Raw genomic sequence first — 144,179 nt, forward strand, 5'->3', positions numbered from 1 at the left:
TGGTTACGTTCCATGTGATTGGTTTGTTTCTTTCACATAGAGAGAACTATTTTTTCAGCTTGTATCTTCCCTCAAGGATTCTAACTGGCATTTTTTTTTTTCCATCGGGGCGACCGTGTAGTGCTCTGTTAACAAGTTGTGGTCATTACATGTTTTTCTGTAACATAAAGGTTGACCAAAGAGATATTATCATTCAAAGTGCTGAGCATGTTTCTATAGAGGGAACTCTGTTTACTCAAGGGTATTTTCTATTCCAAAAAGGTGTTTATGTTAAGTGAATTCAGTGGTAGTTATGCCAAATATGTTTAACAAAATAAGACCCTGTGACCCATCACGTACGCCTGGAAGAAAAAAAAAAAAAAAATGTTCACCTGGACAGAGGAAACGACTTGAGGTTGTTTTCAATTTGGCAGTTGAATGTTCAGAGGGAGAGGTGGAAGGAATGGCTCTCAGTGGAAATCGTAGGTTAGTACCTTTTAGCCACAGGCTTTCTTTCAGTTCAGACCAGTCTGTCAGAGTGTGGCCGGTAATGAGGGTCACACAGCGACACAGTCACACTTACACTCTACAATATTAAGGTTAAATGATATGACAGTCTCTAACTCAGTCTTTTTTTGCCTTTAAAGGTCAGCTGAATATTTTATTGCCAGCCAGGCCTGGCAGTGTATTGAAATGGTAATGTAAATACCACTACAGGACAGTTTTCAGTGAGGGAGGTCCCCTGAAAGGTCAGCCCGTTGCCCCCACTGCTCCTTTATATTCCTACACATAAGGCAGGGCGCACTCTCTCTCTCACACACACACACAGACACAATACGTTCACTAAGACAGAGTTTTACCAAGACCCTTAAGGGTACACAAAAGCACATGCTTTGTCCGCTTATGTGGTCTGCACATGCTTTTGTGTCGGCATTCATGCTCTTATTCCCCCCCCCCCCCGCCTTTCATTTATATCACAAACCCTAATGCACTGGTTCATTTCGGGACATCATTAGAGCTCAAGACAATTTCTTGCTGCGGACATGAAATGAAAAAAATGACTCTGATTGGCTGTTGTGAAATATGTAAGCTCAAGGGCAATATCTGAGGTGGAGTCTGCTAGGACACATTTCTCTTCTAATGCAAGGTATAAAAGGGGGCAGAAAGCAATCTAAAAAAAAACACACATTTCATCAAAGGGCGAAGGTCTCTGTGGTTGGCAGAGCAAGTGTTCGGTAATGCAAATATAGACTCAAATGATTGTGCGGTAGGCTTTTTGTATCATTATCTTACCTCTAATTGGGGGTGCTGTTTGATCTCAGTTTATTCTAAAAGCTGGGAGTGATGATGGGTTCAGTTGTTGCATGGGGACAAAAATGACACGTCCATTATGTATGAAGAGACATACATTGACTTTTAAAAAAAAAAGAAGTGTTTTTTCTAAAAATGGCTATTTTAACCAGACCTCTCTCGCCATTTGTACCTAGCTATCACAAACTACAAGAACAGTGTGTCAACATGACTGGAAAGATCATTTTGTCTTCTCTTCCCCTGAAGATTGGTCTTTTTCTTCCTGGAAGTAAAAATTAGCGGGGAGTCCATTGTTCGACCATAGAATGTACAACTATCGCTGAGTTTAGTCAAAAGCAACAATGTTGTCGCTTTAATGCAAACGGAAATCCTGCGTGATGGCGCCGAGCTTCAGATAACGCTAGATGTTATAGTCACTGTGACCAGGAATCCCCCGTGGTAGTAGGCCAGACTCCCGTTGTTCAGACCACATGGTGCATTACACGTGCAAGTTATGCAGGAGCACCTGATTGTAGACTGCATTGACAGACAAACACAATGGTCAAACTATCCACCATCGTCGTCAATATTCTTTGATTAGGTTTTAGACGCTCATTCATTAATTCTCATTTTGGGGAGTTTCCTGTAATGCACTGAAGGTTTATGTAGTTGTTTTCAGATATGCAGCTCTGACAGTGTGTGATATGTGGAACATGGGGAAGTAGTAGAGAGTGACATGGACGTTTTGTCAATAGACAAAAGAATCAAAGCTTTACGGCCCCATTTTAATCCTCTAAAAAGAGGAAGCCTCCACTCCCTCCACACACACACACACACACACAGCGCTCTCCTTTCTCAAGCCGTCACTTCATCCCTCACCTCCCTCCATTTGATTTTGTCTGGGGTCAGCAAAGCTTCCTGTGCTCTCTTGCTCATGGTTGCGTTCCAAGCTGAGTTTCCACATATGCTAGGTGGTGGGGAAAGTTGCTGACGCCGGTGTAACAATGTGGAGCCCTGTAGAGCACATCTGTGATTTCAGCCCTCACTGAAACCCTGCAGCGCAGCAGAAATACACCTACCCATGGAAGGCAGGGATAAGAAGTCAATTTGTCATAAACACCACCAAGGTTAATGCTACTTTTATTAAAAACATGATATACTCGTGTTAAGGTGTACTAAACATTTAGCCAGGTTATTTTTGAAGCTAAACAAATTGTTAATTAGGCAACCAAACTAAACTGCATTTAAAAATACATTAGCAACGTTTAGGTGTTTCAAATGGTAAAACTAACTAAAAGTAATCAGGAGAAACCTTAACTGTATTTTCTATAAGAAAAGGTTAACATGGATGGATAATAATTTAAAAGCAAATCCTGAACATCATACTACTTCTCAGAAACCTGATGTCTTTATACAAAACTATTATCCAGTTTTTCAAAGAGTAAAAGCGGATTATAACAGCACCTTTTTTAGCTCTGATTTTAAACAAAGATACAGGAACATGTCTTTAGATCTAAATAGAGCCTTCAGCTGGGTTGTGTTGACTTTTTCCATGGAACTAAATTGTTTTAAGATCAATGTGTCACGGTTTGGGTCTTCTTCCTGTTTTATTTTGTAGTTTTCATGTCTCTTGTGTCTCTGGGTTAGCTTCACTTCTTGCCTTGCCCTGTGATTGTCTGATTGTTTCCACCTGTGTCCAATCACCTGCACCTCCCCAGTGTGTTTAGTGTTGTCCCCTGTCGCGGCATTGTCAACGTCACATGCTGTGGTTTGTGCACGTCTGCCTTGGTTTTTGGATCATTAAAGAGCACCTTTGGAAAGTCCTGCGTACGAGTCCTCCCTCAACCTGCACCAGCAGCCGCACCCCTTGTGACACCATGTAACTCAGCCATTATTTCCATTTTTACAAACATATTGATGTTCACTTTTTTCATTAACACATTATCTCAGCTACAAATGTATTGTAAAAGGTTGTAGTTTGCAGAGGTGTAAAGTATAGTTTAGTATAATGGAGTCCAGTGCAACAAGTGTAGATTTCTTTCATAACCCTTGCCACAGAAAGAACATGCTAAGCAACAAATAGAAACTGCAATTCTTAGTTTTAGTTCTTTGTGAATGATTACTATATGAGCAACATGACTCTTTACCATTAATGACAATATTTTTGTACAAAGTATTGATCTAAGGTAGAATTTTTAACTCTAATAAAAAAAATCTTCAAATATGTCTGGAAGTAAAACGCAGCACCAAACTTTACACCTTCCCCCCCCCCCCCCTCAAACAGCTGCTTTGTGGCCACACATATTGAGATCAATAAGACAAATAGGGGTGGTCTGAAAACAAAGTGTGCGCCGCCCAGAGCTCCATGAACCTATTTATAACTGCTTTGTCCATCGGAATAATGATCCCACAGCAAGGCAGAGACATCTCCTCACACCAGGATCCATATTCCCGTTAAGGTTGCCACCGCTGCAGCCAAACACATGCTGCAAGCAGGAAACCCCCCCCCCCCTCAGACACTGCCCTACGTCGCTGAGGGCTTTGTCTTTTTTTGAGGCGTCAAACTCCCAAAACTTGACCTTATTAAACTAATGTTATCTTTGGGTACAAAAAAAACATGTGGTCGTCTGGGGACGGTAATTTGATTATTGTGTATATAAATCCCAAATATCTAATGCAGGCAGACAAAGTAATGATTAAAAAAAAAAAAGAAAATCCATTTTAGAGGAAAGACTATGCAAATATTTCAATTTATGCAACAAAAAAAAAGTAATGTGTTTTTCAGGGAAGACGAAGCACTTAAATATTAGTAAATCCAATAGACAGAGTCATCCACTATGGTCCCCATGAGAAACCAAATGCAGAAAACTGAATTATATACTGTAGGCTTTTCTCTTTATTTCCTTAATGCAGACCTTTAATGGAATTACTTCACTAAGAGCAGGATTTTCATTTATCATTTGAAACTCAGATGGGTATATTGTGGGGGAACTTGCTGACAAAATTGAAACACATAAAAGTGAAACATACGGCTGTTTCACCTCATTTAATTAGAGGCAGTGGAAAGAGGGAGAGCATGAAGACACTCCGTGTGCAGAGATTTTTAACTCTAACAATGCAGTGAAAGTAAAAGCTAAATACTCTGCTTGATCTCTGTTATGTCACTTTCAGATATGAAAGTGCGAACTGTATTGGACAATGCTATTGGATTTATAATGCATCAGGCCAACATACTAGCACAGTGTAATCATTAAAGCCCAGCCCAGAGCTTTGCCGTATTGATCATGTGAGGGTAAGTCACAGTTAATGTGTCAGTTTCTCTGCCAAGAGTTCTCTGAATATATACAACATGTGAATTTATTATTCAAACCAGTGCAGATCCTGCTGAGGAACTGCATTCATGGGGTGACTAGGAGGTACAGGGGAGACTGGTTTATTGCCAGAGACTGCTATGGAGTCAGTGGGGAATGGGAGTGGCACACAAACTGGGGAACCAGAAGGGTGGCTAACTGAAAGGACACCAATGTGGGGTCAGCGGTACAAGCGGGAAGACAAACAATAAACTCCTGTTGCTGAAAAAACTCTTCAAATCCACAGCCAAGAGCAGTCCCTACCAGGTAGGTTGGACAATGATCTGGTGACGAGTGGATAAAAAAAACCTGGGTAGATATACTACAGGGTGATTTGTTGATTAAAGGCAGCTTGGTTACCTGAGCAGGTGAGGCGACTTCTCATCAGGTTGTCTGAATCTTGAGACTAGAGCCACGCCTCTACCACACCTGCTTCAAGGTATATTTGACTCGTAATGGACCATAGTTTACCAATTCCAAAATCAGGCAGTATTGAAGAAGGCTTGACATTGGAGATTGAGAGCATAAACTCAACAATGTTTACCGAGGGAATGAATCCACAGAAGTAGTAATATTCTCAGTGCTTCAATACAATTCACCCAGTGATGGCCAGATAGAATGCAAGTTTTGAGACACCGCCTCATTGGCTTCACTGATACCAAGCTGTTCACATCACGCAAGGGGACAAAAGTCCAGCGGACTATCTGACTTTCAGAACACAACAGGAGGAGCTATTTGGGAATAAATTTGCAATAATAATTCATGCTTTTATTTCTAAATTCTGATTGTTTCATTAATTTAGCAAACTTGCTATAAGGGTTGAGGTTTTAGGTGGAGTTTTGGATTTAAAGCGGCTAATTATTAACAGTCCAAATATATATATTTCAAAAAGAAGAAAATTGGAACGATGCACACTTCAACTCGGCAGTAGTTCTGAGAAACATTTCTGTAAAAGACTACTCATTTTTCACATCACATCAAATTAGACCTGTGAAATGCATACGTATGTACGCAATCTGTTCTGTAAGAAAAAGTAGGAGCCGGGTGGCGATCAACACACCACAGAAGCAGAAGCACTTCACACACTTAGTTAATCAGCGGACGCTGACTCCGGTTCTGCTCGGCAGCACGGCGCACCGACTCAAGGCACATTTCGCACTCATCTAAGTAATCAGCTGGTACTTCCACGCTTCCAGGGCTGCGTTCACAGTGTGCCATTTAGACGAAGAGGGACACGATTGAAATGTAAACGCGAAGCAAAACTCTTTGCTTTCCTGTGTTTCACTTTCCCTTGTACATGGATCACAGTGACAAACATTCCGTCTTTTTCCTCTTTTTTTTTTTTCAAGCTTCGAGCCAATCATGTGAATCATCAGATATCTGCTCGAAAGCAATTAAGCTGCAATTAGCACAGCTTTAGTTCATCTTAATTGTGTTTTTGGACTGTTACACATTTCCCATTCACTTACTCTTCCATTAACCTCATTTTTGGACATCTGTCAATGCACTTTATGAATGTAAAGTCATGAAAGGATACCCAAGTATCCAAAAACTTCGTTCATCTAGTTTTATGTGAATGTTCCACAAATAATATAATGAGAGCATTCTAGGATACACTTATATTGTTATAATATAATATGTTGTTTTTATTATATATATATATATATATATATATATATATATATATATATATATATATATATATATACACTGTAACAACTCACTGTAAAATTACGAGGAATTCTAAACCGTAATATACTGTTATTTGTCAATACAGTTGAATACTGTAAATTATCGGTTGATAGGTTGACGTCTTGGAAGAAAATATTTCTTAGTTGCGGTATACTACTGTATTTGTTCTTTTTTCTGTTGACTCTAACTCCGCCCACTACTGTATGGCTTTTTGCCAATAACGTGACCAGCTAACTTAAGCTAACCTTACTCTCTGAAATGACAACTTTAATATCTAATGTTTTCTTTCTGTTTAACCGTGTTACCAACGAGTTATTTTATTTTATTTACACACTGACACACGATTTTATTTGTCAACAATTTAATCGACGAGCATTTTGTTAAGTCAAAGGTCCCACAGGAGATATGATCCTTTATTCATGTTGTGAAATCTAAGTAGGCTTATGTGAGAGAGCCGGACTCCAATACACAGGGGCGAATGTTATTTAATGTAAATATTTACACGTTATGTTGGATGAGAATAATATTCTGTCATTAATAGACATCTGTGGAAACCGGATCATTATACTGAACCGAGTCAGTAAACTGAACAAATCTTTTTCGAGTAATTTGTTCATTTCAACGGGGAAGGACACTCCAACATCAGCTGGTGCAACGACATAGCAGTGATTCAACAACACTGTTCTCCTGATCTGGAATCTTTTATCATTAACTGTGAACCCTTTTACTCCCCGCGTGAGTTCGCTGTTGTTTAAAGCCAAACACAATGATAATATAGAAAGAATATGAATCCTAAAGACTAATATTTACTGATAAACAATATGAGTTCCATTGTATTTCCATAAAAATAAACTTCCTCTCAACTCTTTCAACCTGACAAACTTCCTACAAAACCATCTACAAAAGTAGGTAATGTATTTCACAAGAACCCACTTTTTTCACCCGAACGTTGTCGCACATATTCTTGAAGATCACAAGAAGATCACATCACACACTGATGTTACTCATAACAGCATGTCAAATTGGCATCTGTTGAGTGCAAGCCCCTCTTCTAGGAGTTGAGAGGACCCTCTGTGCCTTCACGGCAGCCTTGAACTGTAAAGCAGAGAGCATGTTTTATTCACATTTCAGGTGGAATCGGGTTCCCTCCACTACCATCTGCGGCAGAGAGATAGCCAGGGATTGATGCACAATCAAGAGAGGAGGGTTTCAGTGAAGTGGAAATAATTTCTCTCTCTCTCTTTCAGAGTTTTTTTTTTTTCTTTCCTTCATCATTATTGCTCGCAAAAAACAGCAGTGTTCATTTCGCTTTCACCTGCTTGTCTGCTCATATTTATTTATCTTGCTCGCTCTCTACTGTAGATCGCTCAGGCTGACTCTGGTTACTGGGTTGGAATAAATGGGTCTGTGAATGCATGCTGGTCATGTTGAAAGAAAAGGGAATCTCAAGTGTCTATTACCTGAGAGAGAGAGAGAGAGCCAGGAGTGGGAAGGGTAAGTAAAGGGGGAGGTAAGAGAAAAAAAAGGCAAAGAGGAGGAGAGGAGGGCTGTTGTCCCCAGGGATGTAATTAGGTCTAAGAAGGCTAATCATTGGACATAAAATACAACCTCTCTTCCTGTATTAACACATAACCTCTTCCCTTTACTGCCGGTGGGGATGGAGGACCCCGTAATCATTTATCCGGTGTCACATCACTTCCAAAGTGCCCGAGCGGTGGGCTGGGACCAGCCGCTGGAGGCTAAAAGTCATCTGAATCAAAAGCTTCCAAGGATCACGCGTATTTCCATGGGAATGCGCGACTCAAGTGCTCGTTCTTCACTGTTTGGGGGAGGACCTGGCAAATTAATATAAGCCTCATGTGTTCTGTCTTCCTGAATGACTCTAATACGGAGTCTCCGGTACCCCCCCCTGCTGATCCGTTGAGCGGTAGGTGTGAACTATTTGGCAGCTCACCGGGGTGTCTTTTCATCTGCCTCTCAGTGGCTGTGTTGTGATGAAAGAAAATCTTGTAATGGTTTAAACGTGCAGTACTGTAAAAGATTTAAATCATTTGAAAGTTTCAGTTTGTTTCATCCATCCAAAGAAACAAATTGATTTGAATGAGTCAATACCGAGACAGTTTGCTGTTGACCTGAATCCTCTAAGCCGCAAGAATCAACATAGGAAGGAAAAATCAAAATTCAGGGATTCCTCACATTTGGCCCATAATGAACAAAGCCCTGGTCTTTTTATTCCCTCACTATCTCTCAGCTCTTCGTACGTCTCACTCGCTCCTCTTCAAATACTCCCTTTCTTGGATATCCCTCCCCCATATCTCACCTCCCGCCAACTTCATGTCCCTCGGCCCTGCCGCTTCAATCTCTCATTTCTCGTAAAAAACAACATTTATCTCGGCGTGTTTGAGTTCACTCATCCTTATCATTGGGTGGGCTCCCCACGGCTCCGAGGTGGATTAGACCGGGACTCATTGACATTACATTGGTCATGAAATATGCATCTCATGATCAAAGGTGATGGCCTGCAGAGACGACATCTCTACAAGAGCTCACAACCTGCTTGTGGATGTGCTTGAAACATAAGTGTCGGACGATAATATTGTGGAAAGATACCATTTTTTATCTCTTTTGATCGGAGAGAGTATTGTTACCTAAACCTAAATAAGCAGTTTTGTTGCTGTGAAACAACTGCATCTGATTAGGAGAAATTGAAATATGTTGGTAGACTTTAGTAGGAAAACGCACAAAGAAAGGGTTTGCCTTTTGTCAGATACAAACTGGAAGACGATACAAGTAAAATCTGCATTATGACATATCTCAGTCTAAGAGAGCTTCGAACTCAACATCTCCCACTCTACGCAAAAAGAAAAACCAGTTCCAACAATAGAATATTTATGCTAGTTGTTGTTTCGTTCAATCTTGGATATGGACACCTTGTTGGATGCACACATCAATGTAGACCATCTTTGATGGTTGTTATGGTTCTACCGCTCTTCTTTAACTGTAGATAGCATCACCTAAGTTGCCATGCCTTTCTGATTGACTTTGCTTTGATTTGTCTGAACTTTCTCGCTGTGGAAATGTTTCCCCACAAAGCAGACTGCTCCCATCTGTCAGGTAAGTCAGTTGAACCGAAAGCAAAAGGCAGATCTAAATAGCTGTGCGGCAAAGATCTTCACACAAACAGACACTCCAAACACCGCACGTCACAGTTTGAAGAGACATCGCTGGTCTCGATCATTTTGACCTAAAGTGGCTCCAAGAATATGCGTTTTTACTACTGCTACTACTCTTATATTTATATTAGATATATTTAAACACATTTGTTCCAGATACACACCATGTCGATGAATAATAGTCTAGGGATTAGTTTGTGCATGCTGACCAACAACTTAATGAATCTTTCCTCATTACCACTGAATCGGTGGCTAAATGGCAGATAACTAATGAACCATTGCTCCCTTATTATGTAAAGATTAGTTACTTATTGTGAGTGTTCCCTCTGGTAAAGTGGTTTGTAACACTGCGGTGTACTGGGAAAGGCATCATTACTTCATGATTGCCTTACCATTACTTACCGTTTTATTTCCCATTCAAGTTGAGCCCTGAAGTTTAGACATGAAGCCTAACTTTCTGTTAGCAAAAAATATGTAAACTTACTTTAGCATTTGAAATAAGACTGTGTGCATACAACAAGTTGAAAGTGTAATTTTTCATCACCAAAATACCTTGTTGTTTTTTCTTCTGTTTGTCTCTCTGCTGTGTTTCCAGCACCTTTAAACCAGACGAGGAGCGGGGCCACTTTTAGAAAAGCTGTGAATGTGGAAACAGAAGTTTTTGGCCCCCTATGTGACACACTGTGCCATTTAACAGGCGCGACACACAGCCAGCAGGAAAAATATCCATCCAATATGGCCAACATGTTGTTTTCTCTGTATTCAAAAGTTGTAGTTATTTAAGATAAATTAAATATTTTCATACTGAATGTATAGGCTAGAAACCAATTGCGCTACTATGACCATGAAAGGATGTTTACAATTTTAAACAGCAGCTGTCTTCACATTGTTTTCTATAAGTTACATGTCATCTTGCACTAATCAATCAAGTTGGATATTGGATAAATTAATGAAATGGGCATGAACACTGATGTGCTCGTCTGACAGATCATCATATCTAATTGACTTCACTTTGAGTGGACGGCTCCAAGACGGCCTTTGCCTCGTCTGGATCATGAAAAGCACCCTCCTCACGCCTTGTTGGTGTCCATGTGGAGGTGTGCCTCTCCTTGATCCTCTACTGGTCATCCACATCTGTCTGCACCTGCTCTGAGTCTGCATGACGGCCTATTGTCGCTTCTTCAGCCGGAAGTGTGTCTAACTGGTCAACTGAGTTCCTCACCGGATCCTTATCACACCTACAAGGGCTTCGCTATGGCCAAATTTAGTAAGTAGTAGATTGGAAATTCTAGTTGTAAATAATGTTTTGTCAATTTGTAGAGTTTCGGTATGAGAAGCACACAATTCAGTTAAAATGCAAACAGCATTAAGTACCAACAATATTGTACATGTCCGTGGGATGTCTTCAGTAGTACTGTTTGTACTACAAACAAAGATTATCCAAACTAAATCTCTACTATTGAGGCTGGTTTCTGAGTGGAACAGGGCCAAGCTTTCCCCATCCCGTTGGCAGCTGTGAGGGGACGCGCCATCTCAGGAAGTGACTCAGGTCCCAACAGCCATGCCACCGTGGAAACGGCAGGACAGTTATGAGGCAATTCTGCTGGCTGTGCTATCCACCAACAGAGTTGCTAATTAATGCTAATTACTAAAGGGGTTGAGTTATACACTCCATGGTGCATGATCAGGACCACCGTGTCAGCGACCACTGAATCAAAACAACAGCTCTGGTCCCCTCCACTGAAAGGAGGAAAACATATTGTGGTAAATCAGAAATGTGCATTTTATCTTCCCCTCTTTGCAAAATCATTATAATACTGTTCCAAGGGAGGAATCTAGCGGTACCTGAAAACCATTTTTTTTTAACATTTAGTTTTAATTTGTGCACAGATTTTTTGCTCTTTACTCTGGAAGAATAAGTCTCTACCCACAGCAAATGTCCACCTATATGTCCACCTTTTTTTTTTACAGCTGAGGATGATGGGAAAACGATTCAGCATGAAAATGCAGTGGTTTTTTTGGTGGATTTATACCAGCTTGCTTAATTTTTCCACATTATGAAAATGTGACCACATTGTCCTCTTAATTACCGGTTAGTGTAGTTTATGCGGGGGGGGGGGGGGGATGTCAAAGAGGGAAAGTTTAACTTCTGCTTAACTGGATGTCAAAGTTTGCTGAATTAGCTTTGGCCACGTACTCTTTCATGTCAACTAAACTTTGAAAACTGCCAGCAGAATGAATTAGACCAGCAGCAGCAACCATATGGTGTTTGCGTGGATCGGCGGTTCTGTGACCAATTGTGGAAACACAAGATTGGTTGGACCATTACTGTCAGGTTTCCACTGTAGAACATTCATCCAGGAAAAAACCTCTGAGGTAGCCTGCCTTTGATGAGTTTCATTATCCTTTGTTTATTCAGGTCCATTTATTCCACTACATATAGCTGCACCTGATCATATTGCTTACTTCGATTTCTTTTTGCAGTGATGTTGTGAAACATTTCTCGCAACAACCTCGCAAAAGATCAAAGTGGACTAAATTAGACATGCAAACACTGTTTGATGGAACTTAATTAACAAGTTACAGTTAAGGTTATTTTGCCTGAATAAGTTCAATCATAATGAGGGAATAAATTCATATAATATAGAAATGTGTTTATCTGTGAATTCTCTCAGGACTTTCTTATTGAGAGGAAAGGTAAGACAACTATTTGTCGGAGAGAAATCGCACAGGGCTTATTTTTAAATTCAGTTGTACTTATGTGTATGTCGAGGCTATGAACTAGTTTTAACTAATACAAAGCCTTTTTTGAATGGCGTTATGAATTAAATTACAGATGTATCAATTGCTAGAAAAATCTTCCCCTATTCTGTAGCACCAAAGTAGGACATTTTGTGATCCACTTTTCAATGAGTAAACAAAGGATTTTGTTTGGTGGCCAGTGTCAAAAATGTCTTTTACCATAAATCATTTCCAGTAGTATCTAGTCATGGAGTTTGTTTGAATTCATTCTACTGAGTCACAATTTAGGTTATTGAAAACTAAAAATATTTTTTAATTTGTTTCCATTTCATATTTTGTAAGCAGCCATTGTTGATTAACTACAGCCATTCAGCTTCTTAATGTGGGGTTATGAATAGAAATTTACTCCCCACATATGCACAATTAATGCAAAAAGAATCCAAGAAGCCTGCCACCATCTCGTTGTCAAGCTCCTCACACCTTCTGATTGACAGTGTACCACAAGACTGCATTTTTTCAGTTATACCCCAATTCAAATGAAAAAAAACAGACGTCATGAAAATGTATCTTCAGATCTTGAGTGCCAGGGGCCTTATTAGACTTAAGCTTAAACAATGTTTAATTATATTACATCATATATTCGCACCACTATTGGCTCAATAAGAAGTAGGTTAATTCATTTTACATTTAAAGAAGCCAGTCCAAATTTTGATCAGTGGATAATGATTCATTTTCTAATATCTACTAATGGCAAAGTAGGCAGAATTTTACAATTCAAAAGTTGGAGGCCAATAGTCAGTTATTGGTTGAAAACAAAAAATGTGAAACTCGCGCATTGTGAAGCCTGCACGATCAGCACCCTGGACAGCTACTGCAAGCAGCTCTCTCACGTATCTATTACTCGGTGATAGTAATAATACCCCAAACAAAACCCAATATGTTCAACCACCTGGAAATAAGTGAGGAAAAGTGCTTACAAAAAATTACGAAAAAAAGATGTGACCTACTTACTTACACTTACCAGGAAGGATCTGAAGGAAATGCATTAGTCCATTTTACACCGGGCCTTTGCTTGTCATATTAGATGTTCACAGAACACTTTCCTGATATCCTCGCTTGTCCTGACTTATTGTTGACATATTGTCTAACAAAGAAGAGTTCTTGCCCATTTACTTTTGCAAAACCACTTTTTCTTCCTATATTGTGCATAAAAGGGGTGTATTGCTAATTTGATTAGTGTTTAATCGAAATACCCCCTAGTCACAGCAAACCTGAGGCCAGTTAAATTCACAGCACCAAGGGGCTGGTTAGTTTCTCTAGCTTTAGGCAAAATGTGCTTATTCTGTCATGTGTCATCTGCTCAGTGCTTGATGGGAGCTTGAAGGGGTCTGACTACATGTGCATTGAAGAGAGTGGTACCAACGGCCGTCTTTTTTCCCTTGAAGCTCCCCGAAGGAGTTCATTCAGCCATGGAGACAGTAGCGTGTATATGGGGACAAAACAACACGAGGGGTGTCATATCAAATATCCATGATATTTATGTCTCTAATCTTTACAGTATGCATGAAAGTTTGTTTTGTAACTGCGCATCGCTGCTAGGCAACGGCAATTACACTTTTGACGCCATGCAGACCTGCCTCATAAAATCTGACACATATCAGTGGGGAAGCGCAAGGTTGTCACCCGAGGGACACTTCCATACGTGACAAAAGGGGTAAGATAATTTGATTTACTGTTTAGTCGTGCGACCTCTGTGAGACTTGCAGCCACACACAGCTGTAGGAAACATGAAGATTAACTACAAATGAGCCTGCCTACCTGCCGGGGGTCACACATTCTAGAAAACAATTTGTGCTATCATTTAGCAGGAGACATCCGTTGGTTAAATGTTTTCCATGGCGGATTTTTGTATCTTATTTATATTTAGATTGATATTTAGATATTTTCTTGACCAATGAGTCAGGCACGTGAAGATAGCGGCGTCCACTTCCAAAAAAGCATCTGAACCACCAGAACCACGTTTGTAAAAAGTATGCCGCAATGTGGAATCAGATGATGAGAGAAGTGATATTTCAAATGTAATTGATCTTTTTAGTAGTCATATTGTTTTCTTAATCTGTATCAATCAGAGCAATCCCTGTCTCTACTGTGTGTGTGTTAGTGTGTTTCATCTCTATATAGGTGTTTTGTGCAAGTGGATTTGTGTGATTGTGTGTCTTTGACTTCCGTGAGGCACAGCCAGTAATTGATACGATCAAAAGCTTTTGTCATTTATGAAAAACCTCACTATCAGATAAAACTGAAGTCTAATCTTTCAACAAGATTAACAAAGAGCAGACTATGTTCAAAAATAAATAACTAAAAAAGAATTTAAAAAAGGCAAGAAACTGGAAATTGAATCATATGTAATCTCTTCGCTCATCAAAAAAAAGTAATACATAATCAGAGTATTTATGTAGCACAACACCACAATTTACATTGCAGACTAATTAAAACAATGAAGGCTTTTCTCGCGCATACATTTTTATCTCCTAAAGATGGAATCAGCAAAACAGGATTAACATACAATGGTGTCCATGTCTTATATTTCCCCTTTGATAAAACTGATGAAGATAGACAACAGATAAGGTTGTAATAATCGAATCTCACGTTAGAATCATATACACTGTCTTGTATAATGACAAATAATTTTGCAGGTATATACAGCACATTTACCAGGATGGTTTTTCTTCTGTTTTTCATCATGCATGTTATTCTAACAGCACTGTTGACTGTATCGCTCTAAAAGTTTAATTGTCAGAAATCCATAATGTCAAACATATGAAGCATCCTCTCGAGATAGGACATTTTCTGTAAAAGCATCAACTTTTGAGGGTGAAGAGTTGCCTTCAACATCAGAGCCCTTTTGAAGCCAGAGAGAAGGTGATGGAGATTCAACAAGGCTTGTTTTCCCACTTCTCAGCTGTTTAGTGGAGCAGTTTCAGACCAATGTTGTAATAATATTATGTTGAGTGAAGTGGAGTAAAAGTAACGTTTTTCGCAGTCCCAGGTGACAAAGTGAAGAAGTCTGGTTCTGCACTGTTATGGAAAAAAATGTATGTGCAAAACTCCACCTTTAGCTTTTGCCTCAGTGGTGTGGAGTTCGTTGGTGTGGAGCTCTACAGTGTATCCGTGTGTGTTCTCCCGATAAACCCTTTTTTTGGGGGGGGGTGAAGGGATTAAGGTTTTTTTACCGATGGAACAGAGGATGTCACATGTGTACAGATTGTAAAACTCCTTTAAAATATTTGGGCTCTACAAAAATAATTGAATAAAATCTTAGAATAATCTTTATGAATCTGTCTTCCAATGTTGGTGCTGTGACATTGTGGAATAGTGCAAGTACCTGTCTGGGTTTGTAATATCTGACCCTTGTGTGTTTTCACATGAGTTAACCATGCTAGCCTGATTTTTTTGGCTGTAACTTGACAACTTTTTAAAGAAAAACACACACAGCAATATTTATAAAAATATATTTCACAAAGTAGGAAACAATACAGGGTATCTTAGATTACAGTACAGGGAGTAAATAATTGAACATACACATTTATAAGCATTAAAGCACAGTACAAAATATGATCTGCATGTAGGACTATTCCATATATATTGTTTAGTCTACTGAGAACTGCCATAATACTGTATCAGTACACACTGAGTATGCACACAGCTGTAGTGCCATTGAAATTCTCATTATGTGCAAGAGCTAACGTGCAGAGACAAACCTACCACCTCATTGAAAGCTAATGACGTTAGCAGTAACTATGTACAGAACAAGTCATTTATTATTTATATCATACAGTGTAAGCACAATATGCACATGGTCTGGTTTTGTGTCTTTATTTTTCCTTGATTGATGCAATTTGAGTATTCTAAAAAAGATCTGATGTTTGTAGAGAGTCGAATACTCAGGTATCAATTGGACTATTGTGCTCAGACGCTCACTGGCTGTACCTCAGGATATATTGCGAGATATATTTTACACAGAATCAGCATGTGTCAGAAAGGTCCCATTCCTGCAGTCCCAATTAATTCAATTTTCCGTATAGTTGCGGTTAGTTAGAGCTCTATTCTGCTTGCTTATCTAGTCTATAGTTTCAACCGCAATAGATGACATGGTCTGGCTGCTGTGAAATAGTGTTCAAGTGGTTGAAAAAACAGCTGAATGTGAAATCATCTTAACACATTCACTTCAAATTGTCAGCACAGGGGATAAAAAATAAAAAGATTTAAGAACAGAAATACAAAAAACCTCATACAACGATAATAAGGAATTAACACATCACTTGTCCAAAAAAAACTCAGTAGATTACAATTGTATTTAACGTTGCTTCTGTAAAAAGAAGGCCTCAGATTTTCTACATTTCTCTTTTTTGTCTTCACGTCAGTCTTTTATAGGCTAGTAACACTTGCGACCCACACCGTGTAGCGTGTAAATACAAAGAGTTGTATAAAGCAAGCCTCTCTGGGCTTTATAGTTTATAAAGGTGGCAACCAGAGAACATATCAAATGCTAACAAATTCACCTAAAGCCGATACTGGTTTGTCTTTTTGCTTTTTTTTTTTTTTTTTTTCAAATCACACATACATTCATCATTTTAATGTAGACCATATATTGCTTTTTCATCGTCATTTCGTCTCACAACACCGATCGGCTGGGTGGGTTTAAGGAGACGCGAGTCCCTCTGTAGCTCCTGAGGTCCAGCGTTGCTGTCCAGGGAGCATGGAGTGTCTGCTCAAGCTTCAGAGAACCCAGCGTTATCCGTGAGTTCCTTTCATCGGGCAACCACCAGCGATCCCAGGGTTTTTCCTCAACCGGCAGTCACAGCAAATGACTAACACCCAAAACACTGCTAGACACTCCACAACGAAATCTAAGATACACTCCACAAGAATCATAGATCTCCTAGGAAAGACATTGTTCGGCTCAACAATTACAATGCGCTCGACGTAGTGGATGGCGATTGCTATACCTTACTCTAACAAGAATACAAAAAGGAGATTTTTTTTTTTCTTTTTCAAACACCTGTTTCTAAAAGCCAGCAAACCCCCTAGCGTTTGATACACAAGTATGTGGACGTAAAAGAAATCGGAAAGGTCTTTTTTTTTCCTAACAAACCAAAGGTCAGGTCTCGCGGTCGCTCTCGCCCACAGAGTAGAGCTCCCCAAGTCTTCTAAAGCGCGGGCCCCACTCCCTGAGATAGTCATAGTTCTGGTCCGAGTCCGACGATGCTGTCTCCAGCGAGCTGAGGGAGCCGGCCATGGATCCCCGACCCTCGTAGCCGTAGATCTGGATGGAGTCATAAGGCGGAGCCGTGGGATCATTGTCAGCCTCGTGGAGCCGCACATTGATGAATTCGTCCACATCCACGCCGTTCGGGCCCGAGTGCTGGCCTGCACGAGGCATGAACTGCAAGTCGGGCTTGATGTCCTTGCGCGGCAGGTAACCGTTGATGCCGTCCGGGTTCTGCAGCGTGGCGATGTCGAAGGCCTCCGTGTCCTCCTCGCCACCTCCTTCGTCATCGTAGCGGATAATGTTCTCCCTGACATCCTCGTCATCCTTAATAATCAGAGGCTCATTCTTGTGTCTCCTCAGGGTCACAAAAAGCACTACTATTACTGTCAGAAAGACCGATGGAAAGAAAAAAGGAAGAAAGAAGAAGAAGTCTAGGTCAAGTTTTTGACAAAAGGAAGCACATCCTCTGTTGAGGTGACATTACGAAGGACTTAATGTACATCTGTGAAGCCCCGGTTATTACAGCGCAACAAAGAAATACCTCACCTAACAGCAGTATAATGCAGGCCAGGATGGCAATGAGAGCCCCCATGCTAAGACCAATGGGTAAGACGTAGGCCTCCACGTTGCAGGACTGGACAATGCCGTCCTTACTGCACCCGCACACTCGAATGGTCAAGGTGTTGGTGCTGCTCATGGGTGGGTTGCCGTTGTCCGTCACAATGATTGGCAGAAAGTACATCTCCTGCTTCTGTCGCCGGAAAGTATCGTGCTTGGCCAAAACACTGATTGAATTGTCTGTGAGAGAGAGAGAGAGAGAGAGAGAGAGAGAGAGGTAAAGTCAGAGATGAATGTATTATTCATATTAGCGACAGACAGAACTTCTATTATTATATCTTGTGAAGATCAGTGCAGCATGACGGTAAACTAATTTAACATCAATCGTCACTATCCACTCTGGCATTCTCACATTCCAGTGCCGTGGATTTTTACCCCCCTCCCTTGTTTTTCTCTTCTCGGCAGTCCAATTTGGGAATTCTGGAGGAAATTCTGGAATCGACCGCCCCCTCTGCTCCACCGCCCTTTGAAAAGCTGAAGAAATGAAGGGACCGCGGCAGGCGACACTGGCTTAGAAGATGGCACATGTCGACCCAGAAAGGTGCCAGCTGCTCTTTGATGCCACTTCTGTGAAGCTGTCTGCTCATTAGCTGGCTCTCCTTACCCTGCTCACATTATCAAACACTTGCATCCACATTAGAATCCACCCCCGCTGATCTCATGGAAAACGTACAAGACTCCCAATGGTCTGACCTTTGCCTCTGCTTGAGGGTGCACCGAGCAGGGAGAGGATCTGGTGCCATCGAGAGACGGGCCGCGCTGACGGAACAAACTTAATCAAAGGACGGGATGCTACATGATGGAAGTATTTACTTTGCGCGATCTGTAATTCATGTGAGCATATGCTGAGATTTATTTTCATATGAGCGCTCCCACAAAGTGGTACGCTCTGCTTTGTGAGCACCAAAAGTGTCTTTATTTGGATCATTCAGCAATGCAGAGGAAAAATCTCTCTGTTATCTCCCTTTGAATCCCGTCATTTTTTTTCTCAAAGAAAAACAGTTGTACCGATAACCTCTCTTTTCTATGGCTTTTTTCATATAAGGGCACATCAAAAGTCATCTAGCGACTGATGGATTCAGATGAAAAAAAAAAATGGTGGACATTTCAAATATTACTCATCCACGTACAAGAAAAATACATTCTCTTGCTATTAATAACTCAATATGTAGGAGGTTTCTGCAGTGACAGAAGAAGAGTCACCAACCGTATGAGAAGTCTGTTAAGATTATTTGAACCACGATCATCAAAATATTTTTTCTGTACCAACTGGTACTGCTAAGTCCCTTTCCTCCCCCTTTGGTCACCAATCAAAGGAAATTCTGTAGAGCATCACAAGGTTATATTTCAGCCGGACCTGTGATTTATTTATTTGATTCCCTTGAAACCTGAAATATGTTTCCAAATTATATTTACCATCGAATGCTAAAATCGGACACATTATCCTCAGGATAAAGGAGCGCTAAAGTCACTGAACTGACTCTGTGGTGTCCCTCTTTGTAGCAATGACGTTTACCTACATAAGCCAGCACAGGGTTGTGGTCACCAGAGCAAAGTAGGACATGGCTGCATTTCGTCGCTGAGGAGTTTGTGTTCAACAGTTCCTGTATAAGAGCTCAGCACAATTTCTATCTCGGCAGCGAGTGCAGCATGTTGTCTCAATCAATGGCCCGCTCTGCTCTAGCGCAACCTCGCCTGCTGAAGGCAGCCTTGTCAGGGAGCTCGATATCTTGCGTGCAGCGTGGCGAGAACCTCAGCCGTCTTCCTCGGTGTGGGCGGCCCGTAACCCTCTTCACTGTGCAAGCCCTGCTATTAGACTAATCATCGTAAACAAAAGAAAGCCACCGAGGCTCACGGGAACCTGACCCCTTTACACTAAAGTGTCTCTCACAGCTGCCGATTCATATAGAAATAGTCCATGAAGTCCCGGGGGATACGGTGCAAAGGAGCTTCTTTTTTTCAGTTCGAATTAGCAATGCCACGGACCTATGGTTGCCCCTGTGTGCATTGAGAGCTGAACAACAACAACAACAACAACAGGTATTTACTGTGGTTTCAGGCAAATTTGGAAAAGATTATGGCTTTCTTTTTTTTGCTTTTAGTGTGTGAAACATTTTCCAGTGGCGGGTTTATCTGTTAAAATCATCTTAAGAAACTATTAAATCTCTTCTTAAGAAAAAGGGCAAGGTTCAGGAACATGCACGTTTAATGCGCTTTTAGGTTGATCCGCTGTTAATACTGAGTACCTTAAAGCAAGCCTGTGCCTGCTAAACTCCCATTTACATTTGACTTCTACTCTTATGTGTGTGACAGAAAGAAATCAAACAAATGTGCCTTTGGTTACTGCTAAATGTGTCACTGCCTGGGATTATTTTATGACCTGCCTGCTTTTGTACCTATTTCACAATTAAAAAGGATTTCGTACGTTGGTCAAAAGACGGGCTTGTCCATTTGATGACCTGATTTGATGGACTCTTGCAGTAAATTAGCCTGCGGCCTCAGTCAGAAACAGAAGGCTATTGCCATATGAAGATGATCTGCCCCAAGCTGAAAACATTACACGATGTCATCATGAACACAGCCTGTTCCGAGCCGGTTGTGGAGAAGAGGCAGGAGAAGGGGAATGAAGACAAACGGGTAAATAAACCAATTTGAGTATTTAGAAAATAAATTCAGCACCATCTGCCGTGCTGCATTCCAGCTCCTAGGACCTCACCATGCACGGAGCTACAAGACTACTCGGGAAAAGCCATTTGGGTGCCGTTCATTTAGTTTCCCTCAAAACGCACTTGGCAGTAAAAAAGAAGCTAGTGTCCACACAATTCCGCATCTGCTAATTGTGATCTACACTGATCCACCAGATTGCATCTCGAGCACGGCTAACACGGGCCGCTTGGAGATAGAACTGAAAAGGCATTGGACAAATTTACAGAATTAGGTCGCCACCTTGGTTGTTCTTGATGGTGAAATTGGGGTTGTTGAGCATCTCCGGGACGAGACGATAGTCAAAGTAGTGGCCCTGGATTGGGTCGTCTTTGTCCACCGCGCTGACAGTCTGGATCACCTGCATTTAGATGCGACAAGATATACAGAGGAGGGCTCAAAGTCATTACTGGAGGCAGCCTATTCATTACTCTGTTTTTCCTGCCGCAGATTGCCTCAGTCTAATACTGGCTGGATCACGACTGATGAAATATATGCCCTATTCATTCCTGGAGTTTGAGATTATTATCAATGAGGTCCTGTCTAGTCTGGCACACTTTCAGGCTCCTGGCTCTATCTGTTAATCTGCCATCATAGGTCTTATCATGCAGTACGTCTTTATGAATGATTGTAAATTAGAATTCTGGCCCTGCAGGACGGTTTCTTTTTTTTTTTGTGGCTCCTTTCAATAGTGCTTCCGATTGTACAAACAGAGGCCTCCTGAATGAGGTCGATTGATGAGAAGGAGAATACTAAGTACTTGTCCAGATATTTTGGCTGGGGGAGGCATTGAGCCATCTGGAGGTGGACATGAAAGGCATATTGAATTATGATCCATTCCGATCAATCTTGACTGCTCTCATTTCCCATTTGCTGTCAAGGAAAGACTGTTGCTGGATGTGTGTGTGTGTGTGTGTGTGTGGCGGCGGGGGGGGGGTATTTTACTCCCACCTCTGTGGTTTCCCAGTGAAATAGGTAAGCCATAATTCACTGTAGGCAATCATTACGGGAGAGGAGTGAGATGCAGGAAGAAAGGGATAGAGAGAAAAATGTCTATATCATTGGTCCAATGAATGAAATAGTCTTTCCTTACCTGTCCAGGTTTTCCATTTTCACACAAGAAGGCCTCGTATTCTGTGGCAAATTCAGGGGCATTGTCATTAATGTCCATCACTCTGATGGCCACAATTGCTCTGGATATCTGACTGTGGTTTCCTGGTGTGAAGTAGATTAAAAGAATAAAGAGAGAGAGAGAGAGCGAGGTCATGAAAACAAGCTAAATATAAACTTTACAAAATAACAAGGTTACACATGAAATCCCAGGTAAATTTTGTGACCTAGTTTTAATTTCCTTTATTTCAATCTTTATTTCACCCTTCATTTCCTGAGCTGATGGGAGGACGGATGATAAGCCACATCAATCTACATTTCAGCTGGTATCAGCGGTGCGAAACAGTATTCAAGGCAACAGAGGGAAAAAAAAAAAGAAATCCCATTTAAAGTGCTTTTCAAAAATCCCCTGTACGCTGTAATGTTTAAAACATGAGGGTTAAAACATGCATATTAATGAGTCATTGACAACTGAAGTTTAAAAAGACAATAAAATGCTGTTTAATTAGATTAGATTCTGATTGGAATTATTCATCACTGTTAATTGACAGTCCCTTTTGAGTGTCCCCATCAGCGGTTGTATTTGATAATCAGGAGTTCAAATGGCAACTTTAAAATCAATTACGTATTAATGGGGCCCCAGTGTCAGGGGGTCCAACGACACCGGTGTGTTTTTGTTTTCTATTCTATCGATTTATTTAATCTTTTGGCTTAAACTGTCACCTTATTGGACCAATGAAGGGCCAATTACAAGTGAAGGGCCTTGGAGTTTTTGTCATTGAGTCATAGGGCCTTTTCAATCATAGTAACTGTTCCTAAAAATGAGCAGTATCTACATTAGCAGAAAATGAGTTTCACTTATTTTTCCCAAGATCCTTTTAGGCCAATTGCAGATGATATGATAAATCCGGAGGTAGGAATATTCATGGCTTTGTATGCTTCCTGATTGTAATAAAATGAACTATGGTACTTGTTGCCTCTGAATGAAACTTTAGTATAGTGAACTTTCTTCTTTCAAAAGTCAAATAGTTCAGTTTTTATTTGGCACTTTTAAAGAACCAAATCGGTGGGTTTACTTATTCTTTATTCAAATCTCAATTGAACCCTACACACATCGACGGGTTGAGAGATGAGTTTAAGAAGAAGTGAGCAGTGGGGAGAGGAAATTGACAGTCTGATAGACAGTGATAGATGGATTAAGGCATAGGGAGAGAGGTACACAGCCCCCCCCCTGGCCCCCTCCAAAAGTGACTTTCCCCCCAGCAGCAGACAGGGAAAACACTCTGATTAGTCAGATGTCATCTGGTGCGAGGCGGCGGAACGCGCCTCCGTTTGGGTGGCAAATGGCATCAGGGTAGAAGGGGCAACGTCGCTATTCCTCTTCACACCAGAGCAGACATCGGCTTTCCCTGCAATCCGCGAAGAGGACCAAAACTGCCTGATTTATTTCGGCAAATTCCCATTAGGTCACCTCAAGCCACAGTTCGGAACGTATGGGTGCACAAAATGACAAGGCTTATCAAATGACTCCTCCACTGGGCCGCTACCAGAAAAACATTGTGACAGCGCTTAGGCTTTCATTTACCACGACAATTAATGTGCGTTTTCTTTGATTAGGGGAAGAAAGGGACGGATGGAAGATGAGACACCGGGGGGGGGGGGGGGGGGGGGAGGAGGAGAGCGAGACGGAGAGGACAGGGGGGGGGGGAAAATACAATTTACAAGCTGTGTACATTTCTATTCCAATAGCTTTAAGGGGTACATTAAGCTTTATCACAACATACAGACCCCCCGAAACAATCTGTATGCAAATAGAGCCGTACATATGGTCGGAGCGGTTTCCAACATTTTTACATAGTCAGTGAGTTTCGCGGTTCACAGATGTTCTTTAATCTGTAATGGATGCTGGCGTTGGAGCAATCTACTCTGGAGCATGTCTTTAAAACTGTTTATTTGATACGTCTTAATGTTCCTCGCACTCCCACAAATTGACTACTGAGCTGTTTAATTCAATCAAAACTCAGCAAATGAACGTAGTTAATGCCTCCGTGGATTCCAAAGCTTAATTGTTTGTGCCACACGGGGAGCGATTCCCCGGCGCCGCCTTACAAAGTGTTCTTTGTATTCTGTCGGACAGAGAATTGTGGGTAGCAGGTCAGTCGACCCGCCAAGCCGCTCAGAAGTCAAAGACATTGTACGGGTCCAGCTGCTCTTCCTACCTCTAAATGGAAACGTCCAATGGTATGACGGTTTTCAAAAGACAGCGGGAGAGGCCGGAGTCAGCAGGGGTCACTTACTGACTTCGGTGGCGGTCACCGTGATGTTGTGCCACATGTCCGTCTCGCGGTCCAGCGGTTTGGCCAGCGTGATCTTCCCGTCGTCCACGTTGATGTTGAACTGCCTCTCCAGGTCCGTGTGCCGATCGATGAAATACCTGCGAAGACAATCCGTCGTCAGAACCCTGAGCCGGGGCCTCTTCGGCGAGCCACCAGTGCTGCAAGTCCTGGCTCTCACTTATCCACCAAAAGAGACACCTGTAGATTATTGCACAGTGCAAACTGTAGGAAATCAATAATCATCTGAGGAATAATTGCTGCTTTCGCACAAGCAGAGGGGGGGGGGGGGTCATTATAGCCTCACACGGTCTAAAGAGATCACAGCTCGTGCAGGTAAAAAAAAAAGACCATTAGCGCGCGTCGTGTCAGGGTAAGGGATGAGGTGTTTTTAACCCCGTTTGGGACCTGTCAACACTCTACGGCCCCCACGGGCTTTGCATTAATGAGTTAGGACAGCACTGTGTCACACAGGAGCTTGAACCACAGTGGGTGGGGGCGGGGATAATGGATGTGATGGAGATGAACCGACGACCGGCCTGTTACGTGTGACCTCGTGTGACCTTAGGCAAAATGGTTTGTTTGCTTTCTCAAAGCTCCGGGGAGGTTTTTAGGTCCTCGTCAATGAAGTAGCACACGCTCTTGTGAGGCGTTCTTCGTTCAAGTTCTTCCTCAACCCCCGCATGCATGGGGCACACTGACTGCTTGAGACTTGTACAGTGCTAAGTACACAGCGGCAGAACAAAAAAAATACTACAACAGCGGGTATGAAATTGGAATGTACATAAAAGAGAATATTCCGAAGCTGTGAAAATTGCTCCTTTAATGTCGCAGCACGAGTAACGCCAATTCTTGGGATGAGCCCACACAAGACTAACAAAAAAAAAAAAGACTCCTGTCAGCGTGGGTCATCTTTCACGCGTTTAACTTGCCATTAAGCGTGACTGTCATAAACATCCCACTCACCTAAAACACTGGGCCAAAGTGAGCTCATTATGCTGCGCATGGCGTAGTGTTTCCATGCCTCCAGGACAAAGTGTCTCTGTTCCTTTTATCTCTCTCGCTGTGCCTCTCTGTCGCATCTTCCCCTCACAATGTCTCCGCCCCGCTTACACACAACAGTGGGAAAGTTTCTCTCTTTTTCTAATTCAATTCCTTACAGTCTCCTTCCCTACACCGCCATCAGGCGGCCTGCGAACTGCTTCCCCTGCTCCCCTTGCTCCGCCCACTCTCCTGTTCGCCCTGCTCCCCCTGCTCCCCTTGCCCTCCCTGTTCCCCTTGTTCCCCTGTTCCCCTTGCCCTCCCTCCTCCCCTTTCTCCCCCTGCTCCCCCTGCTCCCCTTGCTTCCTTCCTAACCCCTCGGCCCTGTTCCATGTCGCAGTGGAAGTGCCTGACCCAATCGGTGTAGACCTGTTGGCAGGAACCCTACATTTTTTCAATGGGAGGTACAGAGCAAAGAGAGGGGGGAGTCACAATAACAATTTTGTATGAAGGCGATTGCTACTTATACACCAACGATAGGAAATTAAATAAATAAACCACTGGCCCAGATTCCAATTGTTGGGGAGATGTACCGAGCCGTGACATTTCCATTTTTTAGATGAAATGGTGTAAAATCCTCTAGACGCCGGGCTGGGAGAGGTCCGTGAGGACTCCCCTCCCCCCCCCTCCACCCCTGCCGCTACCACCCCCAACACCAGCATCCTCTCTCTTTCTCTTTTTTGCCCTGCAGACGCACGGCACTTTCAAGACAGGCAGACAGCAGCAACCCACCTGGGAGCAGCCTCTCTGCTGCAGACTGAGTGGATCCCAGTCAAACTCTGACAGCCTCACGTGGAACCGAGGAGACAGACCCTGAAATGTTCTGCCACCTGTCACTCAAACTGACAGGGTGATGTGAAAAGAATTAAAAGCAAATAAAAAAAAAAGTGGAGGAAAAAAATGATACCCAGCGTTGTACGTGCGTGGTTTTTTCCGGAGTGTGATGTGAGCTTGTGTGCAAATGGGAGACGCTCACGCGTCACCTGTGTGTGTTTTTGTGCGTGTGTGTGTGTGTGTGTGTGTGTGTGTGTGTGTGTACATGGCGTCTAGTTTCAGCTTGGCCTCGCTCTTCACGAGCCTCTGAGACACCACTGGGGCGACTTCAGTCCAAACGGTTAAACATCCAGACGAATATATTTGTGGCGAATATTGGAAAGCAGCGAAGCGTCCTCACCACTGACGCAACAGACGTCGGAATATATTCAACCTCAATAACACGCTAATCAGAATGCATCAGTGAGACAGAGGACGCTCTGTGCATAACCATGAGCTGTAATCTGTGGGATCATTATTCATTTCTCTACTCATTTGCGGCCCTTCGGAGCGTCGACGCGGCGTCTCGGTGCTGAGTCTCTCCCGGATCAGCCGTCAATCAAACGGTGCAGCCAGGACATCCTCTCCGTTTGAGTCTCTGTGGGTGGCGAGCTGTTCTCTTTTTAGTCCCCGGTTGGCATCGCTGCTCAGGATTTTTGGACTATGTTCCATCTCCGTGTGTGAGTGAATACATGTGAGTGACTGAGTGTCTGTAGATGGAGAACATACATGTTTTTTTTTCCTTTCTTCTACATAACACCATAACCTCTGTTTTATCCCTTTCTGTTCTGCGGTGGGTCAATCCCACCGGCGCGTAACAACTCATTTTTGCATTCCCCTGAATGCTGACCACACGTGTTTTAACCTTAGATTTTGTAAAGGTCGGCCTCTCCAACGGGGGAGGGGATTTTCCTTAAGAGTCACAATAAGAAAATAGGCAAAATGTTGCAAATTAGGCCTCCTTGACATTAATATCCACTCATTTCACAACCAATGAGTGTCTTTACATGACAGTTCATATTTAAGCAGCGTGTTAGAGCCAACATAAGGAAGCCTGCAGTAAGAAGCAAGCTTTAAAGAATCCCATTTCTATTTCCCTCTACAAAAACAGACGAAAGAAGAAAGGAGGTGGGGGGGGGGGGGGCTGGCACTGCTTTTCACAGCATCAATATTGTGGACTAAAACACTGTTGCTGTGTTCTATCCTATGAAACAGCAGTTGGTGTCAGACAGCCACGGTGACTGCCAGATGTCACGGTGCTTTTTATTCGTGATCAGTCAGGTAGAAAAAGGACAGCGCACAGGCTCCAGAGAGAGAGGCAATAGGGAGGCAGCATTTTCAGGGAATGCACCTGAAATGCTGGTTGGTTGGATGCATTAAGTACAGCTAAGGGGCTGTTTGTCTCCTGAGTGCAGAGGACATGGCGGCACACCAGAGCACTCGCCCCGAGTGCTTTTGACTGGTTCAGTCCGGTCCGGCCGAAAGGGGAAGGCGGGTGGGGGGGAGTGGGGGGGGGTCTAGATGGAGAGCTCGTTCACATGGTGGTGAGGAGAGAAAGTCTGCTGCCGCTCCTCCACTATAGATCCACCATGCCTGACTACAGATGTCTTTTTTGGGCAATTCTGTCTCTCACCGATCTTTAAAAAAGAAAGTTACAGAGGAGGAGAAAAAACGAGACAGTGGGGAGGAGGAAAAACGCAGGCCGAGTAGATTTACTGTTGAGGCATGAACAAACTGCTATGTTAACTGACACGTGTGCTATAGTTTACAAGAATTGATTCTTTTTCACCAGTTCTTTGGATGGATCGGTAAAATGTACAGAATGTATGTATAGATGTATATAAGTTGACCAAATAATTAGTTTGCAGCAAAAAAAAGCATGTGTTTTTTCAACAAAAAAACCTAACACAATATATAAAAGACCTAAAATCGATGAGTCGTTTATCAGGAAAGTTATTAAGAGCTACTTTAATAAATGTTTAATCCTAGTAAAATCAAAAAGATTCTCCAGTGGGATGATTCACTGATTGCGTCTTACAAATGCAAACGAAACATCTTAGTGCTTAGAAACAAGACATTTCAACACGCCACCTTTTTGTGATTTTCTAATGAAAACTAAAGCTTTGAAGATCAAATGATCAATTATTTAATCATAATAATGAAGAGAATTGCAGCCCTGTGTACACTGCAAACAAACCCATCCTGAAAATCAAATTATTTGGCGTATTATCTGGTGAGGCTTTCGTCCAGACTTTACATTCCGAATAGCATGTAAGAGGCCGTACTGTTAGCCCGTATAAAATCTCCCACACTGCAATCATTTCATCAACACAAATCTCTGAGTCACAGGCGGCCACAGATGCTACGGGAAATCAAATGGTCTTTGGTGATGCATCATCTTACAGTAAGCCCTCCTTAACAATGGTTTGCTTCATCTCATCCGCCACAGGAAAAAAACCACTTGAGATCTTTGAAAGATCACGCTTATCTTGAAGATTATCAGGGGGGGGGGGGTTGCATTTTGTCACAGCACTGAGGCAAAGTGTTGTGACAAAATGCAAACTGGCATTCAAACGTTTAGGCCTGTTTGTGTAATCCTTGCTGATCCGGTGGCAGATGAATAATGCAGCGTTCTACCGGCCACTTACAACTTTCTCCTCTGTCTCTCATGAAATAGAATTGAAAGCTTAAGGATGAATGTAATAAAATAATCCAACAGTTCTTTTAGCACTTCATCAAAAATGCTCTGTTCTTATTTGGAGCCCAGAGAGTCACAGAAAGCCCTTAAGCAACAATCCATTGTTCTGACTTCTCCACAGAGTTGTGAAATTGGTGATTAAAAGCATAATGAACACTGTGAGTGTAAGCGAATGACCTCGGGGCAAAAGAGGGAGAAAGAAGAAGAGAGAGAGAGAGAGAGAGAGAGAAAGGTGAGCGACCTAATGTTTGAAGATGTACAGAGTACGAGTTTGTCCGCACTGCATCACGCTCAAAGTGTCCGATACGGGATGTTAAATATCAGTTCGGTGTCACAGCAAGAAATGTGCGAAGACATCACGTCAGCTGCGTACTGCCATCTGCGAGCGGCCTCATTCATAATTTAGTGACATTTCCACTCAATAATGCACTAAAGGAGAATAACTTACAGATTACTATAGATGCAGCCACCTACTAAACATTGTGAGATTATTAAATATAGTGACACACATGGACTTTTAACCACTTCATATCTTGCAAATATCCAGCTCAGACTTTGGGACATTGTACATTGTACTTTTGCAGAATGTCCGCAAAGTGTATCCATGATTTATTCACACTATGATGTTACAGTTCACGCGGCCATTATTTGAACACAAAACACAATCTTTTAGTGGTTTTGCCAGTACCTAAGAAATCCTTTCACATCATCAACCCGGGACCTTCTGCGCTTCTGCTGGATTGACGGGAGAATGGTGAAATGTATTCATGGAATAACGGTGCGAAAACGGAAATGTCTGCATTTGGCTCGTGACAGGTTTGCCATCTCCTTCATTATGTCGTGTTATGTCCCAGGGATGTACTACATTTAGAGCTGCAATGATCAGAGGGCTAATGAATTTTACATTCATAAAGATGATGCATCTACTTTAATCATTTGTTCGTTATGTCGACCACTTTTTACTTTAACATGTATTAACTGAATGACCAGGTGTCTGCATGTCCCTCCAACAAACAGACTTGGCCAACGCACACAGGAACTCTGTGACACGCACAAAGAACCCAGAGAAGCGTCATTACACGCGAAATGTACTTCTCTTTTTACCAGGGGAGTGACATCATGCAACCTCTGGGCTCAATTCCTTCTGGCAGTCTCATCAGTAAACATGAGGGATGCCACCAGAAAAGAGAAAAAGAGAGAGGTAGAATAAACCAGCCATGTTCTATAGCCTCAGTCAATCTACGAAAGCAGTCTGCTCCCTGTTTGGCATGCAATTACACACAACCTGTTGAGTGTTTTTGCGGGAATGCGGTCAGCAAGTCGCTTGAGAATTAATGAAATGCCAAGATGGAGGGAGAGGAAATTGCCTGTATAACCTATCCTCAAGGTGCCCTTGTGGTATTTCCAAGTAGAAGTCACACAAGGGGAGAATATAGCGGCACTGGTCACGCATTGAAAGCAAAAAAGTTACCTTGCCTCGAACTCATAATCTCCTGTCTTTTTCTTTTTTTCTTTTGTGTGCATCTGTGGAAATGAGAGCAATCATCGGGTAGCCTCTTCGCTGCGGAAGACACCACCATCGTCTCTCCAGAGGTCACAGGCACGAAGCGATTTAATTGGACGCCTCGGTGTGAACCCTTTTATTAAAACGACTCATTATAATGTGAAAGGACCCATTGTTAACCTGTACTCCTCCGCCCTTCCTTTTGCTCTTAAGTTTTCTTCCCACCCAATCGAGCTCCGTCCAGTCAAGGCCGTTTATGGTCGAGCAGTAAAGGTGGAGCTGAATCCGCCCCTCCTACCTGACAAGGCTCCCAGTAGAGTCCGGATCCCTGGCTGTGACCGTCCCTATGACTGTGTTGACGGGGGCGTTCTCGTTCACTTCCAGCACGTACACGGGTTTGAGGAAAACCGGCGGTTCGTCCGAGTCCTCCACCACAACCTTTACTGTAGCCGTGTCTTTGAAGGGCCCGCCGCCGCTGGGCTCGGAGCGCACGTTGGTGGCCTCCACTCTCAGGGTGTAGGCTCTCTTGCTCTCGTAGTCGATTGGCTGTAGGACAAGGAGAGGAGAGCAGAGGTACTATCTGGTGTCTGGACGAGTCGAGATCAGAGGTATAAAAAATCCACTTGTGAAAACATTCAGTTGGATCCCGGCTCCACTATTCCATGTCGATTTGTACTAAAGACACCCCAAATTTCACTCTCAACATTGCCTACGGTGTGTGAATGTTGTGATGTTCAATAGTCCCAATGTGCAACTCGAACCTTACATGTTAGCGGTGTGTGAATGGGTGAATGATGAGTACATTTGATTCCATTTAAAACTGAAAGCTTAACCTTGGAGAAAAATGACATTACAAAAACAGCCATTTTGCATAACAAAAGTTATGCAGTTACTTTAGATACATTGGTATATTTTGTTAAATACATTTGCATCTTCTCAAAGAAAAAAAATTGCATTTGCATTGATGCCAATTTAGCTGTTTGATTTCCTTTAATGTCGAATTAAAAGCATCATTGTGTAAGATTTAAGTAGGTCTAAATGTGGCACCCGCCCTAGTGTTAATAGGCAAACATCAATGCATTTGGCTACAATACCCCGAGCTGAGATGAGTGATCACGTTTTACTGTTCAGCACTAAGTTTTCAATCAAAAATAATTGGGCCGTCATAATTCTAGAGATTTCCTAGAACTTTCACATCCAGCTCACGTGGAACAGGTGCTCAATCAAAACAATGTAATTTCCAATCCAAAGTTGTTAGACAGGACTCTGAGTGCAGTGACTGAAATATCTCTTTAATCGCTGATTTTCAATTGCTATGCAGTATTTACTTTACAGATGGCGCATCGTTGATATTTAAAAGTCTCAATTTTAGTCTCTTGGCGTCTCAAAGGACACCCCAGACTGTCACAATTTTATTCGGTATCACCTCGGGTCGCACTCATGCTACGAGAATAATGGGATCAAGTCACTTCCACGCTCCATAACAGGGATTTATAGGAAAATCAAAAGTGGGACTTGCCGCTTGAGGGGGTAGGAGCTGGCTCGGGGAGATAGAAGAGCGCTACGAGGAGCTAGGCGAGCGGCGGGAAATGTATTCATTTTAAGAAAGAGGGGGAGGGATAGAGAAACTGACTCTCAGGTCAGAGGCGGGTGCAGGACACGGGGAGGTCCAGCTGTGTGTGTGTGGGGGGGGGGGGCTTGGAACACTGTACTCCTGGCATCAACGGCGCTAGCAGTCAGCCCTGAAGCCTCTCCAAGCCCCACTACTCCATGATCGGAGAAGCAATTGCAAACACTTTCGTTATGACGCCCCCCTCCCACCCCCTACGCCTCCTCCATTCGATCCCCTCTCTCTGATCCTGCCATCCGTGCTGAGAGGGGACATAGCGTCGCTGGACCTTGGGCCAATGGATTACACTTCAATTCAGAGGGTAGCGGTAGAGTAAGGGCCTGTATGAGATTGTGGCTGCATAGTCAAAATGATTGTGTGGAAATTAATTAGTATTTGGTTGAAACACCAGTTTAACTGGTTGGTTTCCAGCAGAGGCTTAGCTGCCACTTTTCTTTTCATGTGCTTAATTTCAAGTTTTATTTTCCTACAGCTGCTGCATGCCTGAGCAACACTGGGAGTTGGCTGCTGGAAAACGCACAAAAATGGGATTTGTTCTCGAATTACAGCTGCATCATCGCAAGAAGCATTAACACTGAAACACAGACTTCCAGCAGAACGACATCTGTTTTGGAGTTGTGTCACACCTGGGGTACATGTCTTTGCTGTCTACTTCAAAACCACATGTTTATTTAGGAAATCATGGTCCGTTTAGAGTAAAAAAAACATGAAGCAGAGTAGCTTAAAAGTATAAACTTTTTAAACTTTGTGTTTTGACCTTGCGCAAAAAGTTTTCAATTTGGGAAAAAGTTCATTGTAACCTTTATCCTTCAGGTGTACTGAAAATGCACCTGTAAAAATAACAAGGACCAAAAATATGTGCCAGTCCTCAAACTGACGTGTGACCACATGCTGACTGTCAGTTATTTTGTCATTTTTTTATATAACCATATGCAATTGTTTGTGTTTTTTTTTTTTATAAGACTTTGTCATATTTAAATAAGTCTGTTAAATTCCAGGGAAATTGGCTTGCCCCTCATGAAGAAAATTTATTCACACTTGGCAGCATGTATAAGCAACTCATTACATTTGTCCTAGCAGCGAGGAGAGAGAGAGGGGGGCGGGGGGGTGGGGGGGGTGTAACACTGTTGCCGCTATATTTAATTACACCAAATCCATTCTTAAGGTCCAAAGAAAACAGTTATTAACAGTTTCTCTGATGAGCTTAGTTAAGTTTGATTAGTTATTTCAATTACGGTGTGAAAATAAAAGACTTACATTTTGTATAATGGCCTACCCAAATGGAATAAGAACACAACTCATATTTTTGACCCGTACATATTATTAATTCAATAAACGCACACAGCTCTTTGAATAAGCAATCCGGGGAGAGACACTTTGATTTTTATTCATGTGCATGGTGCCTCCGCTGTCTCTTCAGAGATTCAAGAGTGCAAAAGAAAGACATTTGAACTTCGTACCAGACACATTGGAGTCAAGGTTTAAATTATATTTGTGGTCCCTGTAACCAAGACGGCTGAACTGAACAAGGCGTCAATCCTCCCCGGGAACAGCAGCCATCCCAGTTTCCACCGCGTTACCAAACCCCCCCATTCCCCCTCGCTGTGTCATTTTTGAGCATCAAATCAGTGCGCACACACAGGTCATTGAGAGACTTCAAAGTTCAGCCTCGGGGGGGTCGGGATGGGGGAGAGGGGGGAGGGGGGGGGGGGGGGGTTGTGAAAGCTCAGCATCCCACCAGCCTCCCCGGACGGGCCTGAGGCGCGGCAGATAAAAAGCTTAAAGCGGCCGACGAATCTGGCTCCGGGTTGGGGCTCCTCCCACCGTGGTCGGGTAAATGTGTTCTAGTCTCCCCGCCGCGGGAACTTGAATTGTTTGAATTTCACGTTCCGTCTCCCCCAACGGTGTGCATCCGTCACACAGGGAAATGAATTGACGCCAAAGTCGTTTCTAACGTTATCCCGGGCTGGACAAAGACAAAAAAACAAAAAAAAACACACACATGCACCGGCGAGGAGAAGGAACAAAAGAAGCTCATCTCAAACGAGAGCCGCTGCTGAAACAGCGAGTGGTCCAACGCCCGCTGCTCTCACGAGAGACCAAAAGCTCAGAGCTGGAAACAGTGAGGGGGCTGATGGGAGCTCCTTCCCCGGGACACGGAAGTGGAGGTTGCCTAAAAGACTAACACATTTTGACATTTGCTTGGCGACAGCATGACTCGGCGTCCAGTTTGTTCTCCTGCGCTGCGGCAGACAGCCTGAGCATCTTCTGCATTCTGCCTCCCACACAGTTCATTGTTCACACTCTGACAAAGTCACACCACATGTCCTTGGGGTAATGTCATTTTACATCACAACACAATGGCGGGGCCACGTTTTGAGTGATAGCACAGCTCATCCCCTCCGCACACTGAACCAAGCAGGACTCAGGACTTTGGAACGCCCCATCCATAAATCACACGTGATTCAATACATACAGAAATCCTCATGCGAGTCGAGCACCTTTAGACTCAGAATATAGAATACATAAATATGCGAACAGCAGCGGTGGTTTCTTTGGTGCCACGCGTTCAAAATTGCACGGGTGCGGCTTGCCTCTATTCTTGCAAAATCCACACTTATTTTAGAAAATATAGGTTTGGTTCCTTTAAATGTTTAAAGCTAAGCAAGGGTAACCAGAGTGAAACCTTCATGGCTTTCATCCTGCAGGAAATATGCATCCTGCTGCACACCTGAAAACGTGTTACACGGTGAAGCCGTGTAAAAAAAAAAACAAGTAAAATTCTCCGATTCCATGAGCAGCAGAACATGTGCCACGGTCACACTTCAACATGGGCTTAATGAATGCGTTATTGATGCAAGCACTTCACCGACATGACGTTGCACCATGCCATTAAACGCTAATGTGTTTGCCTCAAGGTTAGAGATTGGAGTTTTGTGACACGGATGTCGCTAGCTTGTTTTCCTCAGGACCAAACACACGGGGGAAGGTCCCGAACAAATTTAATGAGCAATGTATTTTCTTTTAGGGACCGCTAGTACTAATGCTCTCGCAAGCAAAGCAATTAAGCAGCAACTGCTTCACTGACATTGCTTTTGGTGCCAGCGGTGGAGCAGTGCAGCTCTCACATGCGAATGTGTTCGGATCACAGAAAACACAACATACAGCTTTAGGTGTAGTCCATCTGCTCCTTATGGTGATGGCAATGTGGGTGTCGGCAAAAAAAAGGAACCGAACCAATGTTCAGAGCGATTAATAACGTCGCCTCCAGCCGAGACGACTAAAACAGGCGGGAATATAAAGTGAAAGTGAGATGATCATGTCGACAGAAAGTCCAGCAGGAACACACATACTTTAAGTAAGTACATTCAAAAACGATTTTTATTTTTATGGTAAAATCTGGCCCCATGTGCTTGGAATTAAAAACAGACATTTTTGCTTTCGTCTTTAATAAATCAATTGTTAGCCCTGGCATTTATGAATTAATCTGGGGTCATGCATCCATAATTATTGCAGTATAAATCACTGACCTATGAATAAATTATGACTTTTTTTGTAATTATTATTATTATTTGCACATTTTTTAGAGCTGTAGGACAACTTTCCCTGGCCCCCTTTAAGTTGGTTCAGCTATTAAATGCAATCCAAAAGTGCTGCCTCACAAATGACCTTATATGATTGTGTAATGTCAACTACTTATCGAGGGGACTTTACTCTACCATGTTTAAAATGTCTCTTATCAAAGTCTGTGGAGGAGGATGGATCTGAAAGTAACATATTAACGCAAACCATAATCTTTAGCTTCAGTGTATTGATTGTTGAAAACAGAGTACCAGTCAAAAGTTGGTTATGGTGTTGGACTCTTTGTCATCGCGGTGGACAAAATACAAAGCACCAAGCCAAGAAACGGAATGCTCCATCCAGTTTTGAATGAATATTCCAATCACTCCGTCTTTGAAATGAGAGCCATCAAACAAATGGTTTTTCATTAAGAAAGTGGGTTACAGCTTTATTGTTAATGTCCAGGTGTCATTATTACCAGTCTGTTGATCGTAGAAAAAGCACACACGGTGAATTCTTCGCCGCCGTGTATTTACGCTGTCATTGCTTCATCTTGGTGGCCAAGCTGTTCAATTGACAAACCTCCAAATATTAGCGGACGCTAACTGTCTTCCACACCGCAGCACTCGGTTCCAGCAGGTCCAATGAGAACACAACGTCTACACATAAATAGACCGTTCAATAGAAGGTGCTGAAGACGCGAAGGCCTGCTGCCGCCCGTGGCTCAAAGTAACTTCCTTTCGGACTAAGGTGAGCGCTGCACATGGTGTGCTCTACTTCTGTGTTACATGTCTTACCTTCTTCAGTCGAAGAATCCCCTCTTGTGTTTGGCCGTCTGTGACGATCTCGAACATGCCTTGGTCATCGCCCTCGATGATGCTGTACGTTGACTTGGAATTCTCGCCGATGTCTCTGTCATTTGCTTTCACCTTGCCGCCCATTTTCCCTACCGGTAGATCTTCTGGGATCACAAACTCATACAAACCTGGGGAGGGACGGGACGCACAGAGAGCGCTTTGGTTTCGAGACATGTTGATCAAATTAGAAACAGTCATGCAGTACAGCATCATCATTAGACTTTACGGCAGATAGAACACATTACCGCGGAGCCTGTTTAATCAAATTTACCAAATAGCATTCATTTCCCCCAATAATGACAAAACAAAGAAATACTCATTGAGAGCAGCAGCAATTTGTTTCTCCTCTCGATTTGATTATGGGGACGTTCAAGGTCGTGAAGTTTCTCACTTTTGGAGAACTTTGGTGGATTGTCGTTGATGTCCATCAGCGTGACGGTGACAGTCGTGGTCCCAGACAGGCCGCCCATGTGTCCTCCCATGTCCTTAGCCTGAATGACCACCAGGTACTCCTCTCTCATCTCTCTATCCATCCCATGGAGAGCAATTTTTATGGTCCCTAGAGGTAGGAACACATAAAGGCAATTATAAACATGACTGATATACTCTGCATATCATTTTAATGATGTTCATGCGACTGTGCGTGAGTGGAAAGAAGCACGTTGTGACCTTCACGCCCGCTTCACTCCTCGGTTTTTAGGTTGCATTTCTTCAGATCATGACTTTACAAATCTAGGATTTTATATGATGCATTTCATAATAATAAATAAAAAGGAATAAACCCTGCAGGTATAATCGCAGTTGGTGTGGTCATGACGAGCCATTCCCTGCACTGAGGATCAGCGGTTTGTCTTTGAATGAGCTGTTCTGCCGTCTGCAGTCATTTGTATTCTGAACGAGTGTGAACTATGCTGCCTGTCTTGTATAATCTTGAATATTGTATGCAGAATGGACCTTATTGACTCTGCCACGGCACTGAAAATGAAAAGGGCTCAGCGCCGGCGTATACGGATAATCCACTCAGGAAACAGAGGCCTGCAGGATCATCAAATGAATATAAAACCCCTCATAAAAGCCAGGCTTTGGCATGACACCCTGCTTCAGTCCTGAAATGACTTAGACAATGACAATATGCTGAGCTGTGATGAAAAATGTCGGAGGCTCATGTTGTCTGGGCCCGCATTTTTAATTATTGTGATAGATATTCGCTACAGGATGTAGGACAAGTTCAGGGTCGGTTTGCCTTTTGGAGGTCACACAGAGCACTGATTACCTGAACAAGGGCTGGGTGTTGTGAAACAAAATGTCTACTATGACTCGTTATTATATATCTGCATTGAAGTAATGAATATATAAGTATCTCATTAAATACATTGCAGAAAGCCCTGTGTTTTTGCTCTGTTTTGAAGCGTTCAAGGACCACTTGAGATTACTGGAAATGTCTCAAAAACAATGTTTCAGAAGTATGAAGAAGAATGTATCAGAAGTTGGATCTATAAAATCAGGAATGTTGAGTGTTGGGACCCTTGTTTTTTGTCACAAGTTGGCTTTTCTTCATTGTTGCTCGGGTACGTTATTTATGTATTTGTGTGATCTTACTCCCTGTATGCTCTGCCTAAATTATACCCAGAAAGGTCCATGTTCCTGTCAGGCTTCTTAAAAATGCACTGTAGTAAATAACATATATTAAACCATAGATGGTTTATTATATCTGCCTGAAACTACAAAAGTGCTCAGTGAAGTGCTCTCATGCAGTAAATCCAGAGAACCTTAGTGCGTTATTACTCTTTTTTGCACTCTGAATCTGCAACACAAGTACACTTGTAGTATCGCTTCACTCGTCCTTGAAAATACACCCAAAAAAAGAACGGAATAATTTCAAACAAATGTAACATGAAATCTGAGAAGAAATCTGTTGCAATTTTAAAAAAGAAAATGAAAATGCCCTATTCTTCTCCCACCCTGTTCTACTACCGTTTGCTCTTCGTAGAGCAACGACCAAACCTACAAGGGTGCAGGCAACACTTAAACTGCACAGGTAAAATCTTTGGACTGGTCTTAGTGGTTAAAACGGGCTTGGGTTCGCATCGAAAAGGTAGAACCATCTATCGTCAAACCAAATACACTCTTTAAGTGACACAAGAGCGACACAAACAAGTCACTCGAACTCCCTTCTCCAAGCACACACACACACACACACTTCAGTCAGCATGCTAGAAGCAACACTCTCATCTCTGTTGATCATCGTTAATTATTCAAATTAATTCCTAATCACTGAAAAGGGAGGATAGACAAACATTCATTTCCATAGATATTTCCCTCAACTTCTTTTTTCTTTCTTTCTTTCTTCACCGACCATTAACCAGGTGATGAAATCGGGTACGGTGTTTACTTATGTATTGAGTGTGTTCTATTACCAATGTGGCGTTGTACGTGTCGAATGGATTCTCGCGGTTGTTTTCCCCCAACCTTTGATTTTTCATCAACATTCATTAAAACATCTGGCTCACATGAATGGGCCATCTGCATGTGCTCCGCAATCACACAGAGCGCGATAGCTAATCCCTAAATTGTCCGCCCCGTGCGTCTTCCCGAGCCGCGTCCCGGCTGCAGACGCGTCCCGCGTTGCGAGGGCGAGCCCGATTTCGACGTGAGGGTTGGCCCTGATTATGCGCATAAATTTGGAGAGTCCCTTTTCTCGGAGCTTGTTTATTGTGCGCCGTTTGCCCCAAAAGTGTGAGCAGTCGATTTCCATCTCATTTCTTATTAATGTCATTTCACCATTATTTAATCATATTGCTTACAGACACATGTTAGAAAGTCAGCTGGAAAAGCAATTAAAGATCCAATCTGGAAAATGTGTTGAGATAACTTCATGCGTGATGACGCTGCTAAGGAGTTTGCCTTGTGAAAGGAAGAAGCCACTATTATCATTATTATTTTTTATAGTTAATTTACCCAATGATGCTATAGCGTACGAGTACTGGCCCATTTAGCATTTAGGGCGACCAATCAGCAAACGGACTGCCTCAACTCAGTGGTGCCCAAATGACTGTCCATGTGAAACCTCTAATTTAGCGCATTTATTAATGAATTCCGTGCAACCCGTTGTTGAACCGCTGATGATTAGTGGACCCATCCTAACCAGGAAACGCATGACGCAGGAGCCATTGTGTTTGTCTAGATGCGTCACCCTGATCACGGCTCGCTATTGTCCTCACCCGCCTCCATGCGTGGCCTTTTCCTCCTGTTACAGGGCTGCACGTGTATCAGTCGTATTCAGCAGGCCCGGGGGGAGGGGGGGGTGGGGAGGGGATTTCATTATCCAGATCCCAACGATGTGTTAGTAACAATGTGTCGATGTGATGCTTTCTGCAAGTGATGTCAGTAAAAGCTGCTGGAGAAGCCTGACAAAGGTCCCTGGGACATCGCTACATTACCGCGTTGCATTTATTCGGAGCCGCGGAGGGGGGAATTATTTCAGTTTCCCATCGACTGTGTGGGGGGCTTTCCACTCATTCACCCAGATTAACACACTTTCCCTGCGTTATTTCATGTTCCTCGTTTTAGTAGTACTCAACATTTCGCCCCCCCCCCCCCTCCAGTATACGGCTCTTGTTTGGAAACGATAAGTGTGCAGCTGTGGAGGGACGGCTGCAGAGAACGGGGATGCAAGGCCCGGGGAGCCTGAGTTAACAGCAGCCTCATGCGGCCGCAAATCTACCGGCGGTTCCACAAAAAACAGATGGGCCGCATTACCTGGGGTCCTGCTGTGATTGTTGCACAACTTTTAGAAACCAACACTGGCAACTCCATTTTAGCATGCATTCCCTGTCCTCTAAGGCCTTTCAAGGCCAGAGGTTAGGCAGGAGGTAACATAGTATCCATGTGGTCTTGTTCATTCATTTCTATTATTGTCCTCTGAGAAAATGTATGTATTTTACATGAATGCACAGCGCCTGAGCGAGGTCACCCCTTAAGGGGCCAAACCATTGCGTCACAACTTGGTGGAAACGTCACAACCTGTTGCACCTGTGCGCAGCTCACGTGTACACTAATTGTACACCTGCTGTCTTTTTCATCTTTTTGCACATGTGTTGATTCGTTATCGACCTACAAACATTACATCAGATATGGGTCTGTATTCAGAAGAAATGTAAACGCATAACCAGGTTTTATTGGTGTGCTGTTGTGGTTTCTTGTCACTTTGAGACGTTGCAGATTACACAGCAACATCTACACTCACCGGCCACTTTATTAGGTACCCCATGCTAGTAACGGGTTGGACCCCCTTTTGCCTTCAGAACTGCCTCAATTCTTTGTGGCATAGATTCAACAAGGTGCTGGAAGCATTCCTCAGGGAGTTTGGTCCATATTGACATGATGGCATCACACAGTTGCCGCAGATTTGTCGGCTGCACATCCATGATGCGAATCTCCCGTTCCACCACATCCCAAAGATGCTCTATTGGATTGAGATCTGGTGATTGTGGAGGCCATTCGAGTACAGCCAACTCATTGTCATGTTCAAGAAACCAGTCTGAGATGATTCCAGCTTTATGACATGGCGCATTATCCTGCTGAAAGTAGCCATCAGAAGTTGGGTACATTGTGGTCATAAAGGGATGGACATGGTCAGCAACAATACTCAGGTAGGCTGTGGCGTTGCAACGATGCTTAATTGGTACCAAGGGGCCCAAAGAGTGCCAAGAAAATATTCCCCACACCATGACACCACCACCACCAGCCTGAACCGTTGATACAAGGCAGGATGGATCCATGCTTTCATGTTGTAGACGCCAAATTCTGACCCTACCATCCGAATGTCGCAGCAGAAATCGAGACTCATCAGACCAGGCAACGTTTTTCCAATCTTCTATTGTCCAATTTCGATGAGCTTGTGCAAATTGTAGCCTCAGTTTCCTGTTCTTAGCTGAAAGGAGTGGCACCCGGTGTGGTCTTCTGCTGCTGTAGCCCATCTGCCTCAAAGTTCGACGTACTGTGCGTTCAGAGATGCTCTTATGCCCACCTTGGTTGTAACGGGTGGTTATTTGAGTCACTGTTGCCCTTCTATCAGCTCGAACCAGTCTGGCCATTCTCCTCTGACCTCTGGCATCAACAAGGCATTTCCGCCCACAGAACTGCCGCTCACTGGATGTTTTTTCTTTTTCGGACCATTCTCTGTAAACCCTAGAGATGGTTGTGCGTGAAAATCCCAGTAGATTAGCAGTTTCTGAAATACTCAGACCAGCCCTTCTGGCACCAACAATCATGCCACGTTCAAAGTCACTCAAATCACCTTTCTTCCCCATACTGATGCTCGGTTTGAACTGCAGGAGATTGTCTTGACAATGTCTACATGCCTAAATGCACTGAGTTGCCGCCATGTGATTGGCTGCTTAGAAATTAAGTGTTAACGAGCAGTTGGACAGGTGTACCTAATAAAGTGGCCGGTGAGTGTACATAACCGTCAATCATGTGTTATATACGTTTTTATTCAGTAATCATTTCTTTCCTTGATCTATTTTTGGGTATTATTTTGAAACCACCACTTTTCAACGTCCGTCACCCGTCATCGAAACAAAGCCACAAAGTTAAACTGCTCCCTCTGCACAATTCACAAAGTAAGAAAGTAAGGCTCTACTTCCACATTCCAACTGCGATGCAGAAGAAAAAAACGCTTGTACGGCACGGCTCTGAGTTCACATTCTGTAATACTCTGAATCATCTGTTGATTGGCATCGCACAGCAGCAGGAACCATACCTTCTGCACTGTAACGATGGTCATTTCGACGCAGCAGAGGTATTGCTCACAATGGAAGGGCAATGACGTTCTGAACTTTTCAGAAAAAGAAAATTCCCCCAGCCAGCACACTTCTTGACCTGAGGTGACTGTCGGAGCAGGTAATGAAAGAGGACAATGTTTTAATACAGAAAGGGTTCTGCCCTGGTGTGACAGGCCCCACCGACAAGAAAGAAGCCAAGGAAGTAATCTGTTAAGCCTATTTCTTCTCCTTCTTGTCCCGTTGTGGGCGTGGCGTTCATGCATTACACTCTGTAATACATTATGGTCCCCATTGGTCGGAAAAAGACAAAGGATGTGCATGCCCGCTGTCTCAATAGTTCGCCATTAGATTTAATGAAGCAACATTTGGATTGCGTCGAGATCCTGGTCAGGCTGTGTCGGGGCAAACAACGAGGAAGGCCACAAAGAACTTCTGAATGTCCCACAGAGGTGTCGTCCTTATGTTTGCCCTCCTTCTTTCAAGTAGCAAACACACTGGGACTCTGTATCATTGCATGTAATATTCATAATGTGATACTCAAACTGCTGTAGAGGTGACTGTTGGAGCCAATGTGCTCCACAGTGTGTGTGTGCTGTTTCGTTTTCAAATTAGATCTAGAGAGGAACAGATCCATCTCGTGATTTTAACACGCCATCAAGCACGCGGCGCTGTACTTACCGGAGTTGGGTTCTACAGAGAAATACGGTTGCCCCTCCAGTATGCTGTAGACCAGTTTAGCGCTGTTCCCGTACACCGGATCATCGGCATCTGTTGCTGTTACCCGGGTAACCGGGGTACCTGTGGGGCAGAAAGACAGAGTCCGGAACTGTAACTCTATAGGCAATCATCTCTACATAGCTGTGCCAATCAGGATGATATCTTTCCACGCTCCTTGGGGTTGATTTTTTAAAGAAAAAAAAAATACTGTGGCATCTGGAACACAATTGCTTCACAGCTCACAATGCAATGCTGCTTGCATTCTTTGAGATATCAGCAGTGTGTGTATGTGTGAATCTTTTTTTACAGTGAGGTACAGAAGAGAGGGCAGCTGGACAAAGTGGTTTATTTCCTCAAAACAATAGATGTAATATTACATTTATGCAAACCACAGAGGATTTGCCTCTACTTCGTGTGGACTTTTATGCATACTAGCAGACCGAGATACATAATAAAACAGGCAATGCGAGCGACATAGTACCTTGAGCAACAACATGACCCTCAGCTCACCCTTTCATTTCCATGTGTGTCAAAGAACTGTGGTGGTTTTTCGCCAGGGATGAGGATCAGACTAATGAAGACAGCTTTTATTTAAGTTTATTTCTAAAACTGTGTCATTAGTCGAGTGGGAGCATGTCGAGCTGTGCGCGTTTCAACCCAGTGAAATCGGATGAGAGAGCGAGGATGGAACCTTTTCGTCACATGTTTGTAAAATGGTTTTCCGCCTAACTGAGCATCACCTGTCATTGGAGTGTTGGTTAGCCGATTAGCCTTAGTGTTATTCGAATTTCCATTGGACATGTTAGCTAAGGTGCTAATCACTAGACACAAATGTGTCACACACTCTTTACAAGCCAGCAGGGATGGAAAAGTAATCTGAGTCGACCACGTCTTACCTGAAGAGTAGAGGACTAAAGGTTTTAGTGTTGTTGAAGGTCATGGCCAAGGACAAGTAAACCAAGGTGTTTGAGCCACGTCCCTTGGAGCAAACGCTCTGCCGTAGCGGACAAAGAAAGGACTTCTACAAAGACTTTGTCCAATTAAAAGTTGGACTATGATAATGTAATGAACATGTGCTATTGTATCTTTAAAATGCTCATTGGGTATCATCATTCCTTTAACCCTCCTGTTATTTCCTAGGTAAATCTGACCCGTTTCAGAGTTTTAAAATCAAGGAAAAATATTTTCTGAATGAAACCTATTCTGCATGCCTTAATTAGTTCAATCAACGTAAAAAACAAAATAAACATGTGTTTCTTACCCCCCCTGCAAGTTTATATAACATAGATGGTGCTCTGGTCAAAATACACAGATACTATTTTGACTTTCCCACAGGAAAACTGCACTCACGCTTAGCAGGGGGGGGGGGAGAAACATAGTAAAGGGTTCCTTGGGAGTCCTACCAACATCACACTCTGCACTCTGATACCGAGAGCAGCAGCTTTCAATAGAACAACATGAGCAACAGAGAAGGAGGGGACGACAGCCCTGGAGGCTCTGGTGCTCATCCTCGATCACAATAGTGATAAAGAGGAGGATGTTTGTGAGGATGGTGAAGATCATGGCTCATTGGACTGGGTTTCGAGTTAGCGGGTCCATGACCCGAGCAGCAGAGGTGTGTCATCTCGGTTTATCTACATCACACTGAAAGGTTTTTTTTTAAATTTAAAATAAAAAAAAGTATGGTAGACTATTGCAATTTGATTTGCATTAAACTGTGAACTGTGATCCATTGAGGTGTGCATTACTCCATTCCACAAAATACTGTTTGAATTGTTAGTACGGGTGATGAGGTACAAACTATATTTATTAGGATTATTTTGTTTCTAGCAACTTTTGGATGATTAAACATCCACCAAGTCAAATTGACCAGGGAACATTACAGGAGGGTGCTTAGCACTGGAGCAATTAGCCGTCACCTTCACGCCAACAGTACGAAATGTAGCAGAAGTGGTGTCCTTTATCCGATCGGCTCTATGAGCTTTGTAGGAAATGTGCAAAAAGGTCTTTCATAAATACACCAGCTTTGCCGAACGCTCAAGGCGAAACACGAAAACAGATTAGTGACAATTCAATCCACGGCTCCATTATGAGGTATCGGGGAGAAAATGCATTGAGAAACTGAATGCAAAGAGACTATTCAAGCAATTAAACTCATTTTAATTCACAGTGACCCAGCTCCTCATCCGTCTCAGTGTGATGGAGTATGTGCGTGGGAGAGGGGGGAGAGAAAGAAGCTGACGCGCTGACAGCGAGCATCCAGGCCGGCAGGAAGCTACAGATGGTATGCTAATTGTTTCTGTGAGAGATGTTTAAAGGTGTCCTGACAACAAAGGGAGGCGTCCCCGGTCGCAGGCGGCACAGGTCCCGCCACTGGCGCCAGCGTCTGTCCGCTGCAGATGAAAAGGCCTGTAGTGAAGACCTTCCGGCGAGTTTTTGGCTCAGACATTCGTGATTCGGAGGTTTCGGTCATGAATAAACAACGTGAATATAATAAAGTGCCAGATGTTTTTGGAAACGAAATCCCTGCCCATCCTGGGCATCTGTTCGCTAACGGACGGCTGCCTCTACAAGCATCCGAGACAACCTCCATCCGACCTGCCGACCAATGTGCAGCACGGGGATGACTCTGCCCGCCACAAAGCGCCACCGCAAGGCCACGCCACTTAGTTCGAAGGTGGGAAGGGCTGCAGAGGTACGCAATCAAAAGCCTTCAATGAAAAAGTGTGTCCAGACTTTTGACTGGTACTGGAGTTTTTATGAAATAGTATAGTATTTTGTCTACTCAGTGGCATTGCAACGAGTCCAATGCACTACAGTTGCTGTAGTTTTTCTCTCCTTTGAGCCAAAGGGAACAGAAAGTCTCTTTTCCTATGTTCATTCTGGTCCTGCAGCACCAATTTCAGATACATTTATAAAAAAACACCATCCATCAAGTGAAATACGTCTGTGTGATACATCCATTCAAATAGTTCAAAAAGAACTCATGGGAATACAGCTTTTATGCCCATTCCCAATAATTCAACTCCAAGGGCATTTCAAGAGAGCACCAAACCAAAGATGTATCTCAGGCCAGTGTGGTTTTCTTGCCCATTTATGACATCAGCTACACGAGCCAGCCATTGATTAATAGTCCTCGCCGCAGTCTGTGGTCTTGTAACAGCAAAACAAAGCAAAAGCCACCTTTGCACTCTAACTGGAGTAGCAGTTTCAATGTGGCAACCCAATTATTTCACAGTGAGCGAGCCTCAAGTGGTCCCCCGAGACAGAGGTGTTCGAGTAATTCGCAGTCTTATGATGACCTGTGCTTTTGTGTTGCCGGAGCTTATTTTGTAAATTCCGTAGCACTTGTTACACCCCATGCCTTTTTTGCAGCTTTAAGGTCACAACAGATCATTGAGCGCTCTCTTTCTTCGCCTTGTTCCCTGCGTGCTGCAACAAACGCGGGCAGAAGAAAGTCTTTCCATGGATCCACTACCCCTCTGCACGCGCTCAATTCACTTCAATTCAGTGCGAGGTTATCCGTGTGCTATCCGCAGACACCACTCAGAAAGGCCGCTAGGAGCGACTTTCTAAAAACACGTTAAGATAAGTCGAAACATTTTAAAATAAAGGGGTAGACCAGAACGTAAGGCAGCATCTCACGGATGTGTGCAGTTATCCAAATCGGTGTACTCACGCAGAGGCAAATTATATTATGTGCCACAGGCGTTTGCTAATTGTCAAACGAGCAAAATTGAGAGACAGCTAAAGAAATTGCTCCTCCTTCATTTCCAGAGTTACAGAGCCTTATCTGGCTTGGAGTTAAATTACTACTACACAGGGAGAAGGCAGCCATCAGCACACCGCTAATAATGAAAAGTACCTTCGTGGGGGGAGTCGAGGGTGTGGGTGTGGGGGAGCGAAAAAAAGAAAAATCTTCATAAAAACAGTGGAACCGGTGAAGCATGAAATGGCTCCCTCTTTCTTCCTCTCCCACAGGGGTAAAATGCTCCTCACCAGCCCCGATAAAAAAAAAAAGGGATTAGGAAAGCCAGTGTTTTGGTCCTGTTTCAAATCAGTGCAGATTAGCTTGTCCTTCCCCCTGATAATTTAGAATGAGACACCGCAGGAATGGATGCGGCTTGTAGGGCCGCAGAAACTCAATTGTAAGGGGGGGGGAAAGTGTTGTCTCTGGCTTTTATTTGAAGGCCTGTAGCATTGTAAGCGATTACAAAAATAACAACACAAAACAGCAAAACACCTGAAGTTACACGGATGGAAGAAAAAAAAATAGAGGAATGGTTGCTAAAAACTAAACGGTGCAGGCAGGACTGAGGTGCGTTTTAAACCTTAACCTTTGGAAATGTTCCCTCAGAATGCATCTGACGTCCTGCGCGCACAACTGCTCTTGCACCTTTTTTATTTTTTCACCTGAAAAGTGTTACTTACACAGCGTTCATGGTCAAAGCTGTTAGTGGAAATAGGTGCACACATGCTACTTCCTGTCTAAATGGGATTGTCTCTCACTTTCCCCCCCTCGGCTGTCGAGCAAATGCCGGACACTGAGAGATTACAAATAAGTGTTCTCGGGGACAGCAAATCCCCCCCTTTTTGTTGCTTTCGGGGCAGCGGCCTGCGGTGTGACACGTGTTAATTACACATCAAGCCCCGGACGGAGGTTACGCTCGTTCCTGTGGGAGCTCGCTCAACACGTCGCGTCACCGAATTTCCCAGGATTCAAAGCAACGTCATTAATTCAGATACACATGATGTTCAAAGCCCGGTCATTATCCCGAAGATACAGCTGTAGTTTTATTGTTGTGGTTTCTAGGCCCCGCCCCCAGAATGAAGTATGGCACACACTTCCTATTTACTCCTGTAAACTGGCTCTGTGATAGGAAATCAATAGGAATCTTCCTTGAACCAGAGAGGGGACGAATTGGGGGGGGATGCGGCCCAGTGTGACACAATATGGCTGTGGACGGACTTTGAAGCTTATTCCTGTAACATATAATCCCCCCCAGCACAGCTTCATTTGTGACGCCTGCTTATTTCCTTTAGAATTTTCGCCGAGAATAATCAAGCAGTGGAAGGTCGAACAGATGTAGCTGTGAGTCTCAGCACCCACTGTACCCTGTATAGCTGGAAAGCACTTTGTTTGCAGCTCCATCCACACATTTCAATGAGCCCGACTAGAGGTTTGTTTATACTACATAACCTCTGCAGATGGAAAGCAATATGATCACGAAAAAAGCTCAACGAGCTGATGTTGTATTAAATAGTGAGACCATGAAGTCAACTAGTTGTAAAGCAACCTCCTCCATTTCACGGTAGGGATGTTATTAGCTGCAGGCTCTTCAAAAATCTATTGATATTTCATCTTATTCAAACAAGCCATGTAAAAAAAACGGGTCAAGGACAAAACATATTTTAATGACACCATAGTTGAATATATTCAACAATTTTTACAACAATTTTTTTAATGTTCTGTCTTTGTCAGATGTAGTAGGCTCTTTATAGAAAAAAAATATATTTTTGACAGGGGGAACAGGGCGGGTACTCCAAAAGCCAGACCAAGACACACAACACATACTCATCGGGTATCAGATCCACTCCTTCACAATAAAACCACTTAATATTTGTATTTCACATGTTGTGTGTTTTTATTCATGCCCCTTTCCTGTGTCAATGCCTTGAATGCAAGTGAAAAGTTACTGTACAAAAAAAACTTTCTCACACTAAACTAAAAAAATATATATTTTGAAGGTGATCAAACATGAGCTGCTTATCCTTATCACCCAGCATTCACCCTCAGCATGCTTAAAACAACTCAGAAAACCGCACCACGGGGAAGCACTTGGAGCTCAGGTACCATCACACCTATAATCACTCAAAAAAAGGTCCCGTTGCAGTTCACTTACTATCGCTGGCATTCTAGACTACACCTCCGTATCCCTGCGTCCAACAAGAAGTGTTGGCCGTGTGACATCTCAGCTCGCTGGTCGGCCTGGACCGGCTCGAAAGCGTGAAGGGCAGAAGACAGGGGGCATCCATATGTATGCGAGCACTGAGCCATACCGAAGGGGATCCCACTGAGGCGTGGGGAGAGCTGTGGGCCGCGTGAGGCGTGGGGTACCGGTGCCCTGCTGTGAGCCCTACCCGGGTAAAACAATACTGTTTATGTCTGACTGGCTTTACACTGCGGGGGAGGACAGAGAGGGAGAGTGAAATGGAGAAAGGGGCAATGGTGTGAATGGCAGCACAGAAATCATGGTGGTATACCGAAAATATACTGTTATGTTTAAGATATGTACAAAGCAAATGGAATTCTAATGTTTCTCTAAAACCATTTTAGTCGACATATTGTCATTCTCAAATACTTTCTACTGGTCCCAGGAACAAGTGTGAAGCGTTAGTGTACAGTTTAGTGTCACTGTCTTCTGTTGAAAATGACTTGTAGTCACTCTAAAGAGGCAATTGTGGCAAAGCAGGGTTAAAAAAAAGCATAGTGAAAGTACAGTCCATTTACTGCCTCCTATTGTCAACATATTAGAAACTAAACAATGAAACTAATGGAAGAGACCTTGGTTGGAAGTGATGAGATGGCTTTATGCTTCACTATATAACCTGGAAGGCTCTAGGAAAGGTAAAGTTCTGTTTTCTCAATGTATTTTGATGCAATATCAACAGTGTTGTGGGATCATGTGTCAGTGTTGAGAGCTTGTTGCCTTCAGCAGGTCGCCTTCGTGCACTTTTCCTACAATATCCTTTGTCACAGCCTATTGGAAACACCCCCAAATTCCATCTGACGCTCAGACCTTCAGTATGGAAATAGATTGAAAGATTTATTTGAGTTCTGGGCATCTTGCAATGGTAGCCCCTGTCATCCCGGTGAGAATGGGTGAGTGACATGTAGTGTAAATGCTATGATAACCAATTCACCACTTGCACTCACTGCGAGTTTTACTGCTATTGTACACTTATCCATTTCAATACATACCCTCAAATGTTTCTATTCCACACGTTTACCCTGAACCCGAACACTCCAAATAGTGGTAGTCTAAGAAGCAGAAAGATACCTGAGCCTCTAACCAGCACTATAGTCTTTCATGCGCTCAGGTAAATGTCTTGTCACAGCTTGTGACCTTGTCTTGAAAAAAGAAAATTCTCAGACAATTGCATTTCTCTCTACCTGGAACAATGTAGTTACAATTAATAAAACCGAATTCCTTGACCGTGAAGTGAAATGATTGGGTGTGGAAAAGAAGCTGACTGTTGTTCATAAATGTCTCACCTGTGAGCATTTGTCTGACCACTGTCGACCGTGGCGTGTGATGGAGTGTGCTAGTTGTGTGCTCCCTTGTCAAAGCCTGTCTGCTGGCCAGTAAATAAGGGTCGGCTCTCATAACAGTCACTTCCCTCACAGCGCCACGGCGGACTAATGTAATGAACCCAAGCATAGTGAAAATGTAATAAGGCATCCCATGGCAATGACTGTTTAAATGAGTCCAGCCTTCACTTAGCGTTTGCGCCCCGTCCCCACCCTGCTTTTCTAGGTCAGAATTACGGCTAGCCAAACCCTTCTTTTTTTTTCTTCTAAAATGGCTGGTCCGTCCCCTGACAGCGTCCCGTTGCGCTGACAGGAAAGTGATTATGTATTGATCACTATCACATAGACACCAGTGTTGCTCTCTCTGCTGTCACTGGGCAGAGAGGATAATAGCTCATGATCAGACAGAAGGACTGACAGCCCATCTCTCCGGGCCGCGCCGCAAGCACTATTTTCGGACAGTACCGACCTCTTCAATTGAAATGCGCGCGCACGTCTGGGGGTTAGGGGGGGGGGGGACAACGCAAGAATTAAGAGGCGATTAACTCCACGAGGCGGGGTATCGTCAGATGCAAAAGTGCCGTAGCGTGGCGAGCCAAAGCTCTCGATAACACAGAAACGATTGTAACGAGGTGGAGAAAACAAGCGTGTCGATGCGTCCTTTCATCCATCCATCCAACCCCCTCTCCGTCTATTCCCTCTCGGAGGAGAAGATGACACACTTGGAGCAATGCCAGCGGATTTTTTCCTACAGTGCTCAGGCACAGTGTGGGATTTTCCTCGCGTACAGATGGACATTTACGGCAACGGCACAGATGGGCATTAAGGGAAACCCTTAAACAAACTGCATAAATGCGCTCATAAACAACTGGCCCTTTTTGTCTCATTTTCTAAAGCAGCCTCAACCCCCCCCCCCACACAACCCTCTCATTTGTCACCATTTTGCACCAACACTCACACGATCTACAGTCTGACTAAAAGCGGTGGCTCTCCTCCGCGCCGCGAAGACGTAAGCGTTTCGGCACAGTAAAGTCTTTTCCAAGCCAGGGAAAATACGGCCTCTCTCTCCTCCCATTAGTCTTCATAACAGAACTAATACATACTCATGCTAAAGTGTGTGTTTCAGCAGCTGAGCAACCGGCGCAAATAAATAAAGGAACACCCTCCGGATGCCCGAAAAGATGGGGATATATGTGCTCCTATCGGGGCAACTTTTCAAAATGAGACCAAATACAAGTTGGGCTGAAGAGGAAGGCTCACAACGGGAACATAAAAACATTTCTTGAAGATAAGATATGGTTGTCAGCATCCAAGACGCTGGTCCCAAGAGCTGGCGCCCCGGATAAGGGACGCTGCACTTTTGAAGAGTAAGGGGATCACAACACTTAAGCACTTACGTTGTCATCGTTGCGTACAATTACAAGTCTTTCACGAGACAGAGAGGGAGCCGTCACAGAGGAACGGAGAAGGCGCGTGTGTGTGTGTCTGTGCGCACATGACATGAAGGAGCCGGCTTCAGAGACTGCCGCCTCGACAAGCCGTTTACGGGAGCGGCAGTAACAAAATAATTAAGAGGGTCCTTTGTTCTCCACCGATGGCCGTGACATACGCCGCCATTTTAAAAGGTTGTGTCATTGATTCACTTTAATTAGTCCACGGGAAACGTGTGCGACACGCAGATAGAGTTCGGGACGGAGAGTGAAGGACGGAAAATTGGCCACTTCACATGTTTAATTGCTCCCAGGGCATTTACAATACCGAGGTAATAACAAAGAATAAAGGCAAAGTATATTTTCTAATGAACAACTTTATCACGGGTAAATGAACAAAATGTTGCTTAATTTGAGCACTCTGCCACGGGGGCGACAGTGTTTAATGTGAATTATGCTTCCTCAATGAAAAAAGGAATAAAAAACAAACAAAAAAAAAAACAAGTTTCAGCACATTGCAGAACCGCGGGTTGCAAAGGATCTTGCGGTTTAATACATTTTTAACACACTACGTCAGCTCCAGTCCCTGGGAGTGGTAAGCCAGAGATCAAAGTTACTACTTAACCAGAAATGAATTACTCGTGTAAACACGGTAGCCGAAAATGCCCTTAACGAGGCATGGAGCCCAACACCGTTCCAGCCGAGCTGCTCAGTAGCCAACGGTACCCAACCCGCCACTGTGCGTGTGTGCTTTTGTTAGGGAGTTTCTATGTGTGACTAATGACACAACTAGTAGAAGTAATGAAACCGATGTAGATACGAGGAGGAGACCAGGAGTGAGTCTGTGTCTGGGGGGGGGGGGGAGATCTGGTTTAACCGAAAGCTGTGTAGCGCTCCTGCTGCTTTGACTAGGCTCTTAGGAGCACCAAATGCCATCGGTACCATTTAAGGCCGCATCAGTGTTGAGAAAAACGAGAACGGGAGATATCTCAGTGAACTTCATCTGACAGACAGCTCTGTGCGATACGGGTGAAGGCCTTTTTGATCCATGATGAGACCTAATCAGAGGAAAATCGACAGAGAGCGATTTATATTTTCACCACAATGAGGTACTTCTATCATGGGGTGCTTTCTTTTATTTTTTGTTTAATCTGCACATCATAAAACGGTATAGATGTTTTCGGTGCTCAACCAACCATGCTGTGCGGATCAGACATACCAACACATGATGGTACTCACTACAAAACTCAACATCTCAGGAACGTTTCATTAAATTGGGCACAAACGTCCACTTTGACTCAAGCATGAAGTGTTTTGAATTTCGTGTTCAAGGTCACTGTGACCCCAAAGGACAATTTTTTGCCAAATGTCTACTCGTACCATTTAAAAGCAGCAGTGACAGACTTTTTTTATTGGAATAAGAATGATTGGATTTGGAGCTGATATGAAGGTAAACTGAAGAGAGTGGTTGGCGGAGGGATAAGCGAGAGGCAGTTATTGTAGTTGTGTTTGAATATTTAGAATATTCCCAGGCCAGTATCTTTCATTCTTTGTTGCAATGCTCCCAGTGTGTAAATGCCTTTTTCTGACTGAAATGTAGAGGCCTGGAAAAAGTCATGTCGTGATTCGCATGCACTAAACTGGATGCAGATATTTCTTTAATTAGGTTTCAGTGACTGATGGTCATCAAATCTGACCATCGTACTCGTTGATGAATAACAACTAAGATGCATTGTATAAAAAACGTACTTCATTGGTGCGTTTTTTTTTCTCCAGCCATCTGAAACAAGGTGATTTCATGATCTTTTATCCTTCTCCCCGTGGGCTATTTGCACGTTGTGACGTCACAGCACAAAGAAAAAAGGCGCCTGATCGTTGTCATCCATCCGTCAGCAACGACTCCCCCAAGCAGTGTGAAACGCGCTCCGTCTATGACACACGCTATATTCTGACTCCCTGCAGAAACGTAATGATAAAAGAAAAAAAGAAATATACACACATTGTGAGCGCGCGAGCATCCCAAATAACCCCCCCGGTAATTGGTCTCCGAGCAGCGCGTGACAGAGGTCCTCCACCTCAGACGCGTCCGCGCCAAAGCCACTGAACTGCGCTGAATGCGGCCACGCTGCGGTAAGTAATCCACTCTGTCATCCCACAGCCGTCGTGGAAAGGGGTTAAAACGGGCTTTTTCTTTTTCTCCCCCCCCAGAGGAATGTTGCAACGCGACCACCCCGTCTACGTGAGCGGCCACTGGATGTCTTCGTCAGCCGGTGAGGGCGGCGGCACGAGGCGCCACACTGCCTCGTGACAAGCCATCCATCACAGAGAGGAGAGCCGCGTGCCCGCCCCCCCTCCCTCCCTCCCCACACACACACCCACACAGGCGCGCACCACGGAGACAGACGCACTTACACTTGTTAACACGCCGACAGTCGTCAAGCACGGGCACACAGGATGCAAAAAAAAAAAAAAACACTTCAAATGGTGAGCAAACACCCTAACATGCCCCCCCCGCCGCCGAAACTCTCCAAGTGTGTGGCAGACGGATACAAAATAGTGTGTGTTAGAGGGAGGGGCAGAGGGGACGAGGGGGGGGGGGGGGGGCGACCAAAACGGTAGAATGTGGATTTACACCCCTGGTAATCCCAAGGTTTGTTTACACTCCCAGAAGTGAAGTGAAATTTTAAAGGGCCATCTCTGTAGCGTGCTGGAGAGCAGATTCACCCAATTACACAGCAGACCCCAGTGTGACATAGTAAACCTGCTGTAAGATTGACTGTGCGCCCGTGTGTGTGTGTGTGTGTGTGTGTGTGTGTGCGTGCACACCAGACTGTGACCGTGGTAAAGCCACAAACTGGCTAAATCCACACTGCGGCGTTGGGGAGAAATGCTGCAGAAACCACACCTGACTTTGGTCTCGCTCCGGTGTGAAATATGAACGTTTTAAAGTAAATGTCTGGAAAAGAAAGGAAAAAGGAAAAGGTTAAAAAAACTAAATCACAAAAGGCGACCCATGAATTCTGATGGCAAAATAAAGGCGCGGTGGCGGGGCACCCAGGTCTTTTATTGTATATTGTGCTTTCCCTGCTTGGCATCAGGCAGCTGAGGCGTGGCAGGGCTTTTCTTAATGGGGGGGGGGGGGGGGACATCAAGAGCAGGGCCTCGTCCGCACTGGAGATTTGATCCTTTCGCCTTATCGGCTTCTTTTTCCAACGACCTTGCTGCACAGGCTTTTATGTCTTCGCCTTTTATTCTCCGCCGGTGATTGGATGGGCCTCTCCAGACTTGTCTCAAATCTCTGCCACCTTGATGTCGTGTGTTCCAGTGCCATTTATGTAGCATTAACCGATCCTGCCTCCACTACAGGACGCCGCATGGGTTCCTTGTAGTAGCCACTTGGAGAGGTGCACACTCTGCTACTAAGACAGTCATGTAATTCTATTATTTATTTGCAATTAAATTAGTTCCACACTATACAAAATGCAGCTTTAAAGAGTTCAATTATGCCTTTCAATGGGATGCAATTGGTGCTTTTAATCTTAGGCGCTGATCGCTGGGTTCCTTCGGGGCCCAAATGGCAATGGTTAGTACCTCGGTCAATTAATAATGCATTCATGGAGGGGATGAGAGCACAGAGGATCCTGTTCTCGCAGTTCAACGCTGAAAATCACCTGGAGCATGAAACGGGAGCGCTGGCTCTATCGCACACACACCTACACACACACACATTTGTGTTGATTTTGGCTGCAGAGCTATACAGGGTAAAAATGTTCTTTGCTTTCTTTTCTTTTTTTCTTTTAAATAAGTGGGGATGACGCACCGCACAATAAACGATGGGGGGGGGGGGAGCAAAGACGGATTTAATGCCAAGCAGAAAAGTGCACACAGTAAAAGAGACCCTACAACGCCACATTAAATATATATATATATATATATATATATATACACAAGCCTCCTTCTTCAATAATGAATATGGTGAGCTCGTGCGCTAGAATGAATGCGTGTGAAAAAGCATCCAGGCTTCTTAGCAGATCTGAGTAAGCATTCGCCAAGTTGGAGGTGTGAAGGCGCCCCCTCGTCACTTGTGGCTCATAAGGCCACCTCACAATCCTTTGAAAACGGAACTCATCCATTAACGTGGAGTTAGAATTCTTAAATCATCAGAATTGATATCCTCTAGAATTTTAAGAACTAAGGGGTAAAATGAGAGTCATGTGATTTACAAGCCGACACAAATAAGTCACACGGTTCAGCGGGAGAGCAAAGACAAAGTGCTGTGAATCCCAGCTCAGTGTGTCATCTCGAGGGGGGGCGGGAAGCAATTAGTAAGTAAGTGTATGACTGAGGGTGGGAGGAATTGACTGTTTGAGAAGGGCTGCGTCTCCACTAGGAAAGCATGTCAAACGGGCCTAATGATTGACAGGGCGAGTCACACGTCTACCTCATAATAAAGACGCCGCCACCACAACATTTCCGCCATACCTTTTTGCCCAGTATATGCCGCTGCTTTGAAATTGTGACATGCTGTACATGGTGAAGCCGTATCCTTTGTGGCACTGGTGTAGTAGGAGGTCGGAGGTTAAAGGCCAGCTTATGGAAATCACTCGCGCTACACCGCTTCTGGGTCGGACTGTGGAACAACGACTGTTCCTATTTGCATTCACTCCCTGCGCCTGGGACGCAGCGTCGGAGGAGCTCCGGATATAGTACAGTACGCGCCGTGGTCAGTGCACACCAACGATGTGCTTCTTTTGACAGCCTGTTCTCTTTAGGGGGGGGTGGCGACTCGAATCCTTAGCCCTCACCCACTAGAACACCCTGGAGGTGTTAGTGGAGCACAGAGTTGGTTGTAATGGTTGTAGAATTAGACTCACTGTTTCAGAATGTTCTTGCCACTTTGAGTTTTGATTGGATTTATTAAAATGATTATGGAAGTCGTGTTTTTTTATCTCCTCTGCAAAAAAAAATAAGACACGATGTCATGACAGTAAATGTTCTGTTTTTCAAAACGAGCTGTTTTCAAATCTAAAAATAATGAACATATTCTGTGTTGATTTGGTTTCCAAATGTGGACACTTGTTATGAGGGGATTACAAATATATATTTTTTAATTTTAGTAAATGAATGGTGGTAATGGGGACTTCAAAACTAAAACAATTATTTTACAAGTAACCTTCATTAGAAAAAAATAAATAAAAAGGGAACTTGCATCATAGGGAGTGTGAGGTTAAGTAAAGTAGTGTGGTGAACAGAAGGTATTGAGTCACATGATGGGAATATTGTTCAGGGTTATGGGAGTAACTTAACAATATATTCTGATGCAATTACTAATTACATTTAAATACATTTATAAATGTACAAACATCTATAATTAACTAATTGCACCAGTTTCCGTTACTTCTGATTACCTTGATACCAAAATATGCAAATATTTATAGGATGAAAAGAAAACTGCTGATATTTTATCATTATTCAGCATGTAAAGCAGAGGAAGAGAAAATGAGCTGAGTGCTGTGCAAGATCCGCCATCCAGCTGCTGGCATCATCCAGGATCCATCCAATCATTTGGAAAATTACTCTTGCCGGATTTTAACTGGGAGCAGCAGCACTGCTCATTTAAATGATATAAAATAAAAAAGGTCCTTTTATTAGGTTTGTAAATTTAAAGCGGTGAATTAAATTTCATACAAACCATCTTTTCACGCTGGGATGCTTCTGCAAAAAAAAAAAACAAGCATCGTAATGATCTGGGAAGTTCAAACCATCCTGCTTTTTGATAACTTTCTGCGTATGTGAAACGTGAAACGTACGTCCCCTTTTGTGCTAGAAAAAAAAAACACCCTCTCATTGACTCGATTGAGTAAATGTTTCCAAACCTTTGACTGTGGTGTACTTTTTGTTTTTCTAAATGGGAGAAGCCAATGTTGTAAGGTGCCAAGGGAGGGTACAATACTTATTATTATTGATTAATCTCCTGTTTCTCACAAATATTCCATTCATTAAATCAATAATTTCATCAATAATTTTGTCAGAAATGCTCATACAAGTTTCCCGAAGAGCAAAACCTGTTGTTTGGACAAAACAACATTGAAGGAGCACATCCTTATCACTAAAAAGAGACCAAAATAGCTGCTATTCATTTCCTGTCGATCAACTAAAATCGATGGACCAAGTTTCAGCTCTAGTCACAATAAACTACTGTAGCATCGCCCCCCCCCCCTCCCCTTCAACCAGAGACTGCTAATTGACTCCACAGAGCTCTTGAGGGGATCAGCCCACCAGTGGCCATTGGAAGGCATCACGGTGTCCTCCTCTGGCTCACCACACCAGGATGAGGCCCCCTGCTGATAGGCAGGCTTCTGTGTCCTTGTTTTCACTCTCATTGACTAACTGACCTTGATAAAAAAATAAAATAAAAAAAAGATCAGTAGATCTTCTGTGTGACAGTACGACAGCGAAAGAGGAGTCTTACATGCAATGCAGGGCTTTGACAGGTACAACGACTTGTTCCGTCTAACATGGCATCCTGGTGAATATTTCCGTACTTAAAAAATGCAATCAGACAAATGAATTCAGATTGTAACCTTGGCTTCCCTCGTGTTCCATGTTGTACCAGTGTTGACCCTCTTGCGTGTAATCCATTTCTAATCATATCCAATGCGACGACCCAGATGGTGGCATATTTGTCGGCCCCCAGCTCCCCCGCATCCTTCGCCTCATCATTAGAGACAAAAGCAAGCGCACAGCACTTTGAATACGCCACACTCCCTCATTTACCTTCCCTTTTATGAGCCGTTTGTTTGTTATTTACTTGCTTTTTTTACATTTTTTTTCTTCTCTTGCTACTTCATCTGCAAGGCTTAAATGAAGAAAAAAAAAAGGGGCGGGGGGGGGGGGACAGTGTTGACGAGGAGAAAGCTGCTTTTTGTCCTTGGTCTAATTGAGAGTCTCTTCGCATTCTTCCCGTGGCCAAGGCGGCCAGGGCCGGCCAGGGGAGGGGAGGGGAGGGGAGGGGGGCGATCTCATGCAGATCACATTGAAGGGCTTCATTACCTAGAAGCCGGCTACTTTATCCGTCCCCCCCCCCCCTCAAGGGAAGAGCGAGAAGGGGCATTAGTGTGAGCGAAGGAGAGCGGTGAAGGGAGGATGGGCGAGGGAGACAAAAAAAAAAAAAACATTGAGTCTCCTGCGTGCTCGGGGGGGGGGGACCAGGGACACGCTACACCTGCACGGCGGCGCCTTTTAGGCCGCGCAACCCAGTGCCAACGCAGAGGAGGTGTTCGCTCCGAGGCTCACGTACGTGGAAGACCGCCCCAGGAGCCTTTAAAAAAAAAAAGGGTGATATTACTGTATCTGCACTGGTGACTGAGGACGCTCCCTGCATTCATTCTCAGGGATATTGGATAATAAATAACGCTTGATGAATTAGTAATACACGTTTGTGTGTGATAGCGAGCAGCTCGTGCGTGGCCCTCTGTTGTGTGTGCTGTTGTTGTTGTTTTACCACGGGGGATGTTCATCCGTTTTCTTCTTGTGTACAGTCGGCTTTGTTTTTAGCAATGCTGCTGGGCGAAGACAACCCGATGTGCACGGTAATGACACCGAAAGAAGGAGTCGCCCGGGTCATCGAGAGGTGACATCAACAGATGTGAATAAAAAAAAATAAAAAACGAGCCGACAAAGAAACCCACGCGTACTTGGACGTGCACGTGCACACAGGTGCACAGGTGCACGTGCTGTTGCCAAACGAGGTGAGATGGATGGGAGCAGCGGGTTATTTACAGAGAAACTCGGGCATGTCGGTTAAATCCTCTCTGCCCGCCCCCCCTTCCTCCCCATTAAGCATGTCCACAGTAAAGGGCAGGCTGGCACGCACACCGCCTGGCAGTTAGAGGGGGCCCGGGAGAGAGTGGCATTCTTGGCCCGGGGTTCACCGCTGTGACCCCAGCTCAGCTTGTGAGCCACCCACGTCCACCATTACCACCACCACCACAGAACCCCCCCCCCAAACCCCCAGTGTGCCGCGTCCCGGGCCCAGCCCCGGAGCCCGCTCGTCAGATGTGCCCCGGGCCCAGCACTGGCCCAGCACTCGCCCAGCTGCCCACCATGTTAAAGGGCCAGGGGCCCCCTGCCACTCTGTCCATCTGCCAAGCTGCAGAGCGGATTCTCGGATCAGAGAGAGGAGAGAGAGACACAAACAGCGAGCACACGCGCTCCCTCTGCTCAGAGCTCAACGGAGACCTGCCTGATCAAAAGATGCACAAAAAAATGTGCTTCTTTTCGCTCACGTGGGCTGCGCTGACCCCGAAATGCGGCTTGGGTTTATTCAAGTTAAACTGACACTTAATGGGTTCAGAATCAGACTTCTCAGGCACCGAGACGTGCGAATTCACTGTGAGACCAGCAGAGTGAAATACTATTTTTAGACGTATCAAAGGAAAGGGAATTTTATCAAACATCTGGCCCAAGTGGAGCGTGAAATACTTTAAAAATAACTCACCTTTCCCTGTATTGATCTGAAAAAGAAATAAGCGAAAAGCAATATGAATCAGCCTTAGATAAGAGAAAGCCACAGAGACAGATAGACTGAAATAGACAGATGGACACGTGCTGTGATCCAACATACAGCACAGTTTAATAACATGTGCCTTCATACAGGCTTCTGTATTCTGGGTAAAATCCCATTAAGATCCCAGTAGTGCGCTCCTCCGCTGTACGATAGAAGGTCCGCATCGTGCTCATTTCCATACGTCTCCCCCCCCTTTGATCGGGTCCGCTCATTCATCGTCCAAATCGGCACCGACAGGCCTCTACTTACGTTCCCAGCTGCCGGCGGTGACGCCAGCGTAATCAGAAACGTCATTAAGGCCCACGTGGTCGCCTGTGCCTGTTAGTCCTGTTCCCCCCCCGGAATAACTCGAAAAAATTCAAATCAACCACCAGGTAATCTATTAACGTCACTTCAATTTTACGTCGGCGCTCCAATTTTAGCGAGTCTCGAACGCGTTTGGCGGGGAGCAGGTATTTCGTTCTGCCGAGGGGGTTCCCGGGGAGCGCGGCCTGCGCGGGGAGGAGACGGGCCATCTGTCCACGCGTCCGTTCATTAATCGCCTCGGTAATGAAGCACCCCCTCGCAACCCCCCCGCCACACACACACACACACACGCAATCCGGCGAAACAACTTTCAACAAGTTTTATTTGCCCGTGTAGCAATTATTGTCATTCACACCCCCCCCCCTCGGCACAGGGAGGACGGTATGGCGACCTCCTCCTAATTACCTGGGGACTTTTTTCCCCCAAAAACGACATCGCCGCCCCCTTGTTAGCCGCAGAAGGGTGGCAGAACCTCCTAATTCCAGCATATGGTCGACAGAAGTCGTCGGCTTGTACTGGCCTTAAAGTCGAAGACCCCCATTAACAGGAAAAAGCGAAGTGTGCTAATCCCGGGGAGATCCGTGCGATCCGTGCAAATGAATTAGAATGGTGATCACGGCCAAGCTTTCAGAAAACAAGCTACAAACGCACTTTTAATTGAAGTCGCGGCGAAGCATAATTATCTAATGAAAGTACGTGTGAAACGGAGAGGTAGAGTAAATATTAATTTGATTTAGATTTTTTTTATCTTTCAATTAAAAAAAAAGAAAAGCCACATCATTCACTTGCCTGATGAGTAGAAGCAGATGAAATTAAACAAGCCATGGATTTGTAAAAATTAATTAGATAATTGCCCCCCAAAAAGTGGTTAAGGCTGCACTAATTATTATCTTTATATTAACAATGGATCAAATGAGTAAAAAGAAAGCAAGAAAGTGGTTGTAATAGTGATGAACCCACAGAGTTCCCCTCAACAATACACAACCGCCTCCCAGGACATACGTTGGTATCCTACTAATTAGAACCAAGAAATAGCTTTTGAATGGAATGAAAGGCCGGCATAATGACGTTTATTTATAATAATATAATTAGGAGGTTTTCAAATTTGAAGAGAGTGTTGATCTGCTCACAGTTAACGTAACTTATTTGGTTGTGAATATGATATCTGTCAATAAACCTTTGAGTCTCTTGATGATCATTATTTGGCACTTTGTAAACGTAAGGAAGTGTTTAGTTTATTTCACAAAAGATCTGCGGTCTCTTGAAGCGAGAGACACGTAAGTGTTTATTAACATTAACATTTTTTTTTAACCCTATCCCCACACCATCCTCTACCAATTAACAGACGTTGATCTCGTTTCTCATAAGGACCTGCTTGGGACGCAACTTGTTTGCTTAACTTGTAGGAGATATTATGCAATAAAGCACCTTTACTACTAGGGCAAGGAGACCGATACACAACTACAGAGAACCCCAGCAGACACATGGAGACATCTCAACATTTGTACGAAATAGAAATGCTCTGAATAATTGAAACACAACAAGCAGATGTTGGGTTTGTACACTAAAAAAAAAGCTTCCAGAATGTAAAATGATTGAGGCAAAAAAAGCTGCTGCTTTGGATTCCATCACATTAACAGCAGAAGAATGCTGCTCTCCTGGGTTTGGAGAACCACCGGTTTGCTGTCACAGTAAAGCCCACATTTCCACTGTGTTGTGCTGGACTGCTTTCTATGTTTGTGCCTTTTAAGGCGTTTACGTTTTCTAGCATCACAACGTGTCGCGCTCTCTCCGGGCCACTGCACTTTCTCTTCGTCTGTTCATTCACTGTCTGTCTGCGTTTTCCAGCCCCTGCAACCTTATGTCCAGCAATTGTGGGCAGCTGTTCTCCAAATGGAATGACCTAGCCATTAACGAGCGAACATAAAAGGTGTGTCGCTCAAAGAGTACTGCACATTGAACCTCTATTTTTCCCGCCAGCTAGTCACAAGACTCCAAAAATGTGTAATGTATACAAGTCATCGGCTTGTTCCACTCCCATTAAAGTGCACAAAGGGATCAATGGATGCGCCTTCAAAAACACGTCTGTTCTGTCTCGTTACAAAATAGTTGACATTTACGAAATGCAACTTTTGTCGGCTCGACACCGGGCCGCACAATCCCTCCTGACACCTGACTGCTCCGGGCTCATTTCCACCAATCGGACCCCACTCTCTCCTGCAGGACATCCTTGTTGCGCTGCACTCGGAGAAACGGTGCCCCCCCCCCCCCCCCCGCCAGCCCGCCCCTTTTTTCTGCCATTCAGGAAAATGAAAGTCAGAGAAGAGTCACGGAAAGCACACGTCTTGTGCGACAGGGGCCTTTTTAAAAGGAAGAACAAAAGGTCTTTCTCCTTCATTTCCCATTAACCCCGATGCTCCTTCCGCACACAGGAACCATGGCGACCCCGCCGGCCCATGTCACATATCTCATCCGGCTGCGGGGACCGCTTCCTATGGGGGGGATGGTGACATTTAATGTGGGGAGGGGGAGGGGGAGGGCGCTATCTAGCTGAAGTCCTTGGCTGGTAAAAACGGTGGGTGTTGATATTTGTCCCCGGTCTCACTGATACGCGAGGACACACTCCCCGATAAGCCAGGAGCTGGGAAGACATTGATGAAGTCTGGAGTGGAACTGACAAGCCCCGTAAGTGGATGGCATCGTCACGAGAACCGGCCCGTTACGCTCGGGATTAGATTTTTGATTATTTGACGCAGGTGACTCGGCATCGGCGTACGTGTGGCATCTCCTGCCACGTGCCTGTGCCTCCCAGTTTCTAATCAGCAGACCTCACCCGCGTCCCTTTTATTTTCTGCTGCCTTTCCTGTGGACGCTGTAAGTTTTCCACTCCACAGCACACGGTTTCGCAGTGATCCACCAGGGCTCGCACAAATCCTCATTTCCACGTGATAAGAGACGAAACACCACTGTAAAGAGACCGGTTTATTCATGGATAGGACACGAGAGAGTCCAAAGGCTTACAGTTTGTCCGTCCGGAGCGTCGCATCCGCCCCACAACGCCGCGAATATGAAAAACTAGTTGCAAGAAGAAAAAAAAAAAAAAAAAAAAGAAGCCTCTTCAAGTGAAAAACTGAGCTTTCTTTTTTGCTAATGTTTAATTAATCAGGGGTGTCAAAAGGGAACAACAAAATCAACAAAGAGACGCCAATTTCCATTTCTTGTGCGTTATTCCCAGCGGCGAATCACAGAAGGCTGTCAACCACCACTTCCCCCCCCTCTACCCCGTCGCCGTGGCGGTCCCTGCACCGCACCGGGGAGAAACCCTGGGAGAGCCGAGATCCAAGACGACGAGCAGCGTCGCTCAAGGAACAAAGTTCAGACAACAACAGCTCACTGTTATTCTATGTTTACACAGATTATTTTGCACTCGGTTTTGTTCCTTTTTAGCTGCCACCACGGCGGCTTCAAAAAAAAAGAAAGAAAAGAAATCCTGATCATGAGGCGCTGAGAGCTAAGTCGAGCGTTACCGCGAGCAACCTGACGTAAAGGCTGCAACCCACAGATGGGATTCACCAAAAGACACTCTGCTACATACCTAGCACCATCTGCCCTGGCGTGTAATGTCAGCAGACGTGACAGGTAACACGGGGGAACTCGACGAGGAGAAAAGCCCCAATAACAACAGACCTCAGCACCCCTTATGTCAAAAAAAAAAAAAAAAAAACGACACAAAGAGGCGCTCTGATCTCCTTCCTGCTACTGATGGAAACGTTTTCTGCGAGACTCGTGCTGCTCTGGGGTCAGTGGCAAAGTGCCCCCCCCCCCCGGAGGAAGAGAAAAAGAAGAAAGAAAAAAAAAAAACAGTGTACTGATCCACTTACGAGCCTCTGCCAGTCCTAGATGAGCAATACATCTGAATTATGTGGTCATTTAAATGCATGCATGGAATAAGAATGTGAATGTATGAATATATATTAGCATGCCACGGGTTGTGAGCCATCTTGTGGGGGGGGGGGGGGTGGAGAGAAGTTAGCTTGTGGTTGGTAGCATCATTTGGTGCGGACACACTAGGAGGAAGTGGAATTGACTTTGGCTTCGTCCAGTTCATCTACAATTACACTAAAAGGCTTGAATCCTCAGAATAAATAGCATCCGTGCACAGACATCACTACACGGAGGTTTGTTGAGCCTTAATGCTTTATTGTGTCAAGGAGGGGCGTGTTTGTGTTTGTTGCACTGCAGTGCTTTAACATTTTCTACAACAGATTTACCAACATATTCTTTTCGGAACTTTTGAAGCGTCCCATGAATATTTGATCGCAACAATAACTAGCTATACCATGTCACTGGCGGTCACTTGAATAAAGTTAAAACACTCGATGACTGCACCACACCGAACGGAGGAAACTGCTGTGTCCACAGGCAGATCGAAATGTGCTTTTTCCTCTTCTGTGTGTATGTCAAGAACCTTTCGAGACGTGTGCATTTGGCCTGTTGCACGTTGTTTGTGAGTGGGCTGTTCTGCCGCATGATTGAACATTAGCATTAGGCAGCTTAGCACTGAGCTATGAGAGAAGTCCTAGTGATTGATCATAATTTAATTTGCTGAGATACCCGTAGCAAGCAGGCATGTAAATAGGCGCGCTCATTTCCCTCTATTTCCCATCCACTCATTATTTCGTATGCAATAGCCCATTAGTCTTGGAAAATCTCACACAGTGATTAGTGTGTGTGTGTGTGTGTGTGTGCGGCACACGGAGAGGAAGCCCGTCCAGGGGGGGTGTTTGAACTCACCCACAGCAGACATCTCAGGAACAGAGGCCCGGTAAGGGCCTTCGTTGAACTGCGGCGGGTTGTCGTTAATGTCCTGGACCTTGATGATGAACTCGGACGGCGGCTCCAAGGGCTCGTCCGTGTCGGCGTTGACCACCTGCGCCGTCAGCGTGTACTCGGCCTTCTCCTCGCGGTCCAGCCTCTTCATGGCGTGGATGTCGCCCGTCAGCTCGTTGATGGCGAAGATGGTGCCGGCGCCCTCGCCCGCCAACACGTACTTGATGTTTTTGCCGCCAACATCCAAGTCTGTGTGGAGCTGCAATTAAAAGAGGAAAAATAAAAGTTAAGGAGGTGGAATTCTGAGTATAAACATGTGAATGCAAGTTGATTTTAAGACTGTAAAGTGTAGTTTTTCTTTTTTTTTTCTGCTGCGCTTTTGTTGCAACTAGCGTAGCAGGGAGACTAAACGAAGCTCTACATAGCCTACACGTTGCTAAATGAGGCCCGCTGGGGGGGCATAACTTTATAAGAGGCTCGGGAAATGGACCTTAGCCTACATTGTTCCTCATTATACGTTGCAAATACATCATACAAACACATTGCGGGGGGATATTGCTCCCTGCAGTATGAAATCCAGAGAACGAAGAAGTGCTTTTGAATGTGCATTCCATAATACAGAAGAGTATCAGAATCCATAAAAGATTAAAGAGGGAAACGCTGCACACAATCATTCATCCTCGCCAATAGCTAGACCCATAGTTACTGGACAATACTGCCTGTTCCTCATTACTTTTGTAATTACAGTTTCATTAGTTCACTAAAGCTGCATTACGTGCTAGGCTGAGTGGATGGCTCCCACTCGCTGCATGGGCTGAGTGTAACTAATGAGTCTGACAAAGCCACATAAGGCACTGGAAACATCTGTGCACGGCTGTAGTTTACAGAAAGGAAAAATCAGAAGTGCAGAAGATACACCGGTGCTGGGTGGAAGGCCAGAGAGCTAACGTAATGAAATAGCATGCAGGGCTTTGACGTGAGGGAGGCGAGTAACTTTGCTTTAATTCGCATAAACACGAAGAGCCCTTGTTTCCCCCGCGAGTCACCTTTCACGTAATCCCCCTGATCCCCAAGATGAGTGACTTTCAGAGCGGAGGGGAGAGGCAGCGAGGAGGCCATTTACCAAGCCAGCGGTGCTGCAGTGCTTTTCGGCACGCGGCTGGCAGTCTCACTCTTTACAGTTTGTAGTTTTTCGTTAATATGCGCGCCGCTCAAAGAACGCACAAAGCCGCCGCGTGCACGACTCGCCACACAGCCACGCAAAGCAAAAACATCTGTATTCAGCAGCTTTAATTTCATTTCCTGCCACAGCGCTTCAAACCGAGGATCCCCAGGGGGAGCGGTTAGGGTGCAAAACAGCGAGGTGAAAATCTGCCGGTGAGAATCCCCGACCTCTAAACCCCCCCTGCAATGTTTTCAGAAGGCGGCTTTTATGCATATTCTCTCTCGGAGGTGTTGTTTGCAGACACTGACAAAGCACATTCACTTAAATTGTCACACCTTGCACTTTTGTTTTCCTAATTGTGCCATCATTTCACATGAAGGATGTAGCTCATTAACACAAATGCCTCGCAACATCCTGCACACTGAGAAACCCTTTAAAAGAGCTCAAATTAATGATGGTCTGTCATTGGTTTTTTTAATCCTACGTTTGAATTTGTTCACAATATATAGCTCGACTGTTACCTCGTTGGGAAGCAAATTGACTATTTCAACTTCAGTTTTGATTTTGGCATGAATATTTTTAGCTTCATTATGTCCTTGACAATTAAGACACCCTTTCTTCATTTTACATTAATAATGTGACATCCCCCATAGAGGAATGCAAATTTATTTAGACATGTAGTTGTTTGTTCTTGATTGAATCAGGTGTGCTCTTTGTTTTAGTGGGAAACAATGCCTGGTTGAATATATACAAATTTTACTTTCTTTTTGAATTGTTTGAATTCATGTATGAATTTTTGACAGCTGTGACAGCTGGTTTGAAATGATTTGCACAGGCAGAGGAGATGATTCCCATAAAAAAGGAACACTCAACAGCCAAACTACTGCATTGTAAATGTAATTGATGTGATGAAAGTAACGTAAATGAAAGATTCAAAATCCAGGCTAACAAAAACAGATATAATCTGAAATTCAGTCCTTGAGATGATGAGGCCTTTTATGTGCCAGCTATAGGTTGAGGATGCTGACACTTGCCTCCTCAGTTATAAGCACGCCGCCAGTGTACTAAATCAACGATCCGGTGACGAGTGGATGAAGGACCGGGGGTAGATGTACTGCACGGCGATTAGCAGATTGAAGGCAGCTTGGTTGCCTGAGCAGCGGATGCTCAGTGAAGTGTAATCAGGGAGTCTGATAGAGCTCAGGTGGGGGCCACGCCCCTACCACACACACACAGGGTACGACCTCGCCGGGACAAGATCTATACAAAAAAAAGAATATTTAACAAAATTTTGGAGGAGTTGCTCGTGTCTCTTTTAATTTTAAAAGTATTATATTGAATTGAAAATTCTTTTGACACTGGCTGGTTTGGCCTGGAATGTACCAACCAATCAGGAGTCTTCCCCCAATAGCGCATGGAGCAACCAAAAAAACAAAACAACCAACACATATCCACAACAACACAATGGAACTATTTTCTTGATTTTTCTATTTTAGAGGAACAATTTGTCAACATTTTAATGGAGTTACCACTTTGTCGAGCTGTCTAAGGAGCACAAGTCACGGATGGATGACTAAGTCCACTGCATCAAAAACGGCACAGTCTTTGATTTATTTTGAGAAAAATGAAAGAGGTTATGCAATCAATCATCGCTTCGCAAAAAATGCCTTCTCTTCTAGCACTGCGCTCTCTGAAAGTTGAGCCGAGCCGGCCTGAACCAGCTGCAATCCTCAGCTGACGTCTCCTTTAAAGGCCTCGGTCGCCCACTTCGTCGACAGCCTTCGCATTGGAGTGCACCAACGGTCATCAAACAGTACAATTACTGAAGGAGGTTGGGGTTCTGTCAAAGGTCCCTGTCATTAACCGAGTTGCCTCGGCAACTAAAAACAGCAACAAGATCTAGTGACATTGACAGCGGCATTCAGGAAACCAGAAGCAAACGGATGAGTGTCTGCCCGCCAAAAAACACCAGCAGTGTAAACGCAGCACAGATCAGTGCCCCGTAAGCCCGCTGGCTGTGAGGCCATGTCCTGTCTGTTTGGAGCCAAACAGAGTAGGATTGCTTCACTCTAGGAATGTAAAAAGAATTAACTTTTTGTTATTTGCACATTTTGAAATGCATTCATTGTGATTAATCGCACTTTGCTGGCGCTCATGATTTGACCGGCGGTGTTTGAAGTGCCAACATTCTAAGGGATGTAGTGGTGGTCCTCTGCGGACTTTGTTAGAAATCTTGAAATGGGAGAAGCCTAGCTGTTAGCTTAGCATAGCTTTAAGTGCTCTGATTGACGCGTGGAGGAATTCCTCTGCATGTCACACCTCCACTTGTTTTACTCCCCGAAAAAGCTCTCTCTACCCTCAGCTACCGTCTTGCTTTCTCCGATCTGACGTTAACTGACTGCAGCTAGCGGCGGTTTCGTTTCCAGGGTCATTTTTGTTTACTTCTGGCATAACGAAAAGACCTGGAAGTAAACAAAGTTGCGCCAACTCCGGGCAAAGTATTTTATCGCATGAATCTCAGCCACATTAATCGCATTAACACGTTAATGTTGACAACCCTGAATGCATACATTGCCATGAGTGAGTGCAGTGTCTCTATACGGGCTGAAGAAGTTATTTTGCCCTTTTTCACATCACTCGCTGTACTACGATGAAAAGACCGACGTTGGTTTGTATTTTGAAGCTCAAACTCAAAATGTGATGAAGAAAGCCTCGGTCAACTGAAGAAATGAACCAGCGAGAGTACTTTCAGAGGACTCCTTGTTCTCACACACATGCACGGCTCCATTTGTCAACCACAGCTCCCAATCAGGGGCTGCATGGGACTGCTTATCCTGTCAGTGGAGCATGTGCCAGTCTGAAGAGGAGCTTTTTTTTACGAGGAAAATCACTTGAACAATCACCGAGTACTAATGAACATGAGCCCACAACCTCCATCTCTCAACCCTCCGCCCCTGCCTCGGCTTTTTTGTATTGGAGTCCTACAATGAATGTTCTCCTTGTCAAGGCAGGTCGTAGATGGGACAAGTGTTCCCTCCTGTGCATGTGGCAGTAGGAATGCGGAGGCATGGGAGACGGAACTGGGAGTGGGGGGGAGGAGACGCTGTCGCTGTGATGCTGCTCGTCAGCTGGAAAACACTGCACCCGCTACGTGGGAATGCCTCATCCAAATTTTTACTTTTGGTACTCCTCCTCGTTGAGGGACTGTCACTTGTTTTGCTGAATTTGAGAAAACAACAGCAGTCCCTTCTGAGGGGACCCTGAGATCATGTTTGTTGGAAAGAAAGCTTTAATATTTGCATTCATTTTCGGGAAATTTTGGCCTTTCATCGCTTGAGGAAATGATTCATATGAAACAGCCATTAGGGGAAATGCATTTGGTCTGATCTGCACTAACTAAACCAATAACTAATACACGAGTAAGACAAATGGGGACCACCTACGCACCAAACTTAAACAGGAACCATGAAACTTTACACTCGTAATACTAGTGTCCACCCACACAGTTTTTTGGTCTTCATCCTCTGGTTTCACAGTTATGTCGATTTTATAAACAAATTCAATTTGAGACATTTAAATTACAGTGCCTTATTTACTAGCTTCAGCTAGGAGCTGTCAAATAAATGTTGTGTGGTAAAATTGACAACAATTCCATGTGAATTACACTCAAACAGTTGTTAAAAATAACAGAAAATGGAAACATTCAAGACTATTACAAATAATCCAATGTGTACAGAAGTGCAGAACCGGAGTTACTTTCCACCACTATGTAGAAGCATTGGATGTGATTTAATGTTGCAACAGATGCTAAATGACAAAAGTGTGGAGCAGCATGAAAATACGTGGTATAATGCAGCACTGTGTGCTCTGAATGTCAGGTTTGGGGAAGCCCTGATGCCGAAAGATCCGTTAAACAGAGGTTGCGTGACCAGACCTGGCGATCACGCTGGAGAATGTAATCCTACCCATTAAATATGTAGCAGCTTGCATGTTGTTATGTAAAATGTACGGAAACCCCAAAGCTGCGTGGACTAGTTTAGATAGCACCTGTTGTAACAGCCAGATGTTGACCTTTTTTACTATTCAGTTCAGTCTTTTTTATTGACCCAAATCCACCAAACATGGTCTAGTAATGCAGTGAGGGATCGACAGAAGGCAATTCATGGCCAAAACTGGTAAAGTCAGAGCCACCTTTCTCTTCCATCTGCACGCCCTTAGGCAACATTGGCCTAATAGTTACTTCTGATCAAAAATGTCTGGAAATGAATTGTTGCTTCCTCCCATTTTTGGGATTGTCGACGCGTGTTAATTACACCTACATGAATAATCTGTAATTCTAAATATTGCAATAACATTTTGAATGTACTGAACAGATGGTGCATGCATGATATATGATACACTTATCTATTCTTGGGAACATTTTCCTTCCAGTATGTCTGGTGGCGTGCTGTGTTTTATCAAATTGGACAGAAAAGTTCCCTTTTGGTTTGAACCATGGTGGACTTCACTGGAGCCAAACCATATAGAGAAAGAATGTGGTGCTGGAACATTGGAAATAAATAGATTCATTAGGAAATAGAGTAACATAAAATGCCAAATTGTGTAAATGCTGAAATATCTGATGGGTACATTTGCGTTTGTTGTACCAATAAAGATGTTTCCTTAGAGGTTGACTATCAGTTGTTGGTGTGTGGATTGATGGGCAATAGAACAATGATCGATAATGCTCTTCTGAGAGGTCAAACACGCTTCATGTAAGCCAAAAAGGGTAAGAAGTACCTGGCCTGTTTCCCTGTTCATTCATTATCACTGATAACACTCTTTCTTCATTTAAACAATGAGAAGGAGATGGTGTCATGACCCACATACAAGCAGAGGTGACGGTTTGTAATTGAAGCCATCCCCACTCAGGGAAGGTACAGTAATTACAATCAGTAGAGAGACTCCCCGTGTTATTCCTCCTCCACACAGCAGAGGGTCGAATAAACACAAAGCTTTTGTCTTCCGCTTCCATTCCAGTTTCAATTTCCTCTCAGACATTCATGAATTAATGAAACTAACAAAAAAACACGTGACAATTTGAGTGCAATCTGTATCCAAGGTCAATCAGGGCGACGGTTGTTCTCGGCCCATCCGTGCACTTGGAGCAATGGCACACGTGTTGCGTTCACTGCCGCCAGCGCGTTATTGCTTCTGGAGAATAAGTCAAAGTCAAAGCAGTTACCTTTAGCACGAGGTGGCAACACAATTAGATTTAGCCACCCGTGAAAAGCTTTTTGTTTGTGAGTACGGATGCATGGGAGGATGCATTTTAATCAGAGCAGGGTACAGTATCACCCTGGTGAGAGAGAATGGGGGGAAAATAAAAATAATTCTGCATAATGCAGCCAGCTCCTGGCTACAGTAGCTCTCACTTCTGCAGTGACCCATTGCATATGAAAGCGATGTTCGGTTTAGATTTTTACAGCCTGTTGTTACAACAAGAGAGCATCCGAGTCTGTTCATTGGCTTGTGCCCAAAGTGACCGTCAAACTCAGGCGGCCAGGTAAATAACAAGCAGGACTTCTGGGGAAGCACTTGTGCTGATCAGGCCAGGCGACGAACTCAGGCAGGCAGAGTACACTCTGTGATTAAAAAAAAAAAACATTTCAATAGAGAAAGAAATGTTCAAGACAATAGCGAGGCAGGGCTGTGCAAATGAGCTGGGCTGCAGCGCACACGCTGGGTGTTACAGAGGAGGTGGATTTCGGCAGCGTTAACCTCGACTGCTGTCATTACCCTACCTGTGGGCACGAAACTCATCGGCATACACAGCGTGCCCGGAGGCGAGGTGGGTGTGGAGGTGTGCAAAGCCAAACAAGCATAATTAAGGAGCACAACAGTTTTCTCTTTCTTCGGCGTGGCTGACCTAATCAAATCAAGGAAGGAGATTGATTTCACGAGGTGCAGATGGATCCCGTAGCAAGTCTAATTCAATGTGCCGGCTCGCCAATATGATGTGTGTTTTCTCGGTCCAGATGGTGCTGCCCGGGTTTGTAATTCACATTTCAACATTTTACTACACCGCCCCCCCCGCCGCCCCGCCTCCCCTGCCTCCTTCCCTTTCACTCTGTCACAGGATTTTTTTTTATTTAATCTATTGTTTTCTACCACAGAGTAAATGAGGGTGGATGTAGATCTGATTGGCACAGATGAGCTTGTGATACTTTCAACGAAATCACAGGATCACATGACAAACAACACATGCAAGTTGTGAGTCTCATGATGGAAGGCGTTGTTGCTCATGTTTAGGAAAAAAAATAAATAATAGAAAATGAGTCAAAGCTAGTACAGTGTATCCGAGAGGTCACACAACAGATTAGTTAGAAGAGGGGGGAATTCTTTTTAATTGACTTAAGGTAGGGACATAAATAAACCAATGAGAGCCTTTTAAAACGGTTGCCGTGGCTCCTAAAGGAGCACTTTGAAAAGGACAACAGATTATTTATCAATATGTGGATTGATGGTACACACTATATAGAGGAGTAAAAAATAACGTACTTTACACCTTTTGAAAACTGGCCTTAGCAAACACGGAGAGGATAGGAGGAGGTAGCATTGGACGTGGGACAGGGCAACCCGGAAACCAGTCATTCGCAGTGGGAACAGTGAAGAAAAAAATTCATATTCTGATTCTGTTATGTATTGCAATCAGCAGGTTTCAGGAGGAGTTTTGTATTTAGAGCATATATAAACATGCAAATATTACCATAATTGGAAGAAAAGAAGTGCCGGAGCCCTGCTTTTTCCTGTAAATGCAGATGTGCTCCCCAGTGCCTGTTGGAGCTGTCAAAGTCATTGTTCTCAACCTGAGAAGCCTTGCAAATTATAGCCAGTTTCAATTCCAACTGCCACAGCTGTAAAAGGCATGCACTGCTGGCGTCGAAAAGATTTCCAGTAAGTTCCCTGTATGGGGGACTTGAAAAATGGGCTCTGACAGCTTCTGCTAAGCACTTTTGTTTGTCTTATGGCAAAGCCTCCACCGTGGGCCCTTTCTCAGAAAAAAACACTGCATCCTGGAGCTGTGATGCATCAATTGTTAATGGGCACTAAACCGCTTGATGACTGAAACATTCGTACCATTGAATGCCAACAGCTGCTCCGTCATGTAAGGACGGCGGTCAGATCCACCAACAAATTACAGGTTGAGACCAACCGCTGCCAAACAAACAGGGGATCACAACCTCTTTGTCTAACGCATCAAAGAGTAGCGGCTCTGATCTCATCGTGTGGGATCATATCCAGGCTGCATCATTTTGACATCAGTAACAATCCTTTGTCCAAAGTGATGCTGTGAGGATGCTCACATTCAAAAGAACACGCAGCGTCGCTCGACAGGATGCAGCTCTGATGTAGGCGGGTATTGGAAGGCAGCGTTTTGCTTCGGCCTATGAGAACAAAAAGCAAAGAAAATGAGGGCATCATTAGCTGTATTAATAATCACCTGCCCCTCCCTTCCTCCAGAAGCCTTATAATATCAAGAACCATTAGACATGCAAATAACAGCTCCATCCATGGGATTAGGAAGGAAAGAGAAAAATGGAGAAGAAGCATGGCTCTGGCAGAAACAATTAAGACATCCTCTTCGCGGAAGCACTTGGCAGCAGCCTTCCCGACTGGTAGAAGGGGGGGGGGGGGGGCAGGAGAGGTCCTTTGGCTGGGAAGCAACGTCAACATGCTTGTCTGAACGAGTGTGCAATCACGCGGCGCGTGGCTTTGAGACGTCAGATCACCTGGGAGTGGACGGCCGCCACCCGGCACAAAGCTCTCCCCCGGCTGCGTGTCACGATGCCACTGCGAGCGCCTCCCACTCAGTCTGGAGCGCCGGGGCGGGAGGCGGCAGGGAGAACAAAGGAGCGGAAAATCAGTGGACGAGGGAGAGAAGCGGACGCAGAGTCGCCTCTGCTGTGTCTGAAGGGTCGGACGTGTTCCGTTCTGGGCCTTCACTTCCACGTCCAACGCGGAGTGGCCTGCAACGTCCAAGGCCTGTCGCGCTTGCATAATCATGTCCCATAGCCATGGGTCAGCTTTCACACCCCGCTGCACTTCTCCGAAAAGCACAAAAACAGGAGGCGGCAAGCAGCGTCGCAGCCTGCAAGTCCTGGTGGGAAACTTGAGATGAAGTAGACCTAGAAAGTGTCATTTAGTCCTTCCTTCTCTGCTCAGAAAATGGGAAGCCAGCATGGAAATTGCCTTGCATACCAATTTCCCTGATTGCCTTGTTACCTTTCACTTACTTCCAAATGATCTTGATTTTTTCACTTGATAACAAAGCTGCCACAGAAAAAAAATCAATCTTTTGTCTGTTAAAAGGTTACCTAAAGAAGAAAACAGGTTAGGCCCGGGGGGGGGTATTCAAGTTGTAAGATCCTACGGATGAATTAAAAGGGCTTTGTCGAGACCAGTAAAAACGGGTAGTCTCGCTATCAATCAATAAAAGACAGAGAAAAGTAAACATGCCAACTGTCCGCCTCACTCCGGCGCCCTGGAGAGGAACACCAGACAGCCGGTAAAAAAAAAAAAAGTAAAATTGAGTCAAAAGTGACTCTCTGAAACGCTCGCGTCTCCTCACATCTCTCTCCCTTTCGCTCTTTATCACTCTCTTCCTCCTCTCCCACTACCGCTCTGGGTCTTTCTGTGGAATTGCCCGTCGGTAATGTCAACAGAGATTTCACGGCACAGTGCCGGTGCATCTGCCGGGCTCACATTTCCCCTACCTGTGATTTACATCAGAGAAGAGGCTCATGGGGGATTTTCCATGCCAGTGGAGAGGGGGGGGGAGTGCAGGCGCTACCCTGGGGCTTGACGCAGGAAGGCACTCTAACAATGGTGGCATAGACCACCCGACTGAGAGATGCTTTTATTGCAAAGAGAAACCTGCATGACTGCATTCAGACTCCTTAAATGTCACCCTTCTCCTCCTTCGGCACACGGCTCTCACGTGGTTATTTCCAGCACATGTATTAGTATGTTTGTGGGCATGTGTAACATGTGTTTAAGTTGGAATATTCTTTCAAATTATATATATATATAATTATATAGTATCAAAAGTCTAATAAATAAATGTATTGAAGAGAGATGATATGTATTTAGTGCATTATTACTAACCAGATGTATACATGTATGTATGTGGTGTATTGTATTGTCCTAATGCTGTAAAAGGAACAAATGAAACTAAGGCTGCATTTATACTGATAAAATCGCCACCATTACCACTAACACCGTTCATCTTTTCTGCGATTTCAACCTCTAAACCTGCAGAGGATCCTAAATGATAAACATTATGAAATAGTTAATGCTCCTCCTTTTAGTTGCTAGTGTGACTTACGTGCAACGCTACAACAGCTGCATGCTGCTCCATTCCTCCCACAGCTGAAACCCCAAATGTATTAGCGACAACAAGCGGGCCATCCGTCACATGTTCAGCCAACAGATGAAGAAGCGACGGTTGTCATGTCCGCAGCTAACTAGCGGGGAGCGTCAAGGTCTTTTGTCTCCAATAATAAGACGTGAGGGCTCGAGTCATTTTGGCATCGCACCACGTCTCGTTCCTGGAAAGACAGGCGGTGCAGAGTGTGCATGCTGGACTACATCCACACTGTGTGTGTGTGTGTTTGACACATCCTTGCTTGCAAAAACGTGTAGAAATCACAGGCTCTAGCATGCGTGCGTGTGTGTGTGTGTGTGTGTCCCCGTAGGAATGGCCCCCTCCCTATTACAGCTGACTGGTAGATGGATGCTGGCTGTCACACCTGCCTGACTTTGTTCCTGCCAGATGCGGCGGGGTCACAGGGAAAGCGCCCAAACACTCATCAATCTCAACCATTGTCCAACATTCTCTCGGGCTCCGGCAACAGCTTCCAATATCCATTTAGTCGCTCCAGATGCTGGCAGAAAACTGCTTACACACAGAAATGGGGTGGCCAAACCTATTGACCCGCGCTGGTGGGCATGGCTGGATGAAAAAACAAACAAACAAAAAAAAAAGGAGGTCACAGGATGGGGAATAATCTGTTAAGAGCTGGTGGAAAAACCAATGTTTGAGTCGGCGCCCCCCCCCCCCTACCTCTGCAGGGTCGTCATTGTCGTCAGACAGTGAAAGAAATTGAATGTGGTTTGTTTACCGGGTGCGATGGCGAGAGCGTGTGCCAGTGGGCTCCGGGTCTTTGCGTTTAATCACAACAGAGCTAAACACAGGAGTCACATTGAGACGAAGCAGGACGGAAGGAGACTGGAAGGTCTAAAGGACGCAGGAGCAAAAACCACACCAATCACATAACGTTAACAAATAGTTCCGGGGGGGGGGGTGGGGGGGGAGGTGAATGCAGCCCCGTTAAAAGTTTGGCATGGTATCCGAAAGTGGCACGTCATGGAGTTTAAGCGTGCTCATACACATAATCCTTCTGCGGGTGGCTTATTTGTGCTTCGTACCTCTCCGAAAACACACACACACACACACACACAAGCCATGGTGACGTCTCCGAGCAGGTGAGAGTCCTTCAAAGGTGTGTTTGGAGTCTCTTCGGTCAGCCGCCATCGCTGTGGGTCCTAACGTCGTGTGGCGGAAGGATGTTTTCCTTTGACAACACAACATTTTCTTTTCACACGTGGTGGTTACTCAGGGTGCTAAAATGCTCGCTTTCTCTCTCTCTCTCTCCAGCATTCATCTCGCTGTCTTTTTCCTCATTTCCACTCCTCAGCTCCTTCTCTCCCTTTTTAATTCCCTCCCCCCCCCCCCCCCCCCCCCCCCCCTCTTCTTCTCTGAGGCCTCCTGAGGGTTGGGGAATAATTTACACAAACATAACAGGCGAATGGAATAAGCGCTCATGTTGTTTACGGGAGGGATGAGTAGAGAGAGAAAAAAAAAGGGGGGGGGGGGTAAGAAATCATCACAGCGTGCGTTTCTATTCCTGCATCCACATTAATCGGGGGGGGAGATGGAAAGTTGGTACGCAGATGCACTTTGATGCTGTCACTCACACGGTGTGGGGCTTTTGATTAAGGCCTCGGCGGTGCATCTGAGGCGCTGTGACCGCACTTAGCAAGCTGGAGCCGTACCGGGCAACTCTGGATCACCCCCCCTCAACGGCCTCTCTGTCTCTCTTTGTCTTTCTCCCTCTCCCAACTCGTCGCCCACTAGGGGAGCTTCGATACTGAAAGATAACAGCATTAATTTGCCAGTGCTGGTAAAGCGGGAGGCGATGGGGATGTCATGCAATGTCATGGTGTATAAGTGAGAATTTTCCCGAGAGAACACTTTTTTTTACACATTTCAGGTGATCATTAACACACATGTAACTGAGTGCATTTACCTGAACACTACTTAGAATGTGTGCACTTTACTTGAGTATTTCCAATTACCAGTGTGTGTGTGTGTGTGTGTGTGATCTCGTTCCAAACTTTTTGTTTTCATTGCCTACGTTGCTCATAATAGGCCAGTGTTGCCGATTTGATTTAGTTGGAGCTACTGCTTCAAGCTATTTTTATTGTAAAATAGTTGGCAACATTAAGCTTGGTATTTAAATAAGAAAATGTTTCCTATCTAGGTAACTCTTCCACCCGAACACACACCCTATGCATTAATAACAATATTCCAATTCGGTGACCACTCTGCATCGATTGATCCTCGAAATACATCTTGCTGTATTTTTTATTGTACGGCTCTTATAAAATGGATGTAGGTACTTCCTCCAAAACATCAGTAATATAAAAAAGCATTAGCTGGTTGTTATGGCTACATGGTGGTTGCTCTGGTTCTACTTTCAGGCCCTCAGACCCTGCATAATGAAGGGCCTGGTGCAAACAATACACCTCAAAGAAAAGATCATTGTGATGGTGTTTTCTCTTTGATTCTGTGGATGTATGAAATGACAGAATGTCCTTTCAACATGATCTTTACATATCTGGCACAAGGTCACCCCGCCCTGTCCGTTCATACTGTACTGTAATTTGCTAATGCTTTCGGATGTAACGGCCAGAATATTCTGATACTTTTTGTGGGAAAAAAAAAAGTATCTTCCATCTGTGACTTCCCACAAGCCTATTAACTAGAATGCCACATAACCACCATGTCCCCAGTTCTATTCTTTTGTTCGATGTTTCGACCTTTGTTGCACATCATCCCACTCGTTTCTCTCTGAGTGTCTCCTGCCAATGAATGAATATACTAAAAAACTCATTAGCAAAAGGGTTTTACAATAGAGAGAGTCATCCTTCATTTTTTTTTTACCTTAAATAGACGGGATGGCCTTCGTGGAATTGTTTTGTTGGATTGCTTTCGGTCTCCCAGCGACTCGCTTCCCTTTTACTCCATTGCATCAGCACTGTTGCTTTGAGTGAAAATGTGAGATAATCAAACACCTCATGGAGCATAAAGCTAATCTGGGCTCAAAACCCCTTCACTTAAATAAAACATAAAGCGATATAATATGGTGTTTCTTTGAATGGAAGGCATCTGAATCTCAATTAAATGCCGCGACCAAAAAATACACTGTGGTTCTCAACTTGTCTGGCTCCGGGACCCACCTTTACCCCTTAATGACGAGCCGCGACCCAATTCGATAGGTCAACGGGCTGGCGGTTAGGGGGGGGGGGGGGGTTGCGCAAGTTAGCTAGCTGACTGAAAACATGGACGGACGAGCCGGAAAAACACTGACACTCCGCTGCATTAGAGAAAGTCCTTTCAAAATAAAATCCCGGGATATTTTTTTTTTTTTCATGCAATGGCCCGCGACCCACTCATTTGTTTTGGGACGCAGAGAACGTTGGGACATGGAAGTTAAATAAATTAAGCTTCCCTTCATGTCGTTTTTTTTAATATACATGAGAGAAGAAAAAAAAAAAAGAAGAGATTTTAAATAATCAATGAAGTGACTCATCTGTGTGTTGTGTGTGAATCCGCACCGATGGTTCGAGCTGTAGGTATTTATTAAACTGCAGAAACTCAAAGCAACTGAGTGTTATACGTATGGCGTGTGAAGGGAGGTGCAGTGTGCTCGACCCCCACAGCTCCGAGACTCGGCATCTTTGACTCATTTGTGCTCAAGTTCTTTCATCGTCAACGACCAGTGCCAAAGATGTTGATTTAAGTAATAATACATCGCGTCCCAAACCAACATAAACTATTTGCAAACGCTCAGAAATGATGTGACACTTTTATCAAGAACATGATGAATGGTGAAACGGTGCCGTACTTGAATAGTGCTCCTCTAGTCTGGTCATTAACCCATTTACACCCATTCATGCCCTGATGATAGGAGATACCACACACCGTCACCCCCCCCCCCCATCGGTAACTAGCATTCACACACCGTAGTCAGTCGTCTGATTGAAAGACAACGCTGCTCTCTACTCACTCACAGCAGCGAATCGCTGGCGCCCCCCCCACCTCCCCCTTTCTCAACTCGGCTGAAGGTTCGATGAGTTTGACGCTTTTTTAATAAAAAACAATGCATGAATCTTGATGTTTTAATGATTGTCTATTTGCGAGGACGAAGGGTGGAAAACAGCCTTTCGGCGAGCAGAGACGGAGTGACACTTCCACAGTACGATGACACTTCCACTCTGCCGCCCACTCCGCCGCACGACCACACTTCCTCTCCGCCCTCGCCGAGTCCCCGGGGACATCTCCCATGCACGCTGGGTGTCACAGCAGACGGATGAGTAGCTTTAGCAGCGCAATGCCATTTCCCCTTCTCACACTAAACTGTCACCCACCCCACTCCCCCCCCCCACCACCACGTTTTCCTGGCCTGCCGGGCCTTCGTGCTTCTTGGCCCGAACTGTGATTCCCTCTCACACACACACACACAACAAGGATGAGGACCACAAGTCCCTGCCTCGCTCTCTCTCTCTCTCTCTCGCTCCCTCGCTGTGATTTGCACTTGGTGGGAAACCGCCGCGCTGGCCATGTCGCATCCATCCCGCTAACCGGCTCGGGGAGGCTCTTCTTCTTTCCAGGCTAAGTGAGTGCCAGATTGCATTCGTGCCGCATCGCTAAAAAGGTCACAGAACGAGATCTCGCCACGCAGCCCACGCGGCTCAAAAACCCCACAGCAGACACGGGTCGTCACCGCCAGATCGCTAAACAATAACACGATGCTTTACATGAGACGGCATGAAATCCATCTGCACTGTTTTACAAACGACACTTTTGACCTTTTCATAGAGCTGTTACGACGCTCTCTGTCGTATGAATGATGGACGATTTTAAGAGCAATGACTGGTGTGACTGAGTACAACATTTTGGCCTGCACACACACACACACACATACCGCCAAAAGATGTGTGCCCAAGTATCTCCTACCACTAGTAATCATTATTAGGACGGTTGCCACTGGAAATTATCATAGGCAGCCTACTGTTGTTTTGCTTTTTGCTCTGCTGTCCAATGACTGGAGAATAAACTGGGAGGAAAAAGAATAAAACAAATCATGAAGACAGTACACAACATACAGAATATTCAAGAGGGGAGAAAAAGACCCCCAAAAAAAGTCTTGCCAGTGGAATTCAAGGCTTGCCAATGTAAAAGTCGAACGCCACTAAAAATACAAAAATGTGTGACCAATTTGCTGCCATTCATGTTGGGGGAAGTAAGAGTCGGGGGGCTTTCTGAATGACGCCTGAGACGATACACGTACACCGCACACTGAAGAGAGGGGTTCCACCAGCATTGCCATTAATTTGTATCAATACTCTGGTTAATAGAGTTCTTTGGGCCAAAACGCATTAGGCCCTGTGGTACAATCCACCCCCTGCTCTGTTGCTCCTCCAAATCTCCCGTGAACCTTAGAGCCTCCCTTTTTCCAGCGGTGTCATCACAGAGAGCCGCACTTTTCCATTTCTGGAGGGAGAAAGGGACAGGGGGTAAAAAGCCTCTTCCAGTATTACATCTTTTCTACTTTATTACCAGTCTTGTGGGAAAATGGGGGCAGCTCTGCAGCCAGGCTATCTGTTTACATTTTCTTTACAAGACGATATTGGAATTATAATTGTGTTGTATGGCGCCTTCTTTCGTTGCTTTGCTTTGTTTAAAAGGTCCTGTGGACCTGGAGAGATGAAGAAAAATGGACTCCCTTTTGAGGAATTTGATTACTGAGGAAGAAAATGCAGCTGCACACTGGCTTTTTTCTCTCCTCTTCTTTTCCCCTTTTTTTTTTTTCCTCCAGGTGCCATTCTCTGGTGATGCTCAATATCAGAATCGGAATGGCTTGCTGCAACGTGGCAAACGCACGTGACATTTTCTTTTTTTTGCAAACATGCAAAAAATATATATATAACATGACAGTGTGTTATGGATAATTATGAAATAGATTATTACAAATTAATATTTCTGTGACCAACATATAATATTAAAGCGGTTTTATTGACTCGAACCTACCATATTTCAAATTAATCACACATTTTGAAATTCATTAATTGCGATAAAACGTGTAATATTCTTCATTTCAAAAATCTGAGTATTGGAATGTGTGTATTTAGACACTTTGGTTAAGTGATTAATTTTATCATAAACACAAAACTACAGATATTAGATCATGTCCAAGGCAAAATTCCACCGTGTGTGTGCCGCGCAGGGTAAATGTTGAAATGGAAGTAGCCCAGGAGCTAGCTTAGCCTAGCACCGAGTGGGACGTTACCCCTTCTGTTTGTCACGTGGAGGAATTCCTCTGCACAGGCCTCTGTTTTTTTGTGCTTTCCATGCAATAAAAGCTCTGCAAAGACAGTCTCGCTCTCTCCTGTCTAACTGACTGCAACTTGGTTTACTTCCGGCACACCGGATGCTTAACTGCGTTAAAATAGTTTATTGCATGAATCTCGGCCACATTAGTCGCATAAATTAACTTAACTTTGACATCCATAATATATATTTGTATATAGATATATTTTAAACAACACTGCATTTATACATGTTTTGGAACGAGCCACATTTATAATTCAATACAGTGAATTTTGAACGTTGTGAAAAAACACTAAAAATAGAACTACTAACTTGATCCATCCGAATAGAATAAGAACATGTTGCTTTGGTAACAACTGTAAATAATAATAAAATATATATATACATTTTTTTTTTTGAGAAATGAATTTGTTTTGTTCTCCAACTGCTCAGTTTTACCAGGTCTATGTCAGAAAAAAAGAAAAGCTTTATCGCCGCACAACACAACAACACAGCATACGTACGGATAATTGCTGATATATTCCTGCAGCTCAAATACATTGCATGGTGCAATCGAGTGAGACGGTGAATTTGTATCCTTGATAATGTTCAAAATTAATTAAAATGCAAAGCCGAGGGCCCAGAGTGCAACCACAGGTGGGTAGTAGTAAGAGAAACTATGATGAGTGCCTCCAGAACTCCATTGTCCATTTAACTAATGATTTCTGATTTCACCATTGCTCCTCTTATTATTATTTTTGCCGCTATTTGAATGAGGCGGGTTTGCAATTTTACACAACAATTTCCTGTGTAATATTCTATCAATAAGTAATTACTTGCTTGGCAAATTGCTGTGTAAAATGTTCATCGGAGAGGAGAAGATCTATATCAATTGTTCATTTGCATAATGCAAATGAATCCGCAGGGGGAGAGAAAAAAAAACAACAACTTTCCTGCCATGTTTGACAGGCGGATGCCAGCGCTGATGCTGGAGAGGCGGAAGTGCCTTTTTACATCAGAGTCCAGGCCCCGAACTGATGTTTTAAAAAAAAAACAACCTAACCAATGTTTGACAAGTGGAGCTAGGGTTTGTAAGCAGTTTTCCATTTGTCAGCTCATCCCCCACTAAAGCCCGGGTTCTATCTATCAGGCTTTTACCCCACCGCCTGTTTATTTAATATGCAGTATCCAGCCCCGTCTACTTGCTTCTAATCAACTGATAAGACGAAAGGCCTTTTTCTACGGCCCCCGGAGGATGAAAACCAAACTCCTAATGGCCATTAGTAGCAATTAAGTTCCGTAACTGCCCAACCCCAAACCCCCCCCCCCCACTCCCTCAGCTTTCGCTGCGTTGGCGGTTTGCGCCGCTGGATGCGCGAGGGCCCGTGAATGCGGCTCTTGAGCTGTGCAGGATACTTTTCTCTCGATGCGGACCACCCTCCGTGTTAGATGACGGACACGTTTTGCGGCCCGATCGCCTGCTGTGATAGCAGGAGCTCGTACTTTCATAAGCACCATGCATGCATCTCTCTGTGCGCTCGATTTTAAAAGCAGGCGCACAGCGTGTCAATTGCCGCATGACTCACGAAAGCCCTTTACTCTCCTCCGCTGAGAAAACGTGATTAACAACCCAACATACTGAGTTCACTGTAATTGCGGTACTGTGAAAGGCATCTTAAGGACACTATGCAGCGCTATAGTGTGTCCATCCCAGCATGCATCTCCCCAATTAGTCAACTCAGCTACTTCTGCTCGCTGGACTCAGGAGTCTTGGGATTTTTATGCAAAACTGTCCAAGACCAAACAGCCTGTCACGGATCGGTGCTGGAGGTGCGGGCGGAAGCAGGCAGGACTCAGGCGCAGGATTCTCAACAGAAGTGTTCTTTATTAAACACACAGAAACAGGGACAGAGGCGTGCTCCAACGGACGGTTGACAAGACAATGACGCGACAAAGGACAACTGGCACACAGGGCTTAAATACACAAGGGAGGTGCAGGTGATTGGACACAGGTGGAAGCAATCAGGCAATCACAGGACAGGAAGTGAAGCTCACCCAGAGACACGAGAAAGCTACAAAATAAGACAAGCAGAGGGCCCAAACCGTGACACAGCCTGTGCCCTAATCCCGCCCCCCCCGGATTCAAACCTGGGGAGTGTGATCCTTATCGATGAACGCGGAGCACATTCCCAACGCGTATGCACTGAGACAGCCATGACATGCATTTTCCGTCCCTGCAGTGATAAATACCCACAATCTGGTGACGATATTTGCTCAGTTCACGCGCTCCGCCCTATCTTTTATCTGCGTGGTACCTGCATATGATCCGTTCATAAATCCCCCGAGATGGGAGACCAACTGGAGAATAAATGGGATATTGTGACTATTGTTGAGCTAAACAGCAGCAACACAAATGTTGCATTGCCTTTTAGCGGGGGTTTTGGGAGCAGCAGTATGTGCTTTACTAAGAGGAGAAGTGTACAGTCGGACTCAGCTGTGCAAACAGGACAATAGGAGAGCCTCACACAATCACACACACCTAAACGGCACTCGGCGGTGACGTTGTCAGAACACTAATAAAGAGACGCCCCGTTGCTTTAGTCAGGTAATTACACGTCCCGGGATATCGGCAAGGTATTCATGAAAAACGGCATCTACACCGGAGAAAAGGTCATCAAGGCGGATATGACATTAGCCTTTGGACTGCCGCACACACACCAACAGGATAATGTCACGTCGTGTTTTCTGGCCACTGAGTGGGACAAGGTGTGTTTGCATGCGCTTCCGTGGTGATGTGCCCACGCTACTGCGTGCACGGGGGGGGGGGCTTCTGTAAACACTGGCAGCGCTGCACAGAGCGAGATGAGGTGTGGGTGGGTTTGGGACCTGTGACAAGGGGAGCCGTGTGACCGCTCCCTACCAGATGGAAGGCTACACTGGCTTTGGACGCGGCCCAGGCGGTTGTTTCCCCCGACGAGAAAGCATTCAAAAGATCTTTGGGACCATTCAAATGTTGCCGCCTCACTGGACCCCCCCCCCCCGCCCCCCCTCCCGTCTTCGTCAGCTAACAGCGGCAGCGCGCGTGCTACGTAGCGCACACGGAGCCCGGCGAACAACAGGAAAAGGGCAGCGTGCCATTTGGCATGTTCCTCCTCTCCTCTCCAGTCATCTCATGAGACTCCGGTGGGGGGGGGGTTCCCTGCAAGACACAGCTCCTCGTTCTGGTGGGAGATATCAAAGTGTCTTCATACGCTGCTTGCTACTTGAAGAGAATTTCCTCAAAGGATAATATTGTTGACAATGTTGTATTTTTGGATACTGAAATGGCATTCTTTATTGCACAGGGGAATTACAATACATTTGTTGTTGGGATAAACACCATAAATTACTAATGGAAGCACATTGATGCCACACATAGGTTAACTGGCGAAGTGGACATTCTAAATTGCCTCTATGTTTGAATGTGAGTGTAATGTGTGAACGTGTCAATGTGTGTTCAGCCATGTGATAAATATGCAGCCTTCGAGGGTGTAGCCCTGCCTCATGCCCAGTGCATGCTGGGATTAGTGCCAGCCCCATGTGACCCAGAGCAGGATAAGCTCAGGAGATGGCAAAGTCAGTCAACTATGCATTTTAAGATTGAATTATTTAAATATTTTATATTAAACCTGAGGAATCCATTCTGAAAGTGGAACTAATGAGTAAGTACCATAAACTTCCATTCTTCCGGTACTACATATGAAAATTACCATACTTTTGCTCTTGATTTATTTCCTCAGTAAATGTTGTAAAGGTTAGTTTATGGTCTCAATCTCTAGTTTTAAGTATTCCCCAATACCCCATGATGTTCATTTAGCAGATGATGGTTCATTTAGCATCAAATAGACCATAAAGCAGAAGAGTGAACATTCGGTTGTACTTAGCTCCGCCCTCTCGTGTCACTTCTGGCCACCGGCAAAAAAAGTCAAGAGGGCCAAATTGCTAAACGACGCTTCCAGTTAAACACCTCGAAGCTGTCAAAGGTTGCCAATTGCACAACCAAACAATACACCCTATCAAGCTGTACATAACCGGGCGGTTCTTCTTTATTTATGTGTAGATGCATCTACATAAAGTCATCCAGGAGAAGATGAGGATGTGTTGCTTTGCGCATGTTGAAAACATTCTTCAGTCTCCTAATGCCATGGGAACTGGGGCCCGGGGCGATGTCTTCATAAATATATAAAAAATATTATTTCATCCTCGTATAAAAAGCACAACAAAAAGACACTTGCAAGTGGTGAATTTGCTAATTTGAACGTTCAGTTCATCAATTCTTGATAAACGTACACAAGCTTTAATCTTTAATGACGGTGTCACCGAGTCATACGCAATCCACCTACACAGTCCCCCCCATCACATTCAAACACTGTGATAACTAAATGCTGTACTCCTCCAACATTACACCAGTCTGGTGTTTCATCAAATTCATCTGCGATGATGTTACACTAATTGGATGTTCTATTATTCATAATAGCAGACGTTTTTCTTGGAGCTCAGTGATTAAAACACAATAGAAGAAGACCGGGTGTTAGCAAAGATATAGTTAATATTTCATCAAATAGACGATCGGTGTCCGATCCACTAGCACAACAACATGCAGTTGCAGCCAGGATGAAGGCAATTAGCCAGACTTCCATAACAGACGGCCCCGTACACCCTGAAAGCTTTTCACATATTCCTGGCATCTCTATTCACTGTCCCTCAACGCCTCACTCACTCACTCGCTTCGTTGCCATTGAGAGAGACGGAGGGGGGCGAGCGGGCCGACGTAACACACCGCGTCCCCCCCCCCCCACCCCCTCGCGCACGTGGCCGCTGGCTTGACGAACGCAAGTTTGCCAGGATTCTTTGAGAACAGTCCTAACATCCTGCACGCACGGCCATGATTCCCATTAAGCATTCATGATTCATCTGGATTTTATATTATAACGTTCTGAATTTTTCATGCATGTGCCCCTCTCCTGCACCCACTTCCCTCCCACCCACCCCTTGTCTGAAGTGGGAAAAAAAAAAGCGAATTAATCAAACATTGGAGGAATAAAGAAAAGAATAAAGTGTCACTTTCACACACACACACACGCCACCTGCTTGTTACATCCAGGGTATTTTTTTTATTATTTTTCGTAAAGTCGGTTCATTTGTAAGGCTCAGGCTAGATGTCACATGTACCTTGGAGACAAAAACACAAGGATGAGGCTTTATTAGAGGGATACAGGTGTCTTCACAGGTAGAGTGAGAAAATGGGGGGGGGGGGGGGGTGAGGTGTGCTGCCCTTTTAAGTTCCATCCTCTCCTCCTGTGGCTTTTATTTTAGTTCATTTTTTTGGTCTTTCTGCAGAGGGGATCATTAACTCGAAATAATTCATTTGTGAGAAAGGTCAAAGCCACTGTCTGTTGGCACCCAGGATCAGGAGTGGTTTTGTTGAATGGGAGAAGAGCGCGAAGGATGAGCATTGATTTTTGTGTGTGTGTCTTTTTTTTTTTTTTTATTGTCAACTCCATGATTGAGGTGAGCAACCTTCTCCCATCCACTCAGCAGGGATGATAATCATCATATTTAATACCTGTTATAGGTTAAGACACCGATCTCCAAGTAAATGTCACATCCACTGTTTACCGTGGTCGCTTGGTGTTGTTATTATTATGTCGCGGGACTATCGAGTGAGTGAGGGGGGGGGGGGGGGAGGAAATAAGGAGGTAGAGGAAGAGGTTTGAGGACTGTCATCTTTCGAGTTCCCGAAATAGACGCTCACTCCTCCCGCTGATCCACCCCCGCGCGCGCCCTCCCCCATTGTCTTACCGGCCTCCGAAACCCACGGGCTCCCAGCAAAACGCCGGAGCCAAAATGCACATTCAGTCGCACAATAACAACATCCATTCTTAACAAGATTACTCCCGCAGTCCCAGTTTGGCTGATGGGGACGTGTATGGGAGCGGAGGCACGGGGATAAGCTGCCTGCAGCGTTTCACATACGCTGGGCACCATCCATAGGAGAGGAGCCGCCGGAGAAGGGGAGCCAAACACTGAGCCCACAAGAGTACACTGGCACCGGGAGCCGAGTCTGCCGCCGCCGCCGCCGTGCCCGCAGCTACCATGTCAGAGGCAAGGGGCAATTAGCAGGTTTCAGATAATCATAATCTTTTGATTTGAATATATTTGTAACCCCATTTACTGTTACCGACACTTGGCCGTTTGTTTTGACTGGGAAGCACGGAGCAGCTTCATAAGTAAGCAGAATGTCCAACATCAGGCGACTTAATGTAGTCGGCTCCCCCTTGTTTTGAATATGATTACACACAGGCCGGCGTTTCGTCTTGCAAATCAACAACTGTTTAAATGTCGGCACGAGACAAAAGGACAAAGTGGCTTAAGCCCCTCAGATTGCAAAATGCATCTTGAAATCGGTGAAACTTGCAATCCAACCAGGGCAATATTTTGAAAGGGAACCAGGCTAATTCAGCCAAAGCGCACAGGGGCCAGGCTTTTGAGGTGAAGTGCTTTAATTCCTATAAATTAGTTAGAGCAAAGTTGAGGGCAGAGTGCCAGAGAATTTAGCCTGCTAAGCGTTCCACCTCCGCACAGGCCAAGCCCGGTGTGCCAGGGAGTGTGAGGAAGGGGAGGAGGGGAGGCAGTTTAAAGGGCGCTCGGGGTGAGGGGGGGGGCTTTATCCCGCGTTTCCAACGGAAGCGCTGCACGCCGTTGACTGACAAAACACTGACTTGGGAGAGGGCTAATCGCGGCGCCGCGGCCCAAGGTGAAGCCGTAAAGGGCCCATTTGCCATGAATTAGCAAAATGATGCAGGAGCTCGGGAAAGTACACCCCCCCCCCCCCCCCCCCCTACCCACGCGAGCTCCTCACTGTACAACATGGATTTAATCACGCTGAGCCACAGATGCGAGTGATAGCGGCAAGCTTGTTATTTTGCTCGGGGACTCCGTAAAGCCACGGCGATGGATGTGCTTTCCTGTTAAATTATAATTGCAGCTGATGCATGTACACAGGAGAGCTGCCAGGGATCACGGGCGAGACGCGTGTGCCTCCTTACGATACACTCGGCTGAAACGTGATTTCAGCTCCCCTGTGGGAATGCTCTACCGTATGACATCTATTGCGCGTGGTGCGCTAGGTGCATGTGAGAAGAGGGGCGGGACATTGAGAGATGCTCTGTTTGGGGAAAAAAAACGTAAGGTCTGCCAGATTTCAACTTACTTTGCAATGCTTCCAAAAAATGATCACACCACACACTACCGATGCAATACAAAAAGCAATAATGCCAGTGTCACAAGTAAACACATATAGAGCAATGTACAGAGACATCTTTCATGGATGTGACTCTGCTGACAAACAAATGTTTGCAGCGCGTGTTTACTAGTGTAACCCTCATGTTTAGGTATACTCCTTCCATCTAAATTTAGTCCATAATTCCAATAAACCAACGGACGGTGGTACAACACACACGTACGCAGCTTGTTAATGGGAATCCGGATGGCAACACAGTCATAGACAACCTGTCAAGCTCTTGGAGGGCAGCACTAATGCGATCCCACAGCTCCATCAGAGCTACCGCTGGCCCCAGTGTTTTATTACTGACCGGGAGGGACAGACAGAGGTAGAGATTGGAAAGGAAGAGGGAGACTGTGACCATGGACCCATTGATATAATGGCCCTGCCGGCATTAGTGATATACTGTACAGGTGAGCCTCGGGGAGAGCAGAAACGCGGGTAGAAGCAGAGGACAAAGGGATGTAAGCATCATTTTTTCCCCTTTTTTTTTCTAAATTACACAAGACGAAGGGAGGGAGATCTAAGCGCCGAGAGAGAGAGAGGAGCCGCTGCTACACTGGAGCGCAGTACGGATCTTTGTGGTGCAGACTGAAGAGAGATTACAGAGCCGTATTCCTGGAGCTGTTGTAGGTGTGAGAAACCAAACGGCATGAAAGTCCAACAAACATCGACAGGGCTTTCTATTCCTGAAATTAATGACAGCTTCTTTTTTTCCATTCTGCTCCCACTATGACACAGGAACCTGTGTCTAATTAGGTCTATATTTTGGAATGTATTATATCCGAGCCAATGCTTATAATATATGTGTCATAATGGCTATCAATCACCTGCAATAATTCTGCTAATATTCTCATTAACTTCCACTCCTCGTTCATCAATCAAAGGCAGAGGCAGATATCCGCTCAACTCTTGGAACCAGAATGAATGCAGATTGAGGTTGGATATCTTCGCTAATCGGGGGGGGGGGAGAAGGGGAATTAACTTTCGGTTTGCCGATAGGATTCAATGCAGCCTCGGCTTTGACTCGCACCCACCGCATTGCCGTAGCGAGACACTAGATGTTGACAATAACGTTGTACCGCACTATTTCAGGAACTGGAGATAGGCTTACTCAGGCTCAAGAGTCACTCTCGCCATAATCGACCCAGTCACACTGGGAGAGAAAAAGAGGGAGGGCATAGAGAGAAACTCATCCCCCACATGTTGTAGTAGCATTCCAAAGAGCAGAAAACAACCAAAAGGAACAAAACCAGATACACCATTCAGTAAGTGAATGAACACATATTAAGGGCATCGACTTTGAGGACCGCTGTGAGCCAACGTCTCCCAGCGTGCGACGGTTACCACCTATAAGTATTTTTTTAAACAGGAAAAACAAAAGCTACGACAATGTATGACTCGACTAACTTAATCTTGATTCTCCGTCCATTAATGGGCGCACTTTGACTGGAAACACGCTCTGTCACTGTGTAGCATTGACCCAACAACACCGATTGCCGCAGCCAACCCCAGCCAAAGCATGTGCTACGCTAATGCACACCGCCAGTGGGTTAATATTATATTACTCTTCTTCTTTTAGGTTACATTTGTGTCATTTTCAGATCACTGGGCAACGGCCGTCAATTTGGAGGGGGGAGCTTAACGAACACTATTTATATTACAGAAAATCACCTCTGCCTCAAACCCACCCTTTTTAGACATCTTTTATCACCAATCTGATACTACTGTGGCTCATCTTGTTGGGATTCCTGTCAAACAGCTTGTTTAGAGGAATAAAACCTGTGTTTCTTTCCACCAGCACTCACAGTGACAAAGCCATGACCTTTCTTCCAAACATCCATTTTCTTTACTGAATCAATAATCAAAGCCCTTTTTCCCCCCCTTTTTGTATCACCGTCTGACTTGCGGCTCAGCCTGAATAGATACATGTTAACGGTTGATTATTACTTCTCTTTAGTGCAAAAAACACGTCCCATACTGTGGTGGATAACAGCATAGGACAATAGGATGAGCGATTAGTTAATTTACCGCATCTGCACTACAATTGCGCCGACTAGAATCTATCATTATAAATGATCCTCGGCAAGTGAAAGGAAAGTTACGTCTGCTATGTAAGCAACACAAACTGCCATCAATCTCCTTTGGTGCAAACACAGCAACTTGTTCGGTGTTTGTCTTTTTGGTTCGGAGGCAATGTTTTGCCTTTAATGGCCTGGTGTAAATGAGCGGCTTATGTGTAGGTTTGAATAATTAAAGCGGCTTTGATTGAAGAGGCAGAAATGGCACAAAAACACGGCCTATACCTCGTATTGCGTTTGAATAGGCTTCCAACGACCAGGCATGCTAAAAGAATTTGGATTCTATTTTTAAACACGGGGTTATCATCTTTCGTCATGGGTGTGCGATCGTAAATCAAGAGCTGCTTTCTCTTAAAGTACCCTCAGCTCTTCTTCCAAAGGCCCGCATGAGAGTCTTTACGCGCTGAAGTGGCACCTACCACTCGTCGTCGACAACGGCCCAACGCGAGTCAGTCGGCGGCCGCGAAAACTTTGCGCCTTCAACACTCACTTTGCCTCGTTCTGAACTTAATGGCAGGTTACTTCAGAACCGCCCCCTACGGCGCGCCACCCGCAATCCCGAAATCCCTTCCAACGCTATGTTCGTTTCAGGCCACAGTCGAGCAACAAGCTTTTTCACAGCTGTCTCCGCTGCTTCCCTTTAACAGGTACTGCGTGTCTGCTCCCCCGGCGCCGACGGGACCGACGGGGGCTGACGAGAACGCCACTCACTGAATCACCGCGTAAAGAGAAACGACTCGCCAGAGAAGAACAGCGAAGGGGAAGGGCGCTGTCACGCCTCGTGGTCGTCGTCCTCCTCGCTCTTCCGCAACCTCCTCTAAATCCCCACCCTGCTTTCCCGCATTTATGCTAATAGCCTGCGCTGAGAAAGAACAAACGAGAATGACACGCCGTTAAAAATCGATCCTGCAATCTCTCTCCGTCCCTCTCTCCTGACACTATCTCTCACTTCTCGCCGGCAGAAGATCGGGAACGCACGGCGCTGTATAATTAAAGCTCAGAGTGCACCGGCCACAAAAAACTATGGGATGGAAAGAGTCCAATCTTCCTTGATCATAGGCCCACAACTACATAGGTAGGGGAGGGCACCTGGAATTTAGAGCTGTGTGACCAATTTGAATCACACCTCCCCACCCATTTCATTCATTTTTTTTAATTAAGCGAAAGAAAAGGGACTGGGAGGGAGAGTGATTTAGAGTCTCAAAGCAATCCAGTGGCATCTTGGTTTAACATAGGACTTATCTCAGCTGTGCCAGGCATAGTCATGAGCACTTAACCTTGCAGTGAACGCAAGCCATCATCATCATCATCGCCTCGCGAAAGGCAATGTCGAGTTCTTCTTCATCCTCACGTCCCCTGATCCTCGAATGTCCTTCCACCGGGAAAGATGCTCCTACCTGGCTGTGACTAACCTGTCCAACAGTCAAGTTTGCTGCGAAGCATTAGCCGAGGCCTTGAGAGGAAGCATCCTTCATGCACAGTTGATTCGCTGCCTCCAATCCGCGGTTGACAATCCGTGGAACATTTCGCACTTGGGCCACCGGCGCAATCTGTGATATTCTGAGTGTGTGAGCTCCGAGTTATGAATCACACCATCATGTCCTTCTTTGGCTTTACTATTCTTTTTCAAGAAACATTTTTCAAGTAAAATATCCATCAATTTACAACCAGGTTGAGATTTCAATTCTTTGATGCCCAAGATCTAACCTGCAGCTGAGATCTAACCTTTTAAAATTCCCAAGCTCTAGTGCGTTCGGCCACGGCGGCCCCGGTGAGCGCTTGTTTGTTCCAGCGTTCTGATGAACAGCCCTCGTCGAATCCAGCAGAGGCTGCCTAATTGACTGGCTTGAAAAATTAATGCATCACTTAACAGCATTTTTGTGTTCGTATGGTGTTTAGAGAAAACAGGTGCAAATCCCACGTGGTGGCAAATGTTTAATTGATGCAGCCATATGACGGGGATAGAAGAATAGAAGAAAAGCGAAACCACAACAAAAAGTATTTAAATTGACCGGGTGACTTATTGTTGTCATGCAAGAGTATTTTTTTTGCTTTTCAGGTGTCTGGGGGGGGGGGTGAAGAGAATAAGAGCGTAATACACTCCAAATGACATTATTTAATGAAAAACAAAAGGCCCACCAATTAAACACCACTACACTGTTTGCAAAAGCTATTACAAAACGAGATCAAATATACTTGACGGCCTGCCCATGCCAGAGAGGCTGGCCCATATATATATTCCGGAGGAGGGAAGCGAGCGTGGCAGCCAGGCTGATTCTCCCCAGGTGAGTCCCGGCAATGAGCTGTGAACAAGCTGCTTTGGCCGCTCTGTCCAGCAGCCTTTCCCTTCTCTTCCATACAGGCCAGGGAGCAGGTGGCCCTTAGCCGGGGGATAACCCTCATCATAGAGCGGCGATGGTAAGACATAAAAAAACAAGCTAAAATAGACCTTTTTTACGTTATGCACGGATCAAATTTAACCCCCCAAAAAATGTATGCAGTGAATGATATATTTATGGTAAAATGTGTATATCATTTTTGTTTTTTAAATTATTCTAAACAGCATCTGTTTGTTTTTTGGAACAGAAATTGAGAAAATAAAAAAAAGTAACATTCTGTGTGACCGCCTCATAGTTTCTTGCATTTCAAGGACATCCAACACAGCTGAATATGTTGCCACCATTATTTGATGAGAGTTAAATTATTTCCAAAAGCATTTCAAAAGCCCTTCCCTCCCCTCAGATGGGTCCCTCTCTCTTGTCCCCATATCTCTGCTCCCCCTCGACAACCAAAACCCTCACACTGCCCATGGGAAGTAAAAAAAATAAATGGAGAGAGCATTCAAATGGCCGAATTAATGTTTCCACACGATAAGCGAGCTTAATATAACGCTGACAATTGCAGCACTCACCCTGCCAACCAGAATTGGATCGGGTCCAGAAAATTCCTCCAGCACAAACATTTGATTCCAAACCCATCCTCTCTTGGCGCGGCTCAGTAATCTTTGTCCTTCGGCAGGACCGCTCGCCTCCGCTGCGGACCCTCCAGTTTGTGTGCTTTTGGACTGGCCTACGATGGGAGTCATGGACACACATGGAACACACGTAATCCACACCAGTAGGAAGGACATCCACAGATCCACCAGCATCTCCTCGGACCGCTTTGGCATCCTGTCCTTGTGTGTTTGGGTTGTTTTGTTTGTTTGTTTGATAGGACTCTACTCTTCTCTCTCTCTCTCTCTCTCTCGCTCTCTCGGTCTTGGCCTCTAGTTCCCAGCTTTTCGCTTCAGATCGACGGCTCCTTCTTCGATAATAAGGAAAAGGTTACTTGTGTCTTCTTTGAGCGGCGGAGCTTGCATTCATGGTGCAATAAAGGTCACTTGCAGGGCTTGGCATGCCTCCATCGCAGTTGGTGAGGGCTTGAGGAGCGCAGCGCAGCCTCCCTTTGGCTGTTATTCCGAGGGGGCGACCTAAAAGGGAGCAATCACAGTTGATTGTTAGCCGTCTTTTAGTTGTGTGAGGAGTTGTGTTGGGAGGAGGTGGGGGACAAAAGGGGAGGCAGGAATAAGAGCGTGGAGACATTTTGACAAATCAGATGAAATTGAGCAAGAGAGAGGAATAACTGTTTTGAATGCAAGCATTTTGTGTTAAAAAAAAGGCTTTCAAAAACAGGACAATTAGGCATTGCAACTGATCTTTCTTCAGTAAACATGACCCTTCATTCCAATGTTGTTGTCATATTTTGCCGCTACAAGCGGACAACAAATGGGTATGTCTGTGCTCTGAGGCTATCCAGCCCACAACATCAGATTTCCTTGCTTTAATCTGTTTTTCTGAGGATTATCCGGGAAAAGATTTTGAGCAATTATGTGTTCCTTGTGATTAATGCTTTCACAACACATTTTGTTTGAAATGGCGTTATGGGCGGCAATCAGATTCCTCAAACACCGGTGCATGCGGGCAATAGTGAAAGCTCCAGACACAGAGAGTGGCTGCAGGAGAGCGCTACAACGTCAACGCCGCTGACATTTACTGATAAAACAGTAATCCAGATGAGATGATTGTGAGGGTATTTGGAGGAGGTGTTTAATCGTTGAGTCAAATGTGTGATATTACTGCGGGACTGCCTATTTTTTAATCAATATTGACATTCACCTTCTTTTAAACACAAAATGACTGTAATAAAATGTCTTAAAACACCTGTGCATTGAGAAAGGTCGTCATGCAATTAAAAAACAGTTTTTGCTTTTGGTTTAATCGGCTCAGTCTCTTCTGTGTAAAAGACACTGGTGCTCGTTGTTCTCCAGAATGCCAAACCACATCAGAAAAAAGGCACAGGGTTGGCTTTGAGCTGTCCTCAGCTACAACTAGTGCAGGTGGAAATGCTCCGTTTTAGTTCTGGTAACTTTTACTACTGCTGTGGTCCGTTTGCTGCGCGCTTCCACGCACGCATTTCCACCTGAAGCCAGCTGCCATATCACAACGTGCGGAATGATCGAAGTTACGTTGTTTAACTAATCCGAAAAGCGAAAGCGGCGAATCGTGTCTCTTTTTTAAAGGAGGATAAGATTGCCATTATTGAGAAAATATCAGTCTAATAAAATAATATATGTACATCTTTTTCCCATCGTTTTTGTTCGTTTTGGGTCCAGGTAGTGGGCGGCTAAGCCAGCGCTTTCAGGACCACGGGCTTCGGACAGCCTCGCGCCAGAAAGCAGCCGCTCCAGACAGCTCGGCCGCGAACCGAGCGCCCGGCGGGGCCGGAGCTGTCCAAGGTGCTCCATCAGCAGGCGCGATGCATCGGTTCCCCCCCCCGCCACCCCCCAACGTCTCGTCACCCGACAAAGTTCGAACTACTTGCCTTTTATGCCACTGCACTAGTCTGCGGCACTACCCCGGTCACCCGAATTCACCCCACTGTCTGAAGTTTGATCCTTTGAGGAGACATCGCTTCCAATCAGCCCGCTCCACCGTGCACCATCAAATGGGGCACCGGAGCGCACGGGCAGTCCGATGAACGGGAAATAAACCACATAGAAGCGGCGTGTGCGCGACTTCTTAACTGGCGAGCGGGGGATGAGAATAAAGAAGAACGCTTGGCAAGTTGCAGACCTTCTTGCAGACTTGCTCCGTGCCTGGGAAATAAATGCATCGACGCCTCGGAGAAGTCCCGTTAAACCCAAATCGCACATCAGTAATACCTGTTAGGTTTTCAGCCCATCGCTGTGGCTGGCGTACTTACCGGTGAGACTTGCATCCTTCCCCGCTGCTGCATCGTTTCACCGTTCCTCCGAAAATAGGCACCAAAAAAAAAAAAATGAAAAAAAGCAAGTCCAATGCGTTTAACTAGAGGCGGGTGGAAAACGAGCAACAAAAAAGCGAAAGACCCGCGGAGAGGCTAGAAATCCTTCCTGCAGTTTGTCAAGGCGGAGTGACAGTGTCGGGGTTGTCTAGTTGAGAGCTCCGACAGGCTCGCCGGCCGACTGTAAAAGTGAGGAGGAGATGGAAGAGAGGCGCGCGGAGGCGACGAGAGCCTCCCCTTCACGGCGCTCATTGGGTTGATGAGGAGCCGGGTCAACAGGCGCACAAATGAATGCGTGCAGCTCTGCCCAGCCACCGACGCGCAAAGGTTACCGTCTCCAACCGCCAGCTATGCTGTGTAGCCGTAGATGTTACAAAAGGTGTGTGCAGGTAACTACCCTCTCATTAGTGCCTTCTTCTCCTCCTCTATATTCTTCTAACTAGCTTGGACGCATGAGTTGACCCCCAATTGTCTCGGCCATTAGCGGAATGGTGCATGGCGATTAGTGAAATGAAACCGAGGCTGCTCATTTACACTGTCACTTAAGCGATGCACAGATGGACGCCTAGCCCTATTGGCCATGAGTGTGTAAAGTGACACTGCTACTGGTTTAGTTTATTTGCATTCCTGACACATGAACGTGTCTAAGCATGAAAAACTAAATCCCGCATTATTAAAAGACAAGGGAGCAGGGAGAGTGTTGCACGGGTGTTATTAAGACAGTTAGTGAAAAGGTCACGCTCGTCATCGCGGCGCTGGATGAGAGTGTGTGAGTGTGTGAGTGACAGCAGAGGGGGCCCCAGCGCTGCCATCCACGAGAGAGAGCCCTCTAGTGTTTGTCACAAACACATGGCAGCAGCCAGCGAGGCCTTCTTGGGGGAGAGGGAAAGGGGGGCGCTTCAGACACAGTATTACCTGACACCCACACATGGCTTCTTTCTTTCTTTTTTTTTGTTCTCAGCTGTGATTCTCTCTTCATGAAACTCATTTAGGCCCCACCGAGTGTCAAACAGTGCACGGCATGCCTTTGTTCTGATGACAGGGGGCTTGCAGTCACACCGCCTCACCCCGGTGCTGGAGGGCCTATTCAGTCCAAAGAGTTCTGCGAGTGCAACACGTCATTTCCATGACGTGCCGCAGAGCAGCACCTTCAACGAAACAGAGCAGCACCTCCAAGGCCCCGCCTGGCAAAAGCCCTTTTTGACCCGAATGCCAGAGAACCCAATTAGGAAAGACATCAAGTCTACCATTATTTATTTCTGTACCGTTTAATTTGCTTCCCACTCACACTTTGATGTTGCAGCTGCGTTTCAGATGGGAATTCTCCAATCATCTCTTTTTAAAAGCTCCTACTGCATAATGCATTAGGCTGTAAATGTTGAGCCATGTTTCTCTTGCTGGATACGAGTGAAGATTTCTTTGACGGACACGTATATTTTGTATCCCTGTATATGTTTCAGTCAATAAAAAGCAAAAAACACTTGGTGTAGCTTAACCTGTTTTATGATGCATCTCCTTCTCTAAGTGTCACATACGGAATGCCTACAACACAGTGTAAGTGACAAACCCCTAATGTATGCATAATACAACAATACCAGACAGAATGAATAATAATGATGGCAGGCTGTTTAAACATATTTTAATCACTTTCTGTTGGTCGCTTAAATTTAACCAATCCTTACAGCAGGACACATTTTGGGAATACGTGAACAAACATTTGTAGGACATCTTAGAAAAAGTTATTCCTATTTTGACATTCTTTGTTCTTTTATGAATGTCTATTTGTGTTCATTACAAAATCATTCAAGGTAATAGTCTGGTGATTTTGGACCAGCTGTTTATAATTCATCTTAAACCGCCCCATATATGACATGTGGATTGGTATTGTGACAGGACCTACGTTCCTCAGGTGTACCTTCAAACAGTGTGGAGCAGCTTGTGCATTGGCACACAGTAATGGAGCTATGTCATATATCCATGTATTACTGTTTATGTGAAATCTCAATTTACTGAACCCACTGGGACCAGTGTTCCTCCCCCCTGGATTTCCCCCGAAGCTCCGATGGCATCAGGTGAATCGGAGACCGTCACTCAAAATCCTGCAAATGAGACAGTTCCAGCTTGAAATCAGTGATTCATTCCACTGGCACAGCCCTTGTCAGTGATCAAAATATCAGACGGCTTTGTAAAGAGGCAGAGTAGGTGGAGGGGAAATGGTTTTTAAAATCCAAGCATCCTCAATCAATCATTAGTCACTGCTTTGTCAGCGGTATTAATCACAGAGCTGCTGTAGTGTGCGCGCCACTGACTTCCACGTTTAAACTCTGCACCAGTCACCTCCGCATCGGCCACGACCACCAAGGTCTGTTTGATTTGATTTTCCTTCTATTTCATATGTTCAGTGACCAATCACGTAGAGCATCATCTTCCATGACCGAATGCTTGGTCACACCAAGGTTCTCTCAGTTGCATGAATATGAACCTGTTGAAGTGTTATTGTGTTCTGCCACAGTGAAGTCCTTTCTGGGAGTAGTCCAAATTTTTTGTTTTAGAACTCGGGTAATTGTAATATTTCGGACAGCAACAGGTATCTGTTACCAACAACCAGCAGATTGAATCATCTTTCGTGTTGGGCACAGCCCACCTTCTCAAGATGGTCCATAATGGTGTGTTGGGGGGGGGGAATGGCTCTGTGATCAAACTGATTCTCACTGTGGTCGAGTGGAGAGGATGGTCGTCCTTCAATCAAAGAGGGAAAGATCCCCGGCTCTTCCTATCCTCATGTCGGTGTGTTCTTAAGCAAGACACTTCACCCCGCCAAAGAATGAATAGAAACGTTTACTACGGTGTGTAAATGATGTCAATGATATTGATGGGAAGGTGGTACATCCTGTCATCACTGTATGAATGGGTGTGAGTTGAACTGACCGTGGTGGGGCTTAGTAGGGTGGGGTGAACGGGGGGGGGGGGTAGTGGTTCAGGGAACCCTTAACAGTGTTCCAATGACACATCAGCGCTAAAGAGCTTAAAGTGCTAGCAAGACCAGAATATTTAGTAGAATCCTAAAAATATCTTCAACTCAATAGGCATGTTGCTTTGCAATACTTATTGTTCTTGATTGTGAAGTGCAGGCCGCTCTATTTGACAGCACAATCGAGAGGCCTCGCATTGGCTCCTTCAAAACCGCCATTGCTGATTTCAGGCAGCTTTTTTAAAGGACTTTTTGGAGAAAAAACAAAATTTTACTTTTATGATCAGATTTTCAAGACCAAGTTGTAGTTGTTTCCAGTGACTTAGTATCTATGTTGTTTTATCTGTGCTTTTTTAACCCGACAATTAAATACCAATGTTTTGGGGTCGAAAGTGAATGGCACAAAATTCATACTTCACTAAGTTCCACTCCTCAAATGCAGACTGGCCAATCACAGTGAAGCATAGCCAGCTCTCACCAGGGACCAACGACTATATGTGTCTGCTCAATTAACTAAGCAGAGTACTGTAGTGTATAAAGAACGAGCATTGACAGTTTTATATTACAATATCTAAAGGAGGTGTACTGAATATAAATACATTCTGCTTTTCATTTTTGTTGATTTTAAACGTCAAACCTGGTTCACAGGAGCAGTGTTTAATACATTTAATTAATTCTCTTTAGTCTCTTTTACCAGAAGATGTGAACTTATTGTTCCTTCCATGTCAAATATATTGGTATCCCAAGGGGTTAAACAGGGCATATTCCTGCTCAGATTAGGTGCAAAGTACACAAATGATCCCCCCCCCCACGCGTGGAGCCATGGAGAGATCCTGGTGGATGCCTTTTGAGGGACAGGATAAAAGTACGACATTTGGCCCATTAGCATTCCTAAAAGTCACACTTTAATTGGTTGCAGATTTAATTTAATTGATTTTGCTGATCGTTTTAAAGCTCCTGACGATAATTAAGTGTAGTGTGGAGAATGTTGACATTTTGAGAATGAACAACCTGTAACGGGTGGGTACAACATAGCATTAACTGACGTCTTAATCATGCAAATTAAAAAACACAGCTGATTTAATTATCATTGGTCAAATCATTGGTCCTCATTAATTACATTTGGCTTATTTATTCACTTTCACATATCTATTCCACTTACTTCCCAATTATGCAGGACAGTCCCCCGTCCCCCGCTGATACAACAAACAGTGATTCCATTCTTGCTTCATTAGTAGATGCATGTAATAAGCGCCTTAGCAGAAAGAGGGATAAATAACAATCCAAGGTTGTACAGCTGCTGCAACACCAATCCAGGGCATCATTATAAAAATAAATCAATGTATAAATATATACATTTAATAATTAATTAAATAGTGTATTGTGCATGTTTATTTTTGCCAACACCTTTTAAGAGAATTCTTCCTGTTACACAGCAGCAGTTAATATATTTCTTGTGAATCTCAATTTAAAAACGTCAATGCCTTGCCACTGTCAGGGCATTGACGTTTTTTTAAGATGTTCTAGAAAAACAAGTTACCCTTCATAATCATAACAATATCTGGTATATTGGTCACAACAGACACGGTTTGGAAGTTTGAGTTCACTTGTTAAAAGCAGAGTGGTCATAAGCTACAGAGGACTGTCAAGATACCAAGGAATAAAACTAACGAAACAATTCTATTCACAGTTAAAGTTTCCAAACCTCTATTCATTATTGCACAGTAACCTTTTCTACCGACACGTTCATCCCAAAGTACGATTGCCCCCATGCATGCTCACAATTGGCCAGAATCCTGACCTTTGATAGTCAATGGTTAGTCCTGTTGTGAAATCATTCAAGAATGACAAGCCTCACGCTGGTAGTTATTTAGTAGATATTGAGAGCATTTGTATATTGATATTGTTTTTAAGGCAGTTCTTTATGGAAACTCACACTCCACAGATAGTTACACGATAACTATGTGAAGCTGCTCTGTTCATTAACATGTCGGCCTCTATGGGAGCTTTCATGCTGTGTGAGTATTGGGATACAGTAGCAAAACTGAATGTGGCAAAAAGGAAGTAATTACACATTAATTGAGAGTGCCGTGAGTGGGAGGTTATCAATGAATACAAGTGCTGGTGCGAGAGTTCCGCGATGAGATGAAGACAGGCATCCATAGACATTGATGGTTGTAATGAATAGAGAGAGAGTGCTGCCATAATTACACTTCACCTATAATAGTGCTCATCAAGAAGACCAGCCATTTGGTTGACGAGAATGAGAGATGAGCTGTCTTTATGACATGGACAAAAGAATGGTCTAATGAATTATTGAACCCTAGAAGGGCAAGACAAGTGCACGCCAAACCAGGAGCAGGGTCAGTAAATGTTGAACAGTAGGTACAGACTAAGGCACACACACACACACACACAGTGGTTTAGATACATTTGAATACTCTAAAGGTCAGTATTGGATGAATGGATATGCAAAAGTGTACATAAGTGCATGTGCAGTTGTTTGGCTGGGTTGAGTAAGTGTGAGTTTGCAGCCAACATCAATAAATAACCACCGTTTGTAACTTCCAACCATAAACAATAAGCAAAGTGCTTTCCATCCCCGGTCTTACCCACAAAGCTCTATGCCAGCTCAGCGGGACTGTGGCAGAGGAGTTACTTTCTCATCTCTACAACTACAGGTGAAGTTGTGCCTTGCGCAACTCAGGCACTTTAATTAGGTCACATTTCAAAGTTGATGATACCCTTAGCGTCTCGGCGGTATGCAATAAACATACATTAACTGCTGAATTCATTTTGTACTTTGCACAAAGCACATAACCTCCTCATACGAGCCTAATTTTTTGATATCTTCCTGTTGCAGCCTTTTCACTTCTCCCAGTGCAGTTTAAGCGTGTCCCACTCCATCTTGACCTGTAATAACTTATTTTCCTTAGACTCCATCATCTGACTGCCACACGTACCTTATCACCTACAATTGCACATGTAGTAGCTTTGCAACATGCATGGTTCCTGGATTGAACAACAATGCTCTTTTGCAATGATTGTGAGGCCATGTGAATCATAGTAGTAGAACAGCAAAACATGATATCCCAAAGCTCTGATGGACCACAGGATGTGGGTTATTGGCCACTGTATTAACACACTGTAATATAAACTCAAACGATGGTGGGGTGTGAGGATCCAATACAGTCTCATGGCAGCTTGCGCATTACCAATGGAAAATAATCCATTAGTTTGGACACAAACAAGACCCATCAACCTGGCAACCTGCCCAACAGAAACAGTGTAAAAAAAAGCAAATGAAATGCGCCGTTTGTCAACCGCGCTGCAAAACTGAGATGAGATTACAGTTTGAATTTTGACAAAGCAGACTGCTGTTCAATCAAGTCAACAGTGATTTGTTTTAATTTAAACGTGTACCTTGCGTGATTACAAAATGTATTTGAACCTAAACTGCTATCTTATCTTCAAAAAAATGTCAAGAACTGTAATGCCTCAAACTAGTAAACTTAACTAAACCTATATTTGAGATTTATTTTGAAAAGACACTGAATGCATAAAAGGAGGGCATCATAGTTCACGGATTATGGTTATATCTGGACCCTAGTCCTTCCTGCTCATCCTGCTATTTTCGGTGTATGTTGTGGTTTGAATGTGTAGCATGATGTGCATGATGGACCTCACGGGGCTGATGCGAAATGCGCGAAGCACAGCGTGGCGTGGCCTGTGGAGGGGTTGGTGGGTCACGGCAGCGTGAAGTCCCCTGCAAACGATGCGGCGGACGTGACAAATCACCCGTGGCGGCGGCGAGCGACGTGGTGGCGCATCGGATGCTCGTGGCCTGTTCTGCCGCTCAGCGTCGCCGTACCAAACATTCCGCCGTTCTCGACGAGGTTCTGCTTGGAGAGCTGGTGAAGAACGGGAAGGTATCCTCAGGGCACAGGTCTCCTCTGCTGAGATGTGGTATCTCTCCAGGAGACAGCTCCAGGTTCTCAGCCTGGCGATCAAGGTTTTGATGATGTCGTGTTTTCTACCTCTAAGAGATGGACATGTTTCCATTGTGGTAGAGAGGGACACTTGGGGAGGGTTTTTCCAAAGAAGAACACCTCCACTCGGTACAAGAACCCGGGAGACACCGTTCGGGGAAGCCAGGGAGGAAGAGGGTGCAGGTGAGGCCCGGCTGGTCGGTCAAGTGGGTGAGTGTGGGGGTGGGTGAGGCCCAGCAGGTCGGTCGGGTGACTGTGGGAGTGGGTGCGGGGGGGGTCTTGTGTGTGAGGGAGTGAAAGAGGGGATGAGTGCGCGGGGCACACATTACCGAAATGAGTGTGCATTCCCTCCTCACAGCTTTCTGAGAATGGTGGTTCCATCAGATGGTTTGCTTACCTGATTGGTTGCTTTTTTTCTTCATTATTGCAGCTCCCTGCTTTGTTGCAACGTAAGCCCCCCCCGCACTGCTCCGACTCGCCTGTTGGACCTCACCCATCCTCTGACGTGTTTTTTGGCCACAGCAGCGGTCTTGTCTTTTTGTGTCATAAAACTCACAATATGTATAGGAGTATGTATTATTTGGTTTGATATTTAGCAGCTGATGATACCGAAAACACAGTTTGGAGTACACCAAATAAGATTAGTATGGACAGTTCTCCATATCAACATTAAAAGGTTATGATGTGTCAATGTTGAGCTCACAATTATGTTGGCTGCACCAAGTGTCCAATAAATATAAGATATTCTGTAGCCTACTAATAATGAGAATAATTAATTATTTGTATTAATTGTTTATTTTGAAATTTAAAATGTATTGTGGTATCACACAGCAGGTTAATGTGTAACCATGAAACCCAGAATAGCTGTTGAAACAGTATCAAATGAAGATATATTTTTGATTGATCTATCCATACATCTATTGGATGCTTTGCAGTACACCTTGCATTGACTTAAAATAGCTCGCAGCAACTATTCGAATTACTTTTTTTTTTGGCAAGATCTCAGAGGGACTTCCAGTTTCTAATTAATAATTGGTTTATGTGGCTGACGCTCTGTGAGATTATTTGAAGTCATTAGAAAACACCCCCCTCCACTAGTACTTTGGAGAGAAAAAGCGACTAGCTGTCCTACAGGGATTTTATCGACGCACCAATAGTGTTTTGTTCATGAAATTTAATTGCGGCATCCACAAACTATTTCCTGTGGGTATTACAAAATAATGACTCTGTTCTAACATGAAATTAAAAGCAAATTTTTTTTTTTTCCTGTGGGCTGGAATAATCTTAATGAAAAATATGAATGCTGACACTCCAATTCCTGTTGTTCTCGGTGCTTTACTTCCTTGTTTGATAATAAATTACCACTTGTTCTGACTCTCAATCAAATTCCCTCTGTGTTTGGTTTCCATATCTTGCAGCTTTCACTGTACAAAAAAAGGCTTCTCCCCCAGCACTTCATACAGAAAGTTTCCTTTGTTCTGTAGAAAATTGACCAAATGCAAAGAGCCTGTATGAACTGCTGTTTGATGACAAACAACGGGACATACAGCACCATGACAAAATAGTAGAATACGCAATTTGCAACGGCTTTGAGATCATACCTGACAAATAGGCCTAAAAATAAGACGTAAAAGAAGAACAAAGGGTTCCAGATATCATAGTTGACTTGCCGAAGGCAGCTGATTGAAGAAAAGGACAGGACGGGAGCGTATGGCTAGGCCTCGAGGACAATGGAAAGCAGCAGGACAAACACATCTAGGCTATTGATTTATTGGAGGGTATAGTCTTAGAGACGGGTGCAAGATTGATCAAATGGAAGGTTATCCTTACTCACAGAGGCAAGCTGTTTGCCAATATCCATCACTGGAAACTCAAAATGGCTCAAAGAATCCTTGACATTCCCCAACACTGCAGACGCAGTGCAGGTTAAGAGATCCTCTGTGTGCTGAGGAATCGGTTCAGACTCGACACCAAGCAAAGGCTGTGCCGCAAAAACAAGGTTAGAGCAGTTTTTAGATCAATACAATCTACATCTATCCATTCAGGCTGGGTGATGTTTTATTTAGTAAAGACAGAGTTTTTCTAATGACAGACAATTGATGTGAAACGTATTAATGCGATTATTTCTGTTACAACTGGACAGTTGTATAATTATTATCATCGGAATTTTATTAAGTAGACCAATATTTCATGAATGAACAGAAGTCTTAGAATATAACAGTGTGTTTTGATGATCAGTAAGTTACATAGGAGGTTTTCTGGTGGCTTTAAGAAATTGCCTTTGTTTTACATATTGTTCTTGTATTTATAAAAAAAGGTCAAAAATCACAGTGCTCACCCAACCCAACAACTGTCATATTAGCACCTTTTTAAGTGGCTTGAGGAAACTAGAAAAGTTGCTTGATTTAAAAATCAAGCTTACAGCATTAACCAGACTTTGGCTTTGCGTCTCTAGCCATCTGAAAAAGTACAATGCTCACTATCTTTCTAGCTCTGTGGTGTCCACCAACCATGTCCACTAACAAATCACTGTTTCATTCTGCCATTTGGTGTTGCGAAGATAGCTTACAGTGGTTTGAGATCTGTCACTGAAAATGAAGACAAAGTTGGGTCAGAATGAATTGAGTTGAGTCGAATCAACCACGGTTGACTGATTAGTCCCAATATAACCCATCACTAGAGAAGAGTCTGTACTCTGTTTCTAAACTCCTAAGCCACCAAAGTTTTGTTAGGTTTTTACGGTGGAGCTACATTTATATGGCGACACTAAAGTCCAATTGCCATCTCACTTTCGATACCAAGTCAACAGCAGGCTCAACAGACACCGTTGTGTCCGTTTTAGTGAAGAGACTGCCTGTTCCTGCTAGGCTGCCGTCCGGTTGTGTCTGTGATGATGTTTGACCTCAATGAAGAATCTAAAAGTGAGTTTTTTGTAGAGATTACAGTACATTTAACTAATGCATTTGCAGGACATAAGATTTTTAGACAAAGCGAAGGATAAGATGAACAAAAACATCTTTTTTTCCCTTCTACTGCTGCTACATTAATGGGGCTTTGTGAGTAGTTATCACATATTCTGAAGCGGCCCAGACGGCTCTGGGAAGTTATGGCCTGTTGAGTATCTATTAATTTGCTTCTGCACTCATGTTGACAAGAATCACTACCAGGTTTACTGGCCTGATTGTTTCGTCTGTCGAGGCACGGGAGTAAAACGAGAAACAATTCATTCCTGTGAACCAAAATCCACCCTGTCCATTAATCTTGTAATTGCAAGAGAACGCAGAGGAGGCGGCAAAGGCAGCTTGTCAAATGGGGGATGCGAGTTGACGGAGATCCACTCATTATACAGACGGACTGCAAAAGCTTTCACACACAAGTGATCTATTTACGTCCATTTTACTTCATCATACAGGTTTTGTGGTGCTGAATATGACATCAATTATGTGGTCAACATATTGCACCATAGGAGCTCAGGTTCATGCACGCTCTTTCCCCAAATACATTGATAAACTAGTCAAAATAAATATATATTTTGTGTTGTTTATTAAAATGAGCACATGATACCATTGACTGACAGTTTTTCCTGACAGAACATTTATAAAAACATCATCAGGAAAGTGGTCCAATATTTCTGTGTAATTTTTATGCTTTGGATAGTATTTAAAAGGCTCATTTTTTTAGTTTGATATGTGAATCTTAGTTTCAGAGGTCTTTTCATGCGCAGTTTAAAGCTACTATGAGGAACTTGTTATGTAAATGTCAGTGGTCTGTGTGGACAAAAGCAGCAGTTCATTTCCAAACACATGACTTTTAGAAAACCTCTCTTCAAACTGCGAAGTGGGTCTGTCACTCTGATACCCACGGCCCCTTCCACTGCATTTTGCAGGCAGAGACCGGTGGAGCAGTGAGGCAAACCTCTCCTCCCGACTGGAAGAGGAGTCACTGCTGCCCAGCCACCCACCTTTCCCTTCTTTGATCACGCAGAGGAACTGGAATGCTCTTTCTACAAAGTTACACTGGCGTTGACCACCAACAACAAAACCCTAGTCCCATGCATTGCTTTGGATCAAACAAAATGAATCTCAGAGATCAAAAAGAAGCAATAACTAGAAGAACGCAACGCAAAAACTTAACAAAAGTCATAAAAGAAACAGGAGGCGCACAAGGGGAAGAACAATGACAATCTGACAAGTGGAACAGGAAACACAGGGGAGGATATATGAGTGGTGTGATGAGACAATTGGAGGCAGGTGGGTGGACCCGGCAGGTGAGCAGGATGAGGGCAATCAGGGGAAACACACACACACAAAAAAGACATGATGAGACCAACAAGATATTAAAGTTGCGTTAACGTAACAATCCATTAACTCCGACTGAATGATTTCTTTGTGCGTTGAATGCAATTTATTTTTTGAAGCATTGGAAGGGGCTTCCATACTCACATGAAGCAAAGCTATTTGCAACCACTGCAAACCAGAAGCATCTTATATAACGCAGCATTAAAACAGCTTACTAGCTACCCAAACAAGCGGTGGGGCCAAACTTCAGCAGACTACTTTGGGTGCGGGAGAACTCTCGACAAACCAACGCAAAAGAAATCAGAGGAATGGATAAAAGAGTGGATATTAAGAGTTATTCTTGTTATTATGTAAATGCTCAACCTGAATCTGTCACGGTTTGGCTTCGCTTCCGGTTTTAGTTTGAAGTTTCATGTCTCTTGTGGTCCTGGGTTAACTTCACTTCCTGCCTTGTCTTGTGATTGCGTGATTGATTCCACCTGTGTCCAATCACCTGCACCTCCCTTGTGTATTTAAGCCCTGTGTGCCAGTTGTCCTTTGTCGCGTCATTGTCCATGTCAGTCCTCGTTGGTGCACGTTCTGCTTGAGTTTTGTTTGAATAAATAGCACTTTGTCGGAAGACCCTGCGTCTGAGTCCTGCCTGCCTGCCTGCCTTCAACCTGCACCAGCCGATCGTGACAGAATGACGCGACCATGGAAGGACTCAGCAGGGTTCGATTGGGTACACCCAATATTGGGAGCCCGAGTCACCTTTGCGGGTTCCCGCAGGAATCCAAAGGTGGTTCGGCGGGGCGCTTGCCCCCCAGCCACTCACGAGCCCTGGTTCCCGGACCTTGAGACCCGACAGCGGCGGCGCCGTCCAAACCGTCCGTCTCCGCCCGTCCTGGTTCCAAGACCCCCGTTTCAGCCCGAGTGGGCCCCAAGATGCCCGTTTCAGCCCGAGTGTGCCCCAAGACGCCCGTCTCCGCCCGAGTGGGCCCCAAGACGCCCGTCTCCGCCCGAGTGGGCCCCAAGACGCCCGTCTCCGCCCGAGTGGGCCCCAAGACGCCCGTCTCCGCCCGAGTGGGCCCCAAGACGCCCGTCTCCGCCCGAGGGGGCGCCGAGACGCCCGTCAGCGCCCGTTCCTGCACCGAGACGCCCGTCAGCGCCCGTTCCGGCCCCCAGAGTCCAGTCTCCGCCCGTTCCGGCCCCCAGAGTCCAGTCTCCGCCCGTTCCGGCCCCCAGAGTCCAGTCTCCGCCCGTTCCGGCCCCCAGAGTCCAGTCTCCGCCCGTTCCGGCCCCCAGAGTCCAGTCTCCGCCCGTTCCGGCCCCCAGAGTCCAGTCTCCGCCCGTTCCGGCCCCCAGAGTCCAGTCTCCGCCCGTTCCGGCCCCCAGAGTCCAGTCTCCGCCCGTTCCGGCCCCCAGAGTCCAGTCTCCGCCCGTTCCGGCCCCCAGAGTCCAGTCTCCGCCCGTTCCGGCCCCCAGAGTCCAGTCTCCGCCCGTTCCGGCCCCCAGAGTCCAGTCTCCGCCCGTTCCGGCCCCCAGAGTCCAGTCTCCTGGCCCGTCCCCACGGCCCCTGATCGTGCCCCCTCCCTCCCATCCCTTGGTCCTCTCCCCCCCACCCCTGGGGGCCGTCTGGGATCCGGCCCTTGAGGGGGGGGTGGGGTCAGGGGTTGGGCCGCCGCACTGCTCGGCGCCCCCCGCCACGACGACGCCGGAGCCGCACTGCTCGGCGCCCCCCGCCACGACGACGCCGGAGCCGCACTGCTCGGCGCCCCCCTCCACGACGACGCCGCAGCCGCACAGCTCGGCGCCCCCCGCCACGACGACGCCGCAGCCGCACTGCTCGGCGCCCCCCGCCACGACGACGCCGGAGCCGCACTGCTCGGCGCCCCCCGCCACGACGACGCCGGAGCCGCACTGCTCGGCGCCCCCCTCCACGACGACGCCGCAGCCGCACAGCTCGGCGCCCCCCGCCACGACGACGCCGGAGCCGCACTGCTCGGCGCCCCCCGCCACGACGACGCCGGAGCCGCACTGCTCGGCGCCCCCCGCCACGACGACGCCGGAGCCGCACAGCTCGGCGCCCCACGCCACGACGACGCCGGAGCCGCACAGCTCGGCGCCCCAAGCCACGACGACGCCGGAGCCGCACTGCTCGGCGCCCCCCGCCACGACGCACGGCCGCCGACCCGGCAGACCCCCCGAGACCCTGAGGCCCGGCCGCCGGCCCGGCAGACCCCCCGAGACCCTGAGGCCCGGCCGCCGACCCGGCAGACCCCCCGAGACCCGGAGGCCCGGCCGCCGACCCGGCAGACCCCCCGAGACCCGGAGCCCCGGCCGCCAACCCGGCAGACCCCCCGAGACCCTGAGGCCCGGCCGCCGACCCGGCAGAACCCCCGAGACCCCGAGGCCCGGTCGCCGACCCGGCAGACCCCCCGAGACCCCGAGGCCCGGTCGCCGACCCGGCAGACCCCCTGAGCACCCCACGCCTGGCCGCCGCCCCGGCAGGCCGCCGGACCTTAGCTGTCGGGCCCCCACCCTCCCTCCCCTTGTCTGATTTTTTCCGGTTCTGCTCCCCTTTAGGACCGTCTGGAATTCGGTCCTTGAGGGGGGGGTTCTGTCACGGTTTGGCTTCGCTTCCGGTTTTAGTTTGAAGTTTCATGTCTCTTGTGGTCCTGGGTTAACTTCACTTCCTGCCTTGTCTTGTGATTGCGTGATTGATTCCACCTGTGTCCAATCACCTGCACCTCCCTTGTGTATTTAAGCCCTGTGTGCCAGTTGTCCTTTGTCGCGTCATTGTCCATGTCAGTCCTCGTTGGTGCACGTTCTGCTTGAGTTTTGTTTGAATAAATAGCACTTTGTCGGAAGACCCTGCGTCTGAGTCCTGCCTGCCTGCCTGCCTTCAACCTGCACCAGCCGATCGTGACAGAATCACTGAAACTTTTTTTTTTTCTTCTTTCTTTCACAGAAATTCTATAAAGGAAAACCACAGGCTTTACAGACTAAAAAGTCCCCTGCACATTCAATTCTGTCCGTGTACTTTTCTTTGTGCTAGACCACTTTAGCTCACTCTAACAGGGACTCTTACTAATGAACAGAGTACGGGGTTCATTTTAGGACATCCTCAGATCTCAGACTCAAAGAGAAAGGTGTCAGGTCTCAGACCAAAAGTCGTCAGGCAAAACGGCTTCAGTCTCAGAAAAACCTCTGTCATTCTTAAGACAAACAAAATGGCGTCGTTCTTCCTCCGTGTAGCTCAAGCTAACGTTAGTGGTTTTATCGCTAGCTCACGCACTGACAATGTCTACTTGTCTTTACGACATTGTTATTTATGTTCCAATGTCAGTGCGTGAGCTAGCGACAAAACAAGACAGAAGCCGTTTTGCCTGAGTCTAACGACTTTTGGTCTGAGACCTGACGCCTTTTTGTGTGAGTATGACACTTGAGTCTGAGATATGAGGATGTCCTAAAATGAACACCGCAACAGAGACTGTTTACGCTGTTCCCTGATAAAAGACAACGTTTTTTTCTAGTACCTGTTCAGAAAAAAAAGATATCTACTGTATGTTAACTAGCTGTTGCTCCAAGGGGGCCTGTTTATATTGCTCTGACATTACATTACAATAGTTTTTACTTCATTATTAAATATATAATGCGTTCAATCGCGTTTTATCATGTTAGTTTTTTTCATCTTTTCCCAGCACTAACCGATAAATGTGCCACCAAAGGTAGGTGAACCTTAAATTAGAAACCTGTCAAATATGATGCGAGTTATTCACATTTGAGGGTCCCATATTCAGAAGCAACATTGTTGCTGGTGTCCTATTATATACTCTTGAGATATTACTGGTACTATGATGACCTAATAATATTGATTTCATCATCATAATTGTTCATCTTTGAGTTGAAATACCTTGATTTCTTTATCTTCAAAGGCTGCATTTGATTTAAACCTAATTCCTCCGCACCCTGAATCGACTCAAAAAGAGACGCTCCAGGTGTTGAACAGATAGTGTGATCTGTCATCTGGTACATGTTTTTGGTGTGTAGGCCGCTATATCATGTTTCCACGGCAGGCGTTTGTGTCACGCTCATCACGTTTGACAGCTGTTCAAACTTCACCGCATCTGCTTATTTGGAGAAAAAGTCTGCCGCTATCATTAGCACATTCACAACATTGCCATATTGCCCCCTTTCTTGCATCTGTTCTCAGAAGTAAACTGTAACTGATGGCATTATCTAAAGCCGTGATTCAATAATCTGGCTAATCCTTTGGGACTTCTTAGAACTGGGTGTTGTAGGACTGAACACTTGCTGTGCTCTTAGAAAAGTAGGAAGCCTTCGAGTCAAGAGTTAAAACCATGGTGTGCGGGATAAAACTATTTTTGGAATTAGGATCGGTTCATTTGGAAAATGAAAGAAAATGGTCTACAGAAGTGGAGCAAAGCGTTGTTGCTTGCACGCAGATGATGATGATGACGACGAGAATATAAAATCTATAACTGATTAAATTGTTGCTTTCATCAAAATTCCCATTTATCGCAAATGACAGCACTGCAGTGTGTCAGCGATTAGAATGCACGCTTGTTTAGGGGATGGGCTGCTTTGGAAGGGCCATTTTATTTGCAGTGGCTCTATGTTTAGACTGAAAGAACACCAGGGTCATAAGAAGCTTTGGGGTGAGGAAAAAACACACACATCACCTCCTACCCTCCATCCCTTATTCCTTCACACTTTCCTGCAAACCCTGCCATTTTGGAGATTTATAAATAGTATTAAGCTTGTTCTTGGCGCTCTTGTCGTTATGGGCCGCTCAGTTTGAGTGGCGGTTGTCAGGGACAATTTAAATCATACTTTTATAGAAAAAGAGCTGTTTCCCGGGGAGGAGAAAATTCCCTTTGAGGAGGCAATCTCAGTTGGAAATAAATTGAGCAGACTAAATGGTGATCTATCTTGGTAAGTAATTGTAATATGCATCATTATTCCAATAATGCCAAAAGTCTATGAAACTTTCAGGTAATCACTTTGACTTTGAGCAAATGATTTCAAGTAATATGACAACAAAGGGGCCAGATGAACAGCAGCCATTCTAACCTACTTCATATTCCTTTAAATATGGAGATTCATAAATATGTGCATGGTCCCGTCTACAAGGACAGTTTCCTGGTTTGTATAATGTAACCTATGACATACATGCGTCAATCATAATCTTTTTTGGTTTTGTTTGTGCTGCATATTCAGGCTGGAATCAAGCATGGCTGTCTTGTCAATAACACCCTGTAGCCAGACAGGCCACTTCCAGGGAGGTAAAATAATGCAGAACACACATGTAATTCATATTTCAGTCTCCTCTGCAAGGGTTTATACCAAGACTCCATGCGCAGTATGACAGACATCAGGAAATACCCGCCCTTTGAAAAATATATTTAACTGATGTAATTGGTTGAAAAAATGTGTCGAGTCTTGAGCATTGTGCTCTGCAGAAGTTCTCCATTTGTTCTGACACAGGGAGTATGATTTACACACATTGTGCAATAATTACGAAATAGCCCAGACTGTGGGAACGTTGCTTGAAGCGCTGCTCCGTCTGTGAAGCTCTCTGCCCTCGGGTCCGAGAGGCGCCCAGGAGAACACGAGACACCTACTCCCATAGCTCTCAACCCTTCCTGCCTGCCAGCTCAGGAACAAAACACACACTGTTTTTTTCACTCCTTCGGCATCTCAGACTTATTGTAAATGCCATATGTGGCATTATTTGAAAGGGTCTGACGTTATTGCAACGGAGATGTTTTAAAGATGGCTTTTTCTTGTAATTGTATTTAATGAGTTTGAAGCTCAGCACGCCAGTGCTGCGCCACAGGCAACTTGCCTTCACCTGCTTCTGGTAGTCTTTGAGCAAGCGCCTGGTATTCTCCGAGCTGATCTGACCTGCGATGCGCTCCCAGTAGAAAAGCACCCTATGGTATCATTATTTTCTCTTCTTGTCACATCGTGAGAAAAGAGGGGAGGATTTTCTTGAGTGTAAGCAAGACAAATGGGGGGAAAGTCTGATGTTTCCCCAGCAGAAGAGAATGATGAGACAAAGCTGAATGTAGCTTAGATTGTCATTGCGACTACCTGTTTCCACAGGTGTGCTTCTCCGTCTGTCCTTCTAGCAAAATACTCCACTTATACAAGTTGCTTCATCTCTGTTGAGTTTTACTTCCTACAAAATACAAATTTCAGCACTTACTACTGTAGTCACAATAAAGGTCATTGTAACATGGACTGAACGGACCTGGAGACTTGTAACTTAGCTCACTCTAAGTTAGATACTGTGAAAATAAACCCCTTTGATCATTAAATAGTGTTGAAGAAGGTTCAAGACAACTTGGACAACACCCAGACCTGTCAATCAAAAGGTAGCCCCACTCTAAGGTATACTCCACTTTATGATCCGTTTCAGCCTTAATGGACAATCAACTACTTAAATGAACGTCATGCTGCATTGAAGAAGACTTGAAGACCATAAGCAGAGGTACCTCCCTGAATCTGCCTTTGATAGGGATTTAACTTTAACCTCTGACTCTACAAATGATTGTGGATAGCTAATAATGTGGTCCTTTAGGACCAATGCCTGCTGCTCACTGTGGTTATTGAGCATGCACGCTTTCTAACTTTAGCAGATGGTTTTGGAGAGATCATTCAGGAAATATGATTGGCCAAAGTTTATGGAAGCTTTTTCTTTGCAGTAAGGGAAAAAGAGATGTATTGCCTCTGAGCCTAGATATTATGTGTATCTTAAATAATACATTTAAAAGAGTGGAGTACAGTTTGAGTGGATCAGATTCCACTGAGATCCACTGTGTTTTGCCTTTTTGACATAGATGCCCACGACTGTCTGTAGTCAGACAACCCTGCAAGCTACACGGCTCACCCCACTGATAAATGACATATGTGTGAAATGTTCCAAACATACAATGATAACCATCTACTTACCATGCAAAGCAGGATTTAATTGTGAGTAATTTATTCAGCAACATTGACGGATACATTTAATTGCCTGTCATCTGGAACACGATACGTCAGCTCTTGACATGTTAGTGTTGTGCTCATTTTGTTAGGGTTCAACAGGCAAATTAACGGCAGCCCCTCTTAAATCATTTGCAGCCATCTTTACCGAGGTCTTGGCTTTACACTGTCAAAAACAACAAGACCCGGAAAATACTAAAAATATGGTAATTAGAACTGCCTAGTCCAATATCTAGACCCCTCCTAAAAAGAAAGGAAGAATATAAAAGAAAAAACGCTTCTCCCCACCATAAAACTTTGAGTCTGACCCCTCTACCACCTTTCATTTGGGTCACTTCCTCCTGGTGAGGGGACCCGGCCCTAGACGGAGCGGGGCGGTGTTACCCCTGATGAAGGTAAATAATCTGCTGCTTAAAAGGCTCCTGGGAGGTTTGCCCGGACTGCACACGCCGTTCCAGTTAAGTTGGCTGCACCTTGAGGGAGGCAGGAGCCTGACGTGCAGTTCTGAAGTGGCAGGTTGGGCAGTGGCAGATCGGTTGGGGAGGCATTCATGTCTGTGCGCTGCTCCGAGAAAAAAAGAAATACATGTTGGGTTTCCAAACATATCTGTGTACAAACCCATGTGGGAACAAGCACGGTCCGATATCAGAGGCGTGGAGCAAGGCAGCTCATATTGTGGCAAATACTAGAGGATTTCAAGGAAAACACACCGATTCCTTTATACATCAGGCAATTCCTTTCATTTCTCAGCTCACAACATCCACTTCATGAATATTAAATCGGTTATGTTTTGTATGACATAGTTATGAATGATAAAGAGAGTGGGTATACATACAGCAGGAGAAGGCTGTTTGTGGCCCGTGTGAGATTTAGGTTAAGTCATTTCAATTCCAGTAACTTAAATAATGTAACAAACATACTTATTTCTTACATCATTTTTTGTTCTCTTATTTCAATTTTATTCAAAACGTTTAAAAAATGCATTTTTAAAACTGCCTTTCTGACACATGGTATTAAAACGTGCTTTCACATAGTATGCATGTGTAGTTTTGTTGGAGACAGGGTCGGGCGTAAGATGGTGAAACAAACCTCAACAGTCCGGCATCACGTTCTGGAGCCCATTCTATAAGTTTAGAGCCGCGTCGTAGATCCTTCTAGTGGTCTTTATTCATTTAAATAAGAAATATGGGTTAACGGTAAAGGTAAGGTATAGTTCTGTGGGATGCACAAAAGCAAACATGCATTTGAGTAGTTTAGATCAGCAGTCAAATGCACTTTGACATTGTAAACAAATTGCTACATACTCAAATGACATTTCAAATGGGAATTTCGTTTTCTAGACACCACTTCCAGGTGCATTTGAACAAAGTTTGAAAGGTTTGCCCTTAACTCCAATAATACAGAGGTTTGGGTCGGTGCTACGTGTCAGCTCTCCTGCAGGGCTTCGCCATCTACAGTTACAAACAACACCCTTCTGCATGGATTTGTTGCCCTGGGACCACAAAAATAAATGATAAAATCTTCATGACAGATTTTAGTAGAGAAAACTGCCAGGAAAATCTAATTGAAAACAAAGCTCTTGCAGTTAAAAACACTGCAATTTAACAAAAGATAAGTAATCTGATTCTGTCAAAAGACTAAATGTATTTCAGTCGCAACCGCAACACAATCAGAAGGATTGGTTTCTAAAACGGACGTCGTGTTCCGAGGCTCACTGCCGGGCCATGTGCAGTCACAGTTGCGGCCACCTTTGGCACGCTCGCGTTGCCAGGCGGAGGTGCAGAGGGCCGCCGGCCCTGAGCGATGTTGGCTATTGGAAGTGAAAAGAGAAGAAAACGTGGGGCAGCTTTGCCACCCGTTTGAAGTGAGGACAGCTTGTTTGTGAAGTGGAGGCAGAGTGCTCAGCTTTCATGTCCTGCTCTCATGTGACCTGGGGAGACCTCAACTTCATAAACCGTATTGACTATATCACCTGGAAAAAAAACAAAAAGAAAACAGACGCAATCTATTTCAGCACTTCGGGGCTCGCAAGCCAGAGGCTTTATGAAGTGAGATGAATGAGAGCGTTTCAAGGCCGGCCCTCTGCAAGGACTCACAATCGGGAGGACGTTGCCCGGGTCCTTGAGTATTGACTCATTAGTGATAAGTGCTGGATTTTTAATTCCAGGCTTCATAACAACACCAACTCAGTGACGTCGGTCAGCGATCCTTTTAGCAACACTGTCCCTCTCTGTGATCCCCCGAAACGTTTGTGTGGTTTACCATGAATTCCAAGTGAAACAACAACATTTTTCAACCGTCTTTTCTAAAGTTCAAATCCCGTGCTCTTAAGGGGAGTTTTTTTTTTCTTTTTTTGGACACCACTGCTGATCCAGCTCTCAGGGATGAGGGCTTGAGAGACTTAGACGTTTTTTTTTGTCGTCTCTGCATTTCTTGGGAGGGAATTGGCAGATTATTTGGTCAACCTCGATCAGTTCCACCACAGCTTAGGGGGATACATGCTCGCTGACTAATATTGCCTGGAAGTCCATCAAAGTCAGAGGGCTTGTCCCCCTTTTTTAAAACGCGCGCGTTCCAATGGGGGGGTCTCTGCGAGTCAAAGCCCTTCGCAAACTGGGGGCCACGCTCCGCCTGCATCCGACGCTGACGGATCCCGATGGAGACGTATTATGCCGTCTCCGAGCACCAAAGTACCTACTGTAATGTGCGCGGAGTTGACAGTAAACGCTAATCTTCAAAGCGCTCCGCTAAGTTAATGCAGTTTTCTTTGCTGGTTTAATATCCCTCAAAGTAAAAATAAAAAAGTGAAGATGCTTCTTGTACACACTCCAGAGTTGTGGTGGAGGACTTGTCTGTCTGTGTTGCTCATGGTCAGATCGTTAGACATGATAGTTTGCAGTCAAAGACGCTACGGGTCAGATTCAAGAAAACAAGAAAATGATATAGAAAAACTCAATTTTCAATGAAAAGCAAGTTTTAATTTGGAACTTAAATAATAACAGAAAATATCAGAAAATAGAGAGATTTTTTCAATATATTATGTTCATGTTATTTCGTCTTTCCATATTTTCTGAATAACAGGAATGTATGATTTAAGTCGCCAATCAAACTGCGACTTTTATGAACTTCATGACGACAATACAGTTTTTTTTTTTTTTTAGCAGATATGTGTATTTTGTTTTGTGGAGTCCCCAAATTCTTTTGGTTGCAATTTTTAAGGAACGAGTGAGGAACTCTCCCAACCTGCTACTGGATGAATCCTTAGCAAGTGTTTGCTTAATGGCTCAGAATGAACTCATTAATTGTGAACATGCCCCTCAGTGCACCAAACAAAAGAAATGGCCTCTTTTTCAGGGATAAGTCTACTAAAATATTTAGAAAGCCTTGGAATGTTTTTCTCTTTCTTCAACAACGAGATCAATATACTTCCCTAGACGTTGTGACCAGATTTAAACTGAATTATCATGTGGTTAAAAGCAAAGAATCCATTGCTCTTCCTTGCGGCGATAAATAGTTTTTTTTTTCTTTTGTATTCAGAGACAAAAATAAAGGTGTGTTTTCAACAGAAAGGATTAGTCAAGGTGAAATAGCGCGTTATAGATCGGCCTCAGAGAGACGAGCTGCTCTCTACCTCGCTCCGGCCGTGGCAAATGTCCGCGCTGTGCTTTGCTGAGCGGGCTGACGCACACACACACACGCACAATTTCCCCCCATTGCTCCCGGTCCTTTTCGGCTGCAGCCCATGACAGGAAAAAGCAGTTATCCGGCACAGGTCCCTCGGGTTGGCTGTCTCCTCGTTTGTTAATGACAACCATTTGGGGTAGCCATCGATTTCCTCGTGGCACTAATTAAGAGTAGACTCATTAAAACGTTTGCAATACATCCCGTGTTAACTTTCAGATGGCCTTTTTTTTCCTTCTTTTGCTTCTCACTCGACTTCAGTGGTTGTTTTGTCTTCTCTCTCGTTGAGGCCAGTGCTCATCAATGCAACGACGGATCCCAGAGTCGCGGCCAATGAGCCGCTCCCGTCTCCAACCTCCACCCGCCTGTAGTCAGAGGCAGCCGAGAAAAAAAAGAGGTAGTCATGTCTGTCTTACGCCAAATGTGAATTCACTTGAGGGGCATCACAGATGACACGAGTAAGGGATGAAGATGCCAAACCGTTGACTGCGATCCCAACGAAGCTGACCAACGCTGGGCGCTTTCCGAGTAGACGTTCACATCCATTATGGGGAGCGATCTGTTTTAAAAGCCCAGCGCTTCTTATTCCGAGCAGCTGTATTGATCGGTCCAACTGTTCACCTTGTGTGTGTGTGTGTGTGTGTGTGTGTGTGTGTGTACTCGTCTGGTGCCAGGTCGGGTACCGGCTCCCGGTGCCTGCTGATGTCCACGTGCTTCCTGCCTGATCAAAGTTAATTTATTTATTAACGTCATTGTGTCCTAGTGTGGGTGGTGGAGGAGCGGTTCACTAGTGCAGTGGTTCTCAACTTGTCTGGCTCCGGGACCCACCTTTACCCCTGAATGACAAGCCGCGACCCAATTCGATCGGTCAAAAAAAGACGAAACTCCGCTGCAAGTCCTTTCAAAATAAAATCACAGGATGAATTTTTCTATTTTTTATTTTCCCATGCAAAGGCCTACTACCCACTACAAACGGGTCCGCGAGCCACTAGTTTGCTAGTTTGCTTTCACGTGACACGGTTTGGGATATTCGTTCACCTGCAAAATGTCTTCTGTTACCCTAATAAAAATAAAGGTGAAAGCAATTTTGTCTCTAGTCCTGAAATACAGTTTGACATTTAAAAGAAATTCACAGTAGTGTGTCTTTCCAGAAATAATGTCAGTGTTATTCACAGGCCTCCCTGAAGATGAGTATGTGTTATCATCTGAAACCGAGGTGTTGTCTCGGAAATCCCCACCTTTTTTAAGTTTTGAATGGCAACCTCAATCAACCCGATCTCAATGCTAATATTTCATGTTTAAATAATGTTAGAGGGCAATCAGACAATTGCCCAAAAAAGAATTAAACACACCATGCTTCATTTATTTCCCCTGTTGTTGTAGTTACAAATGCAATGCCATTGTGGTGGGATGGAAAGAACAGGAGAACTTCCTGTTTTTTTTTGTTGTTTGTTTTTTCATTTTTAAGCTGGATGAAAATAAACACACTACCTTTTTATTACAGAGCACACGGCGGACACATCAAATGGTCCCATTAAAACGCCAGTCGCTCTCTTCCTCCGACACGTGCTCTGAGACTAAAACCACCACTAACTCTGTTGGGGATCAGACTTGATGCTGCATTGGCTTTCCTCTGGGCCCAAAGCATTTTAAAGGTGTCCTTCAGCTTTACTACCTGTTACTGCTTTTGTCTCTTTTTTTCTCTTAAAGTTTGCTGCCAATTCATTCATGGCAGCGGTCTACCGCCCGATAAGATTTTTATTTGAAGCCTACTCGAGAAGTAGAAAAAGCAATACGAAGTAGGAAATGCAGCAGAAGCAAAATTATTTCAAGGTAGAAACTACATTTCATCCCGTATGTCAATATTTGTTAAACAAATAAATAATAAGTTGTACTGTTGGACTGTCGCTGCAGTGTTTTGGTGTTTATTTTGGAGTTGGATCCAAATTTACACCCCTGCATGCATGAATAAGCAGCAAATGTGTATCAATGTGTATCAATCAGCAGGAAAAAGGAAAAAAAATAGTCCAGGCTAAGCTCAATTTACTCTTGTTTGAATATTGTTTGTTTGTAATAAAATGACAAAGTCGGATTTGAACAATATAAATGTATGTGACCCATTTTCCAGCTTCATATCGTTAGTGGGAAGAAATTGAGTTTCGGTTGAGTACTTTTGGTGAGTTTTTTTTTTTTTTTTTTTTGGTTGGATTTCCTTTGGAAAGAAAATAAACCCTAAAGCAATACATTAAAAAGTGCTCAATTGATGGAACTTGGTGAAAGCAGGAAAAACACAAAAGGCCGGGGATCCGACGAATTTGCCCACGTCTTTTCCATCGCAGCATTTAGACAGTGCTGTTAATTGAGATTCGGCTCGTGTGACTCCTGGCTCTGAAGAGCTCCACCCTCCCGGAGTCGTCTGCCCCAGCGTTGTGATCCTCGGCAAATCCTGCCCCTGTTTCCCATGCAGGTGTTGGACTCTGCAGGAATGCTAATCGGCCATTGTAATGGGCTCTTTGAAGTATGGAATACACTGTTGCAGAATCATAATGTGAAAATCCCTCTTTGAATCGGGAGGCTCGGCCCTGCTTGACACCATCGGGCCTCCTCTCTTTCTCTCTCGTTGCGCCGCTCCCGCTTGGCCGGACTCCTCCAGCTCCCTCCCTCCTCCCCATCTCCACTGCACTTTTTTTAAATTATCACTTCTTTCAGAAAGACTTGCCTTGCTCTGATAGGTCTTAGATTACAAGCATGGGTTTCCAAACACCCATGTAGGATGTAGCGATCCGTGGGAAAAAAAAAGTGAGGGATCGGACCCGTCAGCAAAGGGGGCTGGATTATTGGTTTATGGTGGGTTTTTTTTGGAAGGGGCATGCGGTGGGGTGGGTCGAAAAGGGAGGGGGAAGGTGTTTTGTGCTTTTAGTGTTTTGGTTTTGGATTGTAATGTAAGTAGAATAACTACTAATCATTTCCCCTAATTGTAGATTTATATAAAATAAATATAATGTATTTCTGATGGTTTGGCCATTGAAAGCATTGAAAGCTCACCAATAGAAGTGGTTGCGCATTGAGGATGACTGCATCCATTAAGGTCCTATTCATTGACTTGCTTTTTATGCCAGGACCATGAATGATTTTGAGAGCCTCACTAAAATCTTGTCCGACATTGTGCGGAAACCTTGGAAGTTTGAATTGCGGTACTTTGTTCCCTTCGATAAGCGAGAGTACAAAGCAGGAAATCATCATTCCACTTCACGTCTTGTCTGTGATTCAGTCCGAGACCGCTTCCTATTTCAAAAGACCGCTCTTTCGGTAGTTAACATTATCCCAATTAGTTCAAGCCAACCAGAGAAGCTAGCTGGAAAGATGAGCATTCCAGACGTGGTCATAACAGGAGTAGAAAGAAGTAGAGCACTTTTTTACACAGCTATTTGCTTTTGTAAATTTCAAATCTCTTTAGATGGAACCTATTGAGATGTGATAATGAAATCCCACATGGTTCCTGCCAACTGCTTAAGAATTATAGGGGATGATATCAGAGGAAAGCGGTGATGAGTAACAACAACTCAACTGCAAGTTTGTTTTCAAAATGTATAGTTTTTTTCTAACTTTTTGCATAAAAATGTTCTTGTCCCAACTATTTTTCTCCGCACAGATCAACCACAGGTGAAGAAGGAGCTCTCACAGAGAAATAGTGTCACCTACTTGTCGGATGCAATGAAAGTCATATTTAATGGCTGTGGAGAAAAAAACCTTTCAACGACCAAGAATTCATTGAGGACTCTACCAGTGTCTGTTTACGTTGTGTGTTGTAGTCAAGGGCTTAGTGTACTTAGTGAGGGCCAACGTCAGCGTAGGAAGGGTCTCGCTGTCGAGTAAAAAAGGTGTGAGGAGCAGTGCTGTAATGTCCTTTTTCCAATTGTTGTAATTACAAAAGATAAAATATCAGTGTTGTCCACCTGCCTATTTGCCTCCCTTACCCCGCTCATCTCTGCTCGTCCATTCCATCCATCTTCACGGCTCCACCACTTACGCCTCCGTCAATCACCCGGGCCGTGCTTATGAAGCGGGCTGATTTATGAACTGCTTTTATTTGCCCGGGGGGGGGGGAGCCATTGAACTTGACCCGTGATAAACGTGTTAACGGCGAAGCTTCTCTCGCTGATGTGCCGCGGTCGTGGCGGGGAGTTGGGAGAGGTTGACCTTTGCCAACCGATTGCATCGGGGGTGGGGCGGGGCCTCAGGCCTCCCCCCTTTCATGTGGGCCCCGCTGCAATATTAACCTCATCATCGCGTTTACATTCTCCTGTCTGTAGTATTGGCAGCCTTAGATTTTAAGCTCCTCGCTGCGTCTCTTCTTTCCCACCGAACCCCCCCCTCCCTCAGAAGCGATGAGTCATTCCGCTCCCCTCCACAATTCTTTTACCTCTCTGAAAACAGGTGACCCCTCCACCCCCTCCTTGCTTGGCTCTCCTTTGTGGCCTCTCATTAGAAGAAGGGGATCAACCTATTGAGCTCATCCAACCGGGGTCAACTGCCCTCCCCCGCTGACCGACCAGTCAGAGGGGAGAGGGATGGGGGGGGTGGGCGTGCGGTGCTGTCCCCCCGGGACTGACAGGTCCTTCTGAGGGGGAACGTATTAATGGCTCTGCTTTCCTACTGAAATGCTACCGCTCCCACACCCCCGCCCAAATTCCCCGGCACCAGCAGCCCCCCCCCCGATGGCAGCGTCGCTCTTTGCTGGTATTTCTTAAATGCCAGCGTCACTCAGGAATAGGTCAGGACAACAAGCACTTAAAGAAGGATTTGTCACTGATTAATGAGAGGGAGAGAGGTCGGGGGGAGGCCTCCGACTGCCTCGCGCAGATAAAACAATGAAATGTTTTGTAAATAGCGACGGGTACTTCCCTGTCTCTCGCACCCCCCCCCCCATCCCCCCATCCCCCTTCCCTGTCTCTCTCCGCTCTGTCCTCCCATCCGGTGCGGAGAGACGCCGGGCGTGGAAAAAAAAAAAAAGAAAAAGAAAAGAGAAAAGTGACAGCCGCTCTGGGAATCGCAAAAACACATGTTGCAAGTTGCAGCAGAGGACGGAAATCCAATCAGATGGCGGCGAGCCTACGGTGGCTCAATTTGCAGAGCCAACAGGCCTTTTACCAGTATTGTTGTAATGGTATTAACAGGCTGGATGCCAGCCAAGGCGCACTATGGCACTAACATGCTGATGTTATTGACTACTTATCCATAAAAATGCATCCCTTCTCACTGAATTATACTCCAGCGTGGCACAAATCGACTAATCTGAGCAGATTAAAGTCACTTAGAGGAGATTGGAGTTCACCCACGGTTTTATTAAAATGCACAAATCTAATCAGAGACGATGTGTAAATTGCGAGGCTAAAAGGCAAAGATTGTTACAGGGTGTAAAACGGGATGAAAAAAAAGGATGTTATTTTTTTTTTTTATTTTGGCTGCCAATCAAAACCATTCATGAATATAAAACAGAGGGAATCAAAACCACACAATCTGATTTTTGAGTTTAAATAATTCATTTTTAAGAATAAAGCATTTCTGGGAACGCAGTGTGTAGGAGTTTCTTTCAACCAATCCATTACCAGCAGCAAACAGCGAGCGGCTCGTGTGATCCATCAGCCGGTAAGTGTTCCCTGGGTGCAACCCTGGCTCCTCTCACGCTCTGCACACAAGCCTCAGAGGTTCAGCCGGGTTCCTTTTTCTTCTTCTTCTTCTTCTTCTTCTTCTTCTTCTTCTTCTTCTTCTTCTTCTTCTTCTTCTTCTTCTTCTTCTTCTTCTTCTTCTTCTTCTTCTTCTTCTTCTTCTTCTTCTTCTTCTTCTTCTTCTTCTTCTTCTTCTTCTTCTTCTTCTTCTTCTTCTTCTTCTTCTTCTTCTTCTTCTTCTTCTTCTTCTTCTTCTTCTTCTTCTTCTTCTTCTTCTTCTTCTTCTTCTTCTTCTTCTTCTTCTTCTTCTTCTTCTTCTTCTTCTTCTTCTTCTTCTTCTTCTTCTTCTTCTTCTTCTTCTTCTTCTTCTTCTTCTTCTTCTTCTTCTTCTTCTTCTTCTTCTTCTTCTTCTTCTTCTTCTTCTTCTTCTTCTTCTTCTTCCAAAGGAATTAACTGGTGGAAATGATTTACCCTTGAATGCTTGTCGGATCAATTTCTCATTGGAGGTCTCTGTGAACCTGCTGTGGCACCAGTAGCCTGTCTGATCTGAGCCACTGGGCCCATTGGGTCCCCCCCTCCCCCCCATGAGTGCTTTTGGAGTGTAACAGTGAGCTTTTAAACAAAGGCCGGACTCCTGAAGGTTTTATTGAAATTCTGCACTGATATGCTAGATGCATGTTAAGAGAGCACAAACAAGCTTCAAAATGAATTGTTTGGCGCTTTCTCCAGACGTCTAATTCATATCACAAGATGTACCTGGAAACTGTTGCTACCGCCAGTGGCAGCAGAGTATGTGAAAATACGTAGCCGATGAAATTGAATGAAATTAGGGGACTTCGAGGGATATTTTATTGTTGATGATTATGGGTCTACTGATTAGACGCACTAAAGCGACGCAGTCTCGTCTCTGCAAACCTGAAAATTATGCAACACTGCACAATTCTTTCATTTCCAAAAAAACATTTGTGCATCAAATTGTTGTCTTCAGTATCTATTATTCAGTAACTACAGCGAACTGATAAAACACACAAGCTAATCGTATTTTGACATTACTTCTCACAGTGTTACCTGACTACAGCTCAGAGTAGTAATCATTTTTTCTCAGGTTTTAGGTTTACTTAGTGCTCTCATATTTCAGGTTTGTTGCCAGGTGGAACGGTGATTTCGCAGAATATACTTCAAAATCTCGGGCTACATTCAGTGATGGTTTTTAACATGCAAAGAACATCCAAATACAGTATGATTGTTTAGGCCACTGCAAATAAAACCAACACCTTTTCATCTAATTAAGATAATTGAGTTAATTCTTCTTTACTCTTTTTTTGCTCCCTCGGGGGTGTGTGAACTCCTGCATTGGATGAAAATCAGAGGGATTGAATGTCACGTGACACCAATACACACACCTTGCAGATACATCGCTGCAGAATGGAGGCATTGCAAGTGAATGTTGGCATCAGATGAAAAACATATGCTGCTTGGATTTACAGTTTTGCTTATCTCGTTGGCAGCAGATTAACCAACAGCGGCCGCTGGTGCGATTGGAAACCCTGGACCTAACTGGACTTTAAGACTCATAACATACTTCGCAGAGGCCCCTTGTGCGGAGACACGTATTAAAAGCAGATTCTAGTGTTGCCTTCCTTCGATGCAACGACCACCACAGTTTTTGCAAATTAGTTTGTTCTACGGTTGATGAATGCCACAAAGTCCTCCTGTAGAAACTGCAAGATACATGTTTTATCGCCGCCCTGTATGGAACGACACATCTGAGCAGAGGCATAAAGCTTCAAACTCGGGTGCTCGGACGGTTGTTGACAAGGCACGGAGCAATCCAGCTCCACTCCTTAGGAGGACATTCCACTCCTGTTCATCACTTGCTTCTGCTAATGAAGCAGTTGGGTTTACATTAGAGTTCCTGGGAAGCCCAGAGAACCATATATGGAGGTTAGTGGGTCCCTTTTGCATTAATGTCAAGACACCAATGGCCACTGAGACTTCTCCATAACAGCGTCACCTGGCCTGCTCCCTTGCTTCGATCATATTTACTTAAAAATTCAGCTGAGACTCCCAGCTGCTAACTGAGATTAAAATGACATATTGTAATGAAAACTGTGTTCTAACAATGTCATTTTATTTTTTCCACGTTGATGGACACAAAATGGACACAAACTAGGGCAGCGTCTCGCCCTTCATGATTCCGCTCGCCAACTCATTCTTCTGCAATTAACTTGACTGAGCCAAGGAGTCTATTTTCACACAAATCGACTCTAGTTCAGCTACTTCATTTAAGGGGTGAGGAAAATAATTGTTCACATCGGAGCAAAGGCCTTTCGTCTCGTTCACACAAACTCAGTCTCTGATTCTATACTGCGGGAATACGTGTGGAAGCAATCATCTCTTGAACAAAACCCACTGCCACAGAGGATTCCAGGACTGACCACGTGTCGTCACAACGGCGCGGTCTCCACGTGCGCCTTTACTATGACCAGAATGATATAGTGCTCCACGGCGTCGGGACGTCAGGATAATACTTCTTGCCCTCTCGCAGTCTTCCTGGCAGCTTCCCAAGGACGGGTAGCAGAAAGCAATTGCTATTAGTGCACATATATAGTCCCCGGGCAGATAAATATAGGCTGCTTTTAGCAGATGAGCCACAGCGCCATCAATTAAGATTAGGGCATGCGCTATCACAGTCTCATAAAGAACAACAAGTCGGCATTCCCTCAATGTCAAAGGTAAGATGAACGTGCACAGGCCATTGGGACAAATCTAAGAAAACCCAATAGCTCATATACATAATGTTCACATTGACAAATAGCTATTGATGTTTCTTCATCAATGAGAGTGACATGACTCCGACAGCTTGGAGTAGATCCCAATTGAGCACTGAAATGAAATTATGCAGAAAATTGTCAAGGATGAATCTAATTTATTTATTTCAGGCGTCGGGGGTTATTTTCTCGACGCGACGGGTGGGAGTATGAAATCTTGAACTTCTTTGTGCAGTTTTTTTTTTTTTTTTCTCTCCCATATTTAAAAAAAAGAAAAGAGCCTTGGAAAAAAAAACCCAGACGAGACGAACAGAAATAGAGCTGCCGGTCGGGAGTGATAATGCGAAATGGCAGGGATTGAATCTGTCTTTGCTCTTGTTGTCCAATCAAAGTCCGTGCCCGCCCCTCCTCTTGCAGCGACCCTGTTGTTGCCCGGGGGTCCTCGTGTCATTCCCCGGTAGTGTCTCGATTTATTTTCCCCTCTTCTCTGGTTGTTGCAAAGAGTATGGCAGCAATCTCCCTGCCCGGCCAGAGGGACGCGGACATTGTGCATGCCCTGCGACTCTCCAGTGGTTTCCCAGTAAAGGCCATCACTCTCCCTAATTAGCTGGTCTCTTTTGGGCTGTGACTAAAATCACCTCTGTGGCTCCTTCCTCCATTGGATCACACCTCATTTTTAATTAGACCCCTCGGAATATTAGCAGGGGTCTTTGTTCCGCTTCCTCTCATTAAGGAGCCAGACAAATGAGTATTTAAAATCCTTTTATACGTTCCTCTACATTTCTCTATCCATCCACCCCCCCCCCCTTTTTTTTCGTATTGTCCTCATCATTTTCTTATGCATGCTCTTTTATTGTGATATACTGTATGTAATCATTCCCCGGGCCGGGCTTAAAACCATGCCAGTTGTGACCGTTCCGTCTATATATAACCTGGCAAAGTCACAGTTTGGCAGAAGCTACATACAGATACAGTAATTCATTAGCCCTGTTTGTGGCTGTCCATTGCTCTCACCTTCTGAATTCACTTTGGTCTAATATTGCAAATTTAGTAACGAAACTGAGAGAGTGTGCAAGGACTTTGAGCGTAACATTTGTTATCGGGTGACTGATTAATAAAAACATAACCTAAATACGGTTCAGTTATTACGTACCTTTCTGACATAGTTAGTTTCTATAGGAGGATCGACACCTTTATATTCTTCAAAGTTCAACCTCTCATGTTTGATTTTGAAGTAAGAAAAACAAATACCTCCAAGCTCATCTAGAAAAGATGAGCATAGACAGAAAACCAGGCCATGGCGCTGTGCACAAATCGAATCACAAAAATGCATCGGCCTTTAGTGGCCGTCTCTTGTCTCTTTTTGCCTGCCACGTAGGGAATTAGACCCCAGGAAATATCAGTTAAACAACCTTGAGACAATTGCATTCAAGATCTGTTCCTGAGATTCATGGAGACGTATCGACCCAAGGTGCGTGTGGACGTGGTTTTCTCTTTGTTTGCTGCATTTGAAGAAGTGTTTAGGCCGTGTGTCCAAAATGAAATGCATACAAAAAAACCACTCTAGTAGTTATTAGGTCTTAAAACAAGAATCAAATACCAACCAAGTGCAAAAATAACCTCTAAAATACAAAGTGGAAGGGAAAGTGGCGCAGCAGGAGAAGGAACACGGAGAACGACGGGGCTTGTGCTGCGGCCCCTTCTTTATGGGCAATGAAGTTAACAACGGGCATGTCGACCCCCCCCCCCCCCGCCAGCTGCAACTCTTTTTGGATAGCAGTGGCACCTGTAGGAGAAAAACAACAGAGTCCAAACACATTAGTATCTCCCAGCGGCAACTCGCGCGCAGTTCAAGTTCATAATCTCTTTCACTCATATTATTAACATCTGCAGCCATTTAGCCCCTGCACATTTTTGGGCTTTGTGTTTGTCTTGTGCATGAGTGTGAGCACGCACACACACACACACACACACTCACGCGCACATGTTTACCATTTGTCTGTGTACAGAAAGTGTGGGGATGCACTCATGGGTGGTTGAGTAATAGCTGCTGCTGGTGCTCAGCCAGTGCTGCACGCCCTTGTTCATGAATTATAAAACCAAGAGCAATTATGGCTTTTACACAAATTAACCAAAGCATGCTGGATGCAAACTGTAATTGGGTCAGTGGTTATTTCCTGCAACACACCTGGGCTTGTAGTAAACGTTGGGTATCAATTATGAATGGCTCCTGTCCTATGCAGGATGTGTAGCAGACCATGGCCTAACACAGTATATACAAGGGCATTAGCATCCACATGATGACTGTAATGATCTCCACGATAAGGCCTCATTGTCTCTCAGGCACATTGTCACAGGCTCTCATTGTGTGGATTGTATGGTCCAAAAGGGAAGAAATGCAGATTATTATTTTTCTCATTAACAATTTCATTGCAAGTCACTTTTACAGAGGTAGCATTGGACTATTGGCAGGGCTGAGAAATGGGAAACAGCCGGGATCAAACCAAGATTGAGACAAACATTCTGACCCGTAGACTTTGCTTTCTTTAAATGATTCAATTAAGCAGCAACAACTAATTCAATGGTGTAATAAATGTCCAGCTCAATGCAGAGTACAGAAGGCAGCACAATCCCATTTATAGACGCGTGCACTACAACGACTTGCAAATAGTAATGCATTCCTTTTATATGCAACCCACGTAATTGTAAGCTGCCAAGGAAGTCAGGTGGAGTAGTATAGACAGCGACAAAGTCCCCATCAGGAGGAGGTGGGGGCGGACGGTTGCCTAAAAAAAAGAAAATAGCTCCACCTGGGAGACTGCGCTGCTTGAACTAGATCTTTTGTAACTAAAGTTGTATTTTATACAAAAGTGTTTGCTCAGCCACACTGATTGTTGGCATCTTGTCTTGTTGCAGGATGTAGATGTAGGACAATGGAAAAAAAAATAGGAATAACTTCCAGTAAAATAAAGTTAATAACCAGTGAATTGATCCTGATGGACATTTTACAGGATTTAGAAATACAGAATAAATCAATTAAAAAAGTAACTCATATGGAAAGAAACAAAAATCAAGGTTAAAAAGCTAATGAACTAAACTAATTAATTGAGGTTAATACTGAAACACGGCATGCTGTTCTTATCTGGGCCTTTTATGTAGCAGTTGTGCACCAAGAGGAGTACTGGCTGTTGAAAAAGTAATATATAGAATAGATTTCTGGCATAAACGTATGGAGCCACATAGTATCTCAACTGTGCCAGTCAACCACCACAGGGAACCACAGGGAAGATACAGTACACAGTATCAGCTAGTGATGTGTGAATAGGCCCAGCATAGCAACAATACATCAACGAGTGTCACTGTCACATTCAGGTTATGCCTGTGCAGCTTTGCAGAATTGCCCCAAACGAATACTCACACGTTCCATAACATCACAGTCATGTTGGGTTTTCTCTGTGCCAATCTCCTACCGACGGATAAATAGTTTTTCCATCTATAAAGGGAGGTGTGAATGAATGGAAAGCTTTGATGTTCCAGCAAAGCTGCCTGAACTATACACCATATCTTTTGCATCTTAAACATTATTAGAGGCATTGAGGAATATCAAAGCCTTTGATGGTTGGATGTGAGTTGTATTTAAAGATGTCAATCATATGCAGTACAATGTAAGACACAAAAAGCTTTTTAATGGGAAACATTTAGCAGAAATGATACTGCTGTGAGATAAAAGCTACCAGTCAACCATAGTCTCATTTGTTTACAGCAATTATGCAAAGGTGTAACACGCATCTTAATTTGACAGTCATACATTGATGTGTTATGGAATAATACTGAAGAAGAAGTTTCACTGATCTAAAGCAAATAGTGAATATTAATGGAAATCAAAAAAGTACACTGCAAATTATTGGATGTTACTGATTCGCTGCAATATCGTATTCTACTATGAAATGATCTGATTGGCATTCTTTAATATTTCAAAACAAAAAAGTAAAGTAAAATAACTGACACAAATTTGTCATCAATAAGATACAAATGAGTGAAAAGTTATATAAATATATTGAAATTAAATATATCTATTTATTTTTATCAGGGACTGTGACAGTGTCTACAAGTACTGTGAACTCTGACTGGAACTGGAAAGGAGAAAAGACAGTAAAGAATGCATCTGTGGTCGGGTTGGTGAACAGGGAATGAAAAGCTTTGCAACAGATAAACTAGGGCCGAGCCCTGTATTGATTTAAAACAGGATCATAAAACCTTGAATTCCAGCACAATGATAAAAAAAAAAAAAAAACAGGCCTGAAAAACAAGTTTGTCCTTTATTGCTTGTCTTTAGAAAACAAGAGAACAAAGGTTGGTTTGTGGATTTCGGGATGTCGTTTCACCATCTGCTTTTCAGGCCTTGCTTGTCTGCAAAGCCTTTGCATGTATTGAAAAGAGTTTCAAATATAAAAAAAAAAAGTAATAGTAAACAGTAATACAGGGGTTTTGAAGTGTAAGAGCAGTCAAAACTTTGTATCTGTAGCTGATTTTGCAGCCACAGATCCCTGTGGAGCTGCAGTCTATTCCATCGCCAGGTAGTCCCTTATGAGGCCTGTGGCACAAAAGCCATTGCCACTTCTACAAAAAGCCCATCTATTGCTCTGCAGGTACACCAGTATAAAACTGAGCTGTTTTTTTTTTTTTTTCAGGTCAAAATGAACCAAATCACGTCTTCCACCAACGGCAGTCTTCCCTTCTTTCCACATTTGGCACACCTGGCTTTCCCACCACAAAATACTCACTTATGAGACTCAAACATCCCATTATTTCTATTTTGTGATCCCAGCTCGACTGAAATACAGGACATTACCTACACAGGGATTGTGTTAAAAGCTTTGCCTGAAAATAATGGTGACATTTAAGATTCCAACTGTAGAACTGTACCTCACAGTGGGTGAGGTAATATGAGAACATGAAATATGTGAAAAATCACAGTCACATCTGAATTGGTTAAAAAAGCAACAGAGCTCTGATGCTACGGTAAACTCGTGTTTTTTCCACAGTGATTTGTCCGATGTCCCAGTTTGAGCCAAGTTAACTACAAAATTGATTGAAGTAAAGAACACTTTGCAGCTAAATAATTTGCCTTTTTGCAATTCTTCGGAGATATTGTCACAGCTTTCAATTCTCAATCCTAATAAATAAAACAAATTTATAAAAATGGGGGGGACCAATATGTTCTGAACATTTAAAAAAAAAACTCATGCAGTATTTAAATCACCAGGAATTAGTTCTTGTACAGAAAGCTTAGACCTAGAATGTTTCAATAAATGTTTAAAATCTATTGTACCTTTTGAAAAAGAAGCAACCTAATTCAATACCAGGCCCCAAAGGCTGGAAAACATAATATTTGACTACCTGCGGTGGCATAAGCCACCTGACATTAATAAAAGAAGGGCCGTATTGGTATTTCCTCATATAAATGACAAGGCTTTCACTAGATGTGGGTGAATATATGTCGCCCTTGTGTTGTTCTGTTTTTTATGTTTTGTAGATAAGAAAGAGGTACATTTTATTACAACTAGTTACTTTTGCTTCAGGTTGTTTTGTATTCATGCAGAGAATTCTTTTTAATACGGGATTGATCGTAAAAGCTATTGGAGCATTGGATTCTCCAATCCGTGGCGCCATCGCTATGTTCTAACGTCCCGTTTCATACGGCCATAAGACATCGCAAATGGGGGTTTTTTATGTGTAATTTGTACATTTGTAGAAGAGAACTAAAATACTCCTGACGAGACGAGAGCGCGACTGACGTTTGAAATCTTCTTTTAAGTTATTTCGGTAAGCTGTAAAAGCATCGTGTGTTTCCATGGCTTCATCCATTCACTGTGAAATCTTACGCTTCAGGGCTTTACGGACACACGTCAGACTCTTTAACTGGTGCGAGCAGATATGAAGGACATAGAATGGAACACCACACTCTTTCCTGTTTTATGATCAGCAGGGTTTTACAGCTAAGTGGGTCCTTCAGTTTAAAGAACAGTGGCACCATCGAATCTGTAAATGGTCACTTTCCGCCATTTCCAACGACCTCATTATTCAACATGATGGTGACCTGGGCACTTTTGTTACACAACACGTTTGTAGCAGATGTGGTTCCTCGGCTCGGTTTCCCGGAGGCGAGACAAACGGACACCAGGCAGCTCTGTACGTTTTAATCTTTTTATTTATGTTTTAAGGTTGTCGCTCGCTCGTTCCACGCTCGCTCCTGAGCGTCCGGTACAGCACTCCCCCTCCAGATCCGCTCACTGGTTTTAAGCACAGGAGAGACAATTAGGCTGATGCCCCTCAGCTGTGCTTGTTAGCGGCCGGCACCGTTCCCTGAACCCCTCCTCCCAGCTCTCCCCCCCCCCCAGCAGCTGAGCTAATCACACCCCGCCACCACATACCCCCACCGCCCGACTTAGGCCGGGGAGCCGTCCGGCCGACCCAACTCCCCCCCCCCCCCTCCGGAGGCCGGGAGAGGAAGTCGGCCACGACCATCTGCGTCCCGGGCCTATGGATCACCTTGAAGTTAAAAGGCTGTAAAGCTAGATACCACCGAGTGATCCGGGCGTTGGTATCCTTCATGCGGTGGAGCCACTGCAGCGGGGCGTGATCCGAGCAGAGGGTGAATGAGCGTCCCAGGAGGTAGTACCGCAGGGAGTCGACCGCCCACCGGATGGCCAGGCACTCCTTTTCCACGGTGCTGTACCTGGCCTCTCTTTCCGACAACTTCCGGCTGATGTAGAGGACCGGACGGTCCACCCCCTGCACCTGCTGGGACAAAACGGCCCCCAGCCCTCTGCTCGACGCATCAGTCTGCAAGACAAAAGGGAGAGAAAAGTCAGGGGTATGTAGAAGGGGTTCCCCACAGAGAGCCTGTTTCACCCCCTCAACCGCCAAATGGCACCGCTCGGTCCACTGGACCGGATCTGGGGCACCTCTCCGGGTCAGGTCAGTCAAGGGGCTGGTCAGTTCCGCAAAGCCCGGGATGAACCTTCTGTAGTACCCGGCCAGCCCCAGAAACTGCCTCACCTCTTTTTTTGTCTTGGGACGCGGGCAGGCCGCAATAGCCGCGGTCTTGTCTACCTGAGGGCGCACCTGCCCGCCCCCCAAGTGGTACCCCAGTTACCGTACCTCCCTCCGCCCAACTGCACACTTCCCCGGGTTGGCGGTCAGCCCGGCCTGCCTCAGGGACTCCAGCACCGCGCCCACCTGCCGCACATGCTCCGCCCAGGTGGTGCCGTGTATAATCACATCATCCAGGTAGGCGGCAGCATACGCCGCATGCGGGCGAAGCACCCGGTCCATGAGGCGTTGGAAGGTGGCCGGGGCTCCGAACAGCCCAAAGGGAAGCATGGCAAATTGGTATAACCCAAACGGAGTGGAGAAAGCCGTCTTTTCCTTGGACTCTGGCGACAAGGGAATCTGCCAGTAGCCCTTGGTTAAATCCAGTGTCGTGAAAAAACGTGCGGTGCCCAATCGGTCCAGGAGTTCGTCGACCCGGGGCATCGGGTAGGCATCGAAACGTGACACGTCATTCACCCTGCGATAGTCCACGCAGAACCGCACAGACCCATCCTTCTTAGCGACCAAGACGATGGGGCTGCACCAGGCGCTGTTGGACTCCTCTATTACCCCCATCTCCAGCATCGCCGCTAATTCTCGCTGAACCACTTTTCTCTTGTGTTCAGGTAACCTGTAGGGCCGTGTTCGCACGGACACGCCCGGGGGCGTCTCAATGTGGTGCGCTATGAGGTCCGTGCGTCCTGGCAGGAGAGAGAACACATCATTAAATTGACTTTGCAACCGGGCTAGGTCTGTTTTCTGGGCCGCAGAGAGATGGGCATCGAAGTGGAGCCGGGTCGCATCGGTGGACCTAGGAACCTCGGGCCCCAGCTCCTCTCTCTCAGCTACTGCGGACACCAGCGAAACAGCCTCCGCCTCCCTCCATCGTTTGAGGAGGTTGAGGTGGTAGATCTGTGTAGCTCCGCCCCTGTCAGATCGCACCACCTCATAGTCGACGTCCCCCACCCGCCGTGTGACCTCGAAGGGCCCTTGCCACCTGGCGAGTAGTTTTGAGCTGGAGGAAGGAAGCAATACAAGAACTTTTTCTCCCGGTGTAAATTGTCTCAGCTTTGCTCCTCTGTTGTACAGCCGTTGTTGACGCTCCTGGGCCTCGAGCAAATTCTCACGTGACAACTGACCCAGTGTGTGGAGTTTGGCTCGCAGGTCCAGGACGTATTGAATCTCGTTCTTCCCGGGGCTCGGACCCTCCTCCCAGTGTTCCTTAAGTAGGTCGAGCACCCCCCGTGGTTTCCTGCCAAAAAGCAGCTCAAAGGGAGAAAATCCCGTGGAGGCCTGGGGAACCTCCCGTACTGCAAACAACAGAGGATCAAGCCATTTATCCCAATTACGTTCATCGTCGTGAATGAACTTACGAATCATGGATTTTAAGGTTTTATTCAGCCGCTCCACCAGCCCGTCGGTCTGGGGGTGATAGACGCTGGTCCGAATAGACTTAACTCCCAGTAATTCGTAGAGTTCCCGCAGTGTACGTGACATGAACGAGGTGCCCTGGTCCGTCAGAATCTCTTTCGGGATTCCAACGCGGGAGATGACCTGAAACAACGCCTGCGCAACACTCCTCGCGGAGATGTTGCGCAATGGTACTGCCTCGGGATATTGTGTTGCGTAATCCACCAGAACTAGCACAAAGCGATATCCCCGTGCACTCCGGTGAAACGGCCCGATAAGGTCCATACCTAAGCGCTCGAACGGCACCTCCATTAACGGGAGCGGTCGCAGCGGCGCTCTCGGAATGGCCGGCTGGTTCACTAGCTGACACTGCGGGCAGGACGCGCACCATCGCCGTACATCCGCCCAAATGCCTGGCCAGTAAAATCGGGCCGTTATCCGGTCCATAGTTTTGTCACTACCCATGTGGCCCGCCATCGGGTTATAGTGAGCCGCCTGGAAAATTATTTCCCGACGGATTTTTGGTATTACCAACTGCGTGTTCTCCTGACCTGTACGAGTGTCACGACTCACTCTGTATAACCTGTCCCTGATCAATGAAAAGTGCGGGTATGATAATGCGGCGTCAGGGCGCACCATGTGACCATCAATACGTATCACCTGGTCGAAGGCAGAGCGTAGAGTATCATCACGAGACTGTTCCAGTGGAAAATCTTCCATGGAGCGTAATTCGGGAGCCCGCGGAGTCTCCGTGGGAGGCTCCGACGGTTCCCTGTCCCTGTCTGCAGTGTCGGATGACCTCGCGTCACCACTGAGCACCGCACACATCCCGCATGTCCCTGCTGATCGTGACCGCACCCCCGCACACTGCCCCGCTAGCTTATGAAACCCTGCCCAGTCCGTCCCCAAGATTAGGGGGTGCGTAAGGCGGGAGCTAACCGCAACCTTTATCTTATGCTTTTTACCCCCAAACCTAATCTCTACCGGTACCACTGGGTAGTCGTGAACATCCCCATGCACACACTTAATACATACCCGTGATGCCTCCACCAATGCCCCGGGTCGAACCAGCCTCTGGTGGATCATGGACTGCGTGCAGCCCGAATCCACCATCGCCTGGTATGTACCCCCCTGGATCCTTACCGGAACGCAGTACGTCGCTCCCGGACCGGGGGAGGGTGTTGGAGGTCCGGCAACCCTCACCGTCTGGCCCACCTCCATCAGTGGGCACTCCCGCCGGTAGTGCCCGGGCTGCCCGCACCTCCAACACTCCTGCCCTGGCGGTTGAGGCGCTCGCGGTGGGTCGGGAAGAGTACCGGGTCCGGTCGGTTCCCCTCGGTCGGCCCCCCTGGTCCGAGCCGGCGATCGCGGCGTCGGCATGGCCCCCGTCGCGGCCGGCTGCTGGGTCCTCCTTCGCGGCGTGGGGGCTGGGGGCGGCGACGCGGGCGGGCGTCCGCCGTCGCTCCGTCCGCCGGGTTGCACCGCCAGGTGGTCCTCCGCCAGGGTGACCGCAGCCTCCAGCGTCGCCGGGCGGTGGTATCGGACCCACGACGAGGTCCGCGGCGGCAGGCCCTGCATGAACTGTTCCACCACCACCTTCTCCACCACCGCCGGTGCTCCCCCCGCGCCCTCCGGCTGCAGCCACCTGTTGGCCGCATCCTTGAGCTGCTGGGCGAAGGCGAATGGGCGGTCCCCCGGCCCCAGCTTCGCCTCCCGAAAGCGCCTCCGGTGGTCCTCGGGGGAGAGCCCCAGCCGGTCCACGATGGCCCTTTTCACCCCGTCGTAGTCGTGCCTTGCCGCCGGTGGCAGACCCAGCGCCGCCATCTGCGCCTCCCCGGACAGCAGCGGCAGTAGGCGGATCGCCCATTCGTCCGCCAGCCACCCGCACGCCCCCGCCATCGCCTCGAACATTTCGAGGTAGGACTGCACCTCGTCCGCTGGCGTCATCCTGTGCAGCACCACCCCCGCGTAGGCCGAGGGAGCCGCCGCTAGCGGCGCCGCATTTGGCCGGGCCGCCAGCTGCTCCAGCACCTGGGTCTGCCGGTCCGTCTGGGCCTGGAGCGCCGCCATAAAGTGCCGGTTGGCCTCCGCTTGCTCCCTCTGCATTGCGGCGATTTCGCCCAGCATCCGCCCGAGCGCGACCGCCGGCTGCGCCATCCCCTCCGCGTGGTGATCGTCGGGTTCCATCCTCTAGTTGGGCGCCACTGTAGCAGATGTGGTTCCTCGGCTCGGTTTCCTGGAGGCGAGACAAACGGACACCCGGCAGCTCTGTACGTTTTAATCTTTTTATTTATGTTTTAAGGTTGTCGCTCGCTCGTTCCACGCTCGCTCCTGAGCGTCCGGTACAGCACTCCCCCTCCAGATCCGCTCACTGGTTTTAAGCACAGGAGAGACAATTAGGCTGATGCCCCTCAGCTGTGCTTGTTAGCGGCCGGCACCGTTCCCTGAACCCCTCCTCCCAGCTCTCCCCCCCCCCAGCAGCTGAGCTAATCACACCCCGCCACCACAATGTTGTTTCTCCTGCTCGGTTTTGGAGCGGCTCTTCTCATCTCTTCTGCTTTTGAGTTTTCTCCCTTGTTATTGCCATTGTTTTGACCTTTGTATGGTGTTCTGGTCTGTGGGACCCGTTTTCATTCATCGGCCTTGGCTCATTTTCTGCAAAGAACATATTTCACACAAAATTTTCATCCACTGCACACGGCAACCCCCCCCCCCCTACACATTTATATTACATACAGGGTGTTCGGGTCCACTAGTAAAAGTGTGGAAATTGTAGGTCCTGTGTACCTTCAGTCTGTCCTCCTCATGTCTAGGCCTGCTCTAAGTGTGGGTCAAGGGATGACAGTTGTCCTGGACATGGCTCAGGGACTCAGTGGACATAGCATCACATGGGACATATTTTTACATTGTACAAGCTGGGACAGGAGCTCCTAAAGAGGAAGCTGACCATGGTGGGAACGATGAGAAAAAAACGATCTCAATTGCTGCCTACAAAGAACAGGCCTATCAACTCGTCCAAGTTGGTCTACACGGCTGACACGTCCCAAAGAAAACCAAGAATGTGGTACTCATGAGTACACTGCACAGGGATGGAAGAATCTGTGGCCTGCAGAAACCAAAGATAATCATGGGTTACAAAGCCCAGGTTTGGACAACATGGACAAGCTGGTGTCTGCCTACAGCTGCAAGAGGACGACCCTACGCTGGCCACTGGTGATTTTCTTTGACATAGTGGACATCTCGGCGTACAACGCCTTTGTCATCTGGATGGCATTGAACCCAGAGTGGAACAGAGGGAAGCTCCAGAGAAGACGCCACTTTCTCAAGGAATTTGGAAAGCCACTTGTGAAACCACAAATCCTGAGAAGACAGCATGTCCCGAGAACCTCAGACTCTGCAGCCACGGTGAGGAGGATTCAGGAGGACAATGCTGCTCCCCCATCCACCCAACCTACAGAATCATCTGCAGAGCCTGAGGTAAGCGTGTGATGCTGTTGCAGTATATGTTTGACACTCATACCTTGCTAGACAGAGGTTTTGGTGAAATTCATGATCTTTTCATCATTCCAGGTTGCGGGCGGCAGCAACAAAAAGAAACGCTGTGAAGTGTGTGGACCCAAGACAGACAGAAGACACACAGACAGATGACAGAGATACAAGATGCAATATACATGCATCAAGTGCAAGAAGCACATATGCAACACACACACACACAGTAAAACTCTGCCACTCATATGTTGAATAGGCTGGTATATGCTGGTATGAAAAGGCAATGTGTTTTGTAATGTGTTTTTTTCAACAACAAAAAAACAAGGAGTAGCACTTTAATTTGTAAATGTGTTATAACAATGTAAAAGGGCCAATATTAACCATATGTGCTGTTTATATTGCTTCTAATTTTGATGAATAAAACATCTGTTGACTATTTGAACATAAAATTGTTTGATTGTGTCGAATTAAAAACCCCAAAATGCAGCGGGTCCAACAGACCCACAACACCTGCTGAGTAACAAAAAAAATGAACAGTAGCCATCTAACTGTACTGTATGAATTTGAGTTGTGTTTCCTTAGAATGACAAGAACCATACAGATAGCAGATGGACAAACGCAGGATTGGTAATCACCAACCAAAATTTAACCCCCTAAAGCAGCACTTTTCACTTGGAAAAAAACCTTTTTACCTTGGGGGTTTATTCCAATTTCTTTTTCAGCCCGAGGCAGCCTACATGCAAGGTTCCGGAGATGAAGACACTTTAAACACTTTGAAATAACTGGAATACATTCTAAGAAGAATTTTGTCTTAATGTCATAATCATTCGGCGGATGTCCCGTCGGGCATGCCTGGAGGTCAGCCAAGGTTACGGGGGGGCGAGTGCAGCGCAAGCACTCGTAAAACATCAAACGATTGGGTCAAAAAAGAACATTTTGAAAAGCTTCCATGAAGCACCAAACCTATAAAAGAGTATCAGAGGGAGTATGGTTTCGTCAAAGTAACTGTACATGGTCTTTTTCAAACACATATCATTTGCATGTTAGGAAACCAAATTATGGGAAGTTGCATGTATTTAGAGAGACATTTTTTTCAGAAAACCAGAAAAATCTCACTTACTAAAGGGTTGACTCCAGGGAAATCTTTTTTCTGCAAAAGCATGTTACGGAGGCCTGCATTTGCTGCAGACCCAACCACTGTATGCCAAACCTTTGCCCTCGTACTTCATTTGAGATTTCTCTACTATTCATCAGAGGTGGGATCAAGTCACTGTTAGGCAAGTCACAAGCAAGTCTCAAGTCATTGCCCTCGAGTCCCGAGTCAAGTCGAGTCAAAGACGAAGCAAGTCCCAAGTCGAGTCACAAGTCACAGCCAACAAGTTTCAAGTCGAGTCACAAGTCGTACCATTTTAGTTTCGAGTCATTTTATTATAGTGGGGACGGGGAACCCTGGGTGATGGTGCGCTGCCTCACAGACCTAGACTACGAAGGGAAGGGTAATGGTGGATCGACTGTGACTGTGTTATAGTACTGTAACGCTCACCCCAATGCTGCAGCGTAAATAAGGAGGCGATGACTGGCTTGCAACTCCGCTGCATTTATTTATATAAAACAACTCAACTTCGGTCACTGTTGGCCGTCACCACGCCGAACGAACACTTCCGCATACACGGCCCCCCAAAACTCGGGTTGTCTCGCGTAACTACAGCTGGTAACGGAGCATAACGTGAACACATGCAACATCTGCATAACTGATTAACTAATAACTTTAACTCAGCTCATTACACTACTTTAAAACGCACGTTGACATAATGTTGGCGAGCATTTCCATCGGAGTCTGAATCCGGGTTCAAAAATCCCGATTTTTGTAACCATGAACGAGCTGTCTCGTTGATGCGGTCAAATGGACTGCAGTGATTGGATGTTGTTCAGGCAGCGCGCGCTCTCTGCATACAGGTGGCGCACATTTATTTTGACAAATGCAGATAAACAGAGCGGCGCGGCCGTGTGAAAATGTTTTCCCCCAGTTTTCATGGGAAGTAGCAAGTCTTCTCGAGTCAAAAGGCTCGAGTCCAAGTCAAGTCACGAGTCATCGGTATTCAAGTCCAAGTCGAGTTGCAAGTCTTTGTACGTTTTGTCGAGTCGAGTCTCAAGTCATCAAATTCATGACTCGAGTCTGACTCGAGTCCAAGTCACATGACTCGAGTCCACACCCTAATGAATACTTCACCCAGCACTAAAGAGTATTTTAAATGGTGTGGGTGGGTGTTTTAGCATCTGGTGTATGAAGTTAACACAATACACAGACTCTCATGATTTTATGTTATTCTGCAGTTTAAAGCTTATCTTAAATCAATAATAAATGTGTTTTTCAACATTGGTTATCGGATTATGATTGGGTGATGCAGTTTATCTTATGAATATCATGAATGCAAGTACTTCGATTCGCCATTGTTTTGGAGGGTTATTGCCTTTGGGCTCTTTTGATTAGCCCACAGTTGAAAGAATATAAGATAACTTGATGCTAACTAAATATTAGTCTCTACTTTTCAAGCTCTCTGACTGGACGAAGATCCAAGTAGGATCATTATCAAACTATTGTAGCATGGCGTTAGTATACAGGTGTTCCCCTTTTCTTCATTTAAAGAGTAAATAATAACGTGACTCGGATTATTTGGATACCTTCAATTTTAGCTCACCAGGATAATGATAATGCTGTTGTATCTCGGTCTCATTGGGCATGGATAACACATGAATGGATTCAGATACAGTTTTGTTAATGGTAAGAGTCTAGTGGTTAACTCTTAAAACATTTCCCCAAAGCTCGAGATATGTGGGACCAAGGATGAAGTGCACATGGTATATAATAAAAAGTGCACCCCAACGTTTAAGCGTAATGGAAGTCCCCTTGTCTTCATTGTCCCCTGGAGTATATCACCTGCGTTCTCTGACAACCCACGTGCCCCCGCTTCTTATGAAGGTCATTCGGAGCAACGCATCGTCCCTCAGGGCCATTGTTCAGTACACCCTGAATACGCTGCCACCCAAGACAATGCTAGCGCAGCAGGCCAATCTCCCCAGAGAGACACCTCAAGCGTGAATCAATACGACAAAAGCTAAGACCTTGCCAAGCACAGAGCCACATTGCCAGGGAGATGTACTCATGACTTTCCCCATGTGTGGCAAAAGCCCAGAGACTCTGGATCAAAACAGTGACACATTTTGGCTTGGCTCAAACACATTTTCATTCCAGTCCATTCAGGAAGTGGACTTTCATTAATATGCAAATACTTTTTTTTTTCACAAATCGCCCCTCATTTGTAATACAAACACCATTTGTCACCCTGGCACTTCCTGACTCTCTGTCAAAGTGATGTGAACTACTTTGTCGGTGGATTAATAGATCACAGGGTTCTACAAAGATAAGACGGCACACAAAACACACCCCACAGGGACCAAGAAGGCGACAAAGAGGGACACAAGGTGATCTTGATCTAACTTTAAAAAAACAACACTTCAATTGCTTTGTGGTTTTTATTTACATTGAGCGAATGGAGAAATAGATATTTTAGGTATGAAGAATAGCAGTGCATTTAGTTTCTCACTGGCAGATTTTCTCCAGTAGAAAGAGTGTGGGGGAGGAAGGATTGTGCCGCGCTGTGCGGCGGTCGGGGGAGCCACAGATCGGGGGGTGCTCTGATGAGTTTGTTTGGAGCCCAGCTGCGTGTTTGCCTGGGACGCCTAAAATCCATTAGAAATCTGGTAGGGGTCAGGGCTCCACTTTGACTGCGATGGCTGTGTGCCTTGGAGAGGCCTGAGTGGTCCACCTCAACCTCATTTTCTCCACAGAGCAGGGGCTGTGAGGCAATCAGACTCCACGGGACGGATGCCTGCAGAGCCCCGGAGCATCAAAACATGCTGTCCAACCTTCCCCAGAGAGCCGAACAGAGTGTGGCCGGCTTGAAAAGGATCTTGACTGATTATGTAGTGGTGGGCTTGTGTGATGCATCAATAGCTTTCTGCAATATAATGTTTGAAGTGTATTTTTTTTTGCCCATAAAAGTCTGTTTTGAGGCTTTCTCAAAGTCGTGTTTTCAGGTTTAGATGGATGGATTGTGAGGAAAAGGATCTCCCCACAAAATGCTACGACTACACATATTGTTAGTTGCATTACTTGTATTAGCTGGTGTGTTAATAATAATAGAAGCAGTCAAAGTAGTTCATCATTGTCCATGTGTTGTCCTACTAATGACCTCTTAAATATGTCAATTTCACTTTTGCTACACATGTACAGTTCTGTTTTCACAGGAAACAGCTTGTTCAAGGATGTCTCACTCATAACTCATCAATTAGTGATGCTTGGTCAGTGGACCTAATTTGAAACTCTAAATACTTCTCCTGCACCAGTTTAGGACAATTCACTCCTTAGAAACCATGGTTTGGTTTTTGGAGCAAACACCCTCATTCTGGAGAAGATCCTGGTTGATTTCGTAAAAACACAAGTGATATACCCAAAAAACACGTCTATTGTTCTACTCCGCAGCATTTCATCCATGTTGAATGTGCACAGGAATGTTTTGTTATGTCTTCATATGAAGTAGTATACGAATATACAGTATATCATGGCTAAACCTGTATGAGTGCTTGTTGCTCTCATTGGAAGGATATTGCTAGGCTGCAGGCAAGTTTCATTGGGCAGTCCCTTTGACATGACGAGGACCAGCAAGCGATATCTGCTGGAGCCAATCGCTGACACCTGCTGTGAAGACGAGGCAGAAAGCATTTTTTGGAGAGGAAGATTTACTAGGGGCCCTCCTGTCTGTTGAGGGCTGGTAAAATGGCCAGGTCTTGACAAGACTTCAATTCACGGGTCACAAAACATGTCGGCGTAATGGCAGAAAGGTTGAGGAGCACACTTAGCTTGACAGC

The 144,179-nt window shown here is 45.1% G+C and overlaps 1 protein-coding gene across 2 annotated transcripts; it reads right to left on the bottom strand.

The window, feature by feature from the left end:
* Positions 1-16,804: 16,804 nt before the first annotated feature.
* Positions 16,805-97,387, bottom strand: cdh8 (cadherin 8). Of its 2 annotated transcripts, none has more exons than XM_037488740.2 (12): positions 96,825-97,387; positions 94,495-95,052; positions 65,281-65,575; positions 42,831-42,950; positions 36,758-36,925; positions 36,307-36,494; positions 30,617-30,864; positions 24,227-24,363; positions 21,913-22,034; positions 21,063-21,180; positions 18,045-18,296; positions 16,805-17,875 (listed from the first exon to the last, which is right to left on the bottom strand). In XM_037488740.2, the coding sequence occupies exons 2-12, from the start codon at positions 94,750-94,752 to the stop codon at positions 17,388-17,390; spliced, it is 2,394 nt and encodes a 797-aa protein (XP_037344637.2). In that variant the 5' UTR covers positions 94,753-95,052; positions 96,825-97,387; the 3' UTR covers positions 16,805-17,387. The 2 variants fall into 2 exon arrangements, with proteins under 2 accessions (XP_037344637.2, XP_037344628.2); XM_037488731.2 differs by having other exon boundaries at positions 16,805-17,881; positions 96,825-97,385.
* Positions 97,388-144,179: the final 46,792 nt, after the last annotated feature.

The sequence above is a fragment of the Pungitius pungitius genome, chromosome 4, assembly GCF_949316345.1.
Source record: "Pungitius pungitius chromosome 4, fPunPun2.1, whole genome shotgun sequence".
In the NCBI taxonomy this organism is placed as follows: Eukaryota; Metazoa; Chordata; class Actinopteri; order Perciformes; family Gasterosteidae; genus Pungitius; species Pungitius pungitius.

What these genes read in the sequence shown, in the direction of transcription:
- cdh8 (XM_037488731.2), bottom strand. Translation starts at nt 94,752, where the DNA reads ATGCCAAAGCGGTCCGAGGAGATGCTGGTGGATCTGTGGATGTCCTTC. An exon ending in ATCCAATTCTGGTTGGCAGG is followed by an intron (nt 65,576 to 94,494) that starts GTGAGTGCTGCA and finishes TTTTAATTGCAG; the next exon opens with CTCCACACAGACTTGGATGT. An exon ending in TCTACTGGGAGCCTTGTCAG is followed by an intron (nt 24,364 to 30,616) that starts GTAGGAGGGGCG and finishes TTGTCTTCGCAG; the next exon opens with GTATTTCATCGATCGGCACA.